Source organism: Leuresthes tenuis, unplaced genomic scaffold (genome assembly GCF_036924035.1).
Source record: "Leuresthes tenuis unplaced genomic scaffold, fLeuTen1.0.hap1 SCAF_13, whole genome shotgun sequence".
In the NCBI taxonomy this organism is placed as follows: Eukaryota; Metazoa; Chordata; class Actinopteri; order Atheriniformes; family Atherinopsidae; genus Leuresthes; species Leuresthes tenuis.
The window spans coordinates 33,160,590-33,285,793 of NW_027325367.1; the positions used below are offsets into that span (position 1 = coordinate 33,160,590).

The 125,204-nt window shown below is 41.2% G+C and overlaps 3 protein-coding genes across 4 annotated transcripts; 2 read left to right on the forward strand and 1 right to left on the reverse strand.

The window, feature by feature from the left end:
- Window positions 1–50,472: 50,472 nt before the first annotated feature.
- Window positions 50,473–86,984, forward strand: lama4 (laminin, alpha 4). The gene is made up of 40 exons (XM_072362808.1): window positions 50,473–51,012; window positions 56,206–56,307; window positions 56,395–56,522; window positions 56,624–56,704; window positions 56,943–57,157; window positions 57,553–57,653; window positions 58,334–58,514; window positions 58,953–59,036; window positions 59,157–59,308; window positions 60,123–60,233; window positions 62,196–62,307; window positions 62,982–63,146; window positions 64,321–64,514; window positions 68,253–68,369; window positions 68,823–68,971; window positions 72,642–72,783; window positions 72,871–72,964; window positions 73,087–73,203; window positions 74,411–74,596; window positions 75,925–76,064; window positions 77,118–77,282; window positions 77,908–78,053; window positions 78,471–78,633; window positions 78,737–78,870; window positions 78,997–79,168; window positions 79,475–79,606; window positions 79,698–79,840; window positions 80,272–80,401; window positions 80,643–80,780; window positions 80,887–81,020; window positions 81,908–82,072; window positions 82,229–82,388; window positions 82,483–82,661; window positions 82,791–82,980; window positions 83,096–83,251; window positions 84,445–84,604; window positions 85,076–85,203; window positions 85,302–85,395; window positions 86,193–86,312; window positions 86,390–86,984. Exons 1-40 carry the CDS (start codon window positions 50,905–50,907, stop codon window positions 86,533–86,535), a joined length of 5,634 nt encoding a protein of 1,877 aa, XP_072218909.1. The 5' UTR covers window positions 50,473–50,904; the 3' UTR covers window positions 86,536–86,984.
- Window positions 86,985–88,134: 1,150 nt separating this feature from the next.
- tube1 (tubulin, epsilon 1) lies at window positions 88,135–103,283 on the forward strand. Of its 2 annotated transcripts, XM_072362806.1 has the most exons (12): window positions 88,135–88,302; window positions 88,458–88,531; window positions 93,728–93,780; window positions 93,856–93,913; window positions 94,195–94,310; window positions 95,313–95,434; window positions 99,085–99,272; window positions 99,384–99,556; window positions 100,378–100,518; window positions 101,503–101,643; window positions 102,731–102,905; window positions 103,047–103,282. In XM_072362806.1, the coding sequence occupies exons 1-12, from the start codon at window positions 88,278–88,280 to the stop codon at window positions 103,203–103,205; spliced, it is 1,425 nt and encodes a 474-aa protein (XP_072218907.1). In that variant the 5' UTR covers window positions 88,135–88,277; the 3' UTR covers window positions 103,206–103,282. The 2 variants fall into 2 exon arrangements, with proteins under 2 accessions (XP_072218907.1, XP_072218908.1); XM_072362807.1 differs by lacking the exon at window positions 101,503–101,643 and having other exon boundaries at window positions 103,047–103,283.
- An 840-nt stretch (window positions 103,284–104,123) lies between these two features.
- ccn6 (cellular communication network factor 6) lies at window positions 104,124–113,386 on the reverse strand. Its single transcript, XM_072362809.1, has 5 exons — window positions 113,289–113,386; window positions 110,677–110,956; window positions 109,930–110,166; window positions 108,296–108,489; window positions 104,124–104,685 (listed from the first exon to the last, which is right to left on the reverse strand). The coding sequence occupies exons 1-5, from the start codon at window positions 113,334–113,336 to the stop codon at window positions 104,404–104,406; spliced, it is 1,041 nt and encodes a 346-aa protein (XP_072218910.1). The 5' UTR covers window positions 113,337–113,386; the 3' UTR covers window positions 104,124–104,403.
- Between the last annotated feature and the right edge of the window lie 11,818 nt (window positions 113,387–125,204).

Consider the following 125,204-nt stretch of genomic DNA (forward strand, 5'->3'; position numbering starts at 1 on the left):
TGCCAGTATGTTGAATTTGTCTCCTTGAGCGTTCTCACTCTAGCCCTGTTCACAGTGACCATAGCCTTGTTAAACAAAAGATCTTGTTCTGATGCGGTCCCTCTTTCACCGTATTGTTGATAATTTGTCATAGTTTTAGTTTAAGCTCACGCGATTCCTGTAATAGCCTGTTTTGTTTTCCTCCCTTTGGAGTGATTCTTGTTTTCTTTCTATACTTCATAGTCTCTCCGTCAGTGGAGTGTTTTTTCGTTATTAGATTAAAGTTTATAGCGACTCCATTAGGAGTGTTTTTTGTTTTCTGTTTAAGTTTTTATAGTGCCTCCAACTTTTAGGAGAGTGTTAAGTTAAGTTGTAATTTGATATAGCCTTTGTTTTTGTCCTCCTGGAGTGGAGAGAATTTTTTTTTAATAAGTTTTATAGTGGCACTCTCCTCTCGATAGGTATTGAGGCGAGTGTGTTAGGAGTTTTATAGCCCATTGCTTTGCTCTGTCAAAGAGGTTACAGTGATTATTAATAATAATAAACACTATTATTGATAAAGATCCTGCATCTGTGTTCTGTGTCTTCACGGTTTGTGACACTTCTCTGGTGTAGTCTTTTTATTTTTGCTTCAAACACTTCAAACCAAACAAAATAAATGATTCAGTGACGAATGTGATTCCTTCAGACATGTTTTCACTCAGGTCAAGCTTTCTAAACTTTTAAGTAATAAAATTTATTTTGACATTTGACATTCTCTCAGGACAACACTACAAGAGCAGTTTCCTCCCCCACATTGTGTGTCAACCCATCCCACCTGGATCTACTTTTCCTAAGTTCCAGTCTGCTACAAGTGCTCATTTTATTGCATACAGAATGCATGAAAAGAGCCTTTCATCCACAAGACTAGTCTTGAAAATACTTAAACTCCTGTGCATTGTTAAAACAGCTGTTAAGTTATGCTTTTGTGAGAAGCTGCGTTTTATCATCTCAAAGCTCTTGAACACAAAACTGTGCTTTGCTTTTATGTAGGACTTGAAAGAAACGTATTGAGCTGAAAACCAAGAATACTTTCTTCCTTCCGTTTGTCCACCCTGTTTTCCTGTTAAAAGGAGAAAAGTACTAATGATGGCAGCTTAAAAGCTTTATATAAACTCTTAAGGAGGGCATTATAAATGCAGTGTTGTTTCTGTAGAGCCTTTGTTAGTGTGGTTTTTTTGGGAGTAAATTAGAGATTACTTTTCTTTGAGTATAAAGACCCCACACGCCCTTACAGGACTGCATCTGTTCCTCCATGGATTTCTCTTCATTCACCAAAGGTATGATCTGCAGGCCATAGCCACAATCACCTAAGCTTTTTGAAGTGTATATATTTACCTAGTTATGGTTTATGGATCTTGTATCATATTAAGTTCCATGGCATGAAGTCCTGCTACAGGCTCTTCCATCTCAGCTTTTCAGGTTTGAATAAAGCAGCTGTTGTGTCTCTAAACCTATTTCTATCATATAGCCAGACAAGCTGGTAGATATTAGAAAATTTTGAAAATATTCATATACTTTTTTAAAAAATTTTTTATCCAAAGTCAAAACACTCACTGTGTCCATGTAATAGAGAGACTGATGATAATTTTTCTGCAACATTCACATTACCTTTGATTGTTCATCTCGTACCACCACTGACCTACCTCAGTTCAAAGCCAAATTAAAAACATACTTATTTAAACTGGCTTTTCACTAAAGCTGTGGCTCACCTTTTTGTTGTTGACTTGTGTTATATGTAATCTATTTTAAATCTATTTCTGGAATTGTGAAGCACTTGGGTCAATCTCTGGTTGTTGTAAGGTGCTATATAAATAAATGTTGATTGATTGATTGATTACACGTTTTAACTGACGCAAGATTTTTTTTAAACCTTAGTCATCCATTATGAGTGCAGAGCTTGTAGCTTGTAATTATCCTGAGAAGAATGTTTCTTTAGGAATGTTAATATGTTTGAATAAGGGTATGGATAAGCAGTTACTATTTCACATAAATGATAGTGGGACTTTACACTGGGGTGGCTGTAGCTCAGGAAGAGCAGTCTCCTGCCAATCGGAAGGTCAGTGGTTCAACTGACTTCTCCGGGCCACATGTCAAAGTGTTCTTGGGCAATGGACTATACAAGTACAGTCCATTTACCATTTACAACAAGCATATACCACGTTGAACCCCATGTTGCCACTGACGTGTAAAGCTTTCAGTATGGTTGCTGCGATGGCTCGCGCGATTAATCACGGTGTCGTGCCGGCCACATATAGTGGTGCGAGTCAACGTGCCAGTAGTTGCAATCTTCTTCGTCACAGAGGTCTTCCTGCTAAGTGAAGGTTACCACTAACTACAACATCGGAAGTGGAGAAGAAGAAGTTGCTTAAGTTGAAATTTCAATAGGTGTGTTATCAGCATTCTAGTCTAATATAGTACTTAAAATATTGTTATAGGACTTTTAAGTGTATTGTGTTACCTTTTCTTTCTTTATTTCTGATGACATAGTGTGCTTCAATGGACACACTTTGGAATTAGCGTTGCCTTTCAGGCTTTCACATATCTGTCCCGTAGCCTTTTCCACGCACTCCAACAGAACTCTCTCTCTTTCCCCAAATCTTCATCCACGAGTTCTGGGAGTTGACGTGGTCACTATGTTGTTTCAGTGTAGTGTCGTACAGGTGCCTGTACAGACGCACTTCCTCGCTGAGTCTGTTTTCGAATTGGTCCATTCGGTTTGTCGCTCTCTGGACGCGCCAAGTTACAAATTTTGACTGGTGCGCGCCAGGCGGAAATACGTAATTTTGATGTCACGCACTGTCCACGCCGTGAGCGACACGGCAACCATAAAACAAGCTTTAGACTCTGTGGTTGTGTGTGCGTGTATGCGTGTGTGTGTATGTATGATAGAGGGCCTGTAGCCTGTAGAACTATAAAGACCAATAAGTGCTCTGTGTGGGGACAAGTGAATTTGGTAGAAAAGCATTTGAGTCATTGCAGTCAATTTACCATTTACCAAAAAAGCTAATCTAAATTAGGCCTTCACACTTAAAAAGAACTACTTCACAAGAACTACTTATGTTGAATTGCACTAAAATTAAGTGGAGCTACTACATTCTCACTAACGTGAGAGTGAACATTTCAAGTGTTACAGTTACATAGTTGTGCATGATTTAATTACAGCAACTCCCTTCTGCATGTGGCAGGACTTGATGGGCCATTGACAAACCTAATTAGTAAATGAAACCTCAAGAACATTGGAGAAACATGTGCTTTCATAGGCAATGTTCCCTTTGAATGCTCTCAAATAGTCAGTTCCGCTGTCCAGCTTTCTATTCCTCTCGAGTCTCATCTCAGCAGACATCACATCTGCATATCTATAGTTCCTGGTTCAACTTTCACTGTGTGCTTTAAAAATGGTCACTAGACCATAATATTTGCAGAATGCACTTTCTCCAGTCATCTGACCTGTAGTCTAGTTTGGCAGATTCAGGCCCTGGAATTTAAATCTAAATACATGCTCTCAGTTGATAAACAGAATGTATATTGGATCACAATATTATTATCGGGGGGGTTCAGTCACAATGGGAATAATGTGGACTGGAATAGATGAGCTCTAGTAGTGTTTTTAGTTCCTACCACCAGGCCTGAAAAACTGTAGGTTGTGATAAACCATGGATCTTTTTAAAGAATAAGCAGCAAAATAAGGCTGTGCTTAGAGAGATAGTGACAGAAGTCATTGCCCTCCTCCTTCCCCACAGCTGAAAATACAGGCCAGTCAGTTTAAGGGCCTCCCTGTTTCCTGACCCTGGCAGACAGGGAAACCACTGCCGGGGTGGAAATAAAGCACTCACCCACTGTGAAATATCTGCAGGGTATTAGTATTGCTCAGCTACAATGGCAGAGGCCTACGCACAATGCTGGAAAGTTCTGCACAGCAGCACAAGATGACACATTCAGTGCGGGTCAAAAAAGCACATCATCTCATTGTACACTATCATTGTGTGTGGGTGTGTGAAAGTGAGAGAGAGAGAGAGAAAGAGAGCAAATCCTTGCTCCTTTGTTGTATTCCAAGCTGGGCTTAACAAGACCTGTTCCTACTGTCATATGGTCTCTGGTTCTGGTTGTACTTTTATGTAGATTTTTTGCCTTTGGATTTTCCTCTTGTTCATTCAGTGTAGTTTTTGATTTTTCCCTGGCTTGATTCTTACCTGGTTTCAGTTATTGATTGCCACCAACAATTCATTTGGGATTACCTTACAAAGGAAAAGAAGAAGGAAAGAAGAAGAGGAAACAGAACAAAAATAGAAACAAAAACCAGACAACCAGCTGCTACACCTGTAAAAAACCGGGGGCAAAACAGACAACAAAACAGACAACAATCCATGGCCTCTGAGGGGAATCCAGCCTTAGAGCCACCAGGAGCACCTGAAAGCAGAAAAGCAGAGAAAAAACAAACACACAAACAAACAAAAACAAGCACAAGAAGCAGCAATTGCATACAACACAGCTGTGGATATAGATGACCTGAGACGACATGATAATACATCAACTGCTTAGCGACCATGCTACTGGGCTAATGAATGTGTGTGTGTGTGTGAGAACATGCAACACCCATGGCACAGGACCTACATGATAACCGTGCTTAGTTATGAGTGTATAAGTGTACAGGGCCACAATCCACAGCTCCCCCAAGCAATCAGAAGCAGGCAGAGAGGGCCACAAGACCCAGGCCACCAGCAGCCCCCACAGAGCACAGAACCCAGGAAGCCCACCGCAGGGACAACTGCGCATCCACCCAGAAGACTGCAGAGGAAGCCCCCGGACAGAGCCCCCATAAGCATAGGGCAGAGGCCCCCCGGGAGCCAGGGGCAACAGCCCACCGACCCCGCCAGGCCCCAGCCGCCCAGACACGGGCCGTGCAATGGACCCGGGCCCCAAGAGCCCAAGCGCCCCCAAACCCCCCGGCAGAGGCCCCACCCAATACCCGGGAGGGCCAAGCGCCCCAGACAGCCACACAGTGGGTCAGCGCCTGCCCCAGCGCCCCTGGCCAAGTGCCCTGGGAGTCAAGACGTGCCCACAGGTGGGTGAAGCCGCGAGCAGTGGGGAGAGGCAACGCTGCCCCCCCATCGGGAGAAGCACAGGCAGGCCAGGCGACAGCAAGTCCCAGATCCAGGCCCAATCATTACCACACACACTTTCACGTCCCATACATCCACACATCCTCCCTCCCTCGACTCCGCTGGAGTGTAGTGCAGCGGGCACACCGGGGGGGGGGGGGGGGGGGCAGCAGCCACCACAGACCCCAAACCAGCAGAACAATTAATTAATCCTCTTGGCCCCTCTCGGCCCGAGCAGCAACCAGGAAGCAGGGGTGTGGGAAGAAGACCCCTCCCCTCACCCTTCTGGCTCTTCAATATTTTCTAATAGTGAGCGATTAAAATTGAGGGGCAGCCAAACTTGTAGAACTGGGAGTGCGGCCCTCTGGGCAGCCTACATAACCAAAGAGCCCCGCCCACCAGATGCCCCAAGACCTAATGTGTGTGTGTGAGTGTGTTTGATAAGTAGTGATGTCTAAGGTGTAATTAAAACAGGGGCGGGGAACTGCAGAGTGCAACCAAAGGGGACCACCTACGGGGCCCCATCCACTACACCCCACCGAACACACACGCCCCCAAAACCCTTCATGTGTGAGTGTGTGCTGTGTACAGGAGCCAGAAGGGAGAGGGGTATGGGGGACTGGCTGCAATAGGCATCCCCGTTTCCTGTGACCTGCCACAAGGCAGGAGGGCCTGTTGTCCACCAGGCTCGGGGCCTGCAGCGACCATATTCCGGGAGCTACTGTACCCCCAGAAGGCACCCATCCCGCCCCACCCCGGAGGACCTCTACAAAAAACAAACAAACAAACCACCCGGTCACACCAGTCGTAGCAGCCCGGGCCTGAGACCCACCATCACCCAGGCCCCCCCACCGCACGCCCCAACACCCTGAAAAAAAAACAACCATCTGCGGACACCTTGGAGGTCCCAGAGCAACAAGCCCGGCACCAGGACCTGCACCAACCCACCCATACTGTGGCGCATCCAGGGCAACTCAGCCCCCCCAGGCACAGGCAGGGCCACCCGGCATAGAGCCGCCCCACACCGCAAGACAGTCCCACCCGCAAGCCCCCAAAACTGCCCTCCAAGCCCGACACACAGTCCCCCCCAGCAATGACCAACCTGGTCCCCACGACCCGAGAGACCACCAGACGCCCGAAGCCACACAGCCCCCCCCAGCACACACCCAACCGCCCAGAGCGACGGGACAGCAACCCACCACCACCACTATGTGATAAAGCTAATCAGAGGGGACCAGAGAGAATGAAATTCAGCCAGTTGATGTTTTGAGGAGGCAGACATTGTTTCCATGCTAATATAATCTAAAAGAAAATTTCTAAACTGGTTAATACCCAGATTGTTCTTCGCTTTCCAGTTCATGAGAATAGTTTTCTTTGCGATACATAACACTGTGAGAACCATGTGTGCTGAGTTAATTTCCATGTTGATGTTGTCTAAGTCACCCAGTATGCACAGCGTGGGGCATGCAGGGATACTACACTTTAGCCATGTTGATAGGTCCTCACAGACTTCAAGCCAGAACTTCTGGACAGGCGCACAGAACCACAAAGCATGTGCATAATCATCAGGTGTGTTATCTGTGCAATGTGAGCAGATGTTTGAGTGTGTTAGACCCATCCTGAACATCCTTTGCCCTGTATAGTGTGTTCTATGAAGGATTTTGTATTGTATGAGCTGTAAATTGGGATTCCGAGTCATTCTGAAGGTGTTCAAACATATTTGTGGTCAGAAGCTATGACTAGAACTGATGGATAAATCTGCCTCCCATTTTGAGGATGGAAGAGACATTGTGTCATCTATCTTAGACAATAATTTATAAATTTTTGATAGTAGTTTTGGGGTGCAGATGCTTAGAAATTCTGCTACCCTAATGGGGAGTTGTAAGTCTGGTTGGTGGAGGATATATTTCTTTGTTATTATAGACTTAAGTTGTTGATATTCTAGGAATTTATTGCTGCCTATCTCGTGTTGTGATATGAGCTCATCAAATGAAATAAAATTTCCATTTTGGATTATATGTTCCAGATGTTTGATTCCTTTGATCTTCCACAGAGTAAAGTTTAGCATTTTTTTGTTTTGCAGTATGTCAGGATTGTTCCAGATGGGTGTAAGCTTACATGGGACAATTGAAGACTTTGTTATTTTAAGACATTCCCACCAGGCTGTCAGAGAGGTGCTGATGTTAATGCATTTGAAACATTTGTGATTTTTTACGTTTTGACTAATAAGTGGCAGGTCAGAGATTTCCAGATTATCACACAATGCTTGTTCTATATTTATCCATGGTTCATCTATTGGGCTAGGTTTAAACCATTTTGATATATACTGTAACCTATTGGCTAAGGAATAGTGCTGAAAATTAGGTAAATCTAATCCACCACAGTCCTTGGTCTTCTGTAGGGTTTTTAAACTAATACGTGGTGGTTTGTTTTACCACAGAAATTTGGAGATGCATGAATCTAGTGACTTAAACCAAGTAGCAGATGGTTTTATGGGGATCATTGAGAACAAATAATTAACTTTTGGTAGTATCATCATTTTAATGGTTGTAACTCTCCCCATAAGTGATATAGGTAAGGACTTCCAACGAGAGAGATTGTCCTCTACTGTCTTTAATAATTGCACATAATTTAGCTTTGTTAGCTCTGAGAGCCTGGAGGAAATGTTTATGCCTAAATATCTAATATTTCCTGACTGTAAAGTGATCGCAGGTATATTCTGGACTCTGTAGTTAATGGGCAGAACTGTGGTCTTAGACCAATTGATAGAGTAGTCAGAAAGTGCTGAGAATTTATTTATGAGTGTGATCGTGTGAGTGAGAGACGTCTGTGAGTTCTGAAGGAAAAGTAAAACATCATCAGTATAAAGACTTATTTTATGCTCAATATTTTGGGGTTGGATGCCTTTAATATTTCTATCTTGTCTGATAGCAGCTGCTAAAGGTTTGATGAAAATAGCAAAAAGTGAGGGAGAAAGTGGGCAACCCTGTCTTGTACCTCTCTGCAGACTGAAGCTTGGAGAGTTTTGATCATTTGTCCTGACACATGCATTTGGGGAGCTATATAATATCCTTATCCAGTTGATGAAGTGTGACCCAAACCCAAATTTGTTTAATGCTGCGAATAAAAATTTCCAGTTCACTCGATCAAATGCCTTTTCTGCATCTAGAGAGACTATTGTGGTTTCCAGGTTGTTGATGGTTGTTGATGATTAATTAGCCTGCGAGTGTTAGTGGATGAGTGTCTACCCTTTATGAAACCTGTCTGGTCAGGATGTATTATAAGTGGAGTTATTTCTTCCATTCTTTTGACGAGGGCTTTACAAATTATTTTGAGGTCTGCATTTATTAGAGATATTGGGCGGTAGCTGGATGGAAGTATGGGGTCTTTTCCTGGTTTCTGTAGCAAGATAATGTTAGCAGAGTTCATGTGTGGAACTTGTGCTTCCCCTCGAAGCACATTGTCCAAACTTCACACAGGGGACCAAACTTCCTGATAAGCTGAGAGTAATGTTCCACAAAGTGGTGTTTTGGTCTCAAACGAAAATCTGGAAAGATTAGCTGTAGCAAGTGCCTGTGCTCTACAATCTTAAAGTCGAGGAAATGCACCGTCTCCTCAGTATGCCTTGGTGCTACAGCTAACTCCACAATGTCCTTGAGAAGCATGAGGATTTCCCAAGTGTTGTCACTCTCAGGGACATAGTGACCAATAAGAAGTGGAAGGAGCCTTATGAGACACCAGTTCTCGTGGGCATTTCCACCAATTGTCCCTTTGGTGGAAAATCCCTTTCCAATCGTCTGAGGTCGATCTGTTCTGTCACTAAAAGTGTACTTAAAGAATTTGATGGCCTGATTCAGCACATCAAGTGTAAAATAACCCTTGCCTATCAGGTTTGAAAGACACTCGGTTGGAACAATGCCTTCCAAGATATCGTGCAAGATGTCAGGAGGGTACCCACTCACCACATGAAAATGGTTAAGATATTGAGTTAAAGGACATGCTCCTTTAACACCATAAGACCGACCCAATCCAGGATCCCTTTGCACCTGTTGCACCTGCCTATCATGGGACTCTTTATCGCGCATGTGAAAAAAAACAGAACATATCTCACGTTGCTGAGTGTCACTCCTGCTGGCTGAACAGAATCTGCAGAATTTCTCGACACTGAAGCTCTCAAAGAATCCTGCAAGAGAGTGAGCAGCAAGATTGTCAGCTGCAAAATACAAAACAGTACCTTTGACACTTGTACCTAGCTGCTCCAGGAAAATGCCATTTTGCTCAACAAACTGAAGATCATAGATCAGAGGTTGCAGTACTTTTGCATAACCACACTATTTGACTGTGGAGGTGTTGCACAGCAGAGCTAGTTGGATAGAGTTAAGGGTGGATCTATATTTTACTGGTATGTTCGCAATAACCCAGTAAACTGCACACATCTTATGTTTCACCTTTGATGTTCCAAGAGGATTGGCTATTTCAAAGTCGTCAATGTAAAGGCCAAGAGCAATTGTGAACTCATCCTTTAAAATAAGTGAATTTTCACTGAAGTACTGGCCATCTGCATATGACCTGTAATCCTGTGGGACATGGACTTTCTCCGACATAGCTTTGTCTAAAACATCAGTTTTGTTCAGCAACTTCTGTAGCATGGGAACAATAGGAACATATGCAAGAGGTTTTTTGTCTTTTCCCACAACACATTCAATTGGATTTACCAGTGGAAACTCTCTGTGCACATAGGATGCTCTTTTTTTGGGAGTTCGTAAAGGTCCATCTTTGGAACAATGCGACATTATGTTACTTTCTGACACAGCACGAATCATCTCTTTAACAAATGTTTCATCCAGGCGGCAGTCATATTTGTTTAATACAGTCATGACTCTGTGTTGTAGAAGTGGTTGTGACAGCTGATTTATTTGCCAAAGCTGTTGTACCACATCTTGCACAGCACTATCTGGTATGTGCAAAACGGTTTGCATCTTTAGTAGAAGAGATGCTAAATTGTGCCCAAGCTGTTTTTCTAAATCATGGAGATCACGGTCACTGGTTACCTCACTGACCTTGTCTATGTCTTCAATATCATCTGTATCTGACATTTGTTCTTGTGCAGCATCACCATCATGACTTAAAATATCATCACCAATGATTTCTGACTTAAACCTCTTCCAGTTTTGTTCTTTATGTACTTTGCTCTTGTGTGCTTTGAATGTGGAGTAAACACTGCTTTCAAAGTTACAGTCTTTATAAGGGCATTTGACCTTATGATTTACTTTTAGATGCACATAATGCAGGTGAGTGAAAAACTCACTCTCTGAACAAGACTCAGTAAACTCACATGACTGACAATTCAATTTTACTGGTCCATCTGCTGGTTGCTGATCTGGGGTTTTGGTATGAATGCGGGATAAATGCACTTTAAGTGCATTTAGTGATTTAAATGTGCACAGACATTCCTGATGCAAACAAGGAAATTGCTCTGTTCTTGCATAACTTCCATGTTTGAGTCTATAATGTTTAAACAGCTGTGCTCTCTTTTCACAGCTAAAAGCACAATACTTGCATTTCCAAATCATTGTGTTTGAATTTTGTTTTGAACAGTTGTCATAACGTTTGGACTTTTTAACGATGTATTTCTAATGTTCCCGCATAAGCTATCATTGCCTGAATTGCCTTTTTGAGGGCCAATATGGTCAAATGTGTGAACTTACCAGTTTCAGTAGCAAAGCGAAGAAAAACGGCTGGACGCGTTTTCTCCCTCCGCGCACACAGGACAGCCCGCCTCGCTGAACACCGTCGTCTCAGTTGAGATCCCGGAATTGTATCTAAGACGGTGAAACTTGTTACAATAAACTTTTATTGCTCATATAAAGCTATCAGAATAAGAAAAGTAGCTCTACAATAGGAAACAGGCTAAGCTGAGCGATTTAAAAAAAAAATCAAGAATTTGAACAGTGTCCACTGCAACCAAACATCCCCTCCCCCACTGAGGAAAAGTAAGCTAGTGGACAGCCAGCCTTAAAATGTCCGTCAAACCGGTTAACAGTAAATGTCCTAAGCACCACACAGATTAAAACAAAAACTTCATCTCCTCACCAATAGATCCTCGAATTCATGCAACAGCAATTGCGGTTGTAGTATGGTCGGAGAACGGTCAGCACAGGTCTGACTTTAACAGAATGTTGAACGTGGTCGCGGTCATGGGCGTTTATGTTCCCGCCACCAGCATGCATCACGCCACAACAAATCGTCACAAATCTAAATCTCAAAGTACTTTATTTCAGTTACATTTTACAGAATGACGTTGTTTAATATAAAGCTGCATGTTGTCTTTCCTTCTGTTTTATTATCTATATAGTTGTACTCCGAATGAGTATTATGTAGGATACTAAAAAAAGAGAGAAACAAACAAACTTACTTTTAAACGCAGATGGTGCAGTCTGCAACTGCGAGGGCCTCTCACTCAATTAATTTGAAAAGAAAAAAAAAAGATGTGGTCTGACAAAAACTTAGAAATTTAAATTCATTTGACTTAAAATTAATCATACATTCGCCAACATCAATAGATTAGTACAATTTACTCAGGGTTGTTTAGTAATGGTATGTAACTTAGATTTTTTAAGTGTATTGCAATTAAACATTTAATTAGATATAAAATCCGGGCTAACAGTGTATAACTGTGTTGTTTACGGTGAAATTTACTCTTCTATTTATCAGAATGGCTACACCTCTTTGTCTGGAGTTGTAACAGGCTGAGTACACATGAGGAAACTGTGCTGTGGTGAGAACATCAGCTACAGTCTTTGATAAATGAATCTCCTGTAATAAAACAATGTCCGCCTGTAAATCCTTCAATTTATTGGAGATTTTTAATCTCTTCTCCCTGGACCCAGCTCCATGCACATTCCATGAGATAAACCTCAGCGTGGACATGCTCAGACTAACGCAGTGAGTGCTGGATGCTTGCTAAAAGCATCCCGTGCGTGTGTGTGCATATATGCTTCCATGAACATGCCATTGTTGGTGTTTCAGTTGTCAGTCTGGGCTTGCTACAATATGTACTTGCGCTGTCAATGCTGTGTGGAACTTGATTATGTGCTCTGCTCAAAACTCTATGTGCGCCGTGCTTGTTAACATTACTTATTAAGGTGGAAACGCAGCGGGTTGGGGAAGAAAGACAGAATAGAAAAACAGTGCAAAAGAGTGGAAGTGTGAAATAGAAAAAACATACCCAAATAAACAAATATGAACTGCATACATCCTGTGCTGGTGAGACTGGCAGTGAGCTATATATTTTGCCTTGATAGATAACTGTGAATTGGATAGATTATTTCATCTTGCTTATATGTCATCTACAGTGAAATTATTCATACAAGTTAACGAATACAGATCACCTGGAGTTTAGAAGAGCCAAGGAGTGGTTTCCTGGTCGCGGTACAGCTGCCGTTGATGAATAACTTATCCACCGCGATGACAGCTCGGGAGCCTCCTTCTATGAACTTTCTCCGGATGGGGAACAGAACCCTGCGTCTTTCCAGGATTTCTTTGGGAAACTGGTCGTTGACGCTGAAGTCCGTTCCTCTCAGCTCCCTGCCGCGGCCCCTCACCTGGACCTTCTGTTGGAAATGCTCGAACTTGGCCACAATCGGTCTCGGTCGGCGGGCATCAGGTCTCTTCCCTCCCAGGCGGTGGACTCGGTGAAAAGTAATGTTTTTCACTACATCTACTGGAAGTTTCAGTTGATTTTGGATGAAGTTTTTCACTGCGAGTTCAGGATCCTCGTCTGCCTGCTCCGGGATTCCAGAAAACACCAGATTGTCCCTCATACTACGAGCCTGGAGATCAATAATTGATTATTTTATTCTCTTGTTCTCATCAGAGATCCGGCTCATTCCTTCGGTGAGTGATTTCACCGATCCTGAGGGCTGCGTTTTCTGCAGCCAGCGTCTGCACCTGTTGCTGGCTGAACTCCAACGATTCCCGTAATGCCTGGAACTCTGTGTAGAATTTCTAACAGAGACATACGGGCGTCGAAGCTGGATAATTTGTTATCAATCGATGTTAAAATGTCCGTCGAATCACTACCAGCTGGAGACGTCGCTCCGGGTGACTCTTCATTACGACTTCTCTTTGAGGTTGAAGCCTTGCTGCTAGCAGATGGTGTTTGGTTAGTTTTCCCCATGACGATCCTGTCAAAACACTCGTCGATGAAATCCGTGAGGCTCTCCAGGCTTTCTTCACTGTACTCCAGTGTTTTGTTTTTGTTTCACCCGATAATATATTTATTTAAACAGTAGTTATTGGCGTAATTATAATCTTACTATATTGTTTGCTCTATTTGAGGCGCGCCTTGTTTGAATCTGCCGATAGTCTCACACAATCTCGCGAGACTACAGCATCACTCTCTCTGCAATCCTTGGGATTACCTTCTTAAATGTATATATGTTGCTTGGCTATCTTTGCTCATTGCCTAACATACGGGTTCCTGTTTTCTCAAGTCTGTCCTGCTTGCTCATCTTGGATTTCAATTTATTGCATGGACTGACTTAGCTCTGTCCTTAACCCTCAACTCCATTAGATTTTCCTGTTTGGTGAATATTGAATATGACTTTTTTTTACCCCTTCACATGGCTTGGTTACAAGGCTACATTTGGTTCTTCTTCAACCTCACCTAGCGACAATTACCCTGGTCATTGCTTACCATGGCCACCATATTTCCCTGTGATCCAGACTGAATTTAATCTGGTCCCCCTGTTGAAATACACTGTACAGCAGGCCTATTTTACATAAAAGACTGCAGAAAGTGATAATGAATCACAAACCATTACTGTACTGTAGCACACCCACATCACCTGGCAATACACTATCAAATTAGAATGTATAATAGCTAAATGTATTGGTCCACTTCCAAAACATAGAACTTCCACAATAAAGGCCCAAAGACTGTAAAATTACTACACTTTCCATCCATCCATTAAATATCTACCTCTCTGTGGGACCAAGTCACAGGGGCAAAAGCCTGAGCAGATATTCCCAGATCCCTTTTCCACACATAAGGGCGTCGGCAGAGACGGAGGCCGATCTCTGCTTGGGCAAGGGCATCAAATAACACCTCTTGCCTCCTTCTCCTCGCGACATCACATCTAATCGCCAGGAATAACTGGGCTGACAGCTCCGATACCACTTGCCCAATTCTTAATAAAGGTTCAAGTACTCTCTCCATGGTGATACACTCCGGGTCGGGAAGCCGGTAAAACGTTTACAGGCTGGATGTCATATCAACCTGCGGAAAACTTGTGCGAGTTAGTTGTTTTCACCAAAGTCTGTACTTTTGATGGAAACACATGATTCAAATTTCTTTTGATGCACATTTCCCAATGATTCTAATCACTTTTGGATGGAAACATGACCATCATATGCTCGTATTTGTGATCAAATTCTTTTGATCGCTATATTCTGGAATAAAAGCATAAAATGATGGTGTTATTCACGGTGGTTATACGTATTTGTCAATGATACGAACCGTATCCCCATAAATGGACAAGACTAAACCTTGAAAACCCAAATCCTGGAAACCCATCTGTAACAAATACGTAAAACATCCATCCGTCCATCTGTACCCGCTTAATCCAACTCAGGGGGCTGGAGTCTATCCCAGCTGTCACTGGGCAAGAGGCAGGGTCGCCAGTCCATCACAGAGACAACAAGACAAACAACCATCCACGCTCACACACACTCCAAGGGTCAATTTAGAGTCACCAATTAACCTGGTGTGTATGTTTTTTGGTGGTGAGAGGAAGCCGGAGTACCTGGAGAAAAAATACACGGCAAGAACATCTCAGTCGGGATGCGAAGGAGGAACCTCTGGTTGTGAGGGAATATGCATATTATTTTACATGCATATTTGAAAACAGTATCCCAGGTTCAGATTCACATATATCTCTTACTATGTCAACAGGTATGCAAAATCTCTTCCAATCTCTATGAAAAACATATTTCTGTACATTTAAGTGGTTTTGTATGACTAGCCGAAGTCGTAGTTAAACATCTAAAACATATTCTCAACTGCAAAATATTCTATTTAATCTACAGATAATGTGTTGGTGAGTTTTCTTGTAAATGTATCTCTTTTGTGTTGAAAAGTATTATGTTTACAAATGTAAAAGTTTTTAAATGGTCATTGAATAGATTAAACATGCTGATACATCTAAACCATTTCAATGTTTTACATAGAAACAAAACTTTGAATAAAAAAAGTTTATAAAAAAAAAAGTTTATAAAACGCACGCATGTAGCCCAGCACTGCAATTTTATTTGTGAGACACAAACCATCCTTTAATTTTTATTCCATATTAATCTTGCTGAGGGTCAGAGTAAGAAGCAGGGTACACTATGGTCAGGTCGCTAGTCCATTTCATGACTAACACACACAGACAGACAGCCCTCTCACACTAACAGCGACGGCCAATTTACAATCTCCTATGAATCTAGCAAATTTAGGACTATGTGAGGAAACCATAGGGGGAGCATCCAAACTCCACAGGGCAGAAGGGCACCAACCAAAATTTTAACTCAGACCTTCTTGCCATGAGGACAGAGCTTATCACCTCATCATGTTTTATTATTTATTAAGTATGATAACACAAACAACAGCTTTTTAAGTAAAGACTTTGAACTCTCCTACCTGTTGCCCAATGACAGCTGGGATAGGCTCCAGCCCTCCACCACCCTGAGTTGCATTAAGCGAGTGTAGAAAATGGATGGATGGACTTTGTACTCTTTTGGGACACTGCCTCCTGCTGGACAAATTACACCATTTGCCCATCTGCAGTGTGTCATCCTGCTGTAGTTGTTTTGTTGTTCTGTTAGTTTCTTGTTAAACTTCTGTGATATGTCCGTCAACATGATACCCTTCATTTAGGCTCTCATAAGACACACAGGCACATCTTTAAAAAAACCATTATGTTAAACCAGTGTTTCTCAGTTCCGGTCCTCATGACCGACTGCCCTGCATGTTTTCGATGTTTCCACACCTGGTCAAAAGATCAGTTCGTCATCAAGCTCTGCAGTGGCCTGAGAAGGAGCCATTCATTTGAATCAGGTGTGGTGGAGGAGGGAACATGCAGGGCAGTGGGTCATGAGGACCGAAATTGAGAAACACTGTGTTAAACCATGTTATTCAAAACATAGTCAACCACTGCATAGCATGCATTTAAATGCTGCAATATAAAACAGCAGTTTAATGAATAATACACTTGCTTCGGTTTAGCTTAGCGGCTGGCGATATCGGTGAATGGGACTGCTTTTTAGTAGGAAATCTTTCTAACTAAGAAACTTTGCACCTATATACTCATTTTTAGGCTCACGTCCACCGTCAAAGACTTGGTGATGAACTTATTTCACACTGCCTGAAGCAGCATAGCTAGAGCTAGTACCATACATTTCAGTTTGTGTTACCAGAGAACAGTGTAGATTGTTACAAGTGTTAGCAGCACTGATTACATTTCTGTAATCAGCTTTTTCCACACATTAACACTAGATATGTTCAGGAGTATGTTCAGAGATCTTCGTGAAAAGAGAAATACCTGTTTTCTTGTTATATTAATATGTTTATTTAACAAATTACAGTAACAATAAATCAGTTTTTCTTACCTCCAATGCCAGGCACTATATTGTAGCAACTGACTAGTTTGTTGGCTTATGTTTGTTTGCCAGACTACAACAGTTTTAACTGCATGCCAGTCTTTCAACTCGCTTAATTATCTCTATTTAATAAGCTGAAAGAGCAACAAAATATGAACACTTACACTGTTCAATCAAACACCACAGTACACAGAGTATTTCCTTACATTAAATTATGTCACAGTAATGTCAAACTCACTTAATGAACTTTAGTTTCTTCACTGCCATGTGCTGATATGACAGAGGACGGCTACCTAAATTTTACTCCAGTAGAACTTGACTCTCTTGTTGACAGCACTATAGCTTCAATGCGTACAACACTGGACAATGTTGCCCCTCTGAAAAGGAAGGTAATCAGTCAGAAGAGGTTGGCTCCTTGGTATAATCCACAGCTGCTTTAAAGCAGACTGCAAGAAAGCTGGAGAGACAGTGGCGTTCCTCTAATTTAGAAGCATCTCAATTAGTCTGGAAAGATAGTTTAATAACGTATAAGAAAGCACTTCGTAAAGCTAGAACTGCTTATTATTCATCATTGATAGAAGAGAATAAGAATAATCCCAGGTTTCTCTTCAGCGCTGTAGCCAGGCTGACAAAGAGTCCGAGCTCTGTTGAGCCATGTATTCCTTTAACTCTCAGCAGTGATGATTTCATGAGATTCTTTATCAATAAAATAGTTTCTATCAGAGAGAAGATTGATGGAATCCTTCCCACTATCATCACTGATGTATCATCAAGTAGAGCAGCTTTAGAAGAATCTTTAGCAGCTTCTGCCCAGTTGATCTCTCTGAGTTAACAACAGCAATAGTCTCTTCTAAACCATCAACTTATATTTTAGACCCAATCCCAACCAGACTGTTCTAGGAGGTTTTCCCCTTAATTGACACTTCCATATTGGATTTGATCAATCGGTCTTTGTTGACAGGATATTTACCTCAGACTTTTAAGGTTGCTGTAATTAAACCTTTACTTAAAAAACCTACTCTTGATTTAGAAGTGTTGGCTAATTAGTCGCTCAGACTGCAGGTTTACTTGTTGTTCCCAGAGTTTCTAAAAGTAGAATGGGAGGTAGAGCCTTCAGTTATCAGGACCCTCTCTTGTGGAATAAGCTGCCAGTAAATGTCTGGGAAGCAGACACCCTTTCCACTTTTAAGATTAGGCTTAAAACTTTCCTTTTTGATAAAGCTTATAGTTAGGGATGGCTCAGGTAATCCTGAAACATCCCATAGTTAAGCTGCTATAGGCTTAGACTGCTGGGGGGCCTCATCTGTCACACCTGTCCTCACTTTGCTCTCTTTTTCCCCCCCGTTTAATTGCTCAAATGATATTATGTACATATGACATTATTGTGGTTATTAACTTGTGTTTCCCTGTTCCAACAGGTATCCTTTGAATGGTGTTATGGTGTTTTTCCCTCCTCTTTTCCCTCTTTTCTGTCCTCTCAAACCCCAGCTGGTCGAGGCGGATGGCCACCCTTCCTGGTTCTGGTTCTGCCAGAGGTTTCTTCCTGTTAAAAGGGAGTCGTTCCTTTCCACAGTGGCCTCAGGCAGACTCAGGACGGGAGATTGGACTGAAGACAAGTTTCGGTGCAATCTGTTGGTTTCCTTAGCTAGGATATTATTTTTGAATTGGCTCTATATGAATTAATTGGATTATTTTGAAATATATTAATTGGATTTCATTGGTTTATGATTACAATGAATTGAATTCCAATTGGCTTGAATTGGACTTATTTTATTGAAGCGCCTTGAGATGACATTTGTTGTAATTTGGCGCTCTATAAATAAAAATGGATTGAATTGAATCAGGATGCTTTGTCTGTAGATATCTCCACATTGTTGTGGTATTATTGCAACATGCTAGATGTTGTATGCAAAGCATGCATTTAACTTATTTTTCTTCAAGAAGCTCAAAGTGATCCCGACAGATGACCTGGGATACTTTGTACTTCCTTTTTCCTATTTCAATACAATTTCAACTTTCTCGATTACACTCGGGACAAGACACTCAAATAAAATGCAGTTTGGATAGGCTAAATGAGGCTAAATGTTTGGATTATGAATCAGCCACCAATCGGGCAAATATAGAAGGAATAATTATTTAGGTATTTTCATTTTGTGAAATTGTAATTTTTTTAAATAATTTTTTTAATTATTATTCCCTTTTGGAAATTCAGTTGTGCTTCACTGAATTTCAAATCTGAAGCGGTAATATGTAATGGACCGCAATATGGAAAAGTCATCTGACATCCTCCTCTTGACACAGACCCTGGAACAATGCTTTGAATCAAACGTTCCACATAGGTTTCAGTATGTACTGAAACACTGTTTTGATTTTGCCATCACTATTTATATCTATGTGCTTGTTCTGCAGGACAGGCCGTCAGTACCAGCTGAAAGGCAGCTATCCAAGCACATCGATTCCCAAGCATCAATCAAAACATCTCAATCTCCGTTTGTGCAATCAGTTCATGCATCATGTTGTCATCTTAAGGTGCATTTTATTTCATGTAAAGTGCCTCTGGTGAAAGTTATGAAGATCTTCATTACAGGAGTCAGTTGAGGTGGTTTAGGCATTTGGTGTCACGTGAAGGAGGTGGCGAGGAAGGAGGACTCAAGTGCAGACACAGATAAAACACCAGAGGTAGACGTAATTCAGACTGATTTATTGAAACTAAACAGATAACGCAGCCGGCCGAACTGGAACACTATGTGCCCGTCCACAGGAGAATGTTTTTGTCGAATCCGCATGAATACTTTATCACTTCGGCCTTGCATCCAGACGGATCCGGCTTTTTCGAGGTGTGAAACCGGTATTTTTTTAAAACGGGTCCATGAGTGAGAAAATCTTAAAATGCCAGATAGCCCAGAGTCATGTGGACAGCAAATGCAGATTTTTTTCAGAAACTATGACGTATAAGCCCCGCCTCTCTAACCATTAACCTCAGCCGCCATCACTTACTGTCATAACCATAGACATAAGGCGCATTCGGACAGAGGCGTTCTAAGAACACAGTTCTAAGAACTGTCCACCTCGAATTTAGTTATAAGCACTGCCCTTCCCCAGGGGAACTGTTTCATTTTGCATTCACACATAAGTCGGGGAGCTTGGTCGGGACTGATGTGACGCAACCGTCTGCAACAGTGACGTGTTACTGTAGCGCCACACTCAACAACAAAACCCGCGAAAAGAAGAAAACAAAACACCACCAAGAAGCTAACATGGAGAGTGAGGAGGCCACCGTGTTCATGGTCTGCATGATGGTGATATTAATCATGGACGATCACATCAGACGTCTAAGATGGAGGCTGGAAGAGCGCACAGCGAGAGTCAGGAGACAAAGAATCCAGCAGCGGGCGATACTTCTTCGTTTCATGAAGGAAAGAAGGAGAGCAGAGCGCCGCAGACAAAGGAGACGACGTCTAAGTTTAACTTATTAAACATGCACCGGTTGGGTCTGTGTCGTATGAGAAAATATTTCAGACTAGGGGCGTAGGTACCAACCGCCAAACACCTACATCATATATGTTCCTATGGAACCCAAAAAAGACCTCGGAGAAGGAGCTAAAATGGTTACAGGAACTGAGGGCCATGGTCTCAAGTTCCTGTATGTCCGAATGCGCGAAAAAACGGCCCTATTCTTGAAAAGGTGATAGGAACTGCAAAAGGTCCCTACAGTGGGAATGCACCTATATAAAGAATAAAACTATAACAAGTCCATCGTACTTGTATTTTTCCAAAATTTATGTCTATGGTCATAACAGCAACAGCAATGGTGGACTACAGGCTTGTACTACCTTTATACATAGACCTTAAAGATTATTTATATGTGTATGCCTTTATACGCATGCTCCATGGCTTCTCTTCTGGTTTTAGTGTATTGGTGTGGCGGCGTCACAGTGCCACATACAGGCCTGGCATATGTACTGCAGCGTTCTGGGTTGTTTCTCCGTGTGGACGCAGATATTTCTGGAAACTACGCCGTGTTTATGGAGACTTTTTTAAAAACGACAGCGTGTTGGGTGAGGCTGCGTACTCGTGTGGACGGGCCCTATGAAAAACTAAAACAAAAAGAGAAAACCTAGGAACTGACAAAACTAACTAGGAACAACAACAATCTGGGGAAACAAAACCAAGAAGTAGTAGCAGCAAAGGCAACTCGGGGGGACAACCTGAAGAGAAGACAGGATTAAATACAGAGGATGGTGATTGGTGAGTGAAGGCATGCCTTCCAGACATACCAACCAAAAGCCTGCAGAAATCCAATTCAATCAAACTTTGGGCATACAAATATGTTTAAACAAGCTCAGGCAAGACTGTAGAGCAAAGACATGCAAACTCTGCATAAAGTTCCCGGTTAGCCTGCAGGCTTAAACACAGGACCACCTTGTTGTGACAGCAGCATGAATCACTGTACATCTGTGCCACCCCTGCAGTTGACATTATTCAGCAATTTAGCTTGAAGGACTGGAACCAACACTTGTGTTATTTGTACAATTTTGCCAGAAGTGTTAAAAGATGTAAAACTCTCCTAAGAGTGGCCCCTTACAAAATGTTTCAAGCACAATAAAATCAAAACTCATGATTGTTCTTTTTCCTGACAGAGTGCCTTTTAAATTAGACATTATGTCATCATAAGTAGTTTGTTCAAATCTTTCACAAGGAAAGGTTAATCTTCTGAGGGGCATAAATGCAATTAAATATGCAATTGCAGTTTGTCCATTAGACTGATATTTTTATGTATACATTAGAAAAAATATGTAAGGCCAAATAATAGAGTGAGTCCCTTGAATGGGTATCAAGGGACCATTAATAAAAAGAAGGGGTTTGTGAAGAACAGTGGAAAAGAGGAAACGTCTGTCATTTTTAGAGCTGTTTGATTAGATTTCGACATTTATAACTTTAGCTTTAAGTCTGTACTTGATATGTTTTATGGAAAAAAAAACAGTTTTACTTGGTTTAGGAAAATTAATATTTCTTTATTGTTTTACAGTCTGTTATGTGACAATGATAACTTAAGCATGATTTTTGCGGAACCTTCTTCATTACATTATGCAGTCTTTAGAGGTTGAACTCCTTTCATATATTTCTATTTGATCAGCCTTAAACATACAGAAATAACCTTATGAAATTCTGTTGCATATGTTTTCACATTTTCAGCTCTGTTTGGTATTCATCCTCAATAGAAGCAGATTAGGGGAAGCTTTGGACAAACATTTGCTGTGGGCACTGTTGCAACTTGCAAATCGATCAACATTTAGCCACGCTGCTTGGTGCTGTTGTGAATGGGAGGCATGTGTCTCAGGGTCAGAGCCTTGTGCCACTCCAATAGTAAGTCTTGCCAGATTGAATGGGAGCCAAGCCAGAGAAGTCCTAGCAGCCAGGAGTGCAGCCAAAAACCACAGCCAGATGGATCCAACAGGAAGCTTATTTTTCACCTGTTTAATCAAACCCAAAAAAGCAATGTTGTCTGATAAGTATTCTGTTCAAAGTCATTGTACTGACACAGATTTAGGTTATGAATATGTACAAGCACTGAGACTGTAACCACATACTAAACAGAAGGCTCTAGCAAAGTAGAGAATGCTCTCAGCATTATTTCACAATACGTGAGCTGTATATATAATTTAAAACTATAATCCCTTAAATCAAAATATTGATAGAATATTTGCTCATGACTGCCAGCAGGGGAAAGAAATTCAAAGATGACAACAGTACAAAAGTATTTGGTAATATTACAATAACATTATAGAAATAATAGTGTAACCTGCTAAAAATAAAATGGTTATATAGGTGCAATATGTTCATAATAAAATGGTTATATAGGTGCAATATGTTCATAATAAAATGGTTATATAGGTGCAATATGTTCATAATAAAATGGTTATATAGGTGCAATATGTTCATAATAAAATGGTTATATAGGTGCAATATGTTCATAATAAAATGGTTATATAGGTGCAATATGTTCATAATAAAATGGTTATATAGGTGCAATATGTTCATAATAAAATGGTTATATAGGTGCAATATGTTCATAATAAAATGGTTATATAGGTGCAATATGTTCATAATAAAATGGTTGTATAGAGGCATAAATGTTATATATCTAGTAATCGAATAATATTTGGGTAATCTAGGATGTTGTTTCCATGTAATTTAGGTAGAATTAGGTCAAATCAAAACGGGTAATTACCATGTTAAAGTGTTAAAATTCATCCCTTACAGTAAAACGTTTTTGTTTAAGGTTGAATAAATGCAATTTTTATTGCTGCAACTAGTAACCTGGTAACACTTTCTGTGTAAAAATGAATCAGGGCTGCAAAGTGATGAAGTGCCTGTTTCTGTTTCATTTTGTGGTCATATTACATTAAACCAAACTGCAAAAGGTATAATGATTACCTGAAAACACCTGCGGTAGTTTCTATGTAAGAACCATGAATCAGGGCAGTACCTGTTTCATTGCATGGTACTTTAACAATAAATCAATCAAGTAGATAAGTAAATATGAACTGAACTTACCATGCCACAGCCTGACAGGACATACAAACAAAAACATCATCATTGCAATAAGGATAAAGGCGCAATAATACAGATGTATGTATTGGAACTGTTCCTGTATTCTTCAAGCCTCTAGGGGGCAGAAGTTTTCCATTTGTCACAGTCCCAGCCAATAGGAAAGGAAGTGGCATGACAGGAACTTCCTCTTTCCCACATGTCAGCAAGCAATGGTGGTATGATTCCCTCTCCAACCAAGCCATCTGCTTATCCCTAGCCCTTTGAGTGGCAATATGAGTAAATGTATATGTTTTATATGGTTGTTAGAGTTCATATCTCTGAATATTGTAATAAATATGTTTTAAGCACTTTGATTGAAATGTGTAACAGAATAGAGGGGTTCAGTCTTTTATTAAGACCGTTTTATCTGTAATATACTACATATCCATCACCCAGATGCTGACATATTGTGTCACACACTCATAGAGACAGATGCCATACACTGGAGCGGTGGGCAGCCATTCACAGCCCCCAGGGATACACACATGCCTTGCTCAACGGCACCTTGGCCGTGACAAGGAGGTGAACTAACACCTCTCCAGCTCTCAGTTTTACCAATCTTTTTTAATTGGCTATCGAACAGTCAATCTTCCGGTTATTGGACAACCCACTTAGCCACTGAGCTGCGCCCTTTTTGTAGTTTGTAGTTTTCAGCTTATTCATCGTTGCTCTGCGCCAGCCTTATCGGTAGCAAGTCTGTGTAGCTCTGAATTTTGTTCATCGTTTATATAATGATATGTGATTTTAGTTTTTGAATATCTCCCACTGAGGGGTGAATAGAATATTTTTCTATTTCTGTTCTATATATTTTTAAGGTTAACGAAATACACAAAAACTGCAGCCGTGCTTCGAGAGTAATAGCTGTGAAAGACCTATGTAATCAACCTTTAAAAAAAAAAAAAATTGAGATTACTCTCATTTTCTGATACAAGATTGTCTCACAAGATGACTTCCTAAAACATTCCATGATCTGTATATCTGTGTCTCCTCTTTAAGAATTAAAGTTATGATTAAGGCTTTTCTTGGACAAAAAAAAGTCACCCACTTCAATGACTTTATCTGTACTCAGCACTACAGGGAGACTAAATACTGTGGGGAGAGTGATTGGTGGGTGAGTGCAGCTGAGGATAATGAACACAGGTGAAGGTAGTGGAGCTGATAACTGGCCGGAGGGAAATTAGGAAAAAAGTGAGGATGTGACAGAAAAAAACCACAAAAGACACAGCTCGTGACATACAGTACCATTGAGAGTGCACAATTTCACAGTAATTACATACTGAGTGACATCAATCCCACAAAAGAAAAATATATCTCTCTCTGCAGATTTTTTTAAGAAACAGAGAAATACGTCATGAAAATTGTAAACTGCATTTCTATTGCATATTGTGTTTTATTTTGTCTAAATCACTAAACTGATATTTCAAGGCAAAAAGAATGGCTTATTCTCATAACAAATACATTTACCCATTAGAATCTTCAATATCTTTATCGAAGTGAATTCAACTTTAAAGGAAATAGCATCTGCTCTACAGCATGATCCTCCTCACCTACTCACTTTGGTTTGGCCTGAAAGAGAATTGTCACTGAATATTCCAGTTGAACAACTTTAGAAAGTTGACAGTGCAACTGATTTACAGACATTTCACATGCTAAATAAAGAAATTTCAGATAAGTGACCATTTAAGAAGAATCTGTCTTATTTAGTTGTTTTGACATTTTTTCATTTGAAAGAAATAAACAAAGCCTTTAAATTTTTCATAGAAGTCCTTCATCCATCCATTTTCTATACTCACTTTATCCTGTTTATCCTAGATAAGCCACCAATCCATCACAGAGACAAATAAGACAAACAACCATGTAAGCTCACAATTAACCAATTAACCAAACATGCATATTTTTAAAGAGTGTATTTGCATGTTTTTGCCAGGGCCTTAGCTGGGATTGGAACAGGGAACTTTTGCTGTGAAGGGACAGTTCTAATCACCACATCACTGTGGCACACTGCCTGAACAACCCTCATGTCCCTTTCTTCTCAGATGACCCACTTATTTCTTATATTTAGTTATTTTTTTGCAGTGAGTAAAACCTTGAAAGGATAGCACACATCTAAAATCTTCAACTTTTGAAATTGGTTAATTCATCCATTTGTAACTACAAATTGACATTGTACATTCAAGGTTTGTCAAAAGTAGAAGTTTCTTAGCTTTCAGTGTTGGACATTTTTTCCCTAGTAATAGTGAGTAGATAATAGTGGACTTTAAATATGTAAAACTTCAAATTGATTTACTCTCATGGTGTTACTTTCATTGTTTGTGGAGAGAATTACAGAGAAGTGAAGTTTCAGTTTCACAGGAAAAGTAACTGCTTCCTGGTAATTACCTTAGGTCTCAGACAACCAGGTAGCAGTTTATTAAGTCAACTCCAGCTGAAAGTCTCCATGCTGTCAATAGATGACGATAAGTTCTTATTTTCTAAAAGAAGAATTGTTCAGAAAAGAGATGTGAAACTGTTTTTCTTTCTGTCAACACATTTTTTGGCACAGTGCTGCTGTACAGAATCAGCTGTTTTAAGTCCCTTGCGTTTTTTTGATATATGGTTGGTTTGATGATTTTTGTTTTGCATAATCTTTTTAGTTTTTATCCTTTTACTTGTCTGAAAATGCACTCTGTCATTCCTTCTGTAATTATCCACACCATTATCGACAGCACTGACTTCACATTACATCAGTGTGTTACTGATAGAGACAAGGTGCTGATTTGTTGCAATAATCATTTCATAAGCAAGCTCACATTCTTTGCAATTAAATGATAAATTGATACATTTCCCATCATCAGCACAAGAACTAGAGTTCAGGGAATAATTGTACATTTTTGACAATAAGGAGAAAGTGACTGAACATCCAATGAAACTCCACACATTCTGCTATGTCCTAGTTTTCCCCCTCAGTTTTCACCACCTCAAATGTATCGTAAAACATAAACTTTCCCTCCCTTCCCTCTCCAGCTGTGGAAATATTTTCCCTGTCAAACATCTGTTGGAGGAATGTGGAGGACAGAAAGAGGGTCCATTTCCTCTCAGTATAGCTGCAGAGTGCCCTCAGAATGGTTGCGTTTTAAAGGAGCCTGCTAATAATTAAAGCTATCGTGTTCAGAAATGTTATTAGAGAACAGTTGTGCTATCTGTTTGGCTCAATAAACCAAAGTAAAGATTTTAAACCGTGTTATTAATCTTTATTATACAAATAGCTTGTATTCTCAATGCTTCGCTCAGCCGCTCATTGTGAAGTTAAAAATGCTCTAAGTTATGGAACACAAATCTATAGGCTACTATAGAGTTCTGAAAAAATGCAGCCTCTCAAATACTGCCTGCATTGCTGCCATCAGGGCAGTGAATGGCAAAGTAGAAAAAAGTATGAAATGTGCTGGAAATGGAGCATGGCTGCTGAGTGAGTGGCAAGCAGTTTGAAATGTGGTGGGGAGGGGTTAGACAGCATTAGTTGAAGGTGAGTTGATGACAGGTGAATCCATGATCTCATTCTTTCTGTCATTAACCAAATCACATGACTCTAGAGGAGAATTGGAAAAAAGGTGGACCAGCAAATCGAAAGCTATGCTTTTTGGCTCAGCTTCCTCTTTACAATGAACTTAAGCAACATCCTCATTATTGCTGACATAGACCCAATATGTCAGTCCCAATCTTTTGCTCCAACTTGCCATCACAAGAACAAGATCCTGAGATACTTAAACTCCTACACTTGAATGAAAGACCCATCTCCAACCCAAAGGGCCTCAGACTTGGTGGGACTGACTCGTATCTCTGCCACCTTACTCTCAGCTTCAAACTGTTTTAGTGTGCACTGAAGGAACCACATCATCTACAAAGTGCAGAGATGCAACTTTGAGGATTCTTTACCAAACACCCTCATCTCCCTGACTATATATCAAGATCCTGTCCATGAACACCACAAAGAGGACTGGTGACAAAGGGCAGTCTTAGCAGAAGACAAGTTCAACTTTGTGCCAAAAAATGTACTGTACTGAAAATGTACTGAAAATGCAGATGCAGCTCTTGCTTATAGAGGGGCTGAACAGAAACCCTTCTGGGGGAACGGTCAAAAGCCTTCTCCAAGTCAACAAAATACATGTAGAGTAGATGGTAAAACTCCCATGACCCCCTTTCTTAAAAATGGAAACCAGTGCCCTGGTCCACTTCTCAAGAGCTGCTGTGCCTGACCTCTGTGCAGCATTGAAGAGATGTGTCAGCCAAGGCAGCTCCACAATGTCTAAGGCCTTCAGCATGTTGGGAGGAATTTCTTCCAAACCCTGTTGCTGGGAATACTATTAATTACTCCAGCAACTTATACCAAGTTGATGGGTATGTCTTTCTCCAAGTCCTCAGACTTTACATCCTCAGTGGAGGACAGCGTGGCTGGATTGAGTGCATCCTAATAGTGTTCCTTCCACTGTTTTATTGTATTCCCAGTACGGGTCATCAGTTCTCCACACAAACTAAGGATCACCTGAGAAAAGGCCTGCTTTCCCTTTCTGAGTTGTCAAATGGTTTGCCAGAACTTCCTTTAGGCTAGATTATTATCCTTTTCAGTGACTTTGCTAAATTCCTGCCTTGCCAGAGTTCTAGCTTCTGCAACCTCTGATGCTGTGGTCCCCTTAGCCATTAAGTATCTTTCAGCTGCTTCCTCCAGGTGCCTCCTGGGCCAATCAAGCCCAAAAGGCTTACTTCTTCAGTGTGATGGTTTCCCTCACTGCTGGAGTCCATCAGTGGGTCCTGTATATAGTACATGTCGTGCAAAGGTTTATCCTTCCGTGATGGTTCCTCCTCTTCCTCCTCACCTCCCTTGGGTTTCAACTGCCTCAGCCATTCACTTAGCAGATCATATTTTGTATAAGAGTTTAGTCTATTTGCTAATACCTTTATGTAATTTAAGTTACAATTGTGTACCCTTAGTTTTTAGTGATTATTTGCAACCTTTGGAATTGAACAAAAGTCAGTTTCTGCACATGAGGGTATGTTTCTGACAACTGTACCTATTGCATAGCAATGAGCAATGAAATTGGATCAGGCAGGTATAACAAATGGATGGATAGAGGACAAGAGGTGGACAATTTATTGCCTTTTTCTTCCAAATAGGGACTTTAATTAATAATTCTAATCAGTCCTTGCTGTTCACGCACTGACAGCTGAACAGAGCAGTTCTTGGCATTTTTACCACATTAGGTAAATACCTGCCATTCAGCTGTCAACCCCTATGGTCGGTCTGCTCTTTGTGTCATTTGTGTGCATATCACAAGGGAATTAGAAAAGGACTGTGAGAGAAAGAGAATGATTTGAATAACTACACACTTAAATTAAATTTATTCAGATGTCCTGAAGACTTTTTCTAAGTACAATTGTGATTTTATTTTTTTAAGTACTTTAGAAAAAAAAATTCTACCATGAATTTTATCAATATGGAGGAGGTATAGTCACAGTTGTTTTTGGGTTTTTTGGTGCTATTTTACATTATCATTAACATTAGTTGTAGGATACATATTTTTCTTTCCATTTCCCTAAATGTAGCCTTTTTCTTATCTTTGTATGCATAGTTCTGCATTTTACTTTCCTGTGAATGCAGGTCAGACATGCCTCAGTTGAGGTTTATCATTCACTCAGAAGATATCCACTCAAAGCCTTTGGCTTCATCTCTGATCTTGTGTTAGTTGTGTAAATGATTTCTTAAGGTCAGGAAGCAGATGGGCAAGTGAGCTATCACCACAGGCTGTGTTTGGTTGAGATTAACTATGTTCTTGTGTGCCTGGATGATGAGCATGTTATCAGAGCAGAGCGTGAGGGGCCTGCTGTTTGACTTTGGCTGCACTGGGACCCAACAAGAGCAGCTGGGCTGCTGCACAGGGTTCCCATTATTCATGTGGGGTCCTGGCATTGGCTGTCTTGCTCACTGCTTCACCAACTGCCACTTACTGTACAATCAAGACTGTGGAGGGTCATAGTGAAGGAGAGAGCAGGCGGTGGATGGGAGGACATCCTGCCAAAGCTCCTGATAATTGAAATGTTTGCAAACTTTAGACATGCAATTGTGACTTCATATGTAATGCAATTACATATTTATGTCTAGTGCATTTTCTCTTGAATATATAGCTATAAGTGAGAAGGATCCCACTGTATTTACCACTGTAGTTGCAACATTTGTCTGTATTTTTGATAGGTATTGCCTTGTATGTTGTACAGTAGCAGATGGCTTTTTTAAGTTATCCACTATTGCTTCAATGCTTCAAGGTCTTAGACCTACAAAGGAAATGCAAAGTTAAATGAACTATCTCTGAACATACCACTATGAGAGACATTTTATATATTGTACAAAAAATTGATGTGTTCAACTCTATTAGTAACTAATTCTGCAGACATTTTTGTCTTCCAGGGAATATAATGAAATTTAGAAGCCATCAATGAGACTTTCACAGCTCTTGTGTTGTTTCTTTCAGACTGAGCTTGTTTTTTTAAGCTGAAGATGACAATAAACCATGTTCCACCGTGGCCTAGCTCACACAGCCCATCTGCTCTGTTCCTCAGTGAGCCCTCACTGATTACAGCTCTTGCCTGTCTTTTGTAGAGGAACTTGTCCACCCTCTTTCTTCCTAGTGCTGGAATCATTATTTGTCAGATTGCGCAGTAAGGGTATGACATTAAATTGCGAAAGTAATCACCACTGTTTCTCTTTCCTCTTCTCTCTGTGCCGGCTTGGGATAATAACCTCAGACTCCACTACAAGATTCATGTAAAGATTCAGTTTATCTGAACACATTTAAGAAATAATAATTAATTGATTAATTAATTGACAATAATTACACGGCTACAGAACATGCACTATATGAGGAAGTATAAGAGGATCTCACAAGCTCAGTTCACTGGGAAATCTGTGTATGCTGCCTTGTAATATGTTTCATAAGAGACTGCAAAGGTGAATCAGACTTTTCTTTTCTCCACAACAATTTCTGTAAATATATATATATATATATATATATACACACAGTATCTAGGTATATCTATCTAGGATATTATATTTTACCAGGATCTGTCCTTCACTCACATTTAAAACGGGGTTCTCGGACTGCCTTTTTTCGCATATATAATGTTAATATTGTCGACCCCCTTTCCTATTACCGTATTTTTCGGGCTATAAAGTGCACCGGGTTATAAGGCGCAATATCAATGATTGAATGCTAACGGGTCTATTTTCATACATAAGGCGCATTAAATGAAACAAAACTCAGATAAGTGAAACTTTATTCAGTTCACTTGTTGTACTGCGTGACTGATAGCATTGAGTTTTAAATCCGCTTTGTAAGCATGTCTCTTAACAGGAGCCATTTTTAGGGCAGCGGGTATAGAAAATGAATGAATGAATGCACACACCTTAATGTTGAAGCACAGATCGTATTACTCCACGAGGCTCGTGACTACGGTGGCCGTAATGCTCAATCCATCAAGCAGTGCAGCTTCGTAGCTGATCAAGGCCGTGCTAAAACATTTAGATAAGATTTTTGAGCGCTGTGTACCACATAAAATCAGTTCTAGGTCAGAAAGCACAACCAGAATTCATTCAAACATTAGGTGCACCACATTGTAAGGCGATTATTGAGAAAATTAAAGGATTTTAAGTGCATCTTATGGTCCGATGAAGATAATTATGATTAAATATTTAACTTAATAGGAATAAAATAATAATAATGACTGTAATAAATCCGTCCAGTTTCCAGTGCTTGTTGGACTCCACCATAACTGCTCTTTGTCATCTATTCAGTTAATCAGAAGCTCAGAATCAAAGCTTAGTTGGCTTATGTCTAATTTATTTGCTTTTTGCAGATGATGTGATTAGCTTCATTGAGCGGGGCCCTCCAGCGAGCACAGAGGTTGTCTACTGCAGAGATAGATGGATTGAAAAACAATCAACATATTACATTTGGAAATTTTTAGTTTGGAAATTTTGTAATCACCCCTCTCATATTTGTTCATATATTCTGCCATACGTCATACCATACATTCATTTTACCAAAACTTGACCTGACTTTTAGGGTCGAGTTGTGCCAAGTAAAAAATGCTAATTTCTTTCCCTTTCACTGCAGTGAGAGTGAGTGTCATGATTTTTGCACCCTGATAGTGTGGGGTTGTTTGGAAAGTTTCATCAACAGCAGAATTAGGTACATTAAGTATTTTGGTAAAAGAGCGCATTGTTTGGCAGGAGGTTGGACAAACAACATGGCGAACAGGCAAGCATAATTGTCAAACTGATCATTACATTTTGAACACATGGTTGCATTTAGCCAGTGTTGGTATTGCAATTATGGGAAGCAGTGTCATAAATGGAGTGCAAAATGGATAAAACATCTTTACAATAAGCAGGTTATAATATGTCTAGTAAAATCAAACATACGTCTGTGCCGAGGAATCACACTCGCACAAAAGTGAAATCGAATTAATGTTGGGGCCAAGTGAGTGGACAAAAGCTAGTGCAAATATATGGAAGCAAATTGTAACCATAATTCAAATTAAAATGCATTTGCAGAAATGCTTTTTAATTTTAAGAATGTGGCTGCATTATTTGACTCATGAATTAAATTAGCAATCAATCATCCTATTTGCATTTTAATTTTCTTCTTCAAGAGTGCTCAATCTTTCACTTAATTAAAATGAAAAAGAAATAGACATTTGAGATTTAATTTTCAAAATATGCCCCAGCAAATAGATACCAAAATTCAATTTGAAATCTCAAATTTGAAAATTAAAATACATTTGCAGAAATGCTTTTTCATTTTATGAATGTGGCTGCATTATTTGGATAAAATTAGTAATCAGTCATTCCATTTGCACTTTCTTCTTCAAGACTGCACATTATTGCTTTTTCGTTTTCATGGTCTGCCCGCAAAGTACTGCCCATGATTCGAAAAGGAAAAAGCTATCTGAGCGGCGCAGCAGAGTGACGTCAGCTCTTCTTCAGCTCCCTGCTGACCGAGCTACACATCTTGTTCGGCAGGGGGCGGTGTGCACATCTGCATTGCATCACATTGCAAATATGCTGGGAAATTGTCTTTGGAGGACGCATCACAGATCACGGTGCTCCCTCAAATTGTGCAAACACTGTTAGAATTAGCTGAGCAGGTAGAATAAAAAAGCATTTCTGCAAATGCATTTTAATTTGAATTATGGTTACGATTCGCTTCCATACTAATAAGGGGGCCCTCCAAAATAAAGAAAAAGTAACCAAAATCAATGCACAAATATTTTATACAAAAAAAAAATGTGAACTGTTAACTGTTCACACTGTTAACCTCCGGTAAGAGCAAAGGTGGAGGCGTGTGTGTGTTTGTGAACGACTCGTGGTGTAGGGATATACAGACTGTTCATAAACACTGTTCAGCTGATGTGGAGCTTTTGCTGCTGCAATGCCAATATTTACAGCGCTTGGCAAGCTCCATGACGTCATCAGCGCACGAGAGACGGCTCATCTGGACACATTTTTTTATTGTTGCCGTTGACTTCAACCACTGCAACTTAAGTGTTTCCTGAGTACCATCAGTATGTGAATATTCCCACCCATGACAAGAACACACTGGATCACGTATACAGCAACATATGTGGCGCAAACAGAGTTGCTCCTGCCCCCACTGCGGACTCTCAGACCACATCTCTCTGTTCCTGTACTCAGCCTAACGACAGACGGAGACTCAAACAGACAAACCCTGTCACCAAACAGGTTAAACTTTGAACACCAGAGACTGAGAGCACCCCGCAGGACTGTTTGGCCCAGACAGACTGGGATGTGTTCCAAGCTACAAAGCTGTGAAGTACGGACTGAGGAGAGCCACCACAACGGCCAAGAGGCAGTACAGAGAGAAGCTGGACGGCTTCTACTCTTCTGCCGACTGCAGATCACAGAATACAGGAACAGCACCAGCATCATCAGCTCCTCAGACAGCCTGCCTAATGACCTCATCAGCTTCTGCACCCGCTTCGAGACCACAAGCGACTTCACAGGGACAAGTCACTACACCTGGCCCACCCAACCCCCTGCCCCTCCTCCACCAACAGTATCCTCAGTGCAGGTACTCAAAACCCTGAAGAGGATCAACCCCCGCAAGGCAGCAGGGCTGGACAACATCCCTGGGTGGGCCCTCAGAACATGTGCCAATGAACTGGCAGATGTTCTCACCTCCATCTTCAACCTCTCCCTCATCCAGAGCACCGTCCCCTCCTGCTTCAAGACCACAACTATCGTCCCCCTCCCCAAGAAGAGCCCACCCACCTGTCTGAATGACTACAGACCAGTACCACCTACCAGTCCAACAGATCCACCTCAGACGCTGTTGCTGTTGCCCTGCACTACTCCCCCTCCTACCTAGAAAACAAAAACTCCTACATCAGGATGATCCTTGTTGATTACAGCTCCGCCTTCAACACGGTCATCCGCCACAAGCTCACCCATAAACTGTCTGCTCTTGGCCTAAACCCCACCCTCTGTGACTGGCTCCTGGACTTTCTGACTGGCGGGCCCGTCAGGATCGGCAACAGGATTTCAGCCAGTATCATCACAAACGTGCGCACCCCACAGGGGTGTGTCCTCAGCCCTATCCTCTACACCCTCCTCACCCATGACTGTGTCGCCTCCCACAAGGACAACATCATCCTGAAGTTCACAGATGACACCGCAGTGATAGGACCTATCATCGGCGGGGATGAAGCGGCCTGCAGGAGGGAGGTGGTAAATCTGGTGTCATGGTGTGAGGACAACAACCTCACCTGCAACACAGACAAGACGAAGGAAATGATAATGGACAAGAGGAAGGAGAGGAGACCTCATCAGCCTCTATACATCCGAGAGCTTTCGGTTTAGAGGGTGAGCACCTTCAAATACCAGGGGGTGCACATCAGCGAGGACCTCACCTGGACAGTGAGCACCACTCAGCTGGTGAAGAAGGCTCAACAGCGGCTGTATTTTCTGTGGAGGCTCAGGAAGTTTGACATGTCGGCTGAGATCCTCAAGAATTTCCACAGCTGCACTGTTGAGAGCATCTTGACCAGTTGCATCCGTACACAGAACGTCAGTGCCACTGTCATGGACCGCAAACGCCTGCAGAGAGTGGTAAAGACAGCCGAGAGATCATCAGGACTCCACTCCCGCCTCTGCAGAGCATCTACAACCACAGAGTCCACAGGAGAGCTGCCTCCATCATCAAAGACCCCTCCCACCCCCAACATGGAGTGTTCACACTTCTCCCCTCAGGCCATAGCTACAGAAGTGTGAAATGCACGACCGCCAGGCTCAAGAATTCTTTTTTTCCCCACTGCCATTAGACTCCATAACAGCTGACAATTGCACTACCGATAACCTGTTTACATTGATTTTTGCACTATTCAGTGTATATATATTAATTATTTTTCTTCTGTTATTTGTATTTTATATATAGCATTCTTTAACTGCATATAACATTTTTTACTGTATATAGTTTTTTTTTACTCTGACATTCTTGCAGACAGCAAAGTAAGTTTTTCATTGTACAGGGAAACGTGTTTCTACTGTGCTTATGACAATAAAAAACTTTGAATCTTTGAATCTAACAAGAGGAAGCACGTACACAGCAGCTGATTATGGATTTAGAGATTTGGAATTGAATTAATTGGATTTGATTGGATTACAATTAATTGGATTGTAACTGGCTTGAACTGGGCTGTATCTTTGAAGTGCCTTGAGATAACATTTCTTGTGATTTGGCGCTATACATATAAAACTGAGTTGAAGTGAATGAGTGTGAGCAATGAGCGTTTATATCTTGAATTATACTTCTGACATGACTGAAGCATATGGGTAGAATATATTATGACACTTTCAGAAAGCTTTCTCTCAAGTTAACATTGTACTCTCTCTGTTCCCTTTCTGTGCATTAGAATACAGATTTTGCAAGAGTGACAATGAAAGATTTATTTATTTTACATGTCAGAGATCAGTATTCAGAGGCAGTTGGATAAAATAATCACCATTGTGACCACAATGACTATTAGACCAAGAAATCAGCATTAAACTTACCTCCATCTAAAATCCCTTTATATTAGAGAGGTGGACTGTCTTCCATATGGAGGCTGTGAACTGATAGAGGACAGTACTGATTATTATTACTTGTACTGTATTATGTACAGTTTCATGTTATGTTCAGTTCATATAATGCCAATAATCTATTTATTTTAAAGTTGCCTAGCTAAGAAAATCTGTCTCATTTTGATTCAATCCCCTTTCCCTGAACATGCATTCGTTGGAAACATGTACTCAGTATAAACATTATCAAGGATCACAGAGCACTGTAATACTCTGTAAGGATCAGTAGAAATGACCTCTTGGCAGCACTATTCTTCCTTCCCCTTTAAAGACACATTCCTTTTTTTTTTGCAGAATACATACTGTCAGGAACCAGCAGGACACACATGCAGGATCTTTTCAGAATAAGGTTTATTTTTCAACTTCTTAACAAGTGCGTCCAACAGAGAAACAACAACTATGAAAATTCTATGACACTGATCTCAATAACTAAGGCAGAGACAAGTGCCAGTATAAAATTTTATCAAAATAAACATCCACTCCATTCCAGGAGGAAAACAAAGAAACTATAAAAGATTATTATTTAAATTTAGCTGCTCTCTTCTAAAGGCGTAACAAAGAAAAGCTCTCTTAGAGAATAAAAAAAAAAGAGGAACAGGGTCACGCAACCACTCCTATAACGGAGGTGCTAATAAACTTACGAATCAAAAGTCACTCCTAAATAGAGGAAACCAAGTCGGGCAACAAAAGTTACAAAAAAGCTAAACTGGAATACTAATCAAACTTTAATCAAAACAAAACTGAAGGAGATACGCTTGACTTCAGTGATCAAAACAGAGATCAAAGATTCTGAGTGCAACAGGATTCAAATGCTAGAGGTTCAGAGGCTAGGGTGAAGACTGAGTACGACACACAGGACAAGGGAAGACTAAGACTATTTAAACACATGAGGGACCAAGAGGAACAGGTGGAAACACTTTGGGAATCAGGGAAGACGATCAGACACTGGACACAGGAGGAAGAGCAAGTTATCTGAAATGAGTGGCAAAGTTAACCTTTCAAAATAAATCAGGAAGGGACGAGACAACACATTTCAAAACTAAAAGTGTTCGGGGGTCATGACACACACAGAGCCCAAAATCTAGAAATAGTTTTCATAACTCCTGCAGGGCTCTGAATTTCCAACAATCTACTTTCATAAAACGCTGTATAAACTGTAATATAGGAATCTAGAATCATTTCCAATTACTCCATCATTTTGAGTCTTTCCTCCAAGATCCTGATAATTACACAACAGCATCAGAAGTCAAAGTTAGCCAGTCTGACACACACAATGTGAGAGATTTTACAGAACGAAAATACACACATACGGCATCATGAGATATCCAGAGTGCAGGAGATACGCCTACAATCCACTGAGATCCATAAGGCAGTGTTGTTATATTTGGTCTTGCACAGCATGCTACAGATAGTTATCCATTCTGGTGCCTTAACAACAAAAAAAAAAGGTTCTTTTGGGGGGAACATTTCATGTCTCAAAAAACACACAATACACAAGTTGAAGTAGACTCAGCTGACTGAACACAATCAACATTTTCCTTCTTGTGTCTGGTGCAACAGATATAATTTTTTTTCACCTCTTTTTTCTGTGTAAAGCAGTAACATGACACTCAGAGGCAATGGGACTTTACCTTGTACAACATCCTGAGAGAAAAATGTGAGCTTCTGAATTGACTAACGCGGGGCATATTTGAGTTATAGTTACAAATAAAATACTCAATATGAGAGCCTTACCAAACTTAGACTTTGCAACTTTGTAATCTGCCACAATGTTTTGGTCTTTTTTTTATCTTCTTATGGAGATTGGCAGTGGTCTCATCCTGCAGCAACCTAAGGACAAAAGATAGAGGGCTTCATTTATCCTTCCACTGGATGAAGAAGGCTGGAAACAGTGCAGCTGATCTCTTTGCCTCACTCTGAGAGCAACACTGCCCTCTGGAGTGTCTACTGCTGAAGCTGCAGCTTCAGAAGGCTGGCAGACAACCAGCCTGCTCTCTGAGGGGAAAAAAAGGAAAAGGAAGGGATTTGCATCTTTATCCTCTACAGAGAAAAATATGATTAAACCATTCAAGCATTTTGGAGGAATTACAGCATGTAAAAGGCAAGGGAACAAGCCTGGTTTGGATATCTTTGATCCCTCAGATGGTTGTGCATCAAAAACTGTCCAGGAATTATTTCATGAATAGCTGATATAACCACAGGGCAAGGAGTCACTGTGATGAACCTTTGTAAAGCTAACCCTTACGCTGCAAAGGAAGCCTATGTTAGCCACTTCCAGAAGCAGTGTCAACTTCTCTGGACCAAGATGCACCTGGACCACAACACAGTGGAGTGTGATCAATCAAATCAGTATTTATAATACTTTTATTTGTAATACTTTTTTGGAAGAACAAGACAAACATGAAACGCTGACTATGGAAGCAATGTTTGGTTTGTCTGTTCAACTTCTGTAGAAACATGAAGAACATCACACACAGCATTTATAAAAAATAAAGCTCAAAGCTGAAAACAGTCAAAACAATGGACTCCAAACAAGATACTTGCCCCAATTCTGACACACTGTAAATCTCGTCCAGGCCTTCATCTGTTAGTATTGAGAAGCCTTTAAAACATTCTGTAAAAATTTTGGTTAATGAAAAATAAAAGTTCAAAAAAGAAAAATCTGTTTGGTTGATCAGAAAACATGTGAGCAAAGGGCCTTGCTGTCATGGACAGAACAGAAAAGAACCTGCTGTAGATGCCGCATGAAAATGGGAATATAGACCCAATGTGAATGCAACTGATTCGCATTTATCTGTTTGCTTGATAAAACATTTAACCCTCTAAACATAGTGACCATACTGAGTAATCAGGACACACCAAAGCAAACATTTCTTCATTCTAATTGTCATCTGTCTTTATTCAAAGCAACATCTAATTACCATGTCTCTAGGCTTTCTCTTTTTTTCTCTGTTTCTTTCATCTCTTTTTTAAAAAAAGGCTTCATTTTTTCTTTTTTCCCTTGTCCTGCCCAGCATTATGGCAGCAGAATTGTAATCTGAATACCGTTTATGCCAAACAGATTTTCTTTGCCAAGGGAAGTTTTATTAATGTAAAGCTCCCCTTGATGCCCATCAACTACTTATTTATTTATTTTTGTTACAATATTTAACATGTAATAGTGCCGGACCGGGGGACAGGGAAAGACTAAGAGCAAAGAAGAAGAAATAGAAATAATCAGAGAAAACAATGAAAAAACAGACAACCAGCTGCTACACTTGTAAAAACAAAACAGAAGATAATCCACAGCCTCTGTGGGGAATACAGCCTTAGACCCACTTTGAGAACCTGAAAGCAGACAAGAGAAAAAAAAACACACAAACTAACAAAAAAAGCACAAGTAGCAGCAATCACACACAACACAACCTGAAGGATGAAGGTCAGTGATTTCAGAAGCAGAAGGGAAGTTTATCCAGAGGAATGAAGTTACCTGACTTGGAAAAGCGATCAATCCTCCAACGCTAGTTTAATGGCTAGGCGTTCTCTGTTACCCACGTTGTAATTCTGCTCTGCTGGAGACAGGCGTCGGGAGAAAAAAAAATGCATGGATGGGGTTTGCCTTCTGTATCAGACCTTTGGGATAACACTGCTTCTACTCCAAAGTCTGAGGCCTCCATCTCCAGCATGAATTGTCGCTTGGATTTCGGTTGAGAGAGGATGGGTGCTGTGGTGAACCCTTCTTTAAGCTGTTTAAAGGCCTGGGCTGCTTCAGAGTACCAGAGGAAGGAGATCTTAACAGAGGTTAGTTTTGTCAAAGGTAAAGAAATCACATTGTAGTTGGGGATAAATCAGCAGTAGAAATTTGCAAAACCCAGGAACTTTTGTAGTTGCTTGCGATTTGTAGGAGTGGGCCACTCAGCCACCACCTTAATCTTCTCCGGATCTGTCTTCACCTGCCCGCCCTGGAAGATGTAGCTGAGAAAAGACACTTATGGGACGTCAAATTCACATTTCTCGGCCTTCACAAACAGATGGTTCTCCAGTAGTCTTTGGAGAACCCAGCGGGCATGTATCTTGTGCTCAGCTGGGGATTTGGAGAAGTTAAAATATCGTCAGGGTACACAAACAAATTGATTCAGGATATCTCTCAGAACGTCATTGCTCAGAGCTTGGAAAACTGCAGGTGCACTATTGAGGCCGAAGGGCATGTCGAGGTACATGAAGTGACCAAGCGGAGTATTGAAAGCAGTTTTCCACTCGTCACCGTCTCGAATACACACCAAGTGATAAACGTTGTGAAGGTTAAGCTTGGAAAAGATGGTCGCACCCTGAATGGGTTAAAAAACAGAGGTTATTAAAGGTAAAGGATATTTGTTCCTGATGGTGACCTGATTTAACCCTTGGTAGTCTATGTAAGATCTCAATGAGTTGTCTTTCTTTTGCCCAAAGAAAAACCCTGCTCCAACTGGGGAGAAGATGGTCTGATGATACCGGCCGCCAGAGAGTCACGGAAGTAAACCTCCATGGACTCTTGTTCCGGGTGTGACAGATTATAAAGTCTTCTGGAGGGTAGTGGCGCTCCCAGTAGAATGTGTATGATGCAATCGTAGGGATGATGAGGGGGCAAAGACAATGCTTTATCTTTACTGAAGACTGAACCAAGATTGCGGTACTCAATGGGAACTAGCGATAAGTCAACCAGGGAAACAGTTGCTTTTAATGGGGTAGAGCTGGACGACTGGAGAGCGGATTTATGGCAGTTGGAGAGACAGAAGAGACTCCAACTCTCAATGCGAAGGTCTGACCAGTGAGCATGAGGGTTATGCAGAGCTTGCCAGGGAAAACCAAGAATGATGGATGTGTTGGAAAAACCACTTTTCAGAGTGGTTTCCTGAAATAATAAGAGTGATAGGTGAAGTCTTGTGTCTAATGCTGATGCATTGATGGGGACAGGTAGTTTCTCCAGGGGAAACTGTAGTTCCGAGGCCAAGGTGTGGTCCAAAGGATTCTGCTCGGCCCCAGAATCAAGCAGAGCTGCGAGCTCCTAGGTGGTTTTACCAGCAGCGTTATTCATAGGAGTTCTTTCAATTGCCCACCAGTAATCCTGCCTCTGCTTTGTCTTTTGGCTGAACCGGACAGACTGAAATGAAGGAATCTTTGGCTCTGCATTAGATACATTAATTCGCTCTAATACGGTAAAGATGTTCCACCGGTGAGAGTCGGGTCCGTCCCAGCTGCAAAGGCGCGGGGGAATCTCCGGCAGGTGATGTCTCAGATGTGAAAGAAACGGATGGCGGAAAGGAAGTGGGAAGGCTGTGTGACTGTTGCCATAATGGTGGTCCTCGTGAATGAGAGTTCCCAAAATACAGGCCAGTCCAAAGCTGCCCAGTCCAAAGCTTTATCCCTGAACAACAATACGATCAATGAAATCTTAGCTGCAGCTGTAAAGAGCATGGTCAACGGGCAAAAGCCAAGGAGCACTGGAGCAGGAACCCATTGCATCTGTTGGTGTCACCAGAGTAGTGGTCTGGAGTCGGAAACGCTGCATCTTGAAACACGGGTTCGAGATCAGCTTCCTGGCTGATAGGCAGCGGAACTAAGGAACTTTTTGAAGATATACCTGGAGAGGAATTAGATAAGCGAACATGGACATCTTTCAATAACTCAAATATTTGGTTAAGACGTTGGCTGTTTGAACCTTGCTGCTTACTGCGTAGCCATTGCGCTTTCTTGTGTTCCCCAAGCATGATTCATTGTATAGCCAGAGACGACCGAAAGGTGAGTCGAGTTCTTCTTCACTAGAATGGACTAGTGAGATCTTCTCAGGTGAGCTGAGTCCATTCTAGTGGCCAGATTGTGCTGTCACGGCTTGACAACAAGCAGTTACACTCAAGTGCAGACTAGGTAAGAAAAAGGTAAAATTATTCATTAAGTCCCGTCTTGGTAGATAGAGTTAAGATCTGGACAACTTAGAGACTCTGCAGGAGCAGGGAGAGGGTTAGAGTGTTCTTCTGAAATAGTGAGAGAAAATCCAAAAGGAGTATCTTGTCCTAATTATTGAAAGGAAGAGGTCCGTGTAGGAGGGGAGGGCCCTGGCTGTGTTGGTTTTGGATCCAAGCTGGCGGTGGGAGGAGCAGGTTGGTAGTTTGCTAAGGCTGGTGTGGAAATCCAGGAAGAGTGGTGAAGCAAGCATGAGGAAACCAGGACGACAGGTAGACAGGGCGAGGGAGGCAGACACTGGAGGAGAAAGGTAATGTAAGAGACACTTGAAAATAACTCGCAAAGAACACACTGGAGTAGGCTGATTTACCACAAAAGATTGTGAGACAATCTGACGAAGACTGGTTGCTCATTCATCTCCTATAAAGGTGTCTTGATGAGTACTGATGAGGAACAGGTATAATGGCAGGAGCAATCCAGGCTCCGCCCAAAGCTCCCACGAAACCTGCTCAGCCCGCCGAAGACTCAGAAACCAAAACAACAAGAACCAAGCATTGTGACAGGTGATATGGCATGAACAGCTGAGCTTTGATAGACTGTTAGAAGTGATAGAATACATTCTGAAAACAATTGCGTAATGTTTGCATAGGTGTCATCAGTGCTTGCTTTACTCATAGCTTTGTTTTGTGTCTATAATTCCACAAGATACCCAGGCTGTGAGTGTGTGCACGCAAGTGTTCTCCCAATATTTGGGGGGAGGGAAGGTGCTAGATGAGACCAACGTATACTGCAAATGTTTTGTTTTTTTCGATATTCCTTAGAAAGCCGTTTTCATGAGAGTGGCAATTGTGCTGTGTTGAATTTACACTTCTACATTTGCTCAAATAAAGCTCAGTGTTCACTTGACACATTGGAAATCCAAGCATCTGAAGTTTTCATATTTAAACGCTTCAGGTTCCTTTTTCCATCAGATTTCTTTAAAAAGGCCTGACCTAAACTTGGACAGACTCACACAGACACTGCCAGTACTTACACATGCAATTAGCAGCAATCTAGTCTGTAGGGTAGTTTCAGTTTTAACTAAAGATGGCTTATGTGAGTGGAAACTGAATTATCCTATTTTCCCACAAAGTCAAACCTCTGCTCTACATTTTTTAAATCACTCTTTCTCACGCCCCCTCCCCTTTCCATCTGTTTCTAATCAACACTCACTGCCAAAACCAAGATATGCTTCCCCTTAGAGAGACAGCTTACACACTGACATAAATCATAAAACACTTAGTAAACTGAATGGTTGGAAAGGGATCCTGCAGGAAAGCAACCCCTTAAAAACAGATCATTTCAAAATATCAGGACATTTTGCTGAATAGAGTCTTTACTGTATTATATTGTCACATGCTGGTAGCCTTCCTAAGAATGTAGCTTAGAACACAGAACATCACCTACAGTCTTATTTACAAACTCACCTTCATGAGACCATTATCTAGATGGACAATTTGACTCAGAAAAAAATAATAGTCATGACTCTGTTCCATTGGTACTTTAGATAAACCAAGCTGAAATGCAACTTAAGGTTGGTATCATTACACCTTTTCCTGCTCTGACTTATGAAGATGTCCACTGTGGCTCTGAAAAAAGAACCACAGATCCCTTACTTGCTTGCTTAAGATGAAATCAACATTATGATTTTAATGAAACTTATGTGGAACCCAGCATTTTAAATATCAGCTATTAGAACAGGGTCATCTACTTTTCACCAGTGGATGAGCTTTAACAAATAGGCACTGGCTTTGAATGTCTGGCTGGATGTGCAGCACTCTCCAGGGTTATGGGCATCATATGAGACTAAAGACCCTTAGTGCAGATGCTCTTTTGTTGTCGCGTGCTTTGGAAAATTAAAGAAATTTTGATTTTAGCCTATCACACCGATAGGCAGGGTACACCCTCGACAGGTTGCTAGTCCATCGCAGGGCTACGCAGAGACAAACAATCATGCATACTCATACTCACTCCTAGAATCAAATTAGAATCCCTAATTTAACTAACATACGTGTTTTTTGGACAGTGAGACGCCAGAGCCAGAGAGACCCCATACATGCACAGGGTGAACATGCAAACTCTTCACAGAAAGAACCCAGCTGAGATCTGAATCAGGAACCTCCTTGCTGTGAGGCAACAGTGCTAACCACCACACCACCGCTATGTTCTATCATCTGAGGATATGTTATTTAGGGCTGTAGTTAAATACAAGTTCAAACTTTTGCTCAGGAGGAAAAGTAGTTATCTGCCAATTGGAAAGTCAGTGTTTTGATTCCCATCTTTCCCGGTTTAGTGTCTTTGATGTAAGACGCCCACATTGTCTCTGATGCATCCATCTGTGTGCAAATGTGTGTGTGATAGGAAAAAAAAAAAAAAAAAAACTGTATCCTGTGACCAGACGTCCCCATTTTGGGTGACCTGTCCCCGGTCATAGCTGTCCCCGATTTTGACACTGAATGGGGGAAAATGCAAAAAAGTAACCATTTAACGCATCGCCAGAGACGACATCACATGACGTACAGACACAGCAGAGTCAACAACAATCTAGAGGCAGCAAAAAGGAAAGAAAAGGAGACCAGCGGCTGCGATAAATGGTATGTTGTGGACTAACTTGTTTATTTTGTGTGAACTGGCAGTAGACTTGGCTATGAGTGTGTGTGAAGTGATGTAACATTAAAGTATGACGGGTTTTTTTAATTGAAGACCTAACATAACGTTATAAAAGTCTGTGAACGTTAACATTATGACACTGTTTTCATATCCTTCATTACTGAAGCTGTAACGTTAACATTAGCATGAGATTACCAGGTGATGACATGTTTTTCTCATGTTCTCCTCTGCTCTTAGTCTACCCAGTGTCAAAGTTCGTGGAGGACCCAGATGCAGAACTTCAAAAAAAAGATTTATTAACAAAAACGTGGAGCAAGAACAAAAAGCGTGGCTGAGCCGGATACCAAAAACACTAAACTGTTCACAAACAAAACAAGACTGTGCTAACATGACTATGAATAAATTAATGAGACTATGAGGAAAAAAGACCAGCGGCAAAAACCTGACCTGACAAAGACTGGCCGAACCATGGGATGTGAGGTGAGGATTTAGCAATGACATGAGTGAGCCTGGAAACTAAATACTGTGGGGAGGTGATTAGTGATGATGTGCAGCTGTGGAACAGAAACAGGTGACATGAGTGATACTTAACATGACCCGAAAAAATAACAAAATAAAACTTAAAACGTGACACCCAGGCTCCTGAGGTGGAGGTGGATGAATGAGGAGATAACTGGAATGTCACTAATTTTTTTGATTGCCACCTTTTGTGTAATAAAAGCTGGTTAAGATGCATGAACAAGTACTTGTCCCTGTTTTTTACTTCATCATGATAATATTTGATGATTTTTCACCACTGCAATGAAAATGTCCCTAATTTTCATTTCAGAAATCTGGTCACCATATGTAACACTGTACAGAGAAGGACGTGCTGTTTGTTAATGAAGTAAAGTATTGAAGTAGGAGAGCTCCCAGGCCCAGGAGAGCTCCCTGGCCGAGGAGAGCTCTCAGGCCCAGGAGAGCTCCCAGGCCCAGGAGAGCTCCCAGGCCCAGGAGAGCTCCCAGGCCCAGGAGAGCTCCTAGGCTGAGGGGTCACTTGTTGGGGGCTGCATTGAGCTATCTTCAGTAAAGAGGGTCAAGAGTGGCTTACTGTCACCACAGAAAGGCCAGTCCAGTGCACAGCATGCTCTGAAATTAAAGGTCTGGATCCCTATACTCAAGAGAGGCTCCACATCGATCCTGTATTCTTTCATGGTGTAAAAGCAAAGACAGCAAAATAACTGTATGACAAAATAAACCAACATGTAAAGTGCCACTCCCACCTGAAATGTTTTATGTTACTTTTTAATGTGATATTTTACAGACAAGACAGTTTTTGAGAAGTGGTTAAGTTCACTTTCAAAATGGGCCTACCGCTTAGCCAGTTCAACAGAAGTTACCCAAATACTGAAAATAATGCTCCTAATGTGCAGATACTGGTTTACTATACAGACAGGCTCCAGTTTACATCAGTGAGTTAAGTCATTGTAATGTCATTTTTAGTGTTAAGAAATTCATCAAACAAACTTGGAAATACAAATATTTGTATGACAAGTTCTGGCTATGCTGCAGGTTACCATGGCCATCGATTGTGTAAAAAATGTTTACACAGAGCATTGGGAGATCATTTGAGTACATTAAATAGAGTAAATAAATTCTCACTAACTATAAACTTCGAATTTTAAGTTTTCAGGGGGATTAATAAGTACTGGGATAGGACTTCAAGATATGCTGTCTGACTGTAATTGTAATCAAGTTTTGTTCAGCAGCAGATAGAAACAGGCTAATATTAAACGCCACAAGTTTGGGTCCTTTTTTTGATTTGTTTCCATTTTCCGTTGCATGAAAAGCACTGCAAAAAGCTGAAAGACAAATGGACCAACAGAGCTTGTCAGCTTCCTTTCTCACATGTAACAGCAAATGGACAACTTAGACTCCCAAGGTTGTGTACAACAAATGAACACCAACTCCTGTCTATATGTACAGGCTTTTGTTGTCATATGTAAGAGTCTTGTGCAGTTTGGTTCGTTTAAAGCATACAGTGGCCTTTACAAATCTCTGCTTGTCAGTTGAACTGTCATGCACTTTGTGATTAAACTGTGACATATTCTGCCCCTTTTTTAACAAGAGGATGCAATTTCCTGAGATATGTATGAGACAGGCTTTAGTAAAAATATCGGTTGGTTTTAGCACAGTGGCCCCAGGCTATTTTGAGGGGTGAAGATTGAGGGACAAATCAGCAACTGTTACTGTCAATCTTTCAAAAACTAGCAGCAATAACTCCATTTTCATTTCCTAACTCTTTAGTGTTAGCTGCTGCTAAAGGAAGAAATAAATCAATAAATAAACCATGAGGAGTTATTTCTCAGATGCTTCCATTTCCCTGCTCTGAAGTTCAGGCTCAGAGTTGGAACTGATCCTCTTTGTGGCTCAGTTCCTTCAGTCCAGCATTGAACTGGACCAAGTTGTTAAAACAGTGGGATGAAAAGTGGTTGCTGCACTTACACTTTTGCTAACTCTTGGTGTAACATTACCCTCAAATATAATATATCCACTGGGCTCTCATATCCTTATCATCATAGGTTGGGGGTAGATGTAAAGATGCCCAAAGAACAGTTCCAAACGAAGCCAGCTTCCTCATTGAAACAGGCTGGATGAGGGCCTCGGGGGGCTCAGAAGTCAAGGCTTAGCAGAGGAGGTGGCGTGAACTTGACAAGTGACTTAAGTTAACACTGACAATCTGAATGGCTTGATATTTTCTAACCTACAACGTTGGCTTGTGTAGAACATGTGTATTTGTGTTTATTGCTTCAGCCCATAATGTTGGAGCAAGCTATGTACCATGTATTTCCTGCAGTTACCTAGGTGAAAACAATCATCACTAAAATAAATAATATTCAAAGTTATATTTTAGTTAAAGTAAACAAGCATTATCTTTCAGTTTGCAGGACATTGCTTTTGAACCTGAACTGTTCACCACATGTTTCTTCTGGTGCTGTAGAGAATGAGGCACTCTGCTGTTTTGGTGCCATTAAAGTCAGCTCTCTAACAACATGAGCTTAATCCCTTCATAACTTATTTGTTATATCCTGTTTAGTATCAAAAGTTTATTTATCTTTGGAAGATTGTGGTTGTGCTCTACCTAGGGATTCTTAAGCACTACCAGTGAGTGTGTGGCTTTATCATGTGGATGTGTTTGTTGTGATAGAGGGTATAGTTTTCTCTGGTATGTGTGGAGAGTGTAAGAAGACACCGCAGGCTGAGGGGTAAGGATTGACCTCCTGTTCTCCCTGACCTCCGAGCGCTTTCAGCAGAGACTGCCTTTCCTCTCCTCTCCCTTTCTTAAATGAGTTAGGAGTTAGGAATCATGAGCTATAGCATGCTTCAGGATAGAGATATGTGTTTTAATATGCTGATAATTTGCATTTTCATTGAAAAAAATGATTAATTAATTGTGATTGTAATTGTAATTGTGTTAACAATTCACATTTAACCATCCACCTTTGTCTGGATTATTAAAAAAACTGCAGTTACCTAGGTAACTGCTAGAGAACTGCTATTCAAATTTGGAATAGCAAAATATTGCTTGAGAAAATATGTCTGCATGTGGTTTTTTTTTGGGTATGGCACATTTTCACCAATTAAAATATGATCCATATCCACTGACTTATTCCACACACAAAAGATGGATTTTTCCTGGTTGTCTTTGACTCAGAAGGCGGTATTGTACTGTGTGCCTACTGTATCACTCAGCTGCCAGAACCAGTAGTGGCCTTTCAATGCACCATGGGCCTCGGCTGTTAAGGCTACAAAGAGGACCACGAAGAAAATCCCTTTGTATAGAGTGCTGCTGATTCTTAATCTGTACGTGACCCTGTCATGTGAGTGATCTGTGGTGTTTATACAGTACTGTGTCTGTGCTGAGAATTCCAATGTGCTTTGGGCCAAACAGGGAGCAGGACATCTTCTCTGTGTCAGTGAGCTGGTGATCAAAACAGATGGTGGTTCAGCAAAGCTTAGCATAACTTTTCTGTTGGTTCATACTATCCATGCTTTACTTCAGTAGAACTTGACTCTCTTGTTGACAGCACTACAGCTTCAATGCGTACAACACTGGACAATGTTGCCCCTCTGAAAAGGAAGGTAATCAGTCAGAAGAGGGTGGCTCCTTTGTATAATCCACAGCTGCTTTAAAGCAGACTGCAAGAAAGCTGGAGAGACAGTGGCGTTCCTCTAATTTAGAAGGGTCTCAATTAGTCTGGAAAGATAGTTTAATAATGTTTAAGAAAGCACTTCGTAAAGCTAGAACTGCTTATTATTCATCATTGATAGAAGAGAATAAGAATAATCCCAGGTTTCTCTTCAGCGCTGTAGCCAGGCTGACAAAGAGTCCGAGCTCTGTTGAGCCGTGTATTCCTTTAACTCTCAGCAGTGATGATTTCATGAGATTCTTTATCAATAAAATAGTTTCTATCAGAGAGAAGATTGATGGAATCCTTCCCACTATTATCACTGATGTATCATCAAGTAGAGCAGCTTTAGAAGTATCTTTAGAACCTGATTTCTATTTAGACGGCTTCTGCCCAGTTGATCTCTCTGAGCTAACAACAGTGAAACATTGAATTCTGATTAAAATTAATTGAACTCCAATCGGTTTGAATTGGACTGTATTATTGAAGTGCCTTGAGATGACATTTGTAGTGATTTGGTGATATATAAATAAAATTAATCGAATTTAATTGAATGTGCCATTAAGTTTTGCATGAGTGTCTTTCATGAACCCTGAAATTGAATTCAACCATGCTTAACTGGAGTCCAAAGCTCGTGGCTCCAACAATCTGAAGTTTTAGTAATGTTTTTACTTTTGATTCTAATATTGTCGTTTTAGAGGTATTTGATTGGTATTTGAGTATTTTTCATTTTAGAATAGTACAAGGTTAAACAAAGTTAAAAAGACATATTGTTTACTTTTTATATAAACAAGTATAAAACATATGAAATTAAACTTTATTACATCCCAGGCAGAGAACATTAGGTATCTCAGGATCTTGTTTGTGAATGATGGAACGTTGGCATGAGAGACAGACAGACGAATCGGGGCTTCATCAGCAGTAATGAGGGCGCTGCACCGATCCGTTGTGGTGAAGAGGGAGCTGAGCCGGAAGGAGAAGCTTTCGACTCCCTGCTCCAGAAACATGCACGTTAGGGTAATTGGTGGTTCAAGATTAACCCTGGAAGTGAGCGTGCATGGTTGTTTGCCTCCGTGTTGGCCCTGTGGAAGACGGAAGACCTTTACAGGGTGTACCCTGACTCTCACCTGATGCAGCTGGGATAGCCCCCGCCCCCTTATTAGATGAAGCGCTTATGGAAACTGAGTGATTGAATTAACTTTTAATGATATATTTATATATCAAGTGATTTTATTCCAGCTTCTCTTTTGATGAACATCTTGTCTTTCTAGAATATATGAATCAATGTTATGCCAAGACCGACTCCAGAGTGAACCTGGCTAATGTGGCTCCATGGTTAATGTTCCACTCTCCACAACATTAAAAAGGGAAAAATGCAAATTCTCATCACAAAGTGCACTTCCTGTGTCACATAGGAGCACAATTGTTACATCTTACATCTTTAATTTTACATCTAATCTAAAGTCATGCCACCAGTCACGAGAGAGCATCAGTCAAGCTCTCTCGTGACTAACACACCCTCCATCGAAGCTTAGATGTTTCCATTCACAAGTGTATCAAAGAACAGTCTTATCTTTGGAAAATGAGAAGAATCAATGCAGTACTTTTGAATTGAGGAAAATGTATATTTTATTTTGATCTTCAAAATATTCCTGTTTAGAATATTACATACAAATATTTCCAAGGCCTTGTTTTGCTCTTTTTCAGATGACATCTGTACCATACATAACTACATCGTGACATCCTGTTTATTAGTCACTTGAGACATAGAACCTGCACTGCATAGCTTGGACATATTTGGAGCTGCTGAGAGTCATGAGTTTCTGCACATGGAAACATAGCTTTTACATTATCCAGTAGTCCACTTTTAGATTCTCACAACACTTCCTTTGTGGTGGAAGTGTCACGCTCAGGCTCTTCCTGTTAAGAACCTCACACAGTCTTTGTAAATGCAGCAGCTTTTGATGTTCCGACCTTGGTAAACAAACAGAAAACTCATGTCTGGGGCTGTGAGGTGGGGTTGGGCCAGGATATCGGAGCAGCTGTTTCTCTTCTGCCTGTGGAGCGCATAGTGAGTGTTGAAGCTTCTGCCCACCCTGGCTGAACAGAGGGGAAGGGGATTGGAAGGGGGGGCAGCAAAGGGAGGGCTGTTGCTGCTTGTTCAGCCCAAGGTGAAAAGGGTGCCATAGTCCTGCATATGGAGACAAGCTAACATTCAATATGACTTTGCCAGCTGGGTTGGGGGTGGGGGTGAGCATGTTGGATGGGTGCACTGTCTGTTTCGAGCCTTCTCAAGAGACAGAAGCCCTCTGTTTCTCATGTGCCTCTCTGCCATCCGTTCTTTCTTTTCCACTCTTTCTCTCAGTTCCCCAGTCTTACCATCTGTATGTGATTTGGACTCCGGCTCAGGGGAGAGGCAAGCCCACAAGGGGAGAAGAATTTGGGCAAGGAGGGAGGGAGAGAGAAAGGGAGGAAGTCCATACAAGTTTGTTTTACAGGAATCAGCCTGGGCCAGGACTAGGGGCAGTGCTGCATCTAGAACAGTGGGAAAGTGAAGCCAGAGGGTGAAGCAGAGCAAGAGGAGTTACGCAGGGGACACTGACAGGCTGAGACGTACATGGAGAGGGGAGATCGCTAGCCAAGCACAAAAATGGCTTCTAAATTTCTGCTCTGCCTCAGCCTTCTCTTCATCCTTTCAGGAATTGCCTATTCAGCCTCTGCCACCAGGTTTGGGGAACAGCAGCAGGCTTTGCTGATAGTAAGTCAGATCTGTTTTTTTCTCTTTTTTTAGCCATTGTACTACAGTTTGCATGATAAACTTGCTGTATGATTCCTGTCTTTGTCTACTTGCTGTACATGTGCTGAATACATTCAGTTTGGTGATCACGTACAGGTTTTAGAACTGTAAATGATGAGGCTGGGTTGTAAGTGTGTAGAGAGCTGTCTGTGTGGAAACTGAAACTTCACAATGGCTTTGTATTCATGCATTGTTTGTTTTAGGGTAAACCAAGGCCGAGGCTCTTATGAACTCAGTTACTGTCTCTGCTGCTGTCATATCCTTACTGCCCCTCCCTGACAGCTCCCTAATGGAAACCAGTACCAATCTTTGGGAGGGAGACAAAAGGCAGCTAGGGTCAGAAAATCGATCAGTAACTATTTGCACTATTTGCTGCTCACATGTTGATTCATCAATTACTTTTCTAAACTTCTACAGGTCTATTTATGCATCTACATAAATGGCTACAATGTGCCCTTTGGTGCCTTATGACTTCAATGTTTTATGAGTACTGTAGCAACTGAACTATGACACCAGTCAATAAAATAGTTATTTTTTCCTTCTAAACCACTTTGGACAGAAGCGTCTCCTAATTGCATTAATGTAAAAGTGATGTAAATGTTTGAAGTCAAAAATACCATCAAGAATGTGTAAATATTCAAACCCACAAACTTGATAGAACTAAACCAGTACTCAGAATGTCTAGTTTTTTTTCCTATTTGCATTTAAGGGTCCCTTGATAGTAAATCTGCTCCCAGCACCCAGACTGTCTAAGTAGTTATAAAAGCAGGATGAGATTCTCATGACCTGGGATTTTCCTTTTCCTGAGGATGTTTGGTCAAACATAGCATGACTAAATCCAGGGTCTGAACCCCTTGTCAAAGTCATTATAAGTAAAGTGGCAAGCTTAAACTGAGAAGCAAGACAGAAATGAGATTCAACATTCAAGCTTCAACATCTAATCTACATAATCCCTTTCCTGGGAAAACTCAACAACAAGCAAATGTATGTATAGGATATAAGCAACTGAAAAGTTATCTTCATATAAACAATTTTCTACATATTTTGCGATACTGAAGGCCTCCCATTTACATGCAAACTACAGAGAAGTGATATGACTGCCTAGTTTGAGGCTCCACGACCAGAGTGTTTACTTTGGACAGAGTTCAGGAGCCAAATCCTGTTTTTGGCTCCTCTTGACACCAGCTCTGTCGTGCATAAAACAGAGCTTTAGGGTTCATCCGAAAAGCATACTGTTAAAAACATTACACTGATAGCTTCAAAAAACCAAGGCTGAAATTGGTTGAAATACTGGAAAAGGCAGCTTCATGTGAAAACAAAGAGGCTATATAACATGTTGAAGGTCAGCTTTGTTCTCCACTTAAGTGGATACAGTGGGAAGAGCATCAAAATAGTTCAGACTACAGAGGCTGCTCAAGGCTGTGAATGTCAATTGTTTCTAGCGCCACAATATTTGACAACATCATACCAACTGCTAGATTTGGTGATACAGGATAACGACAAAATGTCTTCAGTTTCCTCCCTGCTAAAAATAATTCTTTTCACCTTGTTAACATGTCCATGAGATGTTTTCTATGTGTTCCAAGACATATCATGAGCAAAATGCAGTGGCTGACGATTTCTGCTTTGAATTTGCAGAGCAACAGAACTGGTCTATGCTAATTTGCATGAAGAATGAGAAACTGAAGAAATGAGAAGCTTGCACAAGCTATGAGAAGAAGTTAGCCAGGGGCAAGACACCCCACATTACTACATTATGTTCATCAGTGTGAGATTGTACAGAAAAGTGCTCCACACTGAATGAAAAGCACGTCTAAAAAGCACGCTGTAGAACCCAGAAAAGGTGCCGTAAGGATAAAAAGATGCCTTATAAGTGTGGGCCATTTACCATTTGGCCCAACCAAGTGGCTGGGCACTTGCCACTACCTGTGGTACATGCTAGTACTGGGCCCAGCTGATGGTCCAGGCATTACTCAACAGGGTAAGCTTTACAGAGGGCCAAGCACTTGTTGGCAGGCCCAGCTGGGCCTGGTCAGCACAGGGCTCTGCTCATCTGAATGACCAGGAGCATGGCATTACTGGTGGTCAGCAGAGATTTGGGTGGGCCCATAATGGCACATTCATAGAATGATAATACCCAAGCTATATTCTTACAGAGCAACTGGAGAGTGGCACGCTCATGCAACATGTTGCGCATGTCCACAATGGTAGCAGGGGTATGTGATATTGCTGGCAAAGGAAATTCTTCTTTATCTTCATGCCAGTGGCTGGAAGATTGTGCTGACACATGAGAAATCCTGAATGAATGCAATGAGAAACAGCTTGCTCGGCTTTGTACAAAATGCATAGTACATACCATAACATACAGTCTGAAGATTAATAATGAACATCTTTGTATCTCATATGTTTCACTTAGTGACTGTTGAGCTTCCCTATCGAAGTGAAAATAAAGATATCAATTCAATGTTAAGTAGTGAGTGTACAGGCTGAGGCAGAAACACAATTATTCTCAGCCATTATTCTCATAAAGAAATGATTCACTCCACCAATGTTCTAGTGCTTTTTACTGTACCTCAATGTTTGAAAAAAGGTTGAAAAGCAGTTCCCAGGACTGCTGTGGAGGTGCCCATACCTAAAACTATGCAAAGAAAAACTATTCGCAGGACATTAGATAAATATAAAGAGATGTATGAAAAGGTAGAAAAAGGCATTTCCACCATAAAACAAAGTCAACAAACGAAATTGCTACGACTTGCTGAAAACTTTTTGATCATGAAAAGTTGTGTTAATTGAAGGGCCCCATGAGGAAACAACTTTTCATTAAAAAGAAAGTTGAGTTTATCTTTTTTTTAAACTTAATTTGTACTTTTTATGTATTTTAAATAAAGATGGCCATTGCTGTGTTTGGGGGGAACAAAAGAAACTGTTTACCAAAAGATCCTATTGCAAAGCCAGCCAGATGCTAACTTTTTTCTTTCACCTGTATGTTGTAATATATATCATGGTGAGATAACCATAGCTCCTGCCTGTTCCATAGCTTGAAAATCTGCTTTGTTGGTTAGCAGCCCTTGGTTTTTCAGCTGGACTAACCTTCCCATGTGCTAACCACTAATACTCAACATCGATGTGAAGCTGCTATTTTGGCCCTTATTCAAATTGGGTCTGTCTAATGTGAACATTTCTTGATTTGAAGCGTAACATTTCTCATTGAAACATAACACAGCTGCTGTTAATGGCTGAAATTACACGTGCACTGATAATGATAAAAAGTCATTTAAGAACACTTTTGTGTCTGTAACTTGATTTGTACATTTTATGTCACAGTCGAGCAAACAGACACATAAATGTTACTCTAAAAGCTCTTTAGCTGGCTTGTTTAGAGACTAAGCCATTTGCGACATTCTCTAACCCTCAACCCGTCCTGTACTCCCATGTATATAAGCACAGCAGCTGTTCGACTCATCACACAACCATCACACAGCTAGAAGGTCTGTACCAATTCCAGGCTCTTTCAAGTGGCTTTGCAAATGGTAAATGGTGGCGTTCCTGTAAACTTGTGCTTTAATACTTCTAACAGCTTGGATTATAGCATTATGGTTATTTCACTCTTTGAATACTCATACTATTGGCATCATTATTTCCATGTTCAGGATGTATTTACGTGGAATCTTGGCTCACTGGGTGTTTGTATGGTAATAAAAGCTGGCTCTGTAATTAGTGCATGTGCAGCATGGGTCAGTGAAACTCACTGGAAGCTGGTGTGCAAGAAGAATCAGAACCGCTGTCTTCATGCATGTCTCGTATTAGCTGGTTACAAGCGTGTCTTTGTCTCACAGCTCAACTGTGAATATATCAAAGTATGAATCAAAAGCAGCCATATACTGTTGTATGTCTGTGGAATGTTCCGACCTCTGGTTGCTCTGAATTCACAGCATCAATGTCTGCCAGACAAGAAGGTCAAATTTTGGAGTTCCCAGAGACTGCTGCTAAAAATATAAGATAAGATAAGATAAGATAAGATAAGATAAGATAAGATAAGATAAGATAAGATAAGATAAGATAAGATAAGATAAGATAAGATAAGATAAGATAGTCCTTTATTAGTCCCACAGTGGGGAAATTTACAATTTTACAGCAGCAAGGACAGTAAGATAGAAAAAAGTTTGTCTCACTCATTGGTGTTGCTTCAAAAGTTCAAAGAAGTTTAAAGGATGCATCTGTGAGTGTGAGAGAAAAAGCGAGGAATTCTTACAGCACATCATCCTGAGAGTTCCTGGTGAACATACATGAGACAGAATGCAGCATGTGTTTATGCCTCAACAACAGTCTTTGTTTTCGATCAGGTGTGCATTGCCAAAAATGACCAAGAATTAAAAACTCAATGAGTTTTGTAAAAGTTAATCTAATATCATGAGACTTTATAGGAGTGTTGGTTGCTTTAACAAATTGTCGATTTTATAATACATGGCAGAATATGTGCTCAATTTTCACATTTTTTCTATTTATTTATTTATTGAGTGTTGGTCTACTTGCATTTCTAGAACTGGTCCAGGAACAGTTAAAATGTCATTTCACAAGGCTGTAGACATGTAAAATAATGCAAAACTCCATGCCCAAAAGTCAGGCCAACAGAAGACTACCTAATCGCGTCTCAGAGGATGAGTAGCGTCACTCAAAAGTGCAAACAAGTGTAGGGGGTCAAGCGTATCAGCACCTCAGCTGTGAACAGGAAAAAAAGTTCTATTTGCTGATGAATCTAGAGATTAATGGCATTTACAGAAGGTTGTTAGTAATTGAACTGAGAATTAAACTCACTGTAAAACATGGTGGAGGAAATGTTCAAGTTCTGTCTCCTCCAATAAAACACCTGACAGTAAAGACATTACTCTGCTGCCACTTCAAAGCCAGCGGTTTCACTTTTACACAGCAGATATTCAATACCTATCGGAGATATATTTCAATGAAATGTACAACAGTTTACCATATGATTAAGCTCAGAACGAAACATACTGCCAAGTTTGTTAAGTATTTGCATATTTACCAAAACAGACAAAGAACATTACACATCTGAAAAGGTCTGTGCAGTCTGCGTGGATGTAGACATCAAATACTGCTCTGTTGGAGCTCTCAACTCCTCTACTTTTCCTGCTGCAGGTGTGTAAAAAGGGATTTTTCCTCAGTGAGAAAGATGTCTGCCTGCCATGTAACTGCAGGGGCCATGCTGACTTTTGTGAAGACATCACTGGTGTTTGTATAGTAAGTTTTCCACTCTTATTTTCACTTAATTATCCAAGTCAACAAACTCAGCCACGAATTATAAAGAATAATATTTTCACCATCCAGAACTGCAGAGACCACAGTTCAGGGGATTTCTGTGAAAAGTGTGAGAAAGGCTACATTTTGACTCCCAGTTGGGAAGGACACCATACCTGCCAACCCTGTGCCTGCCCCCTCTCCACCCTGTCCAATAAGTGAGTCAGTCAGTTCATGTTTATGCAGCCACAGCAAGCAGCAAAAGGGTTTTCATTTTGTGTGTGATCTCTGAAATGCTTTCCTCTGTGTGTCCGGCCAGCTTTGCTGTGCACTGTGACGGAGGAGGACCCGCTTTGAGGTGCAAGTGCCAAGAAGGGTATGCTGGACATTACTGTGAGAGGTCAGTGCTAATAAATAATCAATTCAAAAGCTATGTTAAGCATAACCAAGATGGGGTCTGTGCACATTCAGTAAAATACCATATTTTATTTACTAGAACAGATAGCGCTTCAGTGCAGCATGAAATAAAGACATCACAGAAGAGCAAAAAAAAAAAATGCTTTTCAGCAAATATGAAAAGAGAGCATCTTTTCTCCTTAAGCTTTTATTGTGCCAGTCATCCAGTCTTCCCCATTCAGGTGTGCCCCAGGATACTATGGCAACCCAATGGCAATTGGTAATTCCTGTAAGAGGTGTGACTGTAACGGCAACTCTGACCCCAACCTGATCTTCAATGAGTGCCACAATGTGACGGGCTACTGCCAGCACTGTTGGGGAAACTCGGCTGGTGCCAACTGTGAGAAGTGTGCCCCGGGTTTCTATGGCGACGCCATCAGCGCCAAGAACTGCAGAGGTGGGGGGCAACAAGTGAACTCCCACATTCGTAACCTTCAGTCAAGAGATCTCTGGCCATGAAATCATTTTGGTACAAGTGGTCCTCCAGCTCAGTTTAGCAAAGCACAAGATGGCCTGCAGCAATACATATGTTACACTATTTTAAAACCAAAGCGGATATATCTATATCTATTTCTACTTTATTTCGTCTCAGCTGTATGAATGATTACACACAACAAAGGTTTCCTTTGCAACTTAGACGCTGCTCTGTGGAAACTCAATACAAGGCCACAAAACTAGATGAAGGATTCTCATATGGCTTTTGATGCCCAACAACTCCAAAAATAACCCTTATGTTAACAATATGCAACCTCTAATGTTCTCATCACTGCAAATGTCCTGTGTCTGCCGCAGAGTGTGAGTGCAACAAATGTGGCACCTCTTCGTGTGACGACAGGACGGGAGTGTGTCACTGCAAGCCAGGAGTCACAGGACGACTCTGTGACCAGTGTGAGGTGAGATTCTGCTCAGTGTAACTGTTACCCCCCTAGGAAGCTCAGGTGTCCCTAAGGAAGAAGAGTTTATTACATTACAGGATTGTATTTCTGGACATTTGACCACTCTTAGGTGTAATCACTTCACTCATAAAAATTTAATTTCTTTGTTTGTTTTTTCTTTTCAGGGAATGAAAAAGTGTGCTCACTGATTAACAATCTAACAAGAGAAATGATTTAACCTAAAGTTGTTTAAGCATCAGTTAACACTACCAAAGGGTTGAAGTTTAATCATTTCAAAGAGATAAAGTTTCAGTTAAAGCCAAAAAAAATTGAAAAGAAAAACACTCATTTTCTTTGGTGTTGAAGTTGTCAAGTGAAGAAGACATATAGAAAGTTAGATGTAAAAGAAGTGAGATATGAAGACAGTTCAGTTTCAGATGAAAGCACTGAAGGTGTCAGACAAATTAAAATGTACGCTTACGATAGCTGTACTGAGTGGCTTTACTTTTTTTGCAGGTGATGATAAAGTAGTGTAAGAAAGGGAAGTAGCTGAACTGTCACATGACAGTTAGTATTTGAAAGGAATAAAAAAAATGTGTAAATGCTGTTACCATAACTACCAAATAAGACCTCACTTTTTTTTTTAATGAACTTGAAAAGCCTCTTGACTAGTAGTGGTTTTCATTTGTGTCATCTAGGAGGGCTACTCTGGCTTCTCCAGCTGTCAAGGATGTCGAAGGTGCGAATGTGGGCCAGCTTCTATCCGCTCCACTTGTCATCCGCTTACTCACAGCTGTCCGTGCCGCCCTGGAGCCGGAGGTCGTTACTGTGAGCGCTGCCTCCCAGGACACTGGGATTACACCCCTTCCGGCTGTCAGAGTGAGTCAGATGTCCATATACAACATGTCAAATGTTCTTGTACTCTTTTGACACAAGGAGCAATTGTTTAAACTTTCAGTGCAGATTCCCAAAGGAAAAAGCTTCACTAAATGCTTAGATTCCCACACCCACCAGCAGTAGTGTTAGAGGAGCATCTGCTGAACGCTGTGACCCTTTGCCCAGACGCTCTCTACAGAGAGCTGGATGACATCACCATGCAACCCAAATCTATATACATAAACAGCTGCTAAAGCCATCATTCCCACACAGGAGAAGACACAAAACAGATGTAAAGGCCTCAAGCCAAATTACCATCTGTGGCTCTTGATATATATTTGATAAATGCACTGACTTGTTTTCAGCTGATCAACATTATCTAACCGAAAAGCACAATTTTCTGTCTCACCTGACAATAACGTCCAACTGTCTTTTTTGTAGAGTGTGACTGTGAGAGTGGCTACTGTGATATGCATACAGGAGAATGCCTGGCTGAGGCTCCAGCAGTCAACCTGTGCAACATCAGTGAGTCGTGTTAAAGCAAGAATGCAGATTCCACAAAAGAGGAGGACATTGCAAGAAATGACGAAATGAAATTTGTATTTACTCAGTTGTTTAAAGTTAATATCATTATTCTGGTTTTAGGTTGTGATGACTGTATATGGCATCTGACTTTCGACTTAAAGGTGTCCAATAAAACATTGGACCAGCTAAAAGTTGGAGTGCTGAACATCTCTACTGGTGCAGCTGCTAATGACAGGCTCAAATTCTATAACTACACAGCTCATCAACTCCAGGTACATTCGCTCATGAAATAACAATTGCTGCGTAAAATAAAAGACAACTGAGAAATATAACATGTTTGTCAAGAAAATTTAAAGCTGCATCAGTGGAAATATGTGATAAAGAATGAAGCCAGAGAGAGTGTGAAATGAGAAAAGACTTTGTCACGTTGACAAATACATACAACTTCAAGACATTTCCTTGAAATCATTAGATTTTCTCATTTAATGCTTCAGTTCATCATTTTGATTTCACAGGTTTACTCCTTAGGTTTGTTTTTCTGTGATTTCATGGCGTTGTTTACAGCCCTTCCAAGCAGACATGTGATTTCAGTGATGGAGTGCAAATAGGCCAGCTATATATTACAATCCCTGCTCAACAGCAAACAGTAAAAATCACGTTAGGAATTAGTTTACTAGCTAAGCAAACTGCCATAAGCTCAAGCATCAGATGTTTTTTCTTTTTCTTTTTGCAGCCTGCCATTATCTAAGTGTCAACAGAAAATATTTAACTCAAATTATCATACTTTTTTAACACAGCATGAAGTTTATCCTACAACTTGGCAGACATTTAGTCAGCTTTGGGTGAAAAATTTGGCTTATACTAAAGCAGACATAGACCAAGTTTGTTAATGTAAAGTGTGTTTAGTGAAATGGAAAATTCCGCTGCTGCTTTTGACAATAATTCCTGGAATTCATAGCTGTCAATTTCAAAGGGATTATGTCTTTTCTAAAGCCTTACTTTTCCTTTAAACCTTTACACAACAGTGGCTTTTTACAACTCTCTGGTATGTGTTGGAATAAAGAAGCTTACATGCTCTGCTTCCAGATGCAGTTTCAAGGCTGGAAAAATAAGTCATCTGTAATGAAGACCCAGACTGATGAGCTGGAGTGGGCCACAGACACTGTGGTGGTGGACATCAAAGAGCTCGGGGAATCGGTCAGCAAAGTCATCATCCTTTATTAAGTTAAATCTCTGGAAGGCTTCAGAAGTTTACACTTATTTTATTTCTCTCTCTTTTTGGCTTTTGAAATATATCATTTTTAGTCCAGCCATCATCTATTACCACATGCATACCACTACAGCTCAGACAGAAACTACCGTATTCAAAACTACATGAATTAAACCTGTTCTCTTGCATTGTATATAGAAAATATAAACAATTTTCTAATTTGATGTAACAAGATAAAGAAAGACAAGTTTAAAGAGAATACAACTAAGACATTCTGTGAGATGATACAGTCAGCTGATTAACTGGTGACAGGTGAGGGTGTCACGATTGGGTATAAAACATGCATTCACCAAAGTCTTCCAAACACCTCTTTGTGCCAAACTTCTTTTGAAAAAAAAATATAAATCTTTATGAGAGATCTTAAAGATCTTTGGTCTTTCAGCATCTACAGAGCAGAATATTGTGAAAACATTCAGGGAATCTTGAGGAATCTCAGTGGGTAAAGGCCAAGGACAGAAAGCACTGTTGGATGACCTTCAAGCCATGTCATGCCACCATGATCAATACGGAATAGAAAAAGATAGAAATAGAAAAATACTTTATTCATCCCCCGTAGGGGAAATTCAAATTGTCATGTAGCTCAATTAAAATATTTTGCAATGATTGTACATTAGCACAAAAATAAATAAATGAATAAATGTGAGAAGAAGATGACAGCAGTCACTGATAAAAAGCCTTATGGCTGTGGGGACAAAGGACCTCCTGAACCTCTCAGTCCTGCAGCCTCTCACTGCAGCTGCTCCTCTGTCCTACCAGGATGCTGTGGAGAGGATGTTCACCATCATGGAAAATAACTTCCTCTTCATCCGCTGCTCCACCACAGCACAGAGGGTCGAACCTTCTGCCTACCACAGAACCAGCCTTTTTCACCAGTTTGTCCAGGCGCCTACAGTTTATGTCTGTAGTGCAACTTCCCCAGCAGACAACAGCATAGAACAGCTTTTCTATACCCGCTGCCCCAAAAATGGCTCCTGTTAAGAGACATGCTTACAAAGCGGATTTCAAACTCAATGCTATCAGTTACGCAGTACAACAAGTGAGTTGAATAAAGTTTGACTTATCTGAGTTTTGTTTAATTTAATGCACATTATAGCCTGGTGCGCTTTATAGCCCGAAAAATACGTTAAGTCTTTCAGAGTAAGTCTGTCAGATAATTGATGTTTCTGCTTTAGATGCTGGAAGAACATAGAAAACACATTGTTTCAAACAAGTAACACCACATCATAGGCAAATACTCAGTTTAATTCAGGATCAAATATTAAAGGATTTTTTATTGACCTTGTAATTTCTCAAACAGAATGGTCTCATTCATGTTCATGTTAAACCATCAGATTGGGCATCACTATCAAACCATTTATTCAAATAGTTACTATACTATATAGTTGTTATACAACACAATAATGTAAGAAAATTAGGGAGCTTCAAGTTGTTATAAGAACTAAATATCTTGATGATTTACGTTATCACACATGGGAAAAATCGCAAACAGAATATGTATAAAGGGGTTAACCTATTCATTTTGTGATCACTAAACGGGAAAATTTAATGTTACGTAGCGTCACTGTTAAATTCAAACAGCTGGGGCACATTTTCTTTTTTCCAAGATCATTTAAATACAAAATAATTAGAATTTTTCCGGTGGATAAAATATTCTACTCTGAGAACTGTTGATAAAGGTTCTTTGCTGGGCAGGATAACATGGACAGCTTTCAGTTTTGTTAATACAGAAGATATTATTAATTCATCTGATGTGGTCAGAATTTACAAAACAGGGAAGAATCTATAGGAAATCAATTTTGGAAAATGATTTAGTAGATTTAGATTTAGATTTATTTAAGAGTGAAACTGGACTGAGGGGTGTTTACTGATTTCCTTTTGTGGTTTTTCAGGAAAGCTCTTTGATGAGTCTAGGGAACTTGCTGGATAACAATACACTGGATTCCCTCATTTTGGCTCAGCAGCTCAGCACAAATCTAACTGATCTCAACATACGCATTGAAGGTACGTGATGGAATGTTTTGTCTCTAGCAGTGGCTGATGAATTTCCTGCAGTGATAAAGTTGTTTTACAAAGAGAGCACATTTAGTTCTAGCTTTTAACTGAACTAGCAATCTTTCCAGGCTTTGGAGGAACAGATCAAATACAGAGATGTTTTTTCCTGGGGATCTCTCCAGTTATGAATAATAAGTGAAAAATGCTAAAACATACTTTTATTAGTTACCTGAGAAGAGCTTTCATGTTCTTGTTCTTGTGTAAGTTCTCTTTGAGTGGAGGGTGAGCGTAGGTGTGTGTGTTGGTGTTTGTCCTGTGACGATCTGGTGACCTGTCCAATATGTCCTTTCATCCACTGGCAGCTTGAATAGGCTCCAGCTCACATGCGACCCTGAAATCGATTAAGTGGGTGTAAAAGATCTGTGATCTTAAAATCTGTACTCAATTGGAATATTGTTTGAGATTAAATATAGTAGACTGTTCATTGACTAAAAATGTTATTACCCTCTTTTACATTTGATAACACTTTTGACAAGCTTGTGGGATAATGTGTAAAAGAAAAAACTCTGGGAGTTACCGTGGCCTGACCTGAGCCAAGTGAGAAATGAAAACAGAGTTTAGCATGAGAGTTCAAACTGAAGCCGATCTGTGTTAATGTAGTGTTTGTGTGTGTGTGTACATAGAGATGATCCACGACTGGGAGCTGTACAGTGTTCAACAGGATGTGGATCCAGAAGTGGTCAGACAGAACTCTAAAGTAGCCCAGGAAATGGTCACCTGGATGAGGAAACTGGACCTGTCATCACAGGAGCCCACCACCACTGATGAATCAACAGAGGCCCATGACTGTGAGAAAACCTTTGTGCAAACACACATAATATCTTATGCATAGATAATGATTACAACCCTGTGTCTTTATTGCAGTGAGGCAGAATGTAGCACTCATAAAATGTTATTCTCCGATTCATTTACCAATATTGGACCAAAATTCATATTACTATCATAACTGCTCATTAGTCTCCTAACATGTATGTTTGTGGGAAAGAAATATGTACATTATGTAACTTTTGCTGATGAGTGGCACAGAAGTGAAAAAAAAGTCAGTCAACAGAATTATTTATTAAATCAATATGCAGCTATCTTTGGTCCTAGCTTCATAGCAGCAAGACTCTCCTGAATGTACTAATCTCAACTAGCATGTATTATTATTGTCATTTGTACACTAATACACCAGAATTCTTTGGTATGGACTCTTCAGCTTGATTAGTACCTTGATAACTTGATGGGATTTCGGTTCAGACTGTGTTCAAACAAAACAGTCTTGGTCTGGCAAAACAATGTTAGTCTGAGTCCAGATCAATCTGGACCATGGTTCTTTTCGCTTCTAATGCAAAACATTTTTGGAAGGTTTGGACTTTAAGACAAATTACAAGAAAAGGACCATAGACATGTAAAAAGTTACATGATTGAATGCAACTCTTTCCCATTTGTATGAGCACAGTTCTCATACAAATAGCATACACATCCTCTGAAGTGTTTTTGAAAGATGAGAGAAAGACAAAGAGTATAACATCAAAGACCAAGTGAGCAGTCCTGCTTGCAGATTTGGAAGGCTGTACTTCGCTGTACTTAGCTGTACTTAGTTTGGCTTTACGTGGGCTTTAGGTTAAATGCTCACATGCTTATTGTTCACAGCCAAAATATCATTTTCCCGTTGTAACAGGTGATATACACAGTGGTTAACATCTTATTTAAGCACTTTAACAAGCTAACAATTGCTAATTAGCACAAAAAACAAGTATCTCTGAGGATGAGGGAAACTTTTAAACTTTATTACAAATATTTGATCATATATGAAAAGACAATTCCAATCAAATTAAATTTTGAATTGTTGGTGATGCTAAATCAAATCCTGTGGAAACATAGATACTGTGATCAAATGTGATGACATCTTGTTCTGACATTTTAGGGTTCACACAGTTCCTGTGAAACTCAAACGCAACAATCTGCTTGTGTTTCCAGTGTTGAGACGCGTCCGTCAGTTGGAGAAAAAGCTGCTGATTACAGAGGGCCGTCTTCCATCTGTCAGAGAGGTCTTGTCTCGCTTCTCAACCAGGCTGTTGGACACTCAGGACTTTCTCCTGAAAGCAGAGAACATAGTGCAGGAGACTGACTACAAGAACAGAGGAAGCATCCTCAAATTCCACAGGAATGAGGTGATTTCCCTTCATCAGCGCCTGCTGAGAGCCACAGATCTCACTTCTTCTGTCTGTCTGTACTGAAGCAGATGTATACAGATCTGTGTTATATTCACAGTCCATCCTCCCTGTTGGGAAGACGTGTTCTGACATGGAATTCTGTTTTATCTCTACTTAGTGTTGTGCTTTCTCACATTTTGCTACGTACCTTGCTTTAAAGATACAAGGCTATCTTGATATGCAGTGCACTGATGTAAAACAGCTTCAAGAGAGAGATTTGGTTTTAGCTTGCCTGGCCAATCAGAATAGTCTATTACATGTGGTATGAAAATGGTGAGAACAGAAAGTGTTCAGGAGTGTTACATTAGAAGGAGGCTCACAAAGAGGGTAAGCAGTACAGGAAGGCAACATCCAGAGTCTACTCCTATAGAAAAATATTTAATTACCCAGTAAACAAAGACAAAGCACTTCATGTGGTAGAGGTGTGTCATTTCAAAAGTTAATGAGATTAACTTTTTGCCTTCTTCGTGTGTTTGAGACCATCACATGTGCTGTGGTGAGGTAATTAGCAGTAGATAGGACTATTCATTTTAAGTGTAGAATTGACTTTAAGATTTGAATGGATTGTGGCTTCAAGTTCAGATGTAAAAACCATGAAAAGCTATGATAACACGGGATCATATGAAGACTCACATCTGCAGCAGAGGATAAGAGATCATAAGGCAGAATAAGCTTGTTGAAGAGATATTTTTTACACTGCCTGTCTGATGAAAAGTGAGTCCTTGACTCTCCAGACTGAGAGCACTCTAAACACTGTGTATTTTGAATTTAAATTTAGTTCAATTTAATCTTGATTTAACGTACCCAAGATAGGCCAAATCCAAATTTTTTTGGCAGTCACTTAGACAGATGTTAGCAGGAGTCCAAATACTAAAAAAAGATAAATCTATACAGGCATTAAGAAACCAAACCTCATAACATAAACAATTAAGTTAGCAAAGCAATTGGTTCTAGATAAGGTCAGCATGTTGTTAAGTGTTGACATTGTTGATTGTCAAGAGGATATTTTTGTTCACATTGTGTTCAGACACATAATAGAATGAGGACTGCCTGATTAATTGTGGCATAGAATACCACTGATACATGAACCAAAAAAAAAACAAAACACCTTGACTGAATGTAGTCTTTCTTTATGTGATTGTACAGTCCATTCTGGCTCATCCTCTTGTAGTTTGGTTTGTGGAAACCTGACAGAGAAGGAGGAGTTAAACTATGACAAACATTAGACCAGAGGTCGGCAACCTTACACACTCCGTTTCTCACAGGTTTCCCCAAGTCTAAAATGAAGCTAACGCTGCATATGTCATTTTTTACCTTTATACTATTGTGTGTTGCATTTATGAAATGAATGAGCTGCTACAGGGAAAACGGAATTTTGTTTCTGCATGCAACAAAAACATTAGAAAAATGGTTGGCCTGTCAGGGGTCGAAACGATCAATGGATCACCTGCTGGCGGTTGTGACGCATATTTTTAGCAAAAAAATGTAAAACGTGTTTTATTTTAATGATACAAGATCACCATCATGGGGCTACACGTGTTGTGGTGGTTAGCACCGTCGCCTCACAGCAGAGGGTTCCAGGTTGGATCCCCGCCTGGGGCCTTTCTGTGTGGAGGCTGCATGTTCTCCCCGTGTACGCATGGGTTCTCTCCCGGTTCTCCGGCTTCCTCCCACTGTCCAAAAACATGCATGTTCGGTTAACTGGTGACTCTAAAATTGTCCCGAGGAGTGAGTGTCTCGTTTGTCTTGGATACATCTAAACAAAGTTAAATCTAAGTTAGTTAACTCATTTTGTCTCTGCAGAAGTTTCAACTTTTTCTTTTTTACAGCTTTGTCTCTTAGGTAGTTGTCCACCATTGCTTGCATGAATCCTGGTGGGTTATTTTGAATAAAAGTACTATGGGAACGAGAAAGGCCAAAGGATAAAAAATGGCGCTAACTGGAGAAAGCAGGTCTCTTCTTTGTGTGATTGATCTTTGATGTTATTTTTTTACTTAAATCTGATTTAACACAAATCTTGATTACAAATGCCTTCTACTTTGGCAAACTGTCCTTGTTCAAGTCTAAATCTTGGCATCCTTGCCTCTTGACATAATATTTTCTTCTCATCACAGATTAAATTAACAATCAGACCATTTTGCTAGCTGAAAGCCACCCCTTGCCAACATGCTTTTAAAATCAGTATAAAGAGCAACTACTCTGTTTCATCACAACTGACCAAAGACAATCACCTATATGAACATTTTTCTTGATGTTTTGTGCACCCCCTGACTCAAGTTCTCCTGAAAATTTGTTGCACATTTTTTAAATGTAAATGTTGAGACATAGTGATGATGCAGCTCAAAAGATGATAAACTAACATCTCATATTCCCCAAGCTCCCACTCATAGTGCCCATTAGGCCATCAGAGAAATCTAGAAGATCTGTGTCGTTATTGCACACTCTTGACTTGATTGAACATGGCCTCAATGTCGACCATAATCGCCACATTCTCCTGTAAAAACCTTGTGAGGACCCTCACGAGTGAGCTTTTACGATACGATCTTTGTAGAAGTCATTGGTTGGTCTTCCATAGCTTGTAGTGTTAAAGAGCTTTGAGTGGTCAACGAGAATAGAAAAGCGCTATACAAGTACAATCCATTATATTACTATATTATTATTATATTATAATAATAATAATATTATTACATTTGTTTTATAAATGTTTGTAAAACAACTATTTGACTCTGACTTGGCGACTAAGATTCTGTTCATAATTGCCTTTGTCAGTTTGTCTATCTCCACTGTATTACTTGCACCTCTGAGTGGTCCGTGTTTTGTCCAGCCTAATCCAGACCTCACTCTACTTTGGGAACATTATCCCCAATAACTCAGCGTTTTTAAATCTTTTAGGTAAGGATAACTGTTAACATCTACTTGGCAGGAAATGTCGTTTTTGGTTAAGGGAATGGTTTTCTGTAAAAATACTTTGGCAAACTGTTTCATGGTCACCATCCAAGCTATAGTTTCCAAGCAAAAGGCTTATCCATTGTCCGCAACCAGATGCATGTACTATGCCCTTTCAAATTAAGTTGCTTTGTCAGTGACTCTGTGGCAAAGGTAGCAGACGCATGGATCCAAAAATGCATTGTCAACACTTTTGTTTCTTTTTGTGTTTCAACACGCACTGGAATGGTTGACAGGATGCAGTTTTCCTTGCTCGTCCTAGTAACTCCAGTTACTACCCTCTTGCTGTTTGCATCCATGGGTTATGTCTGGGCTTCTTGTGTTGGGGTTTACAGTCTGTAGGCTGCTTTTTCAATTTCTTCTAAGCACATTCTTTTGTGCTTGTTGTATCCTCCTTTACATTTCTGTAGAGTGGGCGTAGTAGTACCGAACTTGCTTGTTTACAAAGTCAAAAAAATCCTTTAACAGCACTTTTCTTTGTTTTTTTTCTTTCTCCAAGCCTCTCTTGTTGAGTTGAGTTAAGATTAAGCTGCATTTAGGCTCCTACAATTAATATGTTTAAACAAATCTTTGTGGAAAATCTCAACAAATTTACAAACACAAACTATTGGTGCGGTGCATTGTAGAGTTATCAGTATCAGACAGGTTAGCTGTTTTAAGTCTTTTCATGAATATAACTGCCTGAAAATAATTCTCTGAAAGAAAAGAAAAGCCAATATGAAAGAACTCTGGCTATTTTCCTATCCCCAGGCAAAGCAACAGAGGCTGACAGAGGACCGCTCAGCTGTGAACAGCACACTGGAAACAGGCAGAGTTTTTATCTCAGAAACTGAAAGAACAGTTGCTGAGGTGGATGCTATGGTGCAGGTAAGGCCTACATGACATGAAAATTATGTGAAAATGGTTAGCAAGATCTATCATAAGTTGAGACTGAAATTTTCTTTGTGTCCCTACTGCGTAATGATACTCATATTTTCCTTTATGGCCTGCTGAATAAGGTTATACATATCATAATCTAATTGACTGTGATATGGAGTTGCAGTATTTTAAGGTTATCATTGGGGGAATCATTTTGGGGATTGCTGGAGACTGAAATACATGGTGCTCTCAAACAGCTTCCCCACTGAAGTCATAATCCCAAATTAATATTGTGCGTTTGTGTGTGTGCACGTGCATGTGGGGATGCTGTCATTCTTTTAACTTTTACTGATGTTTATGGTGCCTTTACAAATGGATGCAATGGAGTGTTATTGCACATTCTACTTGAAATGTTTTTGTGTATGACTGTATTGTGCCTGTACCTTATGCTTTTGTGTGCAGAATGTGTCTGGACACCATGCTGCAATTGATGGTGCCAGTCAAAAACTGAAGGAGAAGACAGAACGTCTCTCTCTGGCTGACAGAGATCTGGTCCAGATGGCTGATGAGCATGCTGAAGAGCTGGAGAGACAGGCCACTACGCTGGAGGAGTGAGAAATCCATTTGGAATTAAACAACTCACTCATTTTCCAAAACATCTAGATATTTTAGCTTTCTGCCAATGTTAGAAAACCAAAAGTAGTAAGGATGTTTTTCATCTTACATTATACAGCTTGGTGCATACAATAGAGTAAATCCCTTTTCACACTGTTAAAAATTCCACTAAAACACGGCCACATTTTGAGTGCCTTGGGAAAGAGAAAGACTTTAATCAGCACCATTGGCTCCATTTATTGTATATGGGAACACATTAGCAGTGTACACGTTAATGTCTTGTTTATGCGTACTGCAGTCTTCACCCTAAACAATAAATACTACAAAGGATTTGAAAAGAATTGTACAAAAAACAGAGGGTTCATACACAAATATACCGACACACTTTTAATGTTCAGTTCAGATCAGTTATTTTTATGAAGTATTTCATTTGATGCAGATGTTTTTATAACATCTGAAATAATTCTACATTCTTGGGTTTTAAGGGGTCACCCCTATATATATATATATACATATATATTACCCAAAACTTTTAGTATATTCTAAATTACATTTCAGTGAAACTTTAAAGTGAATTTTCATGCATGATTTTTGTTCATACTATTTATCCTTATACTTTATCTCTTTATACTCTCTCTGCATAGTCTGAGCTTTTTAAACCATTCCAACATCAACAGGTCAGCTAATTCGGGAGATATATTCTATGACTTTTGGTTTGTCTTCATTTAAGCGTTTTGGGTTTTTTTCATTTTAAGATTAAGATTAAGATCAGATTTATTGTCATGAAGATACACGAAATACACAAAATTACATTGACATAGATGTTAAGGAGTTTATAAAACTCTCCCAGGAAGTGTAAGATAAACTAAGGTCATTGATGCGAAACAATGTCACAGGGGAAACCACAGAGGTGGAAGAGCTCTTGGGTGAGGACCTCAGTCAGTTGCTTAGCAGATGGTAGTTTCTTCAGTAGTATCACGTCAGTCATTTTGCAAAACCTGTCAACAACGATGAGTACGACAGAATGATTATTAGAGATGGGCAAACCTGTGATGTAACCCATAGAGAGATGGGACCAAGGATGATGAGGAGCTCAGCAGGGAGTTGATGTGAAGACTTGACCTGGGCACAAGTCCAGCAACAATGTACTCCTTGGCGTCCTTCCATAAAGCAGGCCAACAGAGGCATCCCTGGATTACTGACAATGTCTTGGTGATACCTGGGTGACAGAACAGGTCTGAGTTGTGGCCAAAGTTCATTAATTTGGGAATAAGGTGGTTCAGGAAGAAAACAATCAATTGGGAGGACAACCAGCCGGTGGTTGAGTCGGGTGACTGCGAGCCTGATGATGCCGGGGTCCGTCCTGTCCTTATCCACAGTGTGAAGACATTCTTGGAGCCAGGTCTACAAACAAGAGTGAAGTTAAACGATACAAAAGATAGTGCCCATCTGGTCAAAGGGTAAGAACATCAGAGAGTTTCAGCGTGGTACTGTGACAGGATGCCACCTGTGCAACAAGTCCAGTCGTGAGATGTCCTCGCTGCGAAATATTCCACAGTCAGCTGTTAGTGGTATTATAACAAAGTGGAAGTGATTGGGAACGACAGCAGCTCAGCCATGAAGTGGTCGGCCACGTAAAATGACAGAGTGGGGTCAGAGGATGCTGAGGCATAGTGGGCAGAGGTCGCCAACTTTCTGCAGAGTCCATCGCTACAGCGTAGAGAGCTTCATGGAATGGGTTTCCATGGTAACTGCATCCAAGCCATACATCACCAAGTGATGTCGGATGCAGTGGTGTAAAGCTGCCGCCACTGGACTCGAGAGCAGTGGAGACTCTGGAGTGACCAATCACGCTTCTCCATCTGGCAACCTGATGGAGGAGTCTGGGTTTGGCGGTTGCCGGGGGAACGGTACATGTCTGACTGCATTGTGCCAAGTGTAAAGTTTGGTGGAGGGGGGATTATGGTGTGGGGTTGTTCTTCAGGAGCTGGGCTTGGCCCCTTAGTTCCAGTGAAAGGAACTCTGAATGCTTCAGCATACCAAGAGATTTTGGACCATTTCATGCTCCCAGCTTTGTGGAAACAGTTTGGGGATGGCCCCCTCCTGTTCCAACATGACTGCGCACCAGTGCACAAAGCAAGGTCCATAAAGACATGGATGAGCCAGTTTGGTGAGGAAGAACCTGACTGGCCTGCACAGAGTCCTGACCTCAACCCGATAGAACACCTTTGGGATGAATTAGAGCGGAGACTGCGAGCCTTCTGTCCAACATCAGTGTCTGACCTCACAAATGAGCTTCTGGAAGAATGGTGAAAAATTCCCATAAACACACTCCTAAACCTTGTGGAAAGCTTTCCCAGAAGAGTTGAAGCTGTTATAGCTGCAAAGGGTGGGCCTATGTCATATTAAACCCTATGGATTAAGAATGGGATGTTACTTAAGTTGCATATCCGTGTAAAAGCAGGTGAGCCAATACTTTTGGCAATATGGTGTATGTACTCAACAGCTTTTAAGGGGAGAGAGTATTTATTCTATGCATAGTTCAGAAGTCTACAATAAGTTTTAACTTATCTAACATTGTAAGAATCTTATCTTACTAAACAGGCATGTAATTTAGTTCATTCACAGCTATATACTTAAACTGTGTCAGGAACGGTGGAAGGTAGGACCCAGATGCAGTTCTTTTCAAAATCAAAAAGGTTTATTCGAAAAAACACAAAAAACAGGGAGCAAGGCAAGAACAAAAAGCACGGCTGAGCCACATTCAAAATACTTAAACTGTGAATAAATAATAAGACTATGAAAATAAAACAAGACTATGGAATAAATACTAAGACTATGGCAAGACTATGAACTATGAGGCAGGAAACCAGAAGTAGCTTACGTGACAAAAACATGAAGGGTTGTGAGGATTCTGCAATGAGTGAAAGGAAACCAGGAGACTAAATGCTGTGGAGGGAGTGATTAGTGATGACGTGCAGCTGATGACAATGAAGCAGGTGACGTGAGTGAAGCTGATGGCAGGGGAGAAACATGACAAGAACCGGAAAACCTAACAAAGAAACTGAAAACATAAATGTCAAAACATGAACTGTGACAGAAACATAAACTGTGACAAATTGTTCCTCTCTAGTACACAAAAGTATTTAAAAAATACACGTAAAATTCGGTTTTTCCACAATTGTATTACAACTACAATATATTTAGTGCAAAACTAGCTGTTTCAAAAAAGTAAACTTCAAATTATTAATTATTCATTAACACAACTTAAGTATACTATAAATATGTCTGACTGCAACTATACTCAAGTATGCTAAAACTTTTGCACATTTATTTTTCACTCGGGGGGGTCCTGATTGTCAGAAACTGTACTTCACCACAACCTATAGAATATACTGAGAGAAAGAAACTACCTGTGCAAGCAATTTTGAAAGAACAAATGGCTTTCAGTTTGTTCTTGGACACAAGTCAAATTTTGAAAGAAAATCTACTCTCCGTAAATGCTAACTCTGTTGTAGAGTGTTTTGGTGTCTGACAGCAACTAGTCAGTCAAATGAGTGCAGTTTTATTTGATCACGATTTTCCTGAGCAGTGAAATTTTTTTCTGTTCTTATGTTCAGTTTCGAGGCTCTCAGACTATGTTATCTATCAACCTGTCTCCTTCAGGGATTTGAAAGAGAGTGATGCCAATGGCTTTGTTCAGAGAGCCATAAGCGCCGCCAACGTTTATAACAATATAGTGAAATATGTCGACGATGCCAACATCACCTCGCTCACCACCTTCAACTTATCTCAAAGAGCTGAAGACGTATGTTTGATCATGCAAATCTCTAGTATTAATTTCCTATCATTCAATTTCTGTCAGCCAACGAGTTTTCTTTTCTCTGTCTTTTAGGCTATCACAGGGATCAATACGCAGCTTGGACACCTGGTAACACAAAGTGACAATGTGTTCAAGGAGTCTGTTTCACTACATTCAGAACAACACGGTATGGAGTATACTATAAATATGTCTGATACTATAAATTACTATAAAATATTATGTGATATTGTTAAACTTAAAGCTATTATCTCGAGTAGCTCTGCTATTTAATGCATCTTACTGTCACAGAGGTAGAATCTGGGGTGGCTGACAAACAAAAATATATTGAGGAAACCAAAGAAACCATGGATAAAAACACGAAAAAACTTGAAGAAATTGTGCAGGACATCGGTGAAATTCAGACAGGTAAGAACATACTTTGCTGTTTAAGAAAAAATCATTACTGTGTATCAAGTGTAGAATTTTCAGTTTATTGCTGGCTAAGCTGATTTGGATGAATTTTTGCAAACGCTTCTAACTTTCCACACTGTGTCACTCATGGGATATTAGACTTTTAACAGGTGTTGGTCTTTTACATCAACTATTTTTTAATGTTAGGCTACCAAAGCTGTAGTAGTACAGTTCTAGTTTCACAGTTAATAAGAAATTATAGACCATTTCCAAAGTTTAGCAGTCTGGTCTTATGATTGGTAGTTTTTTCCTGTGGTTGAGGAATCTTTCTCCAGGCTTTAGCAGTATTGTCCCACAGTTAAGAAACCCAGTTGTCCAGTTTAGCAATCTACAACTATGGTTTAGCTATTTATTTCCAACATTTAGTTTAGAAGCCCTACAGTGAAGCAGTGCACTCCATTATTATGGTCTGTTTTCCAGTTTTCACAAATTTGCTGTTCAGCAAATAATTTATACACATAAGTTATACACTTATAATTTGGCTAGTTAGCTTTCAACTCCCAAGATGCAGCTCTGCTTGGCTGTTTCAGTGTTTTAGCAGTATGTTTCGAAAGGTAAATGGACTGTACTCGTACAGTGCTTTCCTGGTCGAGCTGACTACTCAAAGCAGTTTACACTACACTGCTGCCACATTCACCCATTCACTCACTCATACAGCACATCATAGTTCTAAGTATGACACAGTGCTTTCTCCTATGCATTCACACTTACACACACAGATGGAAGCTTTGGTACGCAACATGAGGTTCAGTGTCTTGCCCAAGGCATGTGGGCCTGGGAAGTTGAACAACCGACCTTTCGATTTGTAGGTGACTGCTCTTCCTTCTGGGCTATCAGTTCCCATGTAGTGTTAATCTATGTTGTCAATTTATCAATGGTTTTGGCACAATCTCAGTTGTGTATTTTCTGTATGAACCCCATAGGTTTCATTACCCTGAATAGATTTTCATGTTTATCGTATTGTAGATAACACTCCTTGATGATTTGGATGAACTGACCCAGTTCATTAGTTTTAAAATAGTCAGTCAAATCACTTTTATTGACAGCAGTCCGTTCCCATACTTGTTTGCCCTACTTCACCTTCTGAATTTGTTAGTCACTGGAGTATCCAAATTTATCAATTTACCAAATTTATCCCTTATCAAACTGTAATCATTTACAGATAAAACACCACAGCGTCTGCATTTCACCTTGAAAGTAGCTGAAGGGACTCTCAACCGCTCAGCAGACGTCCTTCAGACTATCACCCCCATCAGCAGCAAGGTAGAGGAGTGGGCCAACAACATGAGAAACAACGAATATTCCACAACTGCGTATGAACAGGCTGTTGACTCCGCAGGAGACGCAGGTATAAAGTCATTTTTTAAATCATGCAATAGAACCTTGATGTTTTCTAGACATTACCCATAGAAGCTGTAAGTGAGAACCCTAATGTCTTAATCCATCAGTCTGGACATCGGGCTGACTTCATTCTATCTGCTCCCTATTAGCAAATTTCAGAATAAGCAGAGGTATGAGGGCTGTTTGTTACTTTGCACTTTTTGCTGCTTGCCTCTACATGGATTTCCATGCCTGTTGATATTAGAGACACATCAAAATGTATTTAGTATTTATTGCCCTAAAAAAGTCAACTTTACAGAAAAATTAACAGCCTCATCTGCCATTTTCAGCGTGCTGTCAACAAAACACTGACTATCTCTCATATGTGTGAAATGTCCTGACCTGATTCTTTGGACATTGTCCAGAGTCTGTGTTTAGAAATTACTTAAAATTCAAGGCAACACATGTACTATATTGGCAAAAGTATTTGCTCATCTGCCTTTACACGCATATGAACTTAAGTGACGTCCCATTCTTAATCCAGAGGGTTTAATATGACGTCAGCCCACCCTTTGCAGCTATAACAGCTTCAACTCTTCTGGGAAAGCTTTCTCCCCTGCTCTAGAGTCCAGTGGCGGCAGCTTTACATCACTGCATCCGACATCACTTGGTGATGTATGGCTTGGATCCAGTTACCATGGAAACCCATTCCATGAAGCTCTCTACGCTCTGTTCTTGAGCTGATCTGAAGGCCACATGGAGGTTGGAGGTCTGTAGCGATGGACTCTGCAGAAAGTTGGCGACCTCTGCCCACTATGACTCAGCATCCTCTGACCCCACTCTGTCATTTTTCGTGGCCGACCACTTCATGGCTGAGCTGCTGTCGTTCCCAATCACTTCCACTCTGTTATAATACCACTAACAGCTGACTGTGGAATATTTAGCAGCGAGGACATTTCCCGACTGGACTTGTTGCACAGGTGGCATCCTGTCACGGTACCACGCTGGAATCCACTGAGCTCCTGAGAGCGAGCCATTCTTTCACAGATTGTAGAAGCAGTCTGCATGCTGAGGCGCTTGAATTCATACGCCTGTTGCCATAAAAGTGATGGAAACCCTGAATTTAATTATTTGGATGGGTGAATGAGTGAATACTTGGGCAACATAGTGTTTGTGTCTTGGCTATTTCACAAACTCTTAGGGGGGAATCAAAATGGTGATTTATGAATGGAAAGTTAACTTGTCTTATTCTGCTTAGCTACTTTTATTTTAAAGTCTTAAAAATCTTCTTAACACTTCTTCATCACATGCTCCACATTATAATTCATGTTTTCTTTTTGCTGAATCTGTCCTCAGTGGAAACCCTGAATGTACTTGTTCCTGAGCTGTTGGACAAGCTAAAGGTGGTCGAGAACAAGAGGCCTGTCAACAACATGACCACCAACATCATGAGGATCAGAGAGCTCATTGCTCAAGCCAGGAGTGTGGCCAAAAAAGTTAGTTCATCGCTTTAATGCATGAAAGTTGTACCTCTTTTGCTTTATTTTTCAGTTGCAGAGAAAATATCTGGTTGTTTGATATATGATTTAAAGATACCAGGAGACCTTTCAATAATCCAAGTCATATTCTAAATGTTACAACACAAAAATTGAAAACATCATCACCGGCTGTGGCCCCTGAGGCTAACTTGTGTCCTAATGTTAAGCTAAGTTTTGAATAAGAGCTAACTGTCTTTTGAAAGAAAAAAATGTCTGCATCAAGATGATAGTTGTGAGGAATTTATTGTTGATAGTGGTTTTATTTGGAATGTGGGGAATGTTTCTACTGAGAAGATTGGATGCTATCATGTATTTTTAGTATGTATGCCATTTTGCGCCAGCTCTGTGAATGCAAAGATAACCGAATCTCACATCATATTATAATCTGAAGAAGGTTAAACCTTTATGATTTCAAACAGGATGAAGAAAAATATAATGAAAATGATTTACACTGACTACACATTTGCACATTATAAGTATGGTTCTGTGGCTCAGAGAGAAAGAATCCTGTTGTAAAAATTCTTGTCAAAGTTCTGCCATTTGGGCTAATAATTTTACTTTATTTTATCTTAATCTTTATTCATTTTCTCTTATTTGTTTATTTGATTTAGCTCAATAATCACAACATATTTAACACTTTGCTAATGGCAAGTAGCAGCTGTTAAAAGAGGCTACTCAAAGTTAGGTCCTTGTGTTAGCAGGACCATTAGCTGGTAGCATAGGTTAAGAGTACAGTACTTCACACGATAAGATCAAGCTAGCAGTTAAGCATCAAAATTGATCCAAAGTAATAACAATGTCATACAGAGAACGAACAAATACTTTTTCAGGACCTAGGTGTTGTTTCACAGGCTCATGATAAGAACCTGTGATTTATTAAATCTCAAACATAAAATGAAGGTGCATTCCACTATCACACAATAACAGCCATAAACCTTAAAGGGGTTTCCATCTCGTGATGTCGTTCCACCTACAGCGTACTTGTACACTCAGCTTTGTTTTCTACCTCAGGTCCAGGTGTCCATGAAGTTCAATGGACAGTCTTCAGTGGAGGTTCATCCTCACAGCAATCTGGAAGAGCTGAAGACTCTAACATCAATCAGCCTGTTCATGAGGGTGGACCCAGACAAGGATCCTATTGAGGACCGATTCATCTTATACTTGGGAGACAGAAATGTGAGGAATCCAGACAGAAAGAGCTTTATTGCTTTGTCATTCTGGGTCATCAGTTATGATAGAAAAGATGCTAATGCAGACCTGCACCCTGGGGCTGAAGGCAAAGATAAAAGGCCCACAGCAGCTTATGGACATGAATAGTTGGTTGTAATCTTGAGAGAGGGGGAGACGGGCTTTGAAATCACACAGTTGCTCCAATTGAATGGTTACCATGCGACTCTTGGGACAATGATGTATGTGTGTGCTTTCAAAGTTAGAGTCTATTTACATACATACTGCTTTGCCCAGCCCATCAGTACACAGACACAGTGCAGTTATGTGGGGCCTCTCTGTTCAGCTACTTTGTTCGTGTTTAACAGTGCTTCACCTTGGTGATTTCACTGGCACTTATCCAAGCAGCGAAGGTTCTCCAAAAATTCTCATGGTGGGATATTAGCCCTGACATGAGCCCTATTGATAGTCACAGATGAGGGACAGTTATGTTTTTAATAAAGCAAAATTACATTTCCCTGTTCTCAGGGGATCTCATAAAAGCATTGTATTGTGTTGAGAAAATTGTAAAACTAACCAAAAAAAAAGCTGTGATGGAAAAGTTAACTCAATTTTCTGTTGTTTCTGCCTTCAGGGTAAAAAAGACTACATGGGTTTGGCCATCAAGAATGATAACTTGGTCCTTGTGTACAACCTTGGCGGTGAAGATGTTGAGATCCCTCTGAGTTCAAAGCCTGTCAGTCAATGGCCTGCAGTCTTTAACTACATCAGAGTAGAGAGGTAAATGACTTCACAGAAACATTTCCTGTGCTTTTAAAAGAACAAAAAAAGAAAACTCCACAGACCTGCGTTGTAGATATTCATTGCTGTTAACCACAGCATCAACACGGCTTGCCAATTAACAGAGTTTCTGCTTTTAAAGACTTCATGATTTGGGGATCAAACAAAGACACTGCAAGACTTCCTCTGTTGTTTTAGAAACACATTCTTACACCTTTGCTCTCATAACTCGTCTCTGGCAGCAGCGTTTGGTTTGCTGGGTCTGTAATAGCAGAGCTTTTAGCCCAAATTAGTTTAACAGGCTTGTGTTGAAATATAGGAAAGTCAGTTAAGCTCATCTCATGACTGATGTGTGAACCTTCAGAAGGTTTAAACAAGGACTTCAGATACTGATTACATATAGTTATTTGCTTTCAGACTGGGCCGACATGGAAAAATCTTCCTGACCATCCCTAGCCAGAGCTCCACAGATGAGCAGAAGTTCATCCAGAAAGGCGAAGCTCCAGGCACAGACTCACTGTTTGACACTGACCCCAAAGATATAGTGTTCTTTGTCGGTGGCGTCCCACCAGATGTCAGGGTAATGAGTTTGAGAAAGTTCTTTATTACAAACCTTTCTGTCAACATCTGTCCATTTGCCACTAAATAATGACATGTGATTGTTTTTCTTGTTTAAAAACTAGCTGCCACCTCCTCTAAGTCTTGCTCCTTTTGTGGGCTGCATTGAGCTGGCTTCGCTGAACAACGATGTGATCAGTCTATACAATTTCAAAGAGACCCACAAAATAAATGTAGTTACATCACCGCCATGCTCCAGGTACGCATTTATGATGTCATTATGATCTATTGTTAATCTTCTGGTGCTCCCCCCTCAACGGATCTTTTCACATAGATTGCGTAATACTGTTCAAAGTCCCTAATACTCTTGTCATTCTGTTCTCAGGTACAAGTTGGCATTTTCTCAGAGTCGCATTACCAGCTACCTGTTTGATGGAACAGGATATGCTCTCATCAACAATATTGAGAGGAGAGGGAAGTTTGGTGTTGTCATAAGATTTGATATTTCAGTGCGAACAGTTGCAAACGACGGTGTCCTTTTCCTCATGGTGAACGGGGTAGGCCAATCACTGACACTGAAATGTATTTCACCAACACCAAAGGCATGATGTGGAGTGTTTCTGTCTGTCTATTACTGTAGCAGGATTTCTCAGAAACTTTAAATAAATCTTTATGCTAACCCTCTGAGGAGTGGTTGGCAAGCTGATCAATTCCAATTTCTACTCATATTTGATAGATGAAAAAGGATTTCAGAATTTATTTATTTAGAATATTTTTTACGTATCTTTCACATTATCAATAACCAAATTTAAAGAAAAGCACAAGTAAAAAATAGATAAAAGATTTTTTATTTGTTTTTCCAGGATAAATTCTTCCTTTTAGACTTAAAGAATGGCTTCCTACGCCTGATGTATGACTTTGGCTTCAGCAACGGGCCAAAGCTTTTTGAGAGTAACTTATCAAAGCTTAAAATAAACGACGCAAGATACCACGAGGTGAATTATTCAATCTTTATTTACTTCTCTTCATGATACAATCATGTTGATGTGTTGCCATAACTATGTTGGTTTTCCAACGTTCTCATAGGTGTCGCTAATATACCATCAGTCAAGGAAGGTTATCCTACTGGTGGACAAGAGCCATGTTAAATCTATGGAGAATCCTAAAACCACATTACCCTTCTCAGATATCTACATAGGCGGGGCTCCATCCAGCATCCTCAAATCCAGGTAAGTTTAAACCCAATCAAAACAATAATTAAACGCAGACGAAGCAACACAAGCTATTGTATGTATGGTCTTTGGCTCCTCTTGCAGTTGTTAAATGTAACACCAATGCCATAAAAACTAATCTCTGTCTGAGCCCTGTAAATGCACAGGCATGCAGTTCAATATTTTGTCATGCTCAAGAAGCCAGCAAAGACACCAACAGAAGCCACCAAAAATGTCACCTGACAATGTAATGTGCTGTTACATAGAGGACATAACAAGATTAAGGATACATACTGTTATATACAGAAATATTGAACAACAAACAAAAAAATGCCAAAATGAAAAAAAAATCAAATGTTCGAGACTATATGTAATACAATTAGCTTTTTCTGATTTAGATTATCAGGGTCTTTCAGACGTTGGGTAAAATTTGACATGTATTCCCACAGACCGGAGCTGTCCTCTGTGGTCGGCCTAAGGGGCTGTGTGAAAGGTTTCCAGTTCCAGAAAAAAGACTTCAACCTGCTGGAAGAGCCTGGCACCATTGGCATCAGCAGTGGCTGCCCCGAGGAGTCCTTTGTAAATGCTCCTTCCACTAACTCACACACTGACAGTGATAATGCACTGTGTACATCACTGAAATCAATAGCGATACGAGTAAAGCATGGGTGACACAGTCAAATACACACCTGGAAGCACACTCACACACTTTAACAGTCAGCTGGAAGAGGATAACTAATTGTTCGAATTTAACAGCTTTTCTGAACTTTACTGGAGAGGTAAGAGGTGCTGAAAGTAAGGTGTGCTTTTACTGTGCCAGATGTCCCGTAAAGCCTATTTCACTGGAGAAAGTTACCTGGGATCCACAGCAAAGATTTCACCGTTTGACAACTTTGAGGGAGGTCTTAACTTCAGAACTCTTCAGCCCAGTGGACTCCTGTTCTACCACAGTGAAGGGGTAAACACATCTAATTCGTCATAAACAGAGAAAAAGATATACTCTTTTCATGTGGTATGCTGCAAATTTCCAAATGCAAAGTAAATGTTACCTGTTGCCTCTTCAGTCTGACGAGTTCAGCATCTCCCTGGACAATGGAGCAGTGGTGTTGAACAACAGAGGCACAAAGGTCAAGTCCCACAAAAAACAGTACAATGACGGAAGGACACACTTCTTAGTGGCCTCAGTGAATAATCAGAAGTAAGTGTTTAACTAATCAACTGTCTTTAGCACACATCAGTGTTAGGTATTGGTCTAACCAGAGATGTAATTGCTTTGGTCTACCTACTTATGCTGTTTCTTTTCCATTGTATCTGTATAACAAAGCAAAACTTCAGAATGCATAGTATTTGATCCTGTGTCAGATAAGTTCCTCGATATGTGAATGTGATGGGGATGTTGCATACTAACCTCAAACATAAGTCAGATTCAGCTAGAGGTTGTGATGGAAAAGTTTTGACTCAAATGGTCTGGGATCAGGTCAAAGGCTGCAGCAGCATAATATCAAATACAAACACAGGAAGTTTATTTTAGCTTTAATTTAGGCCAGCAGCTTGAGTGTAATTCTGTACATATTAGACCTTAGTTTATTATTTTTTGTGTATTGTCTTGTTGTCTTATCTGGATTTTGGTATTTTAGTTCTTTGTGTCACATAAAATAGTTCTGAATGAATTTAGTGAAATAAAGGTCTGTAAGTGAGGAGGAATCAGACAAAGACTAGCCTTGCAACTGGAATCGAATAGTGTTGTAAGTATATAAAACATTTTGGCGGTATTAGTACAACACGTTGGTCCTTCAGTGCCTTAAGATAAAGGACTCTAGTGCTTTTTAACTAAGTAATAGTAATGGATATCAGGAAACACCTGCTACACAGAGTCCGTCAAATAAGTAACCGTCACTAACCCAAGAACAATCAGAGCTGTTTTATGCTCTCTTTTTTTTGGATATATGAAATGTCTAAAGTCAGTGGGTCAACCGCAACATGTGCAGTTACAGCGTTTGGGCTTTGTAGGAGAGAATATGTTTCACTTAAGTAAAGGTTAAAAGCTTCAGAGGTAAATAGCTCCTCTTACACTGTTCACCTCAGGTATTCGCTGCTGGTGGACGACAAAGACAAGCAGGAGAAGAAGCGTCCATCATCAGCCTCACGGTCCTCGTCGGACTCTGCTGTAAAGACCTTCTACTATGGAGGGACTCCGAGCAGCAGCTTTAGGAACTTCTCAGGCTGCATCAGCTACGCCTACATCAACAGGTAAATCACTGCAGCTCCGGTTGCTGATTAGCACTCTTCTATTTTATCTGCAAGGAAAAGACCATTTGATAAAGCTGTGAGCGAAATGCTAAAGGACGCTGAGTTTGTTGCTGTGTATACATGCTAAGTTTGGTTTGTTATGCCCTCAATCTGTAGACAAGACCGGGACATTGAGCCAGAGGACTTTCAGAGATACACAGAGAAGGTCCAGACTTCTCTGCAGGACTGTCCATTGCAGCGACCCCCTGCTGCACTGCTGTCAATGCACAGGGATAGAACTTCTCGAGCTAAACAGAGCCAGTCACGGAAGAACAGAGCCAACAGTAAACCTTCACAAATCCTGACTTTCTTTTTCATTTGACTGCAGTCAGTATGTTCTGTGAATGCTCTCATAGGCTTCTGGGGATAAGTCTAGCCTCATCCCAGACCTAATAGAAGTGAAGAGTGATAACCAGGAGCCATCAGAGCCAAACACTGAGCCCTGCTACCTCTCATCAGGTCCCAGAGCAACCCACCACGCCTTCCACTATGGTGGCATTGCCAACAGCAGGCAGCACTTTGTAGATATACCAGACTCTCTGTCTGAGAGGTAGGTCAGGCCCAAAACTCTCTCAAAGGAACCTCAGTGTCAAGTCTACTGAAAAGCTCACTCTGCACATGTATTCCATGCATGTCTTTGTGTTTGCATATGTGAGCAAATGCATTCTCTTCCTTCCAGGTGCCACTTCTCCTTGTCCCTGAAGACCCAGTCATCCTTTGGCCTCGTCCTTTATGTATCTGATGTCCAAGAGAACAATTTTATGGCTCTCTTCCTGGCCCATGGGAAACTTGTTTACACTTTTAACGTGGCAGATCAGAAAGTTAAAGTCAGGAGTGATGAGCGATACAATGATGGTGCATGGCACAATGTAAGTTGATGCAGTTATTCCACATGTCAGAACTGAACTGTGTGTATGCAGGGATCAATGTATGTTCCCTTCATTTTGTTTTAAAGGGGCATTCTTCTATCCTCTCTTGCTGTAGGTTCATATCATCCGTGATGGGAGTATGGGGAAGTTAATAATTGATGGGCTCAAAGTGCGGGAAGATAGAGCTCAAGGAAACAACTTATCCTGGCATATCAGCAGCCCCCTCTTCATCGGAGGTGTTCCCCCAGGGAGAGCTCAAAAGAATATTCAGGTACATGGGCAAGAAAATACACTGCAGGCAGGGACAATTGGAAACTTCAACATTCTATCAGGGATTTGTCATTGTTGCCATTTTGTGTTCACTCAGAACAGACTGCATGTGATCACACCATCCAGGTTTGCTAACTAGAGGAAACCACAAATGGGATCATTTTCCCTGAGACCTCAAAGGCAGCCCTAAACACAGCACTGACATTTTATCTGTCACAGGGAACATTTCCTGTGTTATCAAATCATTTAATACAATTCAATTCAATTCAGTTTTATTTTTATATATATATATATATATATATATATAATTATATATATATATATAGCGCCTCAAATGTCATCTCAATAAAACACTTCAATAATGTAGTCCAATTCAAGCCAACTGGAGTTCAATTTTATGCTAAAGATACATGATATTCAAAAATTCAATATCAGATTAAAATAAATACAGTAGTTCTCATTTTAAAGAAGTGAAATGATGAAAAATTATTGGTCAGTAGACTTTTACACATTAAATTTATTAAGCTCAGCTGCCTCAGAGCAGATGAGGCATAAGTTACCATGGTGATACAAACCAGGAAAAAGTTAATGAGTGTCGTGATACAGAAAATCCAGAAGTGAACCTGAAGTCATCGCACTGAGACTCTGAGCCTGCTTTGCTGTACAGACCTCAGCTTGTAGGTGACAAAGTAGAACTAGGACTAGGTTCTGTATAAAGTCATCCTCTAAAACTATACCTTTTTATTAGCTTACTGCAGTATCACAGAAGGAAGTGGACATTTGGATTTGACCTTACCTTTTAACCCTTTTTTCCCCTCATATCCCAGAACAATTCAGTGAGAGATCAGTAACAGTATAACAAAATGGTAAGTTCAGGCTGTGTGTCAGAGCATCAAACAATTAACTCCTGAGGGAACTGAAACTTGGTGATAGAGAGTGTAAAAGACTTTTTAATCACATGATCTTGTTATCCATTGTGCATAGAAATGTATTATAACTTTAATGAAAGAAAACAAGTAATTCTGTAAAAGTAAAATCCCTCAGTTGTTTTATGCTTGCTGTTATGGCTAATGAAGTTATCCTTGTAAGAGTTGGTTATTACATCTTTCAAGTGTTACACTTTAATTTCTTTCTGAGATTTATTTGTCAGCCTGCTGTGTGTGAAATACTCTGTTTTCCTGTATTTCTCTCCAGAGAAACTCTGCATATAGTTTTACTGGCTGTTTGAAGAACCTTCAGCTTGATGGACAGAGACTGTCCTCTGCGGCAGAGACATTTGGGGTTACTCCATGCTTTGAAGGGCTCTCTGAGGCAGGAACATTCTTCTCTGAGGAAGGAGGATATGTCATTCTGGGTCTGTTTATCTCAGTTGTACACATTTATCTCATCAACTACAAAGAAATCATAAACTATGTTTAATCATTAAGTATCCAAAGTGTGGATTTTGTGTTTTTCTCCTCTGAAATATTGACATAGCATATATTTTGACAATATCAACAAATGTTTTCAAACTAAACATCTGCTATATTTCATGGTTCATCAATCCACAAGCAAATTCTCACCATCTTGTGTGCATTGAGAGGGTGTGTTTGGATGAAAGAACGTGATATCCTTAGCACAGCTGGGGGGGATTTGTGTCTGTGTTTAGAGGGGATGGAGGAGGATGAAGGAATGAAAAGAAAAACGATAAGCTTTGAATGAGTTGAGTGATTTCACACATGCTCCCAAAACAGAGAAAGATGTTAAAGTGGTGAAAAGGCAAAGGTCAGTCTAGATAAGGTATCCAAAACTCACTTTATCTTTCTGTCTTTGCGTCTTTCTGCAGATGAATCGTTTGAGCTGGGGCTGAAATTTGAGCTGGTGATGGAGGTGCGCCCTCGTGTGGCATCTGGTGTGCTACTACATGTGCGCACAGCAGAGGGCTTTTTCACTATGTACATTCATGGAGGCGCAGTGAGTCCTCATGTTTATCCAGAATATCCCCTTTAGTTCGGTCCAACTGCAAGATACAAGACATTATCTTTATTTTTCATTTCATGATTTTATTTCAGGTGGTGGTTCTTGTAAACGATGGCACCCATGAGTTCTTCACCAAGGTTTTGCCAAGACAGGGTGTGTGTGATGGCACCTGGCACAAAATTACAGGTGAGCTTTTATGGTCAGCATTCAGAGGTCTTTTAAGTAATTAGGAGACATAGCTGAAAAGAGTGAGCAGGGGATTTGTTAGACATACCATAATGTAACATTAAATGCTTTTTTTAACCGTCTTAGCTCTGATGGAAATGAAGCATCTGCATGGGTCTGTTGCAATACAAAACCAACATAACTGTGTTTATCAAAAACTGATTTAAGATATTTAGATGATCATATTTATAAAAATATAAATATGGCAATGGTAATAAAGAATGGAATTAAAAGTCAAAATTATAATGATTTGTAAAAACCAAACAGCACTGACTGCGACTAGCTATCTGGTGACATAACTTTGGCTCAAATGAATTTGAATAAACAAATTTGATGCTCAACAACATAATGTTGAGCAGGACATATTGTTTGCATGGCATAACATATTTTCTTGTGTCGTGCAAAAAATAATGTCATGATGCAAAATGTAATCAAATACACAAACTGCAGTTGGTTTTTTAAAAACTAGTTTGACCTGGTTTGTAGTCCTTACTTAGGTATTAGTAGAGCTGTACTTGTTGTAGTAATCCTCTTAAGTTTACTTGTAAAACATATTCTATATAAGATATTGTTACTTTTCTCTACTAAACCAAATAAATGTTTTCTCCACCACTTGAGTGTGCAGATATTTGAATAATACTTTAGAATCCCCTCAGGCCTTACAGAGGACAAGGAGTCACCATAGTGAGTTTCTGTGCCTTGGTCTATAAAATATGGCTGTTCAAAGAGTTTTAGGACCAAATGCATTCTGCCCTCAGTGATCCGGGATGCCAACGTTATCCAGCTGGATGTGGACTCTGAGATCAGCCATATTGTTGGACCCGTGAACCCCAGTTCCACGGACACCAGGAAACCAGTATTCATTGGTGGAGCTCCACGTAAGCTGGCGACAACAGCATTTTCTTCTGATTTTCTCGTGTTGCAGTCTTTTCTCATCAATTCTTCCTCCTCTCAGATCAATTCCTCCCAGAAAGTATTTCTACCAGGAAGGCCTATGTGGGTTGTGTGAAGAATCTGACCATCAACAACATCCAAGCAAGCTTCAGCAAAGCGATTCTGGTCAGTGGAGCTGTCAGCGTTGGAACCTGTCCAGCAGCATAACATTTCTGCCTTGAGCCCCAGTACAGCACTGACATAACCCATTTTAGTATTTGTCATTTTGTTAAACACACACACTTAAGAGTATTGTTGTTATTTTCATTGTATCGGTTATGTCTTTTAATTTTATGATTCTTTTTTTTTTCTCTTGCACCAAGAATATGACCAAAATGTCCAAATTCAAACAGCTTTTCAAATTTAAAGAAAAGTGCAAAAAAATCTGAACTGAACCATCCTGTGAAACTTCCAACATCCAAGCTGTTTGCTTGCTTTATTCACACAGTCCAGTGTATGAAGCACATGCATGGACATCAATTCTTTGCACAGAACAGTGTGCTCCATCACTATGTAATCTTAATTGCCCAGTTTTCAAACAAACTCATGTTGACAACCTTACTGTTTTTGTACTCTTTTTATTTCTGTTAATAAACAATATTTTACATCTGCATAAACCAGACTTGTTTCAGGTTTATTTCAAAAGACTAGAAGTCTGGCAGTTTCAACCTACCATATTTTACAAAGTGAGGAAACACAGAGAGGTATGTTGCTGCTTTTTGTCTTACTTAAAACCCAATCCAAAGGAGTTTAAGAGGAGATGTCTGCAATGCAGGGTAGAAATAAAATGAACAGAAAATGAGGAGGAAGTTTAAACCACATTCTCCTAATCAGATCGCTACCAATTAATGGACGAGCTTGGAGGTTGGAAGGACTCTTAATACTTCTGTACCTGGTTTTAAGACTGCAGAAAGGGAGGGAACAATGAAGGAGGGGGGGCTTATAGTGCTGGTTAACAACTGATGGTGTAATGCTGGACATGTCACTGAGAAGGTGATATGGGTGGCAGAGAAGTTTAGATAGGTGTCAAAGTGAAATCCAAGCGAGTACCAGGACGCAGATTTTCCCAGCAGAACACTGCACTGGATTAAGATGAGAAGTGTTGCTCACATTACCTGTCAGCGGTTTTAATGTAATGGCTGATTTGTGTATATAACAATAATGTGTTGTTTCCCTTTGGTCTTAATAAAGTATGAAGGAATTGAAGTTTGCACACATATATATTCTTTCAAGGGATATTCAGCTTTCATCCGTTGAACGACATATCTTTCACATCAAAATATGAAGCACATCACACTATCTTTCTGAACATAGACGGGTTTCTGTGCGACGTCATCACCCAGGTGCACATGTAACTATTCGGATGAGAGTTTATGAACCGTTTTTCAAACAGAACATTTTTCAAGTTGTGACTGTACAAATAAAAGAGATGTTTAAACATATAACCACTGTAAACTTTACAAGATTTCTATTTGAATTTAATATTTTCTTTCTAAACTACTTTGTCCCCCTGGTGAATTGTATTGGTTTGTTTGTATATGTATAGCTTAAACTTATATTTTATATTATATTTTAGACTTTTTATCGACTTTGTCTTTTTGATGCTTTGAATTTAGCTGTGTTGAGTTAATGTGATTCAGTAAAGTTTTTTAAGGCTCACCGCCTTATAAAAAGGCTTTATCCTTTTACATCACTCTGCAGCGGCTAAGCTAAAATGGACCCTGATGACGCTTTACCATCCGGTTGGGTTTTATGGTAATTACGTCATCAGCACTCGACAAAATACAGTTCACGCGCGAATGTAAAGAACTTTAAAAAAAACTCGATCAAGCCTCTGTTTCGCGGGGTAATTCTGGACAAAGATCAGCAAATATGGCTTAGGTCAGCGTTACAGAAGGGTTGCAGCTGCTATGACGCAGTCAGTTGTTGTCCAAGGTTAGTGAAAGCCGGCTTATTCCGAAAGGACCCACATTAACTGTCAACTTTTCTTTACTGCTTACCTTTATTCGCACAGGAAACGAGCGTTCGTAGTTTCACCTTTTAGTTAGTTGCTATTTAAGGTTAATACATAAAAGTTCATGTTTTTTCAGTTGGGCAGTGTGGAAACCAAGTTGGCTGCAGGTTTTGGGATCTTGCTTTGCGAGAACACGCCCATGTCAATAAGGTAAGTGTAAATCGTCTCATTTTGTCGAATTTCACTCTTTTTGTCACCCACAAAATAGTTCACAGCAACATATTTGAAGGATAGTCCGAATAGTGAAAAATAAAAAAGACGTCATGCTGTCTTTTCCTCACCTGGTTGGAAAACATTGAGGGTTTAATGAAAGATGGTTGGAGTCCGTCCACACTGCCTCTAAGCCAGTGTTTCTCAATTCCGGTCCTCATGACCCACTGCCCTGCACGTTTCCGATGTTTCCCTCCTTCACCACACCTGATTCAAATGATCAGCTCATCATCCAGCTCTGCAGTGGCCTGATAAGGAGCCATTCATTTGAATCAGGTGTGGTGGAGGAGGGAAACATCGAAAACGTGCAGGGCAGTGGGTCATGAGGACCGGAATTGAGAAACACTGCTCTAAGCTGTCTGTGGGCCTGCAGCACTTAAACTACAGCTGTCAATATTACGTGAAAAGTACTTTAAATATATTATCTTAAAGATCATCACACTACTATGCGGAGGATATAGCATATATGCCAGAAAAGCACTATAAAGTAATACGTTATTATCAAGATACATTGTTTAAAAAGAAACAAAAAGGCACAAAATTGAAAGCTGTCGCGAGCTGCTCACAGTGACTCTCCTCCTAATAATCAAACCTCCGATCTTTCATAAATGATTCTCCAGTGTTCAGTGTCATAAGCTAAAAGAAAGCACTGAGCCTCCTTTCCTTAGATTTAATAGAGTTTAACCAGCTCTTATGATGGCTGCTGCCGAAGTACTTCTATGTAATTTAATTCAGTTAGAAACCCTCTGAAGCAAAAATCACTATTTAACCGGACTCAATGTCTCAAGCCCTAAAATGTTCAGAGAGGAAAGGGGATCAGGGCGAGAGGAGGCTTGAAGAAGATCGAGCAAGGATACACCAGGGATTATGGAAGCTCCATGATGTCTAAAGGGCTTGTGGCATGAAAATCCTATTCTTTTATTTAAATCAAAAGTAAATGTTTACTTTGTCATTAACAGATAGAAACTTGCAGGCTGCAGCTACTCATTGGTTAGATGATGCAGGTGACGCGCATGTCATACCTAGCTGAAGAAGCTCTGAGGCAGGAGGTGCTCAGCTCTGTCTGTCCAAGCTTCCTCTGCACATAACCATTACATTTACTTGATGTTCGTGTCTTCATCCATCCTTTTTCTATACCGTCAATCCGTCAGTCAGGTGGGGGCTGGAGCCTATCCCAGCAGTCATTGGGTGAAAGGCGGGGTACACCCTGGACAGGTCACCAGTCCATCACAGGGCCACACATGGAGACAAACGAGACAAACGACCACACACACTCACTCCTAAAGACAATTTAGAGACACCAGTTAACCTAACATGCCTGTTTTTGTACAGTGGGGGGAAGCCAGAGAACCCAGAGAGAACCCATGCATACACAGGGAGAACCTGCAAACTCCACACAGAAAGGCCCCAGGCGGGGATCCAACCTGGAAATGTTTGTCTTTTTAGACAAAATGAATTTAAGATATTTAATGTTGTCATTTCTTTTTTTGTTTTGTTTTGTTTTTTAAACATCAGATTTTTCATTAAATCCCTAGAACACAAAAACAGTCAGGACAGTGAATCTTTTCCTTCTGCCAACACTTAAAGCCGTTCTGACTCTGAGGAAACCAGGTGATGCAGAGTTCCAGCTGTTATTTTGTCCCATTCTTCCTTAAACAGGTCTTAAGGTGTGCAGCAGTGCGGGGGGGTGGTTGTTTCTCTGCTGGGGACAGGTCAGGACTGCAGGCAGCCAGTCCAGCACCCGTACCTCTTCTTCCTCAGCCAGGCCTCTGGAATGTGGCAGAATGTGGTTTTCCATGGTCTGCTTGAACAATGCTGGGACGTCCCTGGAAAAGATGTGGCCTTGAAGGCAGCATATGTTGCTGTAAAATCTCAGGGAACTTTTCTACTTTAATGCTGCTGTCACAGAAGTGGAAATGAGCTTTGCCCCCTGATCCAACCCCATACCATCACAGAGCCTGGCTGCAGGGACTGGCTGCTGACAGCAGGCTGGATGCTGCTTTTGCTCTTTGCTCCATTTCTTCCTTTTTTTTTTTTTTTTTTCCTTGTCCTGTCCAGCTTTATGGCAGCAGAATTGTAGTCTGAATACCTTTTATGCCAAACAGATTTGCTTTGCCAAGGGAAGTTTTATAAATGTAAAGCTCTCCTTGATGCCCATTTATTTATTTCTGTTGACAATATATGACATGTAATAGAACTGAACCGGACCGGGGGACAAGGAAAGAAGAAGAGGAAAGAAGGGGAAACAGAACAAAAATAGAAACAAAAACCAGACAACCAGCTGCTACACCTGTAAAAAACAAAACAGACAACAATCCATGGCCTCTGAAGGGAATCCAGCCTTAGCGCCACCAGGAGCACCTGAAAGCAGACAAGCAGAGAAAAAACAAACACACAAACAAACGAAAACAAGCACAAGAAGCGGCAATCGCATACAACACAGCTGTGGATATAGATGACCTGAGACGACATGATAACACATCAACTGCTCAGAACCCAGGAAGCCCACCACAGGGACAACCAGGCATCCACCCAGAAGACTGCAGAGGAAGCCCCCGGACAGAGCCCCCATAAGCATAGGGCAGAGGCCCCCCGGGAGCCAGGGGCAACAGCCCACCGACCCCGCCAGGCCCCAGCCGCCCAGACATGGGCTGTGCACTGGACCCGGGCCCCAGGAGTCCGAGCGCCCCCAAACCCCCCGGCAGAGGCCCCACCCAATACCCAGGAGGGCCAAGCGCCCCAGACAGCCACACAGTGGGTCAGCGCCTGCCCCAGCGCCCCTGGCCAAGTGCCCTGGGAGTCAAGACGTGCCCACAGGTGGGTGAAGCCGCGAGCAGCGGGGAGAGGCAACGCTGCCCCCCCATCGGGAGAAGCACAGGCAGGCCAGGCGACAGCAAGTCCCAGATCCAGGCCCAATCATTACCACACACACTTTCACGTCCCATACATCCACACCTCCTCCCTCCCTCGACTCCGCTGGGGTGTAGCGCAGCGGGCACACCGGGGGTGGGCGGTGGGGGGGCAGCAGCCACCCAGCCACCACAGACCCCGAACCAGCAGAACAATTCATTAATCCTCCTGGCCCCTCCCACCCCGAGCAGCAACCAGGAAGCAGGGGTGTGGGAAGAAGACCCCTCCCCTCTCCCTTCTGGTTCTTCAATATTTACTAATAGTGAGCAATTAAAATTGAGGGGCAGCCAAACTTGTAGAACTGGGAGCGCGGCCCTCTGGGCAGCCTACATACCCAAAGAGCCCCGCCCACCAGATGCCACTCAGTGTAACCACCCCCCAAGACCTAATGTGTGTGTGTGAGTGTGTTTGATAAGTAGTGATGTCTAAGGTGTAATTAAAACAGGGGCGGGGGGCTGCAGAGTGCAACCAAAGGGGACCACCTACGTGGCCCCATCCACTACACCCCACCGAACACACACGCCCCCAAAACCCTTCATGTGTGAGTGTGTGCTGTGTACAGGAGCCAGAAGGGAGAGGGGTATGGGGATATACACCGGGGGAGCTACTCTCCCCCGGAGAGGGCAGCCAGGGACTGGCTGCAATAGGCATCCCCGCTACCTGGGAGCCAACCCAGGGCAGGAGGGCCTGATGTCCACCAGGCTCGGGGCCTATAGTGACCGTATTAGGGGAGCTACTGTGCCCCCAGAAGGCACCCATCCCGCCCCACCCCACCCCGGAGGACCTCTACAAAAAAAAAAAAAACACCCGGTCACACCAGTCGCAGCAGCCCGGGCCTGAGACCCAGCTTGTGAATGGAACTCTGTATTGTAGTGCTTGACAAAGGTTTCCACAGTAATCCCTATCAGTCCATGTGCTTCTATCTGGTGATGAATGACGGTTCTTGCTGCAGCGCCGTCTGAGGGGTCAGAGGTCACGGGTGGCCAGTTTAGGCTTGCTCCCTCGTCCTTTACACTGAAACTCCTCCAGATTCCTTGAATGATAACCTTGTGACACAGCCATCATGTACGATCCTTCAGGTGCAAAGTAACTCTGTTCTTAATAATCGATACTTTAGAGCTACACCAAATCCAATTTTCTTTGGAAAGACACATACAATGATTAGTGGTAGTTTTGTTTTAACAGGAAATCCATCATGAAAAGTTTCACTTTTAATTCCAAGACTACAACCAGGTTTCAAGGCTTGTCCAAGTGTTGCAGTTTCTTTGTTGAAAATGCAGCAGAAGATGAATGACTATATGTCCTCTTTAATGCCCTACACTATGAGTCCGTAAAATCAGAAAAAAGGACTAACTTTTTTCTGCATTTAACCTAAAAACACCTTGAATTGAAATACAGTCATTTGTACTTTTGGAAATGAAAACTAATTAACTGAATAACTAAAACAGGAATGAAGCAAAGTGCTTGTAGTCTGTTTTCAACAAATGTAGACCCTGTTTAGTCTCTTAAAAATGGATTTAATCACCTGAAGTGTGCACGGGGAGTTGAGAATCTTACTTGACTTGCTGGTGCCACTAAAGTGACCTGCTGCAACAGGTTTTGCATCAAACCATCCACTGTTGTGAGTCACGGTTGTAAAAACGTGGCTGACCTGACTACTTGGTTTTTATACTCCACCTCTTAAGTCACTGACTGTTCACATTCACACATTCACATCTAGTGGATAATTGCAGCTGTTGTAGCACGTGTACCTTTGTGAAACTCTCCCACTTTAGCAACACTGCCGTAGGCAACCTTATGAAGCTGCAGGAATTTAATAAAGATTGAAGCAGATACAAAACTCCAGCTCCTGCAGCTTTAAGAACCTGCCATGCCCTCTCAGCAACTTAAGCATATAAACTGATTCTTAGGCTCTTGTGGTTTACCCTTTATAACTGTAACTAAACCAAAAGATGACTTCCAAACTTTAGTGTCAAATTTAATCAGAAACAAATACTGCTTCTTGGTTGAAGCACAAGTGGGAAGAAATAAAGTCAGATCAAATGCTTATTTAGTATATGATTGAAGAGATATTATTTTTCTGGTTTGGGCCTTCCTTTGAGTTACAGTAACAGTGTTCCAACCAGAATCTTTTCTGAAACTAGGAAACCTAACTATAGCAGCTACAACTAGGGTGGAAAAAAGGCTCCACATAACACACCTCTAATGTTTCTTTCTTGTCCTCAGAGGGGATTATATGACGAGGCCCTGAGTAGCTTTTTTCGGAATGTGGATTCAAGGTAATTGCACCTGCTTTGTTAGAAGGGTGGATACTTTAGGGTTGTCCTTTTCATATACTTAATGTACATTTCCAGGAAAAGTGATGGTGGAGTTTGTGGTGTCGGTGGGAGAATCCAGCATCTTAAAGCCAGGGTAAGTATTACCAGCTGCCAAATAACAGCTTGAGAGAACATTTACCTTCTACTCTTCACATCAAACTTTTATTATAGATGGCCATCACAAAAATAACACATAAATAAATAACTCATACAAACAAATCAAGGTTTACATTCTTTTTACAGCGTATTTTGGAGTAGGGATTGAATTTGGCGTGATCAAAGGCTTGACTGTCATTGGGCTACAAAGAAGAGTTATGAAATGTCTGCAATGCAAGTGTACATGCTGGCCACATTCTCACATCTTTGGATCCACAGGCGGTCCTGGTAGATATGGAGGAGGGCGTGGTCAGCGAGATCCTGCAGGGCCCATTAAGAGAGGTGTTCGACAGCACTCAGCTCCTCACAGACGTGTCAGGTTCAGGCAACAACTGGTGAGAGACGGACTCGCCGCAGGAGTCCTTTGCACAGGGAGGAGCAACTGTGGCACGCCATCATTTTCAACATACCACAGCTATTTTACAATCACTCACACGTGCTGTTATGACATACTGGGTTTCTGATGTTGTGGTGCTCAGAAATTGAGAGGGAAGGATTGTTCAGGATTTTCTGAAAGGGACCAAGAGGAATTCATATCTACTTACATGAAGAAACATTATTTTTCAAGTAGCTAAAAGAAACAAGGCAACACAGCCGGCCAAAGTTTTGTTTCTAATATGATTTCCACTGTATGTTGTTGACATTTTTCCCCTTTCTCAAGCCTGTGTAAAATGTTTAGTCTGTGGTGCTTCTTTACAGGCTGCTGTTCATACTCCCTGCAGGTTTTCTTTTGCGTGACAGTCACTGTTAAAAAAACCCATATATTCTTTGAACTTGAAGCAGTGTGGTTGGTGAGTCACTGGGAAAGGAATTCTCAGCATGATAAATGGGAGTTCACACGAGACAGTTATGTTAGAGCTGTGACAGCGTTTCAGTATCTCTGAACTTTGAGTGCAGGAAAGCAGATTTTATCTTTTTTTTACAAAACAAACTGACATTTTATTTGTGAGCGACCATTAGCTTAGTTTCCATGTGAGTCCTAAGAAAACAATATAACTCCATGTTTTTTGTTCTGTTCATTTAGCATGAACCATCAGTGAATTAGGGTTTGTCCAGTGCCTGTGTGAAATCCTGCATATGGTGCATCGGATCAGCTTAACACATGTTAAAAGTCCCCACTTTCTGTCAGATAATCACATTCTCACAGCTCACAGACTGGAAAGCCTTCACACTATACAGCAACTTTTAATTGGCCTCTGTTCATTCATTGTGTGGAAAGTTACAATTTCATGTTGAGTATTTTACAGTTTCAGTTTGTAAATGAATCAACATAATACAACATTGAAACTAAAGTTCAAATGTCTCATTTTAGTCATGACCAAATCTTTTTCATCCAGGGCAGTTGGACACATGACGTACGGTTCAGCCTACAGGGAACTGATAGTAGACAAGCTGAGGAAGGCAGCAGAACATTGTGACTGTCTGCAGTGCTTCTTTCTCATTCACTCTATGGGAGGAGGTAAGGAACTGAAACACTTTGACCACCCTTACCCAAAACAAATTGATATTCCACAGATTTGACTTCAGATTGTTTCCACATATTTCAGATTTATCCCCTACAAAGCTGTATTTCTTTGGCAAAGACCTTTTAAGTACACTGCTCAAGAAAATAAAGGGAACACCTAAACAATACAATGTAACTCCAAGTCAGTCACACTTCTGTGGAATCAACCTGTCCAGTTTGGAAGAAACGCTGATTGTGAATCAATTTCACCTGCTGTTGTGCAAATGGAACAAACGTCAGGTGGAAATGGTGGCAATTAGCAAGAAAACCCCTATAAAGGAGTGGTTCTGCAGGTGGTGACCACAGACCATTTCTCTGTTCTCATCCTTTCTGGCTGATGTTTTGGTCACTTTTGCATTTTGTCAGAGCTCACACCCCTAGAGGTAGCATGAGGCGGTGTCTGCAGCCCACAGAAGTTGCTCAAGTAGTGCAGCTCATCCAGGATGGCACACCAATGCGAGCTGTGCCAAGAAGGTTTGCTGTGTCTCCCAGCACAGTGTCCAGAGCATGGAGGAGATACCAGGCCAGTACACCAGGAGACATGGAGGGGGCTGTAGGAGGGCAACAACCCAGCAGCAGGACCGCTACCTCCTCCTTTGTGCAAGGAGGAACGGGAGGAGCTCTGCCAGAGCCCTGCAAAATGACCTCCAGCAGGCCACTAATATGCATGTTTCTGCTCAAACTGTCAGAAACAGACTCCATGAGGGTGGTACGAGGGCCCTACGTCCATAAGTGGGGCTTATGCTTACAGCTCAACACGGTGCAGGGCGATTGGCATTTGCCAGAGAACACCAAGATTGGCAGATTGGTGCCCTGTGCTCTTCACGGATGAGAGCAGGTTCACACTGAGCTCATGTGACAGAGTCTGGAGACGCCGTGGAGAACGTTCTGCTGCCTGCAACATCCTCCAACATGAGCGGTTTGGCGGTGGATCAGCCCTCCATGTGCTAGCCAGTGCTAGCCAGAGGTACCCTGACTGCCATTAGGTACCGGGATGAGATCCTCAGACCCATTGTGAGACCATGTGCTGGTGCCGTGGGCCCTGGGTTCCTTCTGATGCATGACCTCGTGTGGCTGAGGTGTGTCAGCAGTTCCTGCCTGATAAAGGCATTGATGCTATGGGCTGGCCTGCCCGTTCCCCAGACCTGAATCCTATCGAGCAGATGATCCTGTCTCGTTCCATCTACCAACGCCACGTTGCACCACAGGCTGTCCAGAAGTTAACTGATGCTTTAATCCAGGTCTGGGAGGAGATCCCTCAGGAGAACATCCACCACCGACTCAGGAGCATGGTCAGGAGATGTAGGGAGGTCCTACAGCCAGGTGGAGGCCACACACCGCTAAGCCTCATTTTGACTTGTCTTGAGGAATTTCCACTGAAGTTGGATCAGCCTGTAATGTGATTTTCCACTTTTATTTTGAGTATGATTCCAAATCCAGACCTCCATGGGATAATAATTTTGATTTGATCAAAACATTGATCATTTTTATGTTATTGTCACACAGAGAGCGAATAGCCCCTATCAAGGGAGCACCCCCCACAGGACTCCCTGAGGGACATGGTCGAACGCCTTCTCCAAGTCTACAAAACACATGTAGACCGGTGGGGAGAACTCCCATGCACCCTCCAGGACCCTGCTGAGGGTGTAGAGCTGGTCTGTTGGTCCACTGTTCCACGGCCAGGATGAAAACCACACTGCACCTCCTGAATCCAAGATTCGACTATCGACGGATAGTCGATACCCAGTACTCCCGCATAGACCTTAACAGGGAGGCTGAGGAGTGTGATTTCCCCTGTAGTTTGAACACAAGAGGGGGACCACCCCCCCCAATCTGCCAGTCCAGAGGCACTGTCCCCGATGTCCACGCAATGCTGCAGAGTCGTGTCAGCCAAGACAGCCCTACAACATCCAGAGCTCTGAGAAACTCAGGACGGACCTCATCCACCCCTGGGGCCTTTCCACTGAGGAGCTTTTTGACCACCTCAGCCCCGAGCTCTCGGACTCTGCTTCCTCATCTGAAGGCGTGTCGGTAGGATTGAGGTCCTCGAAGTATTCCCCCCACCGACCTTCCACGTCCCTAGTTGAGGTCAGCAGGGCCCCGTCCTCATGGTACACGGTGTTGACGGTGCAAAGTGCACATATGGGCAACCTTATGTCTGAACATGGTGTTCATTATGGAACACCTCGCCTCCCCCAGGGACTCCAAAAGGGGTGAGTACTCTGAACTGCTGTTTGGTGCATAAGCACAAACAACAGTTAGGAGCTGTCCCCCCCACCCTAAGGCGGAGGGAGGCTACCCTCTAGTCTGCCGGGGTAAACCCCGGTGTACAGCCAGAGGGCAATGAGTATGCCCACACCTGTTCTGGGCCTCTCACCACGGGCAACTCCAGAGTGAAAGAGAGTCCAACCCCTCTCAAGGAGACTGGTTCCAGAGCCCAAGCCGTGCGTCCAGTTCTGACTATATCTAGCCGGAACCGCTCAACCACACACACCAGCTCAGGCTCCATCCCCAACAGAGAGGTGATGTTCCACGTCCCAAGAGCCAGCTTCAGTAGCCGAGGATCAGACCGCCAAGGTCTCCGCCTTAGGCTACCCAGCTGACATTGCACCCGACCCCCTTGGCCCCTCCCACAGGTGGTGAGCCCATTGAAAAGGGGACCCGCGTAATATTTTCGGGCTGTGCCCGACCGAGCCCAATGGGCACAGACCCGGCCACCAGGTGCTCGCTGCCTGGCTCCAGGCATGTGAAACTCACAAAAAAGCTAGCACTTTACCTTAGAACAAACGTAGGTGCTCTTATTGATTTTTGGAGGGATTCAGCTGTTCGTGTGGTCTTCCACACTCGGCATCTTCCTTGTTGCATCTTGGGCTTGGGGAGGCAAAGAATTCTACACCGCACTCCAAACTTCTTGATATTGATTGTCGGACTTGCAAGTCCTGTATGCACACCGCTCCGGCATATCGCTTTCTGCCGAACGCTTGACTGGCCTCTTGTGCATAGTAACGGTTGCTAACATAGGATTGGACAGAAGCCGTTTGTGGGAGGGGCTTAGCGAAGGGGTCAATTAAGAGTTTAATATTCACTCCTTAGTTGCACAGATCAAAGGGCTCTGTATGCAGACGTTGCTCCATGAGAAACATTTTTAAGTACACAGTAAAGCGCAGGTTCTAGAGATGTTTTCTTAATCATCTTATGGCATTAAATGAATTCAAGATTGCCTTGAAGATCGTCATTTGAAAAAAAAGATCACGATACTGCCTTCGATAGATGATCCGATTGAAAACCACTCCATCCCTATTATGGTGCCTTCAGAGACCCTGACCTCTGCCTGGATTTTAATTATTTTTATTATTATTTAGTGGTGTGTGAGACGCACCTCAGCTGTGAGCAATGGATGTGTAATCTGGATGTAAAGACCCTGTAAAATTGTTGCTGTCTGCTCTCTGACCAAGAGAAGTGACACACATTTACAGAGGGCACAATGTGCTGGATGAAATGGATATTAGTTATGTAAGAGACATGCTTCTCCTCAGTTTCTGAAAACAGGGTTTTAAGTGCAGACAGCTAACAGTTGCTGTGTTACTACACTGACTGGCTTTAAGGCACTGGTTCCGGACTGGGGACCAGAGTTCTCAGACTGCTGGAAGAGGAGTTCCCTGATGTGTGTCGCATCGTCACCTCCATGTATCCGTCTGCAGAGGATGATGTCATTACTTCTCCTTACAACAGCGTCCTTGCCATGAAAGAGCTTACAGAGCACGCTGACTGCGTCCTGCCAGTGGAAAACCAGGTTTTGACCTTTTATACATTTCATGCTTTCCCTCCCTTTGTAAGATGTGTGTGCAGCATGGCATGTACAAATCAAAGCTATGTATGTTTTTTCTCAACCCTCTCATTCCAGTCTTTGGTGGACATTGTGAACAAGATAAGTCTTCTGTCCCATGGTGCAAAGCCAGGGTTGACTATCAAGAGAGACAGCACAGTCATCTCTGGACAGGGTGGGCTTTGTGGGGCAGAGAAGCCTTTTGATGCCATGAATAACATTGTGGCTAACCTGTTGCTTAATATAACGAGGTACGATGTTACTTTTTGCTCTCACACAGTAGGGTCCTATGTGTGGCTACGAAAGGCTTGTCATATGTCAATGTTTGCTTTATATGGAGTGTGTTTTCCAACATGATTGAAGTTGTATCGGATCATTTCTTATTCGTAACACTTAAATAAGCCTTATAACCCGTATGAAAGTATGTGTATTCATGTTTACTTTAGAAATGCAGGTGTTCCTCGTACATTACTAAAGGAAAGGCATCTGGCTGCTCTTGAATTTAGTCATCAAGAACTATGCCGTGCCACAAGGGGTCCAACCTCAGATGGCATGCCCCCCATAGAGACCTGATGTAAAGTTCATGGATTCAGTCTGGATTACATGAAGAGAAAAAGACAGATATGGGAGGTTCCTCTTGTCGGCAGCTATAACTGTTTATAATAAAAGCCTGTAGCTTGCTTTAAAAAAGAGAGAAAATTACTAAAGTTTTTCAGGATGTGTGGAACACCTTTTAAAGCACATTTTAAAAAACTATACAAAATGTATCCTAATACCTAGAAAAGGAACAAGATGATCACAGAAAACTGATTTAATTTTTTTTCTCTTTATTGGTCTTATTGAATGATTTAATTATTGTTGCATAATAATTCTGTGAGAATTGTTTCCTTTAGTGCACAGGACCTTGGCACAGCCCTGTTTTTGATGGAAGCAGTCTAGATTTTTATTTTTTTTAATGATTCAAAGTATCTATTTAGATGGAGTTAAAGTGAAAATGTCTACTTAGGAAAATCTTCACACTTGATCACTATCAGTTTATGTTTTCTTCCTGAACGCTTTCCTTTTATTCCAGCTCAGCACGTTTTGAGGGGTCCCTGAACATGGATCTGAATGAGATTGCCATGAACCTGGTTCCCTTCCCTCGACTGCACTACCTAGTGCCCAGCCTCACACCTCTCTACACGCTGGCAGATGTCAACGTCCCCAGCAGAAGGTCTGCTTTCTGCCTGTCAGTGCAGATATTTTTACCTCGGTTGTTCTGTAGAGCTCACGTGAACTCCTCTGAGATGTGTGCAAAATATGATGAGACTGCAGCGGTTTTATGGGTGGGACTAATAGTTAATGTGATAGGCAATAGGGTTACTGTCGCAATCAAGATGAGAACAATTTGGTGACGTGCATATTCTAGGATTTGGCAAATTAAAAGTGACAAATAATGTAACTGATGTTGATTTTAAACTGTCTGCATTACATTAAATCTTTTGATGTATGGACAACTTGGTAAAACTTAAGGTTGGATTACAAATGGACTTTAACACATAAAAACATTCTTCAGAAGAAGTAACAGCTGCTCTCTTATTGTCCTTTTCCTTTTGGCAATTTAAAACTTGACAGTTTTTCTGGCTTATGAACAAAGTTACTTGGGACATGAGGCGTGTGATCTGAAACGCCTGAGCGCTTGCCTTCATTGTTGCACATCGAAGGTGGTGATTTTAAGTTTAGAATTCCAGGGCTAGGATGGAAAAAAAAACCCCACCAGTCCACTTTCCTCCTACCCAACAACAGCTGCCCTAAAGAGCCTTGCATGAGCCGCAGAGACATCGTCTGCTCCAGCAGAGCTGCTCATTGGTCGGAAAGACTGGTGGTTGTACGCAATAGCTCTCAGAAGTAAATACATGTGACACTGTGAATGCAGAGCAGGGCGTTGCTTAAAAATATCATGCCTGCCCACTTCCCTTCATAAATAAAGGTGAAGAAATTCTTCTTTGTCAAACACTGGCCTCTTTGGCCTCGAGACCAGCAGAGCTCCAGCTGAGTTCATGTAAAGGCCTCTTTAGCTTGTATATCAGGAACATGGGCGTTGGACTTGAACATGTATAGGAATTTCAAACAATTCTCTCATCTTGATATATCCTGTGAAGTTTTGTCGAGTGATGTGAACATTTCCTTTTCTGTGCACTTTAACTGTGCCCTCCAGATTGGATCAGATGTTCAGCGACGCCTTCAGTAAAGACCACCAGCTAATCCGAGCTGACCCCAAGCACTGTCTCTACTTGGCCTGTGCGCTCATGCTCAGGGGCAACGTGCACGTGTCTGATCTCCGCAGGAATATAGAAAGGTCAGAACCCTATATTTCCCCCACACCTAAACAGTCAACAAGTTCCTACACCCACCCCAATGGACCCAAAGATGACCTTCACATTCATGCTTCCCAATAATACTCCCATTCAGCAGCAGCGCTTCATGACTGGTTCATTCAGCCACCTCGCTTCTGCTTCCTAGCATTAGACCAATAAAACTAACGAATAGTTCACAGTGGTCCAATGAAACTATACGATAAATCAAACACACTTACACTACTAAATTATTATAAATCGGTCATTTGTATTCAAACTCAACGTGGAAAAGAAATGAAGAAAAGCATATGATGCAGCTTTTAAATTAAAGATGATCAATCTGAGATGAGACTGTGAGAGCGACAACGAAGAGACTGAAGTGAGTGACGAAGTTCTGAGGCTGTTCAATTCAGACACTGAAGAAGATGACTTGATGGTTTTAGTGCACAGGAGGAAGATGAAGAAGGCAATAAATTACTTTTCCTGGTAGGCTACTGTTCGGAAAAAAAAATTTACGCCACGTATTTGTGTGTTACTGATGGTTATTTAAGTTAAAACCATCAGTGTTGCAGGCAAAAAAACCAAAACATTTTCAGCATGTATTTGTTTATGTTACCATATGCGTTTAATTAAAAGTTTAAAAATCCTCCCGTGTAACATCTTTCTGTGTAAATATCTCACATTAACATGTGGACACCCGCAGCTTATAATCCAGTGCGGCCTATACAAGAACAAAATGGATTTTCTTTTTAAAAATACGGGGTGCGATTTATATTCAGGTGCTCTATATTGTTTGGAATTTATGGTAAATGGATGGTTGGGGAAGTACAGTAAGAACTGGACATGTTGCAGCATATGTTGCTGGTTGTTACACTTGTTTTTACTTCCATAAAGATGAAAATTAGGCAGGATGCTTTATCCTGTAAATATCATTAGTCCTGACAAAAAAAATGGTGTTATTATGGTATATTTAAGCTAATACTGAATGCATGATTCACTTTGTAGATATGATCATTTCTACTTTTTGTAGCAAACTGAAGATGTTACTGCTAGTCATTAAATTTTTTTTTTCATCCTCTTCACCCCCAGATTGAGGCCTTCGCTGCCATTTGTCTCGTGGAACCAGGAAGGCTGGAAGACGGGGCTGTGTTCAGTGCCTCCTGTAGGTCACTCCCACTCCCTGTTGGCACTGGCCAACAACACCTGTGTGAAGCCCACATTCATGGAGCTGAGGGAACGCTTCACCAGGCTCTACAGGAAGAAGGTGCATTTTCACTCGTCTTGAAAAAAATCCAACATTTCAGGGTGTCCCATATCAAGTTTACTTTATTTTTAGACATGCATCATATAGTCCATTAGTGTATTCAGACTTTTATTTTACTTCATTGCTTTTTTCTTTTTGTAGGCCCACTTACATCACTACCTGCACATACAGGGGATGGAGGAGAGCGTGTTCTCAGAGGCCATGTCCTCCCTCAGCTCACTTATTGAAGAGTATCATCATTTGGATGCCACGAAGGCCAGACTCATACCTGACGCTCCCAGACTTAATATCGCCAGATAAAGGTCCACTCTGTTGTAGGTCATATGTTTGAACCTGTCTCTTTGTTGTTGTTTTTTTTAATATGAAAGGTTTTATACAAACACATTTTTGTATATGCTTTTTATAAATTATATATCAATATAAGTGCCCCACTCCCCTCAGACATATTTTGAGCTAAATGAGTCAACACCAGGCCCAGATTCATGTTAAACATGGTTATTTCTTTTCATATACCCAAACTGGTATTTGTAAAGGTCAAATGTGTGCACCTCATGAGTTTTTCAGGCCATGCATACAAACAATTTTAGATCATTTCAAACCTTATCTGCCAAAGGTTTTGGCAAAATGGAACATAAAAGCAACTATTTCCCCACGGTAATTCTGATTACTCCTTTTAAAATGGTGGTAGAAATAACTGCAGCCATGAGTGGCAGTCAGGCTGAGACTTTAAGCATTTGGAGATTGTTCTGATTTGCTCGTGCATTACTTCAGAGCTGCCATGTGTGCAGCTGTGTCTCCCTCCTGATCAGCTCCACACCAGGCTCTGTACTGTGAGTCCCACATGCTCCACCCGTAGCTCTAATGCGCTCCGTTTGTGAGCTCATGCATGTTTTCTCTCTTCTGTAATCTTTATTTCATTTTTTTTATTGTGATTCCAAAACTGAGACACCGAATAAAACCGTTTCACTGATGAGTGATTCAGTTTAACATTTGATAAAATTGCATTTCTTCTTTGCTTTTGCGTTCATCTTCATATCTGTTTAGTTTTTATACAGATGAATAATTAGAGAAGTGTCTAAATCTATTCATTTAGACTTAAATTGGAGAAGCATATCAGGTTTGTCCATGTGCTTATAAATTCTCAGTGTTTGAAAATTGGAAAAAAGGAACCACACTCTAATCTGGCAAGAAGAATGTGTATGCACATTTGTGCTACTACACTTGCCCATTTATCTGTTATTTGCACATATCTGTCCTGAACACATGCTTCAAAAACGGCTTTTATCGTAACGAACAACATTTGCTTCATTTATGTAATCTCCATCAATTCTTTTCCTTGTCAAATCATATTTTTGTAGTCAACATTGGTATTGTTTAGATTTTCTTTAGGCACATCACCACTGCCAAAGAGAACTTGATCACCAAAGTAAGTGTTTCAGTTTTCCACTGCAGGGCTGCAGTCCTATGCCTTTGTCTCTGGACTTTTTGAATGGTTCCATTAAAGTAGCCGCAGGTCAGAAAACATATCACCTGGATCATTGCACTTCCTCTGACATACACAGGATGTTATCCATTGCATCTTCCACTGTGTGTTGGAGCCCCCTTTGCAGCTGAAGTTCACCTTGATCATGCGGGACTTGTTGGGGACACAGCAGCGCTTGTCTGTACAAATACCACAGTAAGTAGGTTTAAACTTCTTGGTACTGGTACAGCCGGAGAGCGTCAGTTTCTCTGCCTTCTTTGCTTGGAATGTTGGTCGGCATGTCTTTTCCTTTGGTACCTAGAAGCAAAAACACACATTGGTACCTTTTTGGTTGGGATATGGAAACCCAATTCCCTAAAACACTGTAAAAAGGCAATTAAAAACAGAGTGCAACACTTCATTCACCAGATAAGATGGATAACATATCAAATGTTGAAAGTGAAACATTTTACTGTTGGAAAAAGGTTACCTAGTCTTGAATTTTTTATTTATTTATTTTTCAAATATATACATTTTTTGGCACTAGTGACTTTTACTTGAAAGCAAGTTGGCAGGAAAGGTTTCAGAGAGGCAGGAGGATGACATTCAGCGAAGGGCTACAGGCTGGGACTCAAACACAGGCCTCAAAGAGCTTCAGCCTCTTTTAGGAATCTATCAAAAAGATAGTGGCAGCAACATGTCTCAAAAAAGTTGGGCCAGGGCCATGTTTACTATTACCATACCATAGCCCCTCTTCTTTGAACCATAATATGTACCATCTATAAATATCTGGCAACTTAGGAGACCAGCTGCTGGACCTTTGGGAGAGGAATGTTGTCCCATTCCTGTCTGATAGAGGATTCTAGCTGCTCAGCAGTCCTGAGTCTTCTTTGTTGTATGTGAAATGTTTTCAGGTGGTGAAACACCTGGACTGCAGCAGGTCAGTCCAGCAGCTGGACTCTTCTGCTACGAACCCGTGCTGTTGGAATAGATGCAGGATGTGGTTGAACTTTATCCTGCTGAAATATGCAAGGCCTTCCCTGAAGAAGGGAGCAGATGTTGCTCTAAAACCTGTTTATACCTTTAACATTGATGGAGCCTTTCCAGATGTGCAGGTTTCCAGTTCCAGAGGCACTAATGCCCCCCCATGTTATCAGAGACACAGGCTTTAGAACTGATGAAATGAATGGTCCCTCTCATATTTAATCCAAAGGATATGGCATCCACGATTTCTTAAAATAATTTCAAATTCTGATTCTTCTGACCACAGAATAGTTTCCCACGCTGCCTCAGTCCATCTTGAATGAGCTTTGGTCCAGAGAAGACGGCAGAGTTTCTGGCTCATGTTCACATGTTGCTTCTTCTCTGCCTGACGTAGCTTTAACCTGCATCTGTGGATGTTACGGTGGGCTGTGTTCACTGACAATGGGCCTCGTGCAAGAACCACTTGTACGGACAGATTTGTTCTGAAATCCTTCGTGTGAGTGATTTAACAGAACATTCACCAACTTTTTTCATATTTTGAGTTTTCTTTCAGGCACGAACAGAATTTACGAATGATCCAGACCTGTTGAAGGAGTCACGCATAATAGTCCAACTTCCTGTCTGCGTCATCCACACCAAAACAAAAGCTTGAATCAAATGGAAAACAATAAAAGAATCCAGAGCGGCATATCATCATATTTTACAGAACCACAACAAAAAATGTGTATGGTTTTCATAGTCTGACCTATAGTCTACCAGATTAACCATTAAAAAAACAAAAAAATATCTTGACAGCACATTATGGTATTTCATGTTTTCTGTTGAACTGATATGAAGAAATTCAATTTTCATTTTTATTTAACAAATTTAAAAACAATAATTTGAGAAAATATCTCTGCAAATGCAGTGGTTAAGTTCACGTTCAGAATAGGCCTACCGCCCACATTATGTAGCCTAAAGGATAGTTTATGCTTCTCCGTTATTAGCTACGCCTGGCTACTCTGGTTTTTTCACCCTGAATATATACATTATACCCCATAATTATGCTGATCTAATTCTGTTTGACTGAAATGCTGCACAAATTGAAGGTTAATTTGACTCGGTATATGACAAGGTCAATGGGAAGTGTAACCAGTGGCTGACTTGCTACTTTTGGATGCCTTAGCGCATCAGGCTCGTGGCAGAGAGCGTGTGTTCCGAGACCGTGTAGATATGCTTGCAGAGACAGACGAATGGCTGACATCGCGATTTAGATTGCCAAGGACTGTGCTGCTGCAAATATGCAGCTTCCTAAAGCCACAACAAGCCGATCAAACCCAATTCCACCACACGTCCAGGTCCTCACCACCCTTGGATTTTTGGCCACAGGAACCTTTCAGAGTGAGATTGGAGATGGATCAGGTGTGTCCCAGTCCTCTGTGAGTTGTCCATTCCCCTTGGTCATCAAAGCTCTCATCAGTTTATCACCCATGGGACATCAAATTCCCATCCACCGCTGTCCAACAAGTACAAATTAAGAGGGACTTTCATGCCATGGCTGGGCTGCCAAACATAATGGGAAATTATTCTGGGATGCTGCTTTGCACAATATTGCCATGAACAAGGGTCTCCTACCTGAACCAGCCCAGGCAGCCAACATGCCAGAAGACCCCCCCCATGGACTGCCCCATCAAAGTGCCATCATAATAGGCAACAACTGATTTCACGGCTTTAGTAGCAGTCATCGAGCGCCTGGCCATGGCGAGACCTTTTATTTTATTTTTTTAAGCCATTTTCATATCAAACCTTTTCTTCTTTATTACGGTGACATTACGAACTACAGGTGACACGGAATTAACAGCACTCGTAATCGCTTTCTTTGCTTTAGCAGGTCCTGCAATTCCACTGCTAAAAATGACAGATTTTCCTTTTTGGATCTCTGAAAGCAGAACTTCAGTCTCGGAGCCCGTAAAGTTGTTCTTTTTGTGACTTGATGCCATTCTCATGACTCAACACTTCCTGGCACAGCAGAGAGGAAGCGTAGCCTTCTATGGTGTTATTTAGGGCGTGGAGTATGCAAATTTCCTATCCTCGTGCACATGCACTTAAATAAGCACAGGTGGCATTCATCATTTACGCAGGTCGTTTACACACTTTTCCAAAGTTAAGAGCGTTTGTTGAATCTGACGTGGCATATTCGTACGAGACCATACGGAAAAAGTGAGAGAAATTTAGAATAAAAATATGAAAATGTTCTTGCATGAGGCCCAATGATTTCTGGAAGTGTCCCTGAGCCCATGCAGTGATTTCCAGGACAGAATCATGTCTGTCATGGAAGATCAGGGGCATTTAATATTTGTTTTCAGCAGTGTCCCTTGTTCACGCAGATATCTCCAGATTCTCTGAAGCTGTTGATGATATTATCTACTGTAGATGAGTGTTTCCCAACGCTGGTCCTTGCTCCAACACACCTGATTCAAATAAAAGGGTCAGCTCTTTAAGCTCTGCAGAAGGCTGGTGAAGAACCATTACTTTGAATTAGGAGTGCTGGAGCAGGGAGACATGGCAAACTTGCAGGGCAGCAGGCTTTGAGGACCAGGGTTGGGAAAACTATAAGCTATAGATAATGGAATATTGAAAAGTATTTTGTAGATGTTTTTGCAGATTGCTGAGCCTCTACCCATCTTTACTTCTTTGAGACTCTGCCTCTCTAAGGTGCTCTTTTTATACCCAATCATGTTATTGATCTGTTGCTAATTCATTTATTTTAGCACCACTTATTTTTCCAGCTGTCCCATCTGTTTTAAAAAAAGTGTTGCTGTCATTAAATTTAAGATAAACTGACATTTTTCATTGCATAGTAAAATGTCTCTTCATTGCACTCTGCTTTATTTGAGTTTTGCACAGCATCTACACATTTTGGGATTGTAGTAGTGTTAGTGTTAGGTTCAATTCAACTTATTACCTTAATGCTCCTAACCACACTTTTCTCACACGGTCGCAGCAGGCACAGGCGGCGGTCCTTCCTCATCTCACATTTGCTGTTGTTGTTGTTGACACGCACAGAGATGCCCAGGCCGCAGGTCTTGGAGCAGGGGCTCCAGGGGGTGGTCTGGATCAAACAGTTCTTCCTCCAGGCTAAAGGAGGATCCCTGTAAGCTTTCAGTGTTATAGTTAAAAGGTACTGTGTCATTAACACCCGACACAAGGTTCTAGCCTTACCATGAAAATGTAGCCGTGACCTATGTTTACACAATTCAGCGGACACCACAGAACCATTTGCTTTTCAGTGAACACTTTTAATTCCAAAAGGGTTTCAATTATCATGTCTGTTCCTGAACGCATACACCACCATGCCAAAGAGAGAAGTAACCGTCCGGAGAACAAACGGGTAAGAGGCTCCCTTTGGAAAAGTGTTGTAGTGATTGATATGTTCCAGCAGGCTATAGCTTCTCATTACTTTAACAAACACAGTGGAAGAAACATCATGTGATTGTGGAAACTGTTCCTCTGTTTCAGATAGGTCAAATTATTGGTCTGAGATTGGAGATTGCTGAAACTGTTAAAACTGGGTGAAGAACTATCCAACGCATTGCTGCATCTGGGACAGTTATTGGTGAACCACAGTCTGTGAAGCAGAAATGTGGTCTGAAGAAAATGCTTAAACGTTTGATTAAATGCCATTAAAGGAAGTTAACAGTAGAATTCACTGCAATGTTTCATTTCTAAACGTACAATGTGCGGCTGAAATGGGTTGTCAGGGGGCTTTGAGATGGGAGTAGGACATTAGGAGCTCAGAGTAGAGCTGCTGCTCCTTAACGTTGAAAGGATACCTCCTGGTTGCTTCATTTTGGAAGTTATTTGGGTATGTTCAATTGGGACTAGGCCCAGAACACACTGGAGGAGTTATACACCCTTCTGGCCTGAGAACTTCTTGGTAAGTGGATAAGAAAGGATTGATTGAGCCTGGAGGCATCAGGGTAAGAGGAGCAGTGGATGAAGTGCTTCACCCATCATGCCCAGTGCCTACTGTAACCAGAATATGAGAGCAGAATTTAGATCTGGATTTTTTTCAGTCGGTCATATTGAGGTTCAGCAGCATTGAGGCCCCCCCTGATAATCTTTGGGATGTTTTGGAGAAGACTTTAAATAGTGGTCCAACCCTCCATCATCGATACAAGATGTTGGTTAAAAATGAATGCGACTTTAAAAACCCCAGACAAGCTTATCTTAACAATGCCACATCAAATGTGCTGTTATCAATGTGAAAGGCGGCCCCACAAAATATTAGAGTGCACTACTTTTCTTTGGGTCAGTGTCTAAACCATGGATTATTTTTTCAGGGTGTTCATTTTGTTTCCCTGCATCCAACGGATGTGGAGATGATGTACTTTTTTTTCTCATTTAAATCCTTGGCCCTTTTCCTCCTGTGTAAAGGAATCCATCAATCTGTTCTCCTGTTTAATGAGGCGATCCAATCAATACAGTTGCAGCTTACTTTGTCCCTCTCCCCTCATCCAGCTATCCTGAACTCTAACATTAGCATTTCAGGCTAGAATGTCTGATCCTGCCTCATAAGTTTACTCTCTGAACACACACCTGACATGTAGGTAGTGTCCTGCTGGTGCTTGTTTTGGCTCTGACCGCTGCGGAGGCCGGCTGGCATATTTCCCATCAGCGGGGCGGGGCCTAAGAGACCAGCGGGTTTCTGGATGAAAGCAGGCGTACAACCGATGGCTCCAGCAATGCATGTGCACTTATAGTGGGGGCTGGGCTGGAAAGCGTCTCCGTTGTCGTAGTGGGCTCCATTCAGGTCACAACCAACTGCCATCATGTCTGAAGGAATGAGGGGAAACCGGTCAGAACTCTTTGTGTGGTTAAGATTTCTATCACAATGAATCTTCTTTTTTTCTATTTCTGATTTAAGATTGATTTCGCTCATTTTTACCAGCATATTTGAGTGTCTGATGTAACCAGACACATTTCAGGTTACATCAGAAATATTTTGCTTTGGAAGTTGCACACAGAGTAATAAATCTAAGAAGAAAAAGACCTCAGGCTTTTTCACGCCGACATGTCTTTGAATTCCTTTCAAGCTGAGCCAGTTAAAAGCAGGTGCTGAGAGTCACGTTCTGTGAATCTCAGCATATGCAAATGATTTAATTGATAAAGTTCCTCTAGAGCAGTCATACATAACATTTTTGCCCTTTACTTTTTTCCTTTTACTTTGAGCTGCCCTGAGTATAAACACCTGCTGCCATCATGCACCGCACTGTCCAAGCTATGAGTAAAGAGCAGGAAATGTTCAACCATGTGACTTAATGTCTGATTAAAAAAGACACTTACAAGCACACACCCCGACCTCATATCTTGGCTGGTCTGCTGAGAAGTCACAATACATTCCCTTGTGCGGGTCACACACATCCCTCTCGTTGCATGGCTCTCCAATCTGTCGGGCGCAGCTTTTGCAGCATCCACAACCATCCAGGACAGAGCTCACACCCGGAGCACAGTAGGGTCTCTCCCCACACTTGCAGGGCCACTGGCAGAACTGCCGCCTTTCAGCTACAGCCCTCCCTCCTTGAGGAGCCAGCTGCTGCCCATTGTTCTGAGCCCTGCTGAAACACTGGGTTAGGGGCCAAAAACGGCAAGAATTATTTCAAACTTGATTTTAGTTGATTTTCTTTCCACACTGCCTGCAGATATAAGTTCATGACAGTTTTCTGATGGATTGAATTGGCAGTTTTGGCATATTTTTGTCAGTTAAACTGTTTGAAATATTAGCTTCAAAGAGCTATCAATCATGCAAGAATTCTTTGCACACATTTTTCACACCCAAGGTGTTCTTGACACAGATCTGAACTTTTCACTTTTTCACTGCTCCTTTGCATGAAAGAATGATCTGTGATGCGTGCAGCATGTTCGGTATCCTCTGATACCTCAACTCACTAACACTGTGTTCATCAAACACTGGTTCAGAGCTATTTTGCCCTCATTTACCAGTTAAGCTGTATGTATACAGCTGGAAAGTTACACTCAAATCACTTGTAGTGAAATCGGCTCTAAGCCAGCTTGTGGACTGTAAGCAACAACTTTGTACTTTTCAGTCAACACGGGTCCGTTTTGATCAACACCGCCCAAGGCAAATACCTGTAGAGAAAGAGCTGACTGTTGGTTGAATCGTCCTAACCTCAGTAAACAGTTGTGATTATTGAATACACTCTAGTGGAGAGTTGATCGTTAAATAAATCGTTCATTTATCAATCGTTAGATATCTATAGAATCAACTCAAATATTCCTTAGCCAGAGAGTACTCCTAAACACGAAAAGAGTGTCAAAGTTTCAAAATCTAAACCTTTACACTTTTTGCTGGACTATATATTCTCTGGAAGCTTTCGAGTAAACCTGAATTGAAAAGCAGTTTTCTGCAGTAGATTAGATAGTAGAGACTTTACCCCTTGTTAAAGAAAGCTGGACAAAGACACAGCTCTCTTTTGTGAGTAGCGATTATCTAGCTTCATTTCTGATTAGCAACAAAAAATGAGGAAGCGGAAACCAAAGATGAGTGAATACATCCAACAAGGCTCTGTACGTATGAATTGGACTAATTTTGAATTTAATGAATTGGATTATGATTTCAATGAATTGGACTGATTATTGTGCCTTGCTGGGATTTGGTGCTATATAAATAAAACTGAAGTGAATTGAATTGAATTGAAGTATTATGTGTGAATCCAAATCCTAAAAAAACTTCTTCAGTGCCTCTATGATCCAAAGACTGTAGGTGCAGTGGTGCTTTTTCTACTGCTGAAATGTCTTTGAGCTGAGTAATTTAACCACATGTGTCAGGTAAAAGAACCCTCCAACTAAATGCTGACTAACCTCAGTGATCAGTGACTACTTTCTGCTCATGCTCTGACTCTGTTTGTTCGGGTAAGGTTACATTAAGATTGCATGTATATTTCATTGAAAGAACAAGATAGCTCAGACCAAATTTTCTTCTCTCATTTTTTTGTTCATATAAGAAGCAGCATGTGTAATCTACTTTTTACACTTTATGGAACATCTGTTACATTTGTTCAGAACTATCCAAAATGTTCTTAATTAGGGTTTTATACCAATGATACAAAATGCTACACATTGTGTCTTAGTACCTTTAAGCTGTGCTTTTTCTGTCAGTTTGACAGTAAATCTTCAAGTTATTTTTGGGCCCAGCATCAATTGTTTGTCCTGTGAAGCTTTTTCTTGCAGTTGTAGCGTGTTATATCTAAAGCTGGTTGGAAATGGCTCGTTGTTTGAAGATAATTTAACTGATAATGGAATCTTGAAGCACCAGCCTTACAGCTCTGAAGATTTATGTCTGCAGTGGTGAAGGCTCCATCAGCTCAGAGGAGGTACAGCACAGTAACTTTGAAATATTCTTGCATTCAACGCTGCCATTTCTCTTATATTTTTTTCTTTGCCTTGATGAAACCTCTACATGATGCCACTTGTGCTCCAATCCCTCTGGCTGGTTCCAAGGGTCACTGAGGGTTATGCCAAAAATCTTGCGCCTGTCTGCCAGGTTTACTGAATGAGCTCATTTCCTGGTGTGAAAGGGTCTGTGGGAGCTTTTAAATCGAAGACATCAGAAGATTGGTTGTTATTTTATTCTTTCATTTCTTTAATGATTGTTTTCCCACCAGCTCATACTTTTAAAATAAAGACTGAAACTGCACCATAAAATCCTACGCTGTGTATGAATGGGTATAATAGATCCCACTGCTGAAAAGATTTTTTTTGTTTGTTTGGGGTTTTTTTTGCATGTGCTTCCCGCTGCTGAGAGCTCCAGAGCATCTCAGCTCAGTATTGTCCTGTTGCTTCATCAAAGACACGTGCCAAGTGATACACAGCCTGGCCCTATCAGAGACCTAATCTGCTGCAAGTTCGAGAATTGAAAAAGATAATGCTCCTCTTACCTGTTGAGCAAAGATGAGCAGGAGAGAACAGCGAAGAAGCGATAGCATCTCTTCAGTGTGAAGGTTTGTGTGAACTCCAGGAGAGAGCAGACCAGGGGATGGGGGAGCCTGAGGGTGGGCTTGAGGGAGGAATGACAGAGAGAGAGAGAGTGGAATGAGGTGGAATAGGGTGGAGAGACTGGTGAGCTGACCTGTTGGAGAAGGGGACAAAGCACCCCTCTGTGTCCTCTGCAAACACACCTTTCCTCGCCTTGCTGGTCCAAACGGGAAATATTTGTCTTCATAACTGCTGGGTGGCTCCAAGGCCTTCAAGGTCAGCCCACTTGTTTATTCTGGGTCTGAAGACTTTGCTCACATTTGCAACATAAAGTTAAATCTGTAATCGGTGTTGGATGTTGTTACATAGCATCAAGCAAATTAAAAAAATATTTATTTTAGCAAAATTCTAAATAAATAGGTTCACGGTTTGTGTGCTAAAGTTGTATGGTCCCACTTAATATGGCCTGACCTGTGTCTGAGTTCACATTCCATTGCTATTTACACCGATAAGAAGAAGAAGTCGCTCTCTTACCGCTCTCATCCTTGTAGAGCCAGCATGACTTCACATGGAAAGATCTGGACAGGAGCTGCTCATTTTTTTACACTAGAGCTGAGTTAGTCTGACTGCCCACAGTTCTACTTTTACTGCTGTTGTGGAGAAAAGAGGAGTCGGACTCACCTTTGCAGCCTCTTACGGGGAATTTATAGATCAGAACGACATGGAGACATGTACATGGCAGCATGCACGGAAATTCCCAATGACCTTAGTTTGTGAGATCTTCTTATACCTCTTGATATCATTCTGTGTGTATGTGGCCCAAACCCAGTCTCTGTCTGGTACCTGCTGTCTGAGAATGCAGCTACTTCGTCGTCATTGTCCAGACACAGTTCATTCTGGTCCTAACCAACATGTGGTTCAAGCCGTGTCAAGGCCCTGCTCTCAACAAAAGTTTCCTGTTGAAAGACATAATCCATGCAAACTGCTTCAGAAGTTCAATTGTTTATCAGTGCTTTTAAATTACAAGATGCAACAATTATCAGAATCCTGTGTGATGCATCAATGGTAGCAAAACCACAGGCTGTTACCATAAATCAGATAAAATCAGGTAAAAAGGGAAGTGTTGAAGGAGAAGCTAACACATGTGTACCAAATAATTCAAGGTGCAAAATAAAACTGCTTACTGAGAGAGAATAGAACACAAAAGACAAAGAGAGAGCCAGTGAAATTGTTGAGATGACATTTATTGTGATTTGGAGCTGAAACTGAATTGAACTGACTTGGATTAATACAAGCAGGTTGATTGGTTAAAACACACTGTGACACTCCAATATTAACTGGTGTAAAATAGAGAAACCCAAGTATAGGTTAGTGCTTGATTTGAGAGTATTCAATGTGTAGCGTTAGACATTTGTGCAGCAGTCTATCGTTAACAGTCACCGAAGTGTTTAGCTAGCACTTACACCCACGGGGGAAAAAGCACAGACTCCATCGTCTCTTTGGTCTGGGAACTCGGGACCATTTTTTTATTCTGCGCACGCTCACAACAACAACCAAGTGCACGCAGGCACGCATGATCTCACATGACTTTGCTACTCACTCATATTATTAAATATGCTTAACACTCCCACTCAAAGACATGTTCAGAACTCTTTGTAGTGGTAATCAAACACCAAAATATATATATTTATCCAAAACATTTTGCATATTGGCAGTTTTGTTTTCTTCTTCGTTTACATCTGCCAATTCATATTACTCTCCAAACAAATACCCCTTGAAACTATCAAATTTAGCCTATGTCACTGGCTTGGTAAGGACATCAGCCACCATCCTTGCGGTAGGGCAGTATTCTATAGATATTTTCCCTTCTGCGTGTGCAGACCGTACAAAGTGATACTTTATATCCACATGTTTGCTTCTCTGTCTGCACACTGGATTCTTAGATAAGACTATCGCCCCCTGGTTGTCCTCATATATCTTGACTGGTACATGCTGGTTACTACCATCTATTCCTTTTAGTAGTTGTACAAGGTACATATTCTCTAGGCTAGTAGAAGCTAATGCCATATACTCAGCTTCACATGTTGATAGTGCCACTGTTGGCTGTTTCCTACTCTTCCATGATATAACTGGACCATTTTCAGTTAAGCTGAAACAGTATCCAGTTGTGCTCCTCCTGTCATTTTTATCTGCCGCCCAATCAGATTCACTATATGCCTCAAGCTGTTGTCTTTTCTCGCATTTCTGGTAGTGTAGTTTTTGATCTATAGTACCCTTTAAGTACCTCAGGAGGTGTTTTGCTGCAGCCCAGTGCTGCTGCTTTGGTTCGGCGAGGTGTTGTGATAGTTTACTAACAACCCAGCTCAGGTCAGGCCTGGTACATGTCATAATGTATATGAAGCTGCCTATTATCTCTCTATATCCTGTTGGGTCAATGACTTCACCCTCACTTTCAAAGTTGAACTTTTGCTCACATGGGGTGGATCTTGATTTGCATGTAGACATTCCAAATTTCACTAACATCTTCTCTATGTGTCTGCTTTGAGTCATTTTGATCTCTCTCTCTCACTCTGTTTAAAGTCGATACCCAGGAAGTGTTTAAGTGGACCCATATCTTTAATCTTAAACCTTCTCTTCAATATTTCTTTTGCATCACTGAGTAAGGTGTTGTTACTTGCCGCTATGATTAAGTCATCTACCCATACTAACAGAATCACTTTCTGGTTCTCAGAGTCTCTGCTGTAGACACAATGATCAGCATCATTTTGTACAAAACCATTCTCTGTAAGGTGATCATGCAGAAACATGTTCCAGTTACGCCCAGACTGTTTTAAGCCATACAATGACTTATTGAGCTTACACACTAAGTGTTCTCCTGTTTTTGATTTGGTCTCAAATCCCTCCGGTTGCTCCATATATACCTCACAGTCCATCGGAGCATGAAGGTAAGCAGTTTTCACATCCATTTGGTGTAGGATAAGATCCTCTTGTACAGCCACCTGCAGCAATGCTCGGACAGATGTCATGTTGGCTGTCGGTGAAAAAGTCTCTTTATAGTCAATCCCTTCCACTTGACCATACCCCTTTGCAACATATCTGACTTTACAAGTCTCAGATCCATCAAGACTCTCTTTCACTGCATATACCCAGCGACCTCCCACTGCTTGCTTACCTCTTGGTAGTGGGGTCAGAGTGAAAGTCTCATTCTCTGTCAAAGAGTTCGTCTCTTCTCTCATCGCGTCGGCCCACAGTTTTGAATTCTTAGATTCCATAGCTTCTCCAAATGTTTTAGGTACACCAATAATCCACGTTTTCACTTTCATCGCCATTACACTCAGCTTTACACTGGTACTCCTTTGAGTATTCTGGACCCCTTCTCTCTCTTTTAGGATACCTCCTTTCTTCCTGTTCTCTCTGAGTACTATCTGTCTGGGTCGGACCTGCCTCAGCAGTCCCCTCAACTCTTGACTCTCAATATCATCCCACATCTCACAACCTGTCTGAGTCTAGCTATCTGTGCTACTTTTGGAGATGAATTTCGCCAGCCTATGTTTTAGGACTTTTCCTGTCTCGGGATAATACACATTATTATACACATTATGCTGGACTATATTTATCATAGCCGACAAAGATCCTTTTTTAGACCTAGAATCCAGCTTTTTCTTATCCTGCTGAAATGCGTAGCATTCTGAGCCAATTATCTTCATATTAGAAAGGTTGGGTATTTTTCCTGTAAAAATACAGTAAGGTGTCTGCTCTAGTCGCCTGCTGTAGCACCTGTTGCGGATTTGAGCTGCTGTCTGTACGGCATATGTCCATAATTGCTTTGGAAGTTTACTCTCCAATAGCATGCGTCGTGACATTTCGAATAAGGTTCTCCATCCTCCAACCTTAGGGTTGAGTAGGGTGCACTCGCCTCGTGCCTTATCCCGTTACGCCTGAGTAGAGCCTGGAACTCCTGCCCGGTAAACTCTGTGCCGTTATCAGATCTAATGCACTTTATCTTTCCATATGGAGCTACGTCTGCTATGAAATTTTCAGTAGCTTTTGCTGTGTCACCCTTCACTTTGATAAAGTATGGAAAAATCATCCCACTGTAATCATCAGTAAATGCTATTGCATACCTGTATCCATCTTTATCTGCTGGTTCTATAGGACCTCATAGGTCTGTGTGCACTAGCTCCAGTACGGTTGTAGCTTTAGCATCTGCCTGTCTGTTTCTGCTTTGTGTAAACTTGCCCTGTGTGCATATTTCACAGTCTTGATTGGACTTATCATGCTTCCCCTTTATCGACATCCCTTCAACCACTTTTTCTAATTTTGCAATGTCATCGAAATTACAATGACCAAGTACCCTATGCCACGTTTGGATGTCATGACAACCATACACTTCATCTGTATTTTAATTTTCCACTGTGCTTAGGTAATACAGCCTACCATATACATCCATTTTGAACTTGGCACCATCCTCGTAGACCAGCCAGTCATTACCGTCCTTGAAGTGACTCTCGGCTCCGTTGGCTGCTTTGACTGAAAATATGTTTTGTGGAAACGATGGGATGTGGAGTGCTTGCTTGAGCCTTGTTTTCACTTGCTGTCCCTCGCTGTCCAGCAAGTAGATTTCGGCGTCGCCCCTCATCTTCACCATCCCGCTCACCTTGGTTCCATCGGCAAGCTCGATCATGTGGTCTTCGGGTCTGAAGCTCTTGTCCACTGTTTTGAACTTTGTGGCGTTGTTGATCATGTGTGATGTGGCGCCGCATGAGCCCCATGAGCCCCATGAGCCCCTTCTTGTTTCCTCTATGTGTAGGACAGTCACTCATCTTGAAGAAACAGTAAGATGTAGGCTCTGCCACCTTCTCTTCATCAGCTTTCTTCACATGGTCACGGGCTCGTGCTCGACCGCGCCCTCTTCCTCGCTGTGGTGTGTCCCATTTTCACTCTTCTTATCTCACCTGGGATGTATCAGGGAATGCTCTGGCCATGTGTCCCTTTTTACCACACGTGTAACACTCGACATCAGCGAGGTTCATTTTCTTTCGTCTTCCTCTTGAACTCATTCTCCCGCTTGTCTTCATCACGTTGTCTTCTTCTACATCCATGTCACTTCTCCCATACTTTTCAGTACTCTCATAACTTCGCAGTTTTGTTTCAAACTCGCCAAAAGTTACAATGTCATTTGTCTGGGTGATGTGAACAACAAATGGCTTGTACGAATCAGGTAGCCGCTTTATTACCATGGCTATCTGAAGCCCATCACTAATATGCTCGTATCTCACACAACAACACAATGTATCTCTATATCTCTATCAATGAGCTGTTCCTCAGGCAATACTTGATTTTGTATTAGAAGCCAAATGTTTGAGCGATTTTAGAACTCATTTGTCTGTAACAACATTAGGCTCACCATCTACCTCAGTTCAGACTAGGTCTTCAAGGATTGGATGAATAGGCTTGAATTTTTCCAGGCGCATTTGTGGTCCCAAGAGGATGAATACTTATTATCATAATGCATGTGTGAACCTGAGTAAAACAAATATGAGCCCTTTGGTTCAGGATTAATGGCCTGATATAAGCCTTTTGATACTAACCCTCAGGGGTCTGAGCCGTAATGTCATGTGATCTGATAACGCCGTCGTGTTATGAATCTAGTAGAGTGTGTTGACAACACATTTGAGTCGACCTTCCTGCAGCCAGATCTTCTCACACTGCATAAATAAATCAACCTTCTGCCATGTGGGACTCACGATTGATTGTTGTAACCCAGTCCCTACTTGCTTTGTCCATTAACAATTTCAAGGAATTGCACGTCTTTCTTGTATTTGATCATGGTCCTCTGTTTCTGTGTTAGCCCTGTGATGGACCAGAAAGTTGAAGTCATTCATAGCCAATGGTGTGGTCATTCCTGGAGAGGTGGGGTTAATCCATAAGTCCAGCCATGTCAGGACCCTGTTCAGCTTTCTGTGTTCTAAACGGTGACGACTCTGCTATGTTTAGTTCATCCCTTAAATGAGCCAGTAGTATTCTGCGCATTATTCAACATGTCCTATTTGAGTTCTGGAAGTAAAAATCATTATGAAATTAACATTTGAATTCAATTAAGAGATTGAGAAGTTTAAACTAAACTTAATTTTCAGATATCTGGTCAATTTTTCGTAAGCGAGTTCAAAGTACATGATTTAAACGTCACCCCTTGCTTCAAAGATGTGGTTTTCAAGGCTCCAAAAGACCTTCCTGTCCACAACTGAATGTCTAGCTTGCTAGATGTTTTCATCAAGTCAGCAGAGAAGAAAATGGTGATTGAGGAGCATTAGCCAATGAGAGCACTTGAGAGCTCCTGCAGATCATTATGAAGGCATCTTGACTAGCGCAGATGGAAAACAGGTGCGAGTGCGGGAGCTGAACCAGACTCTGCCCCGGGCTTCCTGAAAAACCTGGTCAACCTCGCCCAAGACCCAGAAACCAAGCAAACACCACAGCCAAGCATGATCATGACATGGGGAGCTGTGGACACAACAGGGCAAAACATGGTGAATTTAAGCTAACGTATGTGACAGATAGCATGGTGAAGAAACTACTGAGCAGAATTTGGGTAAACACTGGTGAGAACAGCCAGGTCTCTGAGTTATCATGGCAAGCTGCCAGTTTTCTTTCAACGGCCAGATGAGCAAAACTGACGGCATCACCAGCAGCTAACTGAATGACAGTGTAACGTTAATTATGTGATAGAGAGACCTGTCTTCATGACAGCTTGAACTGTCAGACAGAGATCAGTCAGATGAGTCATGGATGAACTGTTAAAGCATTTTGTAATGTGACAGCCTGTCACCGATCAGCCTTGTAGTGTGAAAATACTACAACTTTAAAACTCCCAAACACAAGAAAAACACTTTACATAGTGTGACAATATGATGATTTGACTCGGGAAAATTCCAGCTATTCTGCAGGTCCTTGGGCAGATTGACCTGATATCAGGATTTGACACATTCAAAAAACATTTGGCAGAGGACAGGATGAAGCCAGGAAATGTCCAAGAAAATCATCATCATCGCACCTAAAACTCAGCATAGGACTCTGTGGCAGAAACAACAAAGTTCTGACCTTTCATATGGACAAAATGAACTCCCCCCCTCTCTCTCAAAAACAGATATTTCTTGAGGGAGCTTTCTTTATTTTTCCTTTTAGTTTAACTCATAGGTGATGTTGAGTGGGGGATTATCAGCCCTACTCTACTGTGAGTGGTCTACCCATTCTAACGTCAGAGTTGGATAAAACATGTAGCAAATTAACAAATGAAAATGGATGAAATCCTATCATAAGACATCTTTAACAGATTTCTTTCCTTTGCCTTGTAAGCAGCATGGAGTTTCATGTGGAGCACAGCACTGGAGTGACTTAACCTACAGTAAGAATTATGGCCACTGTTATAGGCTTATGTATGTGTTTTTATGTACGTAAGTGCTTCCTCTGCTTCCTTTTCTGCACCACAAACACACAAGGTTACACCTCTGGGCTGTGTGGCAGCAGAGTTAGGAAAACGTCTGCTCCCTCTGACTTTCTTTTTTCTGAAAGGCCTGTATATTAATATGAACACAGCCAGTGATACATCTGCAAACATGACTGACTAATGATTATATCAGATGGCATCCCAGCCACGATTGGACCCATGCATGATTTCTGTAGTCCTGAATGTTTGTTCATGCTCCAAAGCAGAAATGTGCATTCCTCTTGTCAGGTTTATAAAGTCATGTATGCCCCTGGTCATCTTTTATAACTCTCACTCATGGTGCCATGGTATGCTCGTGTATAAGCCTGATTTATACTCTCACTCTTATACACGAATGGATGGACACTTAAAAACACAGAACGCAGCTGAAGTTATTCAACATCTTTACGCATGACTTTCCACAAGTACCACCATTAACCAGAGTAATAAGAAATCTGTTTAAACTTAATCATTTACTTTGTGGTGTGGATTGTGAATGGTATAATGTCCATATTGATACGGATGTATGTATAAACAATAAGCTCTCTGGACTTATTTTAGGTCAAATTCTGTCTCTCATTATGTCTCATTTCAACTTATCAGGGTTGGATTGCAACAGAAAACATGTGTACGGACAATCTGAAGTATGCATGCACATTCCCACCGCAGATTTCTTCCTTCATAAACAGCCGTTTATGAGTTAGACTAGGCTCACACGTGTCTTTTGTGCATGCTCATCGTTTCTCCTTTCTGTCTCCTTGCTGTTTAAGACTGTATTCACTGTAAGAAATTACACTCGTGCACACACTCACACACAACTGATGATTACACAGAAGATGAATGAATCCAAGAGTTTTATGACAACAAGCTAGAGACATTCCCCATTTCTGGCATGCAGACTTGGAGGGTCCTGAACCACAAACCAGACAAACCACTGTTAAATCAGTCACATGACTCCCATCAGCGACTGCAAATAATGTCCCAACAAACCAAATACACATCTGTTGCTCGTTGCCAGGTTTTCTGTCTGTTCACTTGATATGAATACCAATTAGTTGGGTGAAGGTGTATTTCTCAAATTGTTGCAGTGCAAGTTATGTTGAGTAATGGTGTGTGAAGGTGGAGCTGCTGCATTTCCATTTGTTTCTCTTTTGCTTGGGGGAACTGCCTTGGGCCTTTCACACCTTTAAAGACCATAATTGCGCTCTTTGTGTGATCTTGCATGCCTCAACCTAGAGGACAGTTAGTCTTACATTCCAGCTTTGTTGGGTGTAAACCTGTCACTTTGACACAAGCAGAGGTAGTTAGCAGAGAGGCTTTACTATGGTTTACCCTGGAAGATTAAATCTCTATTCAAGGTTAATATACTAAAATAAGTAAGCAGGATATTGAAGCTTTGTTGACATGTTAGAGTATAGCTTCTTGATTCACCAGGATAATCTGTTTTGTTTATAATTCAGAAATGTGAAATGCTAGCAAAAGGTGCTTCCGTTTTTTTTTTTTGTTATGTTCTTTAGCAAAGGTCAGACTGGACCATCATTAATTCAAGTGAATAATGTCTTCCCACACACCGCAGGCAAACTGAAACCACAGTGAACATGTTAACACAGACACCTTTCTTTTTCCAGTATTTTATTCATTTTACAAAAAGAAAACCTGACAAAATTTTCAGATTATTGATAAACAGCAAGGCTTTCGGTCCAAGTAGCCCTGATGAACACAACTTTGATGTTATTTTGTATTCGCGGCTATGCGGAGGGGGGGGATTTGCGCTGTTGGCTCGAAGTAAGAAGGTTCCTGGTTCAAATCTTGGCTGTGTTCTTTGTTGTGTGGAGTTCTCCTCATGCATGTGTGGCTTCTCTCCTGATATCCCAGCTTCCTCCCACTGTCCAAAAAGATGCATCTTAGGTTATCGGTGAGTCTACATTCAGCTGAGAGAACAGCAAGTATTAATAGAAAGGCCAAAAAAGGGGATATGTATTCTTAATTACCACCGTCTTGGTTCCTGTCATAATACTAGAATCTACTGAGTAAAGCATGGGCTGGATTTGATTAGAATTCTTTGGCCTCTATCCCTGGTCTGTCTACTTGAACAAAGCACCCCGTTTCCTTGACCTTCTTCTGACCCATGAGACTTTTGCTCTTGTTATCCAGCCATTGCTTTTAACCCTTTGTCAACTCCCCACAGACAATCCCTCTTAAGGCCTCACCTCTTAGAACATTCTGTGCAAAGGACAAATCTCCAAGCAACAATTTAATGGAGAATTGGAGGACACATATCGGACATACCTAAACATCAAAAGGGAGATACCCAGGAGGCATTCTCATTAGGTACCCATTCTTATATGTAAAGGTCACCATTTTTATTGCCTACAAAAGTAACCCTATGATATACGTTGCTCCTAAAATAAATTTTGGTATCTCTATCCCCTAAACAAGGCTCCTTCAAGTTACCAGGTGACAGTTAAGCTCATAATTTGTGCCATAGTGCCATCTTGCCCTTTTACTCCTGTTTTTCCCTACAGCACCCATGTACCTTATCCATCATTTACTCGACTACCCATTTTACAGAGTCCAGTCAGTACCTGCTTCCTGAGAAACACGACTGAATCTCCGGCTTTCTGTTTTATATCATGGTTCCTTTTCAATACAAGATTTTCATAGAGGTTAATATTTGTTTCATCAGTTCATAATACTTTGTCCTCAACTCCCTGGGTTTTGTATGCTGAGGTTACGCTTTTTTCAGACAGAGTCAGACTACTGATTATGACAAACTAACTACAACTGACATCTCTTTCACAGACCATTCTAAAGGTTTTCACCTGCAAGGGTCATTTCTAACTTTGAGCTTTGTCTGAACATTTCTGCTCATGCATTCTGTATCTGCATGAGTTTATAGCTTAGACCTCAAAATACTTTGTTATCAGTAGGGTTTCCGGTTGTGGTGTAGGGTACACAGCTACGCTGCAGGTTGTGTGTCAGTCTGACAATAAATCATACATCTAACTTAAAGTAACATCAAATAAGCTGCAACAGGTTTCCATCCATGACTGTCAAAGGATTTTGGTCAGGCTATGGTTTGGCTGTGGACAGAGATCCAGAAAATCCTTATCCTTGGAAATCAAAGAAAAGTCATGCAAGTGGATCCACATCATGAAAAGGGTTCAAATATCTTAAGACACCTGCCTTTTTTGCAAATAAGAGATGAAAACATTCCAGTCTCTTCAGATTTTCTAACAATTTCCTTTATGTTGGTTTTGCTTAGATTTTTGCACTTGCTCAGTAAGCAACTGCAAAGTATTCGAGCTTCCCCTTTAAGGCCTTTTCTTTAAGGTAAGCGAATGTTTTGATCTCCTTCACTTTCAATGTATTGGGAACTGAAGTACCATGAGAAAGGTACTAAATCCAACTTTCTTCTAAACAGGATTTTTTGTTTGCTTACCTTACTTTGTTTGGTTTTGACTGGATTGATTAGGCTGAAGTAACCACAAGATGGTGCTCCAATATATAGGGCATAAAAGAGCAGCAGTGCAGGTTTCACAGATGGTGTGAAATATGTGACACATGATATTTGGTGAACACTGTATGGAACTAGCAGATGTCTTTTATAGCTTTTGAAAAGCTATTACAAAACCATCATTATTGTTTTGCTATGAAAAAAGTAAGTTTTTTTAAAAATGGGTCTATGATGTAATACAGTGTGTTAACAGAGGACACTGGATTCACAATATACAGAGCTCTGTCCTGTATTCCCTGCTTTGGATTAAATAGGAAATATTCTTTGCCTGTCTGAGTTTGTTTTTGTGAACATATTTTCAGCTACCATTCTTTCCTGCTGTGTCTATGCACCACTAATTTACACTCTTTGAATAGGATCCAAGAATTAACTTAACAATACAGAGACACCATAACACCATGCTGGATCAGAGAATGGAGGCTTCTCAGATTACCCCCGGGGGCACTGTTCCACTTTTGTGAATGGTTTTGATAGCACTGTCCATATAGTAACCACAAGGATTGTCCAGAGAGATAATCCCTCCTGAGTTCAGGCTAAGCACAATCTTATCAGGTAAGAAAATGACAATTAATGAGGTGGGTGAGTGCATAGTTGTGAAACCATTTTTAAATATCTCCCTGTTATCTGGCTGCTCCTTTTATGTCACCAGCTCAGACTCTCACTCCACCCACATGGCATTCAGGAGTAGCAAGATTACTGAAATTATCTGTATCTGTATCTGTACTTTTCTTTGAGTTTGGAACAATAGAACAAGTTTGACAACTGAAGTTCTGAAGACATATACAATAGTAACTTGAGGCCTGTGCATTTTCCAAGAGCTCCACAAATATGGGAAGTTGTTGTCAGTGTGAAGGTGGTTTTGCTCTCCCTTTCCTT

What these genes read in the sequence shown, in the direction of transcription:
- tube1 (XM_072362806.1), top strand. Translation starts at nt 88,278, where the DNA reads ATGACGCAGTCAGTTGTTGTCCAAG. An exon ending in GCAGTCAGTTGTTGTCCAAG is followed by an intron (nt 88,303 to 88,457) that starts GTTAGTGAAAGC and finishes ATGTTTTTTCAG; the next exon opens with TTGGGCAGTGTGGAAACCAA. An exon ending in CCAGGCTCTACAGGAAGAAG is followed by an intron (nt 102,906 to 103,046) that starts GTGCATTTTCAC and finishes TTCTTTTTGTAG; the next exon opens with GCCCACTTACATCACTACCT.
- ccn6 (XM_072362809.1), bottom strand. Translation starts at nt 113,336, where the DNA reads ATGCTATCGCTTCTTCGCTGTTCTCTCCTGCTCATCTTTGCTCAACAG. An exon ending in TGCTCATCTTTGCTCAACAG is followed by an intron (nt 110,957 to 113,288) that starts GTAAGAGGAGCA and finishes CCCCTAACCCAG; the next exon opens with TGTTTCAGCAGGGCTCAGAA. An exon ending in TGAGGTCGGGGTGTGTGCTT is followed by an intron (nt 110,167 to 110,676) that starts GTAAGTGTCTTT and finishes TCATTCCTTCAG; the next exon opens with ACATGATGGCAGTTGGTTGT.
- lama4 (XM_072362808.1), top strand. Translation starts at nt 50,905, where the DNA reads ATGGCTTCTAAATTTCTGCTCTGCCTCAGCCTTCTCTTCATCCTTTCA. An exon ending in TGACTCCGCAGGAGACGCAG is followed by an intron (nt 74,597 to 75,924) that starts GTATAAAGTCAT and finishes ATCTGTCCTCAG; the next exon opens with TGGAAACCCTGAATGTACTT. An exon ending in ATGATGGTGCATGGCACAAT is followed by an intron (nt 82,981 to 83,095) that starts GTAAGTTGATGC and finishes CTCTTGCTGTAG; the next exon opens with GTTCATATCATCCGTGATGG.